The following is a 144179-nucleotide window of genomic DNA, read 5'->3' on the forward strand; positions in this document are numbered from 1 at the left end:
CGAACTAAACGTGATCTGGATACTGAGCGCATGAACCTACATTATACAACGATGTAGCACAAAATAGATGTCAGTAGTTTGAATGTACTGAGCATGCAGGATATAGATACTAAGCTGAACAATATGAACTAAGCAATATAGACTAAACATGGAAATAGGTTGTACTGAAGTATAACTGAAAACTAAACTAGATGCAATGACCAAGTACTAATTATGAAAATAACATATTGAACTGAATACTGAAGTAAATGATGATAACATGGTCAATGCAATAAGAGTATGACTGTGGGAGCTACTATTAACCGACATAAACCACGTGGAGTTCGATGTATACGCCTCATGGAGAGGACCCAATATACCTTGCCAGGGGTATAGAGGCATGATTGTGGTGTAATCACTAAAACTAATTTCCAATAGAGGGAACTTCTAAACCTATGTTGGCCATAGTTCTGGGACTGTGAGGGTACGTTGAACCCTAGTCCAACTCGATGCTAAGCCTATTGGAAACTAAATTTGCATATAACTAAAATGCAACTGAAATACTGAGTAGCTCAAAATACGGATATGCTATCTGAAAAAATACAACATAAATATACTGAAATATATGGCATTCGAGTTCTGAAGCATGATTTTCTGGTTGATCTTCCTAGCAAGTATAATTTATGAGTACTGATAATCTATACAAGCTAGGGTTATGAATTCTATACACATGGAACTATGCAATTTTTCCAAGAAACATGTTATTTAGAATTGTGGAACTATAACAGCTAAAGTCAGAATGAATCTCCAAGATCTTGGAAATCCTAGGTCTGTACAATTTATGAGAGATTGAAAAACTAACTGAATTCTAGGGACCTAATGGGTGAAAAGAACCCACTAGAGAAATCCCACATACCTGGTGACGAAAAATACGGAGAAATCCTTTGGTTTTTAGGGATGAACTTGAAGAAGACCTCTGCTTGTTCTTGGGAAAACTATCGCCTCTTTTCTCTTCTTTTCATTCTAAAGTAGATGACTTTAGGAGAATGAGGGTTCTGGGTAGTGTCTGACTAGATTATTAGACTTAGATTGAGTAAAACGACGTAGTTTAGGCATTAAACAATGTAGTCTAAGTACCAATCGCATAGGGGAGAAAACCAATACGACCCTGACTTAAAAGCTGATAAAGTGACTTCAAGACAAGCTCTACGGACCGTCTAGAGCACATGACCCGTCAAGTGAGCCGTGAAGATGCTCTGCCCGATAGGGCTTCACTATTTTGAGCATAACCTTTTACTCTGAGCTTGAAAATAGTCAAACTTGGTGGAGGTGAAAAGAGGATTCAAAGAACTTTAATTTGATAGGTCATGGGCCACCTAATTCTTTTTGTGCTGAAAGATGTGATCGACTGAAGACCTCACTTGGGTGCAACCTCCTTAACTGGGTGACTTGTACGAACTCCTAGACGGGCAGTCCAAGTCACCATGGGCCGTCTAGGATGTTATCTAGGTGACCTCTTCCAAGGCAGTCCTGGATGGTTACTCACGACATCATTAATAGACTGTGGTCCCCTACACGGACCATCTAGGATGCCGTGAAAGGTCCATGGTCAATTTTAGATTCGTGGACTTACCCCAATTTCCCCTATTAGCCCTTCTGGTAGTCCGAGTTGTTACAACAAAGTTCTTGGCGAAATCAATGAAAACTAAAAGAACGCTCAAAACCCTAGCTTTTTTCTCTTGGATCCTTGCTCTTAGATTTGGAAGCATTAATGAACATATAATGATTGATTAACATTGTTTAAACCTTTAACTAGGTGTAGTAACATCATGGTTTAGGCTTAGAAGAGTGGTAAAAGACTAAACTATCCCTATTAAAGGCTGATGAAAACCTTATATGGGTCCATCTACGGTTTGTGGTTTGATCTACATACCTATATGTGGTATTTATATTGAATTTTAAGGCTCAAAATTTCATTCTACGGGTACAATCTAAAGACATGTAGAAGTTTCTACGGACCGTAGATCCAATTTGTAGAATTTATACAATTTTCAGGCTCAAAAGTCCATTCTACGGGTCCAAACTATAGCCCATAAAAGTTCCTACGACTTGTAGAATGGATCCGTACGAATTGGACCCCAAAAGCTAACTTCTTTGAAGTTTTCTACGAGTTGACTATATAGGTCGTCAAATTTCTACGACCCGTAGAAGCAACTCGTAGGAATTGACTTCAGGGAACTCTGATTTGACAACCTCTAGTAAAACAACCATAAATTTTTACTCCAAACTCAAAATGAGGAAACTTGGTGGTGTTGGAAAGATGATTCATTGGCCTTCAATTTGATGGGTCGCAGGTTACATGATTCATTTTGTGCTGAGAGGTACTGTCGCACCTTATTTTGAACCGGCCGAAACAGTTCACAATATAATGTGGCTGACACTCTGATTTTGGAAAAATTGCTTTTGTTTATTTTAGAGTCGCCACCTAAATTTTAAGGAAAATATTAGAAAAACCATTTTTAAATATGCAAATGTTGTCACGACCCGAGCCTACACCCTGGACGTGGCCGGCACTCGAAGACCATTGTTGGTCCCCAAACGAACCCTCATCCTGGCTGACTACAAGCGGAAAACTGATTCAAGCATACAAAGCTTAAAAACTGAAATAAAAGTTCATAAAACTTAAATATAAACTTTAAGTCCAGAGAAAACTCTGTATGATAAAATATATACAACTCGCCATAAAAAGGCAACTTTAGTCTTTAAAACATTTAATAAAATAAATGATACAGACTTCTCAACTGTACTGACTATCTATGAAGCCTCTAACTGATAAAGATGAAAGTCGGGACAAGACCCACGACATCCTAACAACTGATATAACTGAAAGGTAAATGAAATCCTCCGAAAGCAAGGAGGCTCACCATAGCTAACTCGAACTCTCGGATGTATCAACGAAGCTCCTGTTGATGATCTTGAATACATGTGTCTGCATCATGAAAAGATGCAGGCCAAATGGCTCAGTACGTGGAATGTACGAGCATGTAAGAGGAATTCTAAAACATAAACATAAGCTTGAAACTTGATAGAAATGAAACATACTTACCTCTTCTCAAACTTACTCAACTCAAGGAATACTCAAAGGTACTCAAAACTACTCAAACTTACTCAACTCAGAAGTACTCAAGGATAAGATACTCAACTCCGAGATTAGATACTCAACTCAAGGATATGATATTCGACTCAAAGATATGATATTCAACTCTGGATACTCAACTTTGAATACTCAACTAAATATGACTGAACTCATTTCAATATAAAGCAATTTAAAACAAGTGCAATATAAAGAAACAAACTGTTTAAAAACATGCTGTCAAATCTGTGTGTATGCAAGGATACAACATAACTCTAAAATGTATATAAAAATACAATAAACTAATGTATATAAAAATACAATAACTTCTGTGGGAGTTTCTCTAACCGACAACCATCACATAAGAGCTATAGTGATGATACAGCGATCTACCTCACGCTGCCAGCGCATCCTATACCCGGCCAAAGGTATAGGACCTGAACTACTAATGGATCCACTAGTCTATGTGAAAAGAGTTCATCTAAAAAGTATGACCCTTTTCTACCCATGATGGCTACATGGTTTATGGGGGCTGTGAGTTGTCTGAACTCTCCCCCATATCGGTGCTCAATACTACTCCCAAAATTATACTAGCTCTTATGTTTTAAAAACATACTTATTTCTGCTGATTTGAGATAATTGCTCAAAAACTTAGCTCAAAGGCTATCTTGGAAATCTCAGTTTCCCTACTTGCTTCATTTAGAAAGCTATTACTCTTTTCTGAAAACTAGCCCAAAGGCCCTTTGGAAATCTCAGTTTCCGTTCTTATTTAAATGTGAAAACATTTATAAACTCTTTGGGAATACTTAGTCCCCATATACTTTTGAAGAAAAGGACTTCAAACTTTACTCTTTACTGAACTCAAAACTTAAGTCTTAAAACAAAGGTAAAACATTTGTAAAAGACTTCTTAAAATGTGGTTCGTGTCGAATAATGAACATGAACGACTCAATGCAAGGTTTTCAATAACCACAGATAGAACTCAAATACTTGGAACTCAAGAACTTCAATAATACTACTCATTTCAAGAATGCTCAACTCAGAGGGTTCATGTGGAATTATGACCATGAACGACTCAACTCAAGGACTCAAAGATACTTCTCTTCTCAAGACTGCTCGACTTATAGGATTCATGCGGAATTATGGGAATGAACAATTCAACTCAAAGACCTTGTGGGTAAAATGTAATAGTCTCATGCTTAGAAATATAATCTCAAAGGGTATTAGGAACTCAATACTCAAGACTTAGAACTTGAAGATACTACTCCTCTCAAAGATACTCAACTTCTGGAGTTCATGCGGAATTTATGGGCATGAACGACTTGACTCGTAGGTCTACATAACATTATGAAACTCATGTATGTGACTCTTCTCATTCTCTGACTTACTTCCTCAAAACTTAGTTCAAATCGATAGTTGATCTCAAAGGATTCACAATTGAACTCGAAGGCTTCCTTGAACTCTACTCTTAACTCTCTCTTGAATTTGAATTATGAATTCAAGAGTTATGATTTATGATATGAAGGATCTCAATAACAATATAGCTATTCGATAATTAGGAATAGAACTTTTAAAAGAAACATGAATTCAAGAACTCAAAATCAACTTATCTCAAGAATACTCAAATTTAGGGAAAGTATCCTAGATTACTCTTTTACTGATCTGAAAGTAGATGTAGGGCGTGAGGACGAACTAGTCCAACACTATGATAGCCTTACATACCTAGAAGAAAAATATTCTTGAAGAATCTTGAAGAAGAACTTGATTAGAAGCCTTGAAACCCTAGCTTGAAGGTAAACAATCAAGAAAACCTTTTTGAGATTCTTTTCTTGAAATCTCTATGGCCAAGAATTATGATTTTCATTAGTGGAGATGAAAATATGATTGTTTTGAGCCTTTTATTAGTCAATAATTTCATTTATGGTTTCTTGGAGGTAAAAAGACAAAAATGACTCTTTTTAATATTTTCCCGTCGACTAATTCGTAACAGCACTGTATAGGTTACTAAAATAGTCATAACTTTTTACTCAGATATTGGATTGACGTGAAACTGGTGGGGTTGGAAAGTAGATTCAATTACCTTTAATTGGATAGATTATGGCTCACGTAACTCTTAATATTCTAAGACATATGGTCGTTTAAAGTTGACCTAAGCAGAATCTTATTTCAAAACTTAATGAAACTTCAAAAACACTTATCAAGAACTCTAATCTTTAAATTTCAAGAACGAAATTATGCTGAATAAATCATGATTGGCGTGTGGGTGAAATAACCCAACACTATGGAAGCTTACATACCTCTTAGGGATTAAACCCATGGCGAAAATCCGCAACAAGATGCAAGAATCTCGACGAACGCTTTCATCCTTTCTCTTTTCTCCTCTTTTCTCTTCTTCTTTTCTCTTCTTGAATTCTCAACTAAAACCCTAGGTGTATTTTAGGATTATAAAACTGAACCTAATAGGATTAGACCCTTAAAATATTACTAAAAACGAATTAAATCTGGTTGGGTAAGGAAAAGACCAAAATACCCCTCTTTATTTTCGGCTAACTTTCCTTAACTGGACAGCCTATCTTCAAAAGGTCATATCTCACTCATACGACCTCGAAAATTAGCAAACTCAGCGGCGTTGGAAAGACAATTCAAAGATCTTCGCTACGGTATCTGGTAGCACACCTAATTCATCCTGAGCTAGGAGTTATGGTTGTTTGAAGTCGACCCAAAACTCATACTTAAGCATAACTTGCAAAATTTCAGATTTTGCTATTTCCAATTTAATTCTTTTTGAAACTCAAGGTGCTACATCTAGTGACCTTAACACTTAAGAAATTTTAAACTCCTTGGTAAAATCTCACTCACTACGAAGAACGGTTCGAGTCTTAGTTCAAAAATTTTCTGGGGTGTTACAAATGTAAACTTTGTTTTGATTTGCGAAACCAGTGAGATTCTGAGTAAGGGTTTTGATTACTCGAGGGGAAGGTGTTAAGCACCCCTCAGAGCCTATCCGAAGATAGTCCTTAAACTCGATTTAGGAAAATATGATTAGGAAAACTTGTTTATTTATTTTATTTTAATGATTAAACGATAAGTTATTAATTAGTTTAAGAAAAGGATACAATACAAGGTACGACATATATATGTCTTAAAAAATATATTTAATAGTAGTATTTTTATCATATTGTAAAAATAAATAAATAAATGTACTTAAGAGTACGATTTATATGTAAAAACATATATAGTTGTATCATAAAATTATCCTAAAAAATAAATAGATGTTGCATTTGAGAGAATCGGTCGTCTTATATAAGACATGAAATAAAAATAAGATAGTAGTTGGGTGTGAATACGTAGTAATATGTGATGTGTAATTTGAATGAAAATATACAAATTGGAATTTTCTAAAATAAAATAGAATAAATGATACTAAATGTCAAAATATCATATAAAGGCTTGTGATCTTAAATATATTTATTATGAAGTGTAATATGTAAGTTGTTCAAGACATATGAATGTTTATCTTCTTTTTTTTACATGTAGGGATAAGTTGACGATAAATTGTATTTAGTAAAATAACATGTATGTTTAAGTGTAGAGATTTATAAATTATAAATAATATTAGCAAAAGAGATAGTAGATAATAATAAGTTATGTAGAAAAAATATAGAGTATATACCTTTATATATACGACATATATATGTGTACCTTGTATTTGAACCTGTTTGCATATCTAAAATTTGAAATAGCATGTTAAAAAGATTAAAATGTTATTAGCAATGTTTGATTCAAAAAAGTAAGAATAGTCAATATATTTTATAAAGGGGTGATGTAAAGAGTATAAAAATAGCCTAAACTATTGAGCCTTATTCTATAGTTATATTTTTTTAATATATAAGCCTAATTCCCTACTTATTTTCTTTAAAAAAATGTATATCTAAAGATTAATATATTTGCCTTAAGTTAATTTCTAAATGTAATTATTCTTAGCCTTTAAACTAGTTGCAAAATATTTGAAGGTCCTAAGCGATGAGCAGGCCTAAATGAATATTATTTTAACCTTTAAGTATCTCTAAATTCATTTGGAAGTCCCAACTCATGAATTTTTATTTTTTCCTACTTAGATACCTAAATGAAAATTATTTCACCCTTTTAAAATTTCAAAGAGGGTTTTAGACAATAAGTTTTCCTATTCCTTAAGTGACAAAGTCGATGTACACTTCTTTTCCCCAATTTTGAAACACTAGTATTATTTTAACCTTTGAAACTTTGTTTGGAAAATTCTTAAACTATAGGCCTCTTTCTTCAACTAAAAAAATGTAAAAAGGAGTATTATAGGTAAAAATGCTAACCTATTTCTTTCAAAAAAAAAGTTTTGGCGTCATTTGTTCTAAAAATGTTTCAACTAAATTCACAAGCAAACAACTATTGTCTCACATGAATAATCTTTTTAAAAAAAAAGACAAGCAAGACATCAAAAACTTATGAGTGAAGGTTAGCCAACATATCAAAACAATATAAGTAGGACGACGAAACTTAAGAGTAAAAGTTAGCAAACATATAAAAACAATAAGGGCAACAAAAGGAAGGCCGAGGAACATTAGACTCCTATTTACGAGACTCCAAGCATTGCGATGATCCTAATTGTTGTTGGCCTAACATCTTAGGCCAATAACGAGTTCCAAAGTAGAAACTCCAACTCTCCGGTTGTACATGAAACATAAGAAGAGGAAAAGAATTAGAAAGACTCAATATTGAGACAAAGGATCAATCAAACAAAGTATGTGAACTTGAAGTGATGCTTATGAGTATAAGTTATATTCCAAAAAAAAAAAAACTAAACAATGTGTCGTAAAAAAGCAGCAAGCAAAGATGTAATATTATTCTTTAATGAAGATGTATTTCTATCTTAAGTCATTTAAGAGAGCAGTCAACATGTATTGGTATAAAAGGTCTGTTTTCTTTTCCTACTTAAGAAATATTTGTTTGTCATGTGGGGAATGGAAGGTAAAAAAAATATTTGATCCTCTCAAATAGTGAATAAATAGAACTTAATTAAAATAAACTCAATCCGATTATAAGATGAGATATAAGTTATGACTAAAGCTGAAACATAAAGGCCTACATAATATTTCTAAGGTTTCTTGGCATAATTATCTCACGACGGCATAGGCAGATTTACCACGGAGAGGTGCTACATAATTCAAGCAAAGTGCAGGCATATATACCCTTAATCATGACTCTGTTTGAAGTACTTGTAAAGTTTGAAAAATTAAAAAAATAATTAAAATGACTAGAAATTTAATAATATAATGTTTATCATTTCCATCAACGGTTTCTTGAAATTTGAGCTTGACCAAAGGATTACTCTCAAGATACGACCTTCAAGCTATAACGCATTCAAAAGAGACCAAGACGGACAACATCCGACTAAAGGTGCGAACATTATATCAAGGAAAGGTATTCGGATCAGATTTTCCCTTTACCTGTAGCCCCTTTCCTAAGTAGAATAAAATAAAAGGAAACCAACCTTGCTTAAAGGATTTAAGGAGAAAATCCATCTTCTTAAACTATGTCGACAACTTCTAGGAACGAAACCAATCTTTATGTTTTAGCACAGAAAATATTCAACCTATTGTAATCAAATAACTTCGAAGACAATCAAGCCGTTTAATTCCCACCAATACTCAGTTTATGGAGAGTAGATTCCTAAAGAAAAATAATGAATCAAGATCTAAGGAAATTTCATACTTGCAACCCGGTGAGTAAACATAGGAACTAACGTGACAGATACAAAGAGGAAGACTTAAATGATCATGATCTTAAAGAAACAACCAATTAAAGAGTCACCCTCAAAGATGCAATTTCCAGGGGGTTGGGTACAAACAAACGACCGGAAAACTAAGCCTAACAAATTTGAATAATTCAAGGTAGGAAAAGGTATTTAAATGAAGCGACAACTACAATATTGAATAAATCTTCTAGATTTTTATTAATGAGTAGCATTTAAAACAAACTAAGCTACACTTGGAAAGAAAAAGGGAACTATCCGATTTGCACCTCCCATTTCGGAATCCAAAATAGTTTCAACAAATAAGGAAATTAGAGCCTATTTAGAGGTGATGTAGCAGTAAGCCTATGAGCTGAGTTGAAACGAGATTATAGTGAGTTACAAACACGACATTAATAGCTTAAATACAAGAGAAACGCGGCCAACATTCGAGTTACGCGAGGACATAAATAAATTGTAAGAGATTAGGCTAACAATAAGGTTCAAAATAACAGACAAACAAGATTCAAACCAGCAATGGTGAAACAGGACTACTTAGTTAGCGCACTCAAAGTGGAGACCAAGTGAACGTCAAACCATTGCAAGCAAAGCGAGGCAGATATTTGGCTAGTTATATGGATACAAAATCAAGTTAAATGAATATAATGACCAACATATAACACTCAAACAACTCCACTGATGCTTAACTTATGCCTACTGCCCAGAGACTTATAAGAAAATGAAATTAAAGCAAGGACTAAAACAGGGAAACCAAATACTTCGTAATAACAGATCCTATACCAAATGTTGAACACATAACAACCGCATCAACAAAATGTAAGAGGAGACGAAATTACCTTCCTTGGAGCAGCAAACTAAAGCTTTGACGTCAAAGATTCCAACTTCAAATTCCTTTCCTGAACTCAAACTCGAGAAGCAAAGAGAAAAAAAAAAGACAAACAAACAGTTGATTCTCGGATTGTTTTTCACCCTGTTTTGGATTGTTTTTGAGATTTTTCCCGGATCCCAGGATGTTGACCCCTCGTTTTTGGATGATTTCCGGATGGATGTTCAAGAGCTTTTTTTTCCGATCCTCCCGAATGATGACCAAAGTCCTCCTTTTATAGTTGGGGGGAGGCTTCAATGATTCGAATTTTAATGTTTTTTTAAGATCAAATCTCAGAAGAAAAATAATGATGGAGGGGAAGAAAATATTATCAACCTCTTTTCAGATTGATGAGAAAGAATGAGTGATGGCTTGGGGTTTCCAATCTCACAACCATCGGATTAAAGGGATAACGATCCCAAATCCGATGGTCCTTCACATTCTCCACCTTTTCAGTGGTAGCAGCGGCGGTGGTGTGGCTTTTGAGGTCTGTTTCGATTCAGAAAAAGATGATTGGAGGGATGTAAAGTTGACATGAGGAGGCTATGATTGATAGAGGATAGGGAGATATATTGAAAACCACCGAAAATTGCCATTTTCCGGTGGTCTGTAGGTAGAAACGTTTGGCAGAGGAGGAGAAAGGTTGATGGGAGATAAAGCGGTGTGTATCTGGGAAAAGAAAGAAGAACAGAGGCGTTGGGATTGTACTATTTTGGGAAAAGAAGAAAGGTCTTATTAATTTGGGCCGTCCGATTGTTTGATCGAACGGTTAAAATAAATCAGAAATTAAAAGGAAAAGTTATATATATATATATATATATATATATTGAATAATGGTAAAAGCTTAATTAACTAGGACCATTAGATTTAATCGTAGGGTCAAGATTTAAGCTAAAGAAGCACAATCCATGTGCTCGCCTACGTGGCATACACGGATTGGCCGGTTTAAGTAGACTTGGATTGCCAAATTTGTTAAAATTAAATTCATTTAAATTATAACTACTTTCTTTATTAAATAGCCATAAGAGATAATTATTTTGCAAGATTAGCTTATTTGATAAAATTAGTCACTCTTAAAATTAAATTAATATAAACTAATAAATCATCAATTAACTAAGCTTTCTAATTTTAATAAATGTACGAAAAATATCTATTGCGACAAAAGGAATTATATTTGAATCAAAATAGATTCAATTCTTAATAAGAACAACATTTATTAAAAAAAAATGAGAAAGTAAGTAGTAATATAATATATTTAATTTTTATAAGAAATAACATTTAAGAAATAAATTTATCAAGTCAAATAAGTAATTAAAATTTTTGTATTCCTGTGAAAAAAATTCCATAACATATATATTTTATTATTATTATTATAATTATAACTATAGTTAAATGTGGAGAGCCAAAATTGGGTGTCAACAGGTACGATCATTTAAAGTTGACCTAAGTAGAATCTTATGTCAAAACTTGATCGGTAATGAAGCTTTCAACTCAACGTTGTGCTAGGGGGTTCTTTTGACCACAATTCATATCCAAATCCATTCCCACACTAAAGAATTGACCTATACAAATATGAGCAATTTAAGAATCACCCGATATGACCTTACATATAAATAAAGAATGATTCGGGGCTTAGCTTAAAAATTTTCGAGGTGTTACAATATCTCCCCCTTGGAATCATTCATCCTCGATAGATGAACTGAGCATGGAAAGGGTAGGGAAATGCTTAACTGTCCAATTTAATGCAAAATACTTTTAAAACTCATGAACTCAAAACACTGAAGGAGGGATTGAACAAATGAGTACTTTAGGAAGAGTTAATACCTTGGATTGGAAATGAATCAGAGGAAAGGAAATGGGGGTATCTAGTCTTCAAATCCTCCTCAACTTCCCAAGTTTCCTCCTCAACAAACTGATTTCTCCATAAGAGATTGATTGATGGAACCTCTTTGGTTCTCAACTAGCAAACATGACGATTAAGAATTTGAATGGGAATCTCTTTATAAGATAGGTTATCCTTGATATCAATATTCTCGGTAGGCACAATAAGTGAAGGATCACTCAAACACTTCTTTAGCATAGAGATATGAAATACTGGATGGACTGCTGGTAACTCTGGTGATAACTCCAACTCATAAGCTACATTACCAATCCTATTTGATATCCTATAAGGACCAATATATCGGGGACTGCGTTTCCATTTCTTACCAAACCTCATAACACCCTTCATGGGTGGAACCTTCAAATAGATCTAATCATTAACCTCAAACTCTAAATCTCTTCTCCTAACATCTTTATAGGATTCTTGATGGCTCTGCGCTGTTTTCAACTTCTCTTGGATTATTTTCACATTCTTCATGGATTGATGAACTAAGTCTGGTCTTATCAATTCAGCTTCACCAACTTCAAACCATCCAATATGAGATCTACACCTCTGCCCATAAAGACCCTCATAAGGAGCCATTTGAATACTGGAGTGATAACTGTTATTTTATGCAAACTCTATAAGAGGCAAGTGGTAATCTCAATTCCCTTTGAAATCCAACACGCATGCTCTAAACATATCTTCTAAGGTCTAAATAGTATGCTACGCTTCACCATGTGTCTGAGGATGAAAAGTAGTACTAAGGTTTACCTTTGAACCCAAACCTTTCTAAAACGACTTCCAAAGCTGAGCGGTGAATTGTGTACCCTTATCTTAAATGATGGACAATGGGACTCCATGAAGTCGGACTATCTCACAAATGTATAAACTCACATAATCTTCTCTTGAATTGGTAGTATTCATCTGTAAGAAATGGGTTGATTTAGTCATTTGGTCTACAATCACCCAAATCGACACATGTTACCTCTGAGATCGTGGTAAGCTAGTAATGAAATCCATATTAATTATCTCTTACTTCCACTATCGAAGGGCTGTATTATGAGCCACCCACATGGTATTTGGTGTTCAACCTTGACTTTCTTGAAATTTGGTCACTTAGCAACAAAATCTGTAATATGTTTCTTCATACTATTCCACCAATACATTTCTCTCAAGTCATGGTACATCTTTGTGGAACCGGGATAGATCGAATATCTATAACTATGGGCTCCTTCCATGATCCTCTCTTGGAGCTCATCCACCTTTGGAACACATGATTTACTGCTTATGAACATTTGCCTTTAATGCAAGTAAGATGGGGTCTTTGTCTTGCTCAGCCTCTTTCATCACAATAACTCTACCTTCACTGGAATCTAACAAACAAACTCCAAAATGTGCAAGTGTATGAACTTCCTTAGCCAATTCTTTCTTGCCTTAATCAACAATAGTACTCTCATGAATCTACTCAAAGCATCAACAACAACATTAGCAAACTTATTTACAAGGAATCCCTATGGCCTCAACGCTAGGCAGGAACAACAAAGGAATTCAAAGCGCTAAATAGGAAATCGAAAAAGGCAAAGGAACAAATAGTACCCTTTTCAAAAGTAAATAAACTCATTAGCTAGGAGTTCGATGTCTAGGTTAAGGCTCACTCATTGAAGTGTGACCGTAGATCTGGTCTTTCCTAGGAATGAAAGCATCCAAGTCTTTTTTCGACAGGGAGTTCAGTACAGGAGTCTAGTTTGGACTCGTTCTGTCATTCTAAAATATGCAAAATAGCTTTTTAACAGCTATAACACGAGTATAAAAACGTACCCACTAGAACATTGGTACAATAGGAGGCTCGAGAGACCTCTAGCGTAATATAAGCTACCCCCGGAGAGACTTTAGCCACATCATAACTTGAATGAGGCGATCAAGAAAGTTGTGGACCTCGTAGTACCATATACGACAACTCTATAGAGCTTTTTGGGTCGAAAACCTGTTCGAGGTCAGAACTGATATGAAAACCCTAATATCACCGTCTTCCCTTACATGGGTTATAGAGGATAATCATATCGTAATCCTTGAGCAACTCTAACCACCATCTTTGTCTAAGATTAAGTTTCTTCTGACAGAAAACATACCGGAGACTCTTATGGTCGGTGAACCCATCCACATGAACACCATAACGATAGTGACGCCATATCTTGAGATCAAAAACTACCACTGCCAACTCGAGATCATTAGTTAGATAGTTCCTACTGTGAATCATAAGTTACCTTGAGGCATAGGCTATAAGCTTACTATTCTGCATCAACACATAACTAAGCCCCACTCTGGATGCATCACAATAAAGGAAAAAATCTTTGTACCCTCTGGTAGGGTAAACACTAGAGCAGTAGTTAACCGAGTTTTAAATTACTGAAAACTTTTCTCAGAAGCTTCAGACTATTGAAACTTAGTTTTTTTCTAAGTCAACTTAGTCAATGGGCAAGAAATAGATGAAAACCCCTCGACGAACCTTCTATAGTAACCAGTCAACCCCAAGAAACTCTTTATATCAGTTGGGAATGTGGGTCAGGGCCAATTTTGCCCTGCCTTAATCTTTTGAGTGTCGTCCAAAATTCCTTCACCAGACACGATGTAGCCTAAGAACGCCACAGCTTCAAGCCAAAACTCACACTTAGAAACTTGGCATATAACTCTCAATCTTTGAGAGTTTGGAAGACTATTTTGAGATGATTGTCATGATCCTCCTCATTCCTTGAGTAGATCAAGATGTCGTCGATGAATACAATAAGAAACATATCAAGATACGTCTTAAATAATCTATTTGTGAAATCCATGCATGCTACAACAACGTTAGTCAAACCAAAGTACATAACAAGGAACTCATAATGACCATAGCGGCACATAAATGTTGTCTTTAGGATGTCACTTTCTCTCACTTTCAATTGATGATAGCCAAATCTAAGGTATGTCTTTAAGAACCAAGTGGCACCCTGAAGTTGGTCGAGAAGGTCATCAATTCTTGGAAGGGGATGGTTATTCTTTATGGTTACATTGTTCAACTAGCGGTAATAGATACACATCCTAAGGTAATCTTCTTTCTTTCTCACGAATAAGATCGGAGCACCCCAAGGTGAGACACTTGGTCAGATGAAACCCTTATCAATGAGATCTTTCAACTGCTTTTTAAACTCTTTTATCTCAGTTGGAGCCATTCTATATGGAGGAATAGAAATATGTTGAGTATCGCGAAGAATATCTATTCTGAAGTTTATTTCTCTCAGGAGGGACTTTAGGAAGATCGTCTAGAAAGACCTCTGGAAACTCACTCACAACTAGAACTGACTAAATAGACAATTTCTCAATACTAGAGTCATTAACTCGAACTAAGTGATAAATGCACCCCTTAGAAACTAATTTTCTGGCCTTGAGGTATGAAATAAAATGACCCTTAGGCACTGCTGAACTACTCCTCCACTCTAAAACTAGCTCATTAGGAAACTGAAACTTGACTACTCGAGTTCTACAATCGACTGAGACATAACAAGCATCCAGCCATTTCATACTTAGAATAAAATCAAAATCCATTATGTCTAGCTCAACTAAGTTACCCATGGTGTCTTTATGATAGATAAAGATGGTACAATTACGATAGACTTTTTTTGCTAGAATAGACTCACCAACATGTGTGGAAACATTAAAGGGCTCAAGAAGTTATTTGGGAGAAACGCCGAGCCTCATGGCTATATAAGTAGTCACAAAAGACAAACTCGCACCTAGATCAAGTTAGGCATAAACATCAATAGAAAAGACTCAAAACTCTGAATTGATACCAAAACCCACTTTTAAACACTTTAGACCTTTCAAAACTCAAAACTTCCAAAAATTATTTTTTTCAATCAAATTTCAAAATCAACTTCACAAAGTGATCAGAAATGACTTGGGGCAACTATCGGAGGGGTAAAATAGTAATTTTACAAATAATTCTAAAATTACCCTTCTGGGTCACTATTTGAGAACCGTACTTCAGAGATCGAGGGAGAAGTTGTATGCTAAGTTCTCCAAGTGTGAGTTTTGGCTTGAGTACATGTCCTTTTGGGGTCATGTGGTGATCAAGGATGGTATTATTGTTAATCTGGTCAAAGTTGTAGTAGTTTATAATTGATCTAGGCCTACTTCCCCTACCTAGATTTAGAGTTTCATTGGGTTAGCGAGTTATTATTGTGAATCATCAAGGATTTCTCTTCCATTGCGACTTATTGGCTAAGTTGACTCAGATACCGTTGTATTTCAATGGACGGATTAGTGTAAGGTGAACTTTCAAAAGCTCAAAGGAGTTGTTGACCTTGACACCTATTTTGGCTTTACCCAAGGCATTACAAGTATATTTCTATCCTAAATAAGTTAAAATACATTCCGACAATATTCTTTAAAAAGTGTTTTGTTACGTTTTTAAATACACTTTAGTATTTATTTGATTTGAGACTCATTTATTACTCGATTTTAATTGGTTTATCACCTACAAACTCCTTTTTACTTGAGGATTATGATTTTCAATTAAATTTATGTTTATTCCTTTTTCGATTTTGATGAGATTTTAGGTGATTTTGTCCCTGATTTTAAACCTTAATAATATGGGTATTGTTGGAACCCTTTTGATGTGCAACTTCCATTCTTGATAGTTGGGAATTGTTTCGAGGACGTAGATGTAGGATTAACACTGGTAAAGAAATTCAACTAAATTTTTGGCCTTCAAGGTAGGTTTGACTTATATTTCTTTCAGACTAGGTGGGTAGTTAACCATACTTATAAAGTAGACTATGGGGTGAAATAGTTGCATGAGATTGAAATATTGGAACCGGGGAGCTTATAAGTTTGCCTATGTAGGGGCTTGTTTATGGTGTTTTGTCCATGTGGGGGATTATTTGTTTTGGTTGCCCATGAGGAGGTTTTATCACGACCCAAGGTACCCTTTAGGCATAACATGGCGTATAGGACCCTGAGAGGCCCTATACAGACCACATAGCATTCATAACATAAGAAATAGAATAAAAAAAGATAAAGAAGTACATTTCAAGTCCAAAAGTTATATAAAAGTAAAACGGAAGTCTAAAAAACTTGTCTCATTAGCCATCTAGTACAATAGAATGAAATTGGGCCTAGCCCATACATCATGTCCAAAACTGAGTGTAATAAAGAAACTGAAAACAATGAAAATCCATCCTCGAAGCATGAGGACTTACCAAGGCTCGAAATCTCTCAAATCAACCTCTAGCCACGAAACTGAGAACCCTGACAATCGGACCTACATTTGAGGAAATGTAGACAAGAGTATGCGTTCGTACAAAATATGTACCAAGTATGATAGCCATGTGTAACACTCCGGAAAAAAAATGAGCTAAAAGTTGAACCATCCTTCGTAGTGAGTAAGTTTTTACCAAGGAATTTAAATTTTTCTTAAGTGTTAAGGTCACTAGATATAGCACCTTGAGTTCCAAAAAGAATTAAAGAGAATTCATTCAAGTCATTCCTTAGTTCTTTTAAGTTTTGGGTCAACTTCAAATGACCATAACTTTTAGCACAAGATGCATTAGGAGATCCATAAGATATCATATCAAATGAAAGATCTTGGAATCCTCTTTCCAACGCCACCGAGTTTTGCTAATTTTTGAGCTTGTATGAGGGAGATATGCCTATTTGAAGTCAGGCTATCCAAATAAAGAAAGTTAACCAAATATATGAGGGTTATTTTGGTCTTTTCCTTACCAAATCGGATTTAAACATTTTTAGTAAGGTTTTAGGAGTCTAAACTGATTATTCATCCTCAAAGTAGGGTTTTAGAGAGAGAATTCAAGAGGAGAAAAAGGTCAAAGTTTCAAGCATTCGTTTAAGAAATTCAAGATTTCGACAAGAACCTAGTATGTAAGCTTCCATAGTGTTGGATTTGCTCACCCACATGCCAATCATGAGTTTTTTTTGTGAATCTATCCATAAATATCGAGCAATTTAATATCTTGATGAGTTCTTGATAAGTGTTCTTGAAGTTTCCTTATCGATTAAGTTTTGATGTAAAATTCTATGTACTTGGGTCAACTTCAAACGACCATATCTCTTAGAATATAAAGAGTTACATGGCCCATAACCTATCAAATAAAAGGTATTTGAATCTTCTTTCCAACGCCACCAATTTCGTGCCGATCCCATTTATAAATAAAAATTTATGACTATTTTAGTAACCTAATACAGTACTGTTACGAATAAGCCGACGGAAAAACATTAAAAAGCATCATTTTTGTCTTTTTACCTCCAAGAAAACCCTAAACAAAGTTCTTGACTAATAAAAGTCTCAATACAATCAGATTTTCATCTTTTAATCCATTATTCTCTTCTCTCTCAAACCCTAGGGCAAAACCCTAATGAAAAATCAAAGTAGTATACTCCATTCAAGATTCTTTCAAATTTTTTCAAGATTCTTCTTCAAAGTAAGTCTTTATCCAAGAATTTCATTCTTTTCAACTCAAATTCCTCAATACAATTATGAATCACTAATGAAAATCATAATTCTTGGCCATAGAGATTTCAAGAAACTAATTCAAGAATCTCAAGAAAGGTTTTCTTGATCGTTTACCTTCAAGTTAGGGTTTCAAGGCTTCTAATCAAGTACTTCTATTCTTCAAGAACCTTGTTCTTCCATGTATGTAAGGTTATCATAGTGTTGGACTATTTCTTCCTCACGCCCTACATCTTCTTTCAAATCAGTAAAAGAGAAATCTAGGATTCTACCCCTAGATTTGAGTATTCTTGAGATAAGTTGATTTGAGTTATTGAGTTCATGGTTCTTTTAAAAATTATATTCCTAATTATTGAGTTTTTATATTTTTATTTAGATCCTTGATTTGAGTTTTTCATACTCCCAAGCTAGATACTAGTAGCTCAGTTTAAACTATGGTCCTGAATTCATGAGACAGAACTAAACTCTCTGAAAACAATTGCTGAGAAACGTTGTGGACACAAAACTGACTAAATTCTATTTAAAACTAAATGCTAATACCCTGAGCTAAAATCATGGAGAAGGGCTAATTCATGTGAAAATACTACAATTACTGTCTAAGTTCTTTTCCTTTCAAAACTCCATGAGCATTCATGCAACCTCATTTAAATAAGTATTGAATTGAGTAGTAATCACAAGAATCAATTTTGTAGAGAATCTGCATAGTTTGGCAAGAGCCCTAGTTTCATAAAACCATAATAATCAAAAAAGGAGTCTGATGTTTTGGGCAAAAGGGAGAACGAAACTCATACTAAATACTCACATACCTGGTGGAGATAACTACGAAGAAATCCTTTAGATTTTGGGACTAAACTTGAAGGAGAACTTTGCTTGTTCTGGAGAGAAGACTATCGTCTATTTCTCTTCTTTTCTTTCTAAGTCTGATGATTTTAGGAGAATGAATGTGTTAGGTAGTTTTTGCCTAATTAATTAGGCTTAGATAAAGTAAAACAGCATAGTTTAAGTACCAAATGCATAGGGGGAAAGACCAATACGACCCTAACATAAAACTGACGATGTTACTTAAATGAGGGGCTTCACGAGCCGTTTAAAGCATCACAGCCCATCTAGTGGGTCGTGATGTTGCCCTGCCCGACAGGGCTTCACTAAAACAGGTATAACTTTTTGCTCCGGGATCGGAATTAGGCAAACTTGGTGGCGTTGGAAAGAGGACTCAAAGACCTCTAATATGATAGGTCATGGGCCACCTAATTAATTTTATGCTAAGATATATGATCATTTGAAGTTGGAACAAAATTTAAAAACTTGTGGGTGACTTGTACGGACCCCTAGACGGGACGTCCAAGTCACCACAGGCCGTCTAAGGCATCGTCTTGGTGACTACTGCCCAGGTAGTTCTGGATGGTGGTTCACGATTCCCTTAACAGGTTGTGGAGCCCTAAACAGCCCATCTAGGGTGTTGTGAAAGGTCCATGGTCCATTTTGGGTTCGTGGACTTGCCTGTTTGTCTTTTTTAGCCCTTTTCTCAAAGTCTGAGGTGTTACATAAACTAGATATATATGTTAATGGGAAAGTTCAAAAGTCACAAAGATTATAAAAAGTAACTCATTTCTCTTTTAGTCCAACTTGACTATGAGGACGAATGATTTCAAGGGGAGATATTGTAATATCCTGAAAATCTCTAAGCTAAGACCTGAATCATTCTTCATATGTGTATAGGGTTGTACCGGGTGATTCTTAATTATCCATAGGTGTTAAGGTCAATTCGTTAGCGTGGGAATAGATTTGGAGATGAATTAAGGTCACAAGGATCCTCTAGCACTAAGTTGAGTTTAAGGCTTCCTTACCAATTGAGTTTCGATATAAGATTTTACTTGGATCAACTTCAAATGATCAAATATCCTAGAATATGAGGAGTTAGGTGGTTCATAACCTATCAAATTAAAGGTCTATGAATCATTTTTTCAACGCCACCAAGTTTGCATCAATCTAAGTTCAAATTAAAATGTTATGCATGATTTTCATGAAGTCATGTTATGCGGTCGTGAACACTTTCACGACTGGTATTACGCACCGTGGAGAAATGCCCGCGCTACCTAAGCAGCTTGTGTGGGTCTCATGGATGACCCCAAACTCCTATTATGTAATTGTTTATTATATAAGAAAAAATTACAACAATTTTATTGGATTATGTTATAAAATAATATATTGTGGACGTCCACTACATCAAGAAGTTACTCCATTACTTTCCTCCATTATGAAGATAACCATAACCTCCATAACCTCCACCTTTATAGCCATTATTCTTGTAACCTTTCACTTCCATAACCTCCCCCATTATATTCATGTTTATGATTAACCTTTTGTATGCCTCTATGTTACACTATAAATAGATGCATAAGAGTTCATATTGTATACACTTGAAGATTTGGTGAACACTTGAAAGAAAGAAAGTTAGCTTATATTGTTCCTCTTGTCTTATATTCTTCTTCTCTTCCTCTTTATATTGTTCTTTTGTTCTTAAGTTTTACAACACGTTATCAACACGAATGTTCTACCATTGCAGGATTGAAGCAAAGTAAACAAAAAAAGGTAAAATAATTGTGTTTATTTTTTTCTCGGAAACAAGGTAAATTATTGTGGAATCTATTTTATATTTTACTTGTGAACAAGGTGAATGATTAATATTATTGTTACTGTGCATTTTTTTTAATTATGACTATATATACTTTCTTTTGTATGTGAAACTTATTTTATATTTTATTTATGATTATGCTCACTGTTTTTGTTATTACATAAGCTTTTAGTTTATTTTGTTTTTTGTGTGAAATATTTTGGGTTCACATGGAAATTGAAAAATGGGTGGTGATAGTGAGCAATTTTATTTTAGTGTAATTGTAATTATTAATTTCTTCGTGTGCAATTGATTCCTTGATTTATAACGGTAATTCACTAGCTTAATTATTATGCAACAAATATAATATAATATGATGCTATATGTAACTTTTGTTTTGACAAGTTTAAGATATTAATACATACTTTGTTGAGAATATTTTTATTGTGTTTTTTTGTTCTATATTTTATTATGCATGTTAATCACAAAGTGACAATTTTGTTCTATGTTTATTTGTACATGTTAATCACAAAGTGGTAATATTTTGTTTAAGGCTCAATGGTGAGTCCTACTATATTTGGCATTTATGTCATTGATTGAGGGTAAGACGAAGGATTCAAGTCCTATCGCACCAAGAGGGTAATCGGGTGAGAGTCCTCATGCATCATGATAATAAATGTTGGGTTGGGTCCCAACAAATAATGACCTAAAATGTCTTTTAATGGGTAAGACGTTGGGTTCAAGTCCCAACATAATATAATGATGATGTAATGATGACTAAGCAAATTGATATGCTCTTGATAAAAGTCATGAAATCTGCCCAATTGATTTGCTCCATTCTCTTATGTGAATGCGGTGGCAGTGCATAATATGTCTTAAAAATGACAAGTGGTTGAATGTATGAATATGGGTGTGGTAAAATGTTAATGGTCATCATTGTGGTAATTAAAAGGAAGAACGTTATGGGTTCTTAAGATCTTCCTTCAAATGTAAAGATAATTTTGTCCATTAAAGTGGTATAAAAGGTTATTGGACACATTGTTTCTTAAGATGGTCCTTCAAATGTGAAGGTAATTGTTAAAGGTAATTTTTATCCATCAAAGTGGTATGAGAAGTTATTGGGCACATTGTTGTTGGTGCAACCCAATTTGAAAAGTTTTGTAAATCCTCCATCAAAATAAAGGAATACAAAGTGGCAATACAATTGGTACATTTGACCTCTTAAAGTGATGTTGAGGTGAGTCGCATAAATTTGATAATGCCAAAGCATGACAATGAGTTTCTAAAAATATGAGCATGATGAAGGAATCACATGCAAAAGTAAACTAAAAGTTTACTAGAATAAATATCAGTTGGCATAACCGGTTGGCCATTCCGGTTCAGAGTGATGCAAAAGAAGTTGAGAATTCAAGTGGCTATATGTTTGAAGAAATAAAAGATTCTTCAAGATTCTCTTTTATTGCTTGTTCTCATGACAAAATGATAATTGTATCAACTAAGGTTGGGATTGTATCCCCTGAAATTATTTGGAACATATAGAAAGGTGAATATGGGCCCGTTCACCTGCCATATGGACCGCTTACTATTATGATTTAATAGATGCATCTATGGTATGGTCATATGTGCATTTGTATCAACTTACAAATTGGTTTGTAAGGTTGTTAGCTCAAATTGTTAAATTAAGAGCACAGTTCCAAACTATAAAATTATGTTGATAATACTAGTTGGTTTAGCAGAAATTGTTTGCCTCCAATTATAGCTAGACCATTGATTATGAGAACAAATCTCTCAAATAAAATTTGGTATAAGATGAGTTTATTTAACATGTATGCATCAAGCCAACAAGGTTCTCCCATCACAATTGGTCCAGGATCAGGAACGAAATAGTTTCCATCTAAAAATTTGATGTGTGCACATATGATTTTATTGCTCCACCATGCACAAAGATGGATCCCCAAATTAGGTTGGGAGTAAATGTTAGATTTCCTAACATTAGGGGGAGATATGTTTAGCAGCTGAAAATTATGTGTGAGGTGAATTATCTAGATCCTCATTAAAAAAAAGTGAACTTGAAGTTCAAGAGATAATTCATTTGCAAAATGTTGCAAATAATTTGTCAAATGTATTTGTTGAACCAATATTTTAATTAAGCTGCAAATGCTCCAATAAATAGTCCTTCAAGGACAGAGTCTATGGTACGCCAGAAGCGTCATAGACCAATCGATTCCAAACGTAAAACTCATTGAGGAAGGAGAGGAGCAAATTATCAAAATGGTCATGATAATGAGGTAAGTGTTTTGAAAGAGCACAATGATATAACACTTCATAAAACCTTGGCAAAGGTTCAGGTACCTGAAAATGATGAAAAATGAAGAGATCTCGATAAGTTATGTCGTATTGGAATCGTATCAAAATGACCGTCGATGGTATCTTTGATGTGAAGTAGCACTCAATGCTATAAGTGGTTACGAGGATCTTAAATTCGAATCTGTCATATAATATGGACAGATAAATGATTGGCCAAATAAAATGCACTATTCAAGTATATTTTGTTTCACTTAGAAAAGTGATGTTTTTGAACTTATAGTTCATAAATCAAAATATATGTCAGTGGGCTACAAATGAATCATTGTGCGAAAGTATAACCGTAAGATATAAAGTATTGTTTGTGCCTCGGGTCATAAAGGATTTTTGCAGAAGTCCTGACATTATTAAATGGAGATATGTTCTCTAGTGGTGGATGCAATGAGACTTATTTTAGTCTGGCAATAGATGAAATACTTGAATAAGTATAATGACTGATTATCATGTCTAACTAGACGATGAAGGTTATATGAAAATTCTTGAAGGATTTAAAAGGTCTTAAAACAATTCCATTGAGTACCCAATGGTTCTGAGATTGCTTAACACAGAGAAAGAATCTTTCGATCTCATGAAAATGATTTAAAATGTCATGTATTAGTGCAATTGGTGCACTTACATATTGTTGGTTATGCAAATGCTAGAAGATCATTTGATATACATAACGAAAGTTATGTGAAAGGATTGTTGTATTATCATTCAAGTTATGACAACAAACTAACAAAGCAAGTTACTCAACACATAGAAGATGTGTGATTTTCTTTGAGAAGAAAAGACGAGTTTCAATAAAATTGAAATGATCAATCTCTGAGTCAGAAATGATTTGATTATGTAGATGCATAATATTTATTTGATCTGTATAAAGCTCGGTCGCAAATGAGCTATTTGTTTACACATGGAGGCACAGCAATATTTTGACATTCAAAGAATCAAACATTAGTAACCACTTCTTCAAATCATGTAGAAATAATATTGATTTATAAAGTAAGTCGGGAGTGTGTTTGGTTGGAATCATTATTTATCATATTCAGAAAATATGTGATTTTCTTTTGAAAGGGACATTCCAGCCACCATATACGAAAATGATATATAGCTCAATTGAAGGGAGGATTCTATCAAAGGAGATCGGACAAAGTATATTTCACCAAAGTCTTTTTCACACATGATCTTCAACAAAATGGTGAGATAGACATTCAAAGATCCATTCAAGTGATAATCTTGTAAACTTATTCACTAAAGATTGCCAACATCAATATTTGTGAAGTTGTGATATGAGATTGGAATGCATTGTTTCCGAATATCAAGTAAAGTTTTTATCAGGGGGAGAAAAATACGCATTGTACTCTTTTCCTTAACCATGGTTTTATCCCAATTGGGTCTCCTGGTAAGGTTTTTAATGAGGCAACATTCAAAGCGTATTAAAAGATATGTGTACTCTTTTTCCTTCACTAGGATTTTTTCCCACGGGATTTTTTCCTAGTAAGGTTTTAACGAGGCATATTATCTATGGACATCCAAGGGGGAGTGTTATAAAATAATATATTGTGGATGTCCACTATATCAAGAAGTTACTCCATTACTTTCCTCCATTATGAAGATAACCATAACCTCCATAACATCCACCTTTATAACCATTATTCTTGTAACCTTTCACTTCCATAACCTCCCCCATTATATTCATGTTAATGTCATGTTTATGACTAACCTTTTGTATGCATCTATGTTACACTATAAATAGAGGCATAAGGGTTCATATTGTATACACTTGAATATTTGGTGAACACTTGAAAGAAAGAAAGTTAGCTTATATTGTTCATCTTGTCTTATATTCTTCTTCTCTTCCTCTTTATATTGTTCTTTTGTTCTTAAGTTTTACAACAGACGAGTAAATATTGATTTGATTTCACAATTTTATAACAGGATAAAATGGTCAATTAATCTATTTCCTTGCTTTTAATTGTTTGTGTCTACTCTTATGCTTATGTCATGTCCCTGTTTTTTTTTTTTTCAAAGGCAATTATATCATGGGGTAGTGAAGACATTTAAATAAATTAGCAGTTATTTCATTAGGAGTTATTTTCTAATAATTCCCACTAAATTAAGAGTTACTTTAGAGTTTTTGGCCTCACACCAAATCATCAAAAACAAAATGATTTACTATCACACAAATATATACTTCAATGTCCCAAATTATATGATATACTTTCCTTTTTAGTTAGTTTTAAAATGTATGATACGTTTCTATATTTAGTAATAATTTAACTTTAAAATATTCATATTATCCCTAATGAAATGATTTCTACCCACATAAATATCTATGACTTATTTCATATCAAAGGTTCAAAAGTCTTTCTTTTTTTTCTTTCTTAAATTTTGTATCAAATCAAACTAACTCATATAAATTGAGACGAAGGGAGTATAACGTATTACAATTATTTTAATCAATATTATTTAAAATTTACAATGTTGATAATATTTGTAAGTATTGATTTTACACTTAATGATATGATTTACTATCATATAGATACATCTATACAACTTACTTATTTTAGATAAATAATTTACTAACACATATACATATAACTTATTTTAGATTAAAAATTTATAGATATATATCTTATTTTAGATTAAAAAAATTAATATTAATCAATCAAAACTACTTAAAAGAATAACTTCGTAAATAACTATTGGATATGTGCAAAGCACTATATATATATATATATTATACCTTAAAAGCATGAACTCCTAACTTGAATGTTAAATTACTATAATATCCCTAACGTAGGTTGTGACTTTTCCGATGAGTTGTGACTTTTCCGATAAGTTGTGACTTTTTTCAAAGGGTTGTGATTTTTCGATGAGTTGTGACATTTCCAAAGAGTTGTGACTTTTTTGATAAGTTGTGACTTTTCCAAAGGATTGTGACTTCTTGAAAAGGTCACTTTTTCAAGGAGTTGTGACTTTTTTCAAAGGGTTGAAATTTTTCGGTGAGTTGTGACTTTTCCAAAGAGTTGTGATTTTTTCAATATGTTGTGACTTTTTCAAAGGGTTGTGACTTCTTGGAAAGGTCATGATTTTTCAGAGAAGACACAAAACACTTGTCCATCTACCCTTTGTTGACTATAAATAGAGGAGCTTCCTCTCATTTTTCAACCACAATTTTTTTTAATCTCCTACTCTACTTCTTGCATTTTAAAAAATTTTGTGTTATTTATTGTCGTTGACTGATTTCGAAGTTAAGCGGAATATGAGGTACCACTATTTTGATGAAGTGAATCGTTCTATCCTAAGAGGGTACATTCCATAACCTCGAGTACTTGAGGAAAATAATTTTGATGATATAATAATTATTTTTTTGCTTAATATATACATTAGTATGTAATGTTCCAATATATGAATTAACATGATGTAGTCCAAATTCATTTGTTTTTGTTAACAATTTCTCTTGTGATGTAAATATATGTTTCTGAACATCTTTTTTCAAAATTATTAAACTTCTCAAGAGTGAAAATATGTGAATATATATGAATCATTTAAAAATTTATCAATTACAAAATAAATTTTATATTCAGTAATATGGAATAAACATTTTCATTTTGTCCCTTCACTAAATTAAAATCTAATAACTATATGAAAAAATAGTAACATTAATTAAAAGTCCTATTTATTTATGTAAGTATAAAATTTATTAGAAATACATCTATTGCACATTAATCCTTTAGTTATAACATTATAAATTCTCTTAGTTATTACTAATTATTGCAAACGTTATTCACACTCTTTAACATTCTTTAGTTATAATATTATGAATTCTCATAGTTATTACATTAATTATTTCTATCTTTCATCTTTTCTTGTATTAACTTTTGACCAATCGTCTATAAGGTAATATTACTGAGATACGACTAATTACATGATTGACCTCATCAAATTGAAATAAATATATGCATTATTGCATTTAACAAATAAAAATTTTCATTGACCATCTTCATAGATTCGCGTGAATAAGAGATATATATACAATCCTCATTGAACATTTACAAAATAATCTGCAATATTATTTTGTGCAAAGCTTATTATTCAAATCATCACTTAAATAAGCAATACTATTTACTATAACATATATTTTCTAAATTGATAATCACATGCAGCGCACGTGTCGAAAAACTAGTATATATATATGAGCATGTATTTTTTTATATAAAAAAAAAACTAATAGAGTACATCAATAAACTAATATTAAATTTATAAGTTTCTGATTTAGTGGGTGTTTGGATTGGCTTATTTTTAGTAGCTTTGGATTTTTAAGCTATTTTTGGGTTTCGGAAGTATTTGTATAACACAAAAAGTTTAAGCACTTTTTTAATGCTGAAAAGGTAAAAAAAAAAAAAAAAAGAGGCAAAAGTCAAAATTTGGGTATTCCCGACTTATAACTTTTGACTTTTAACCTATAAGTAACCTTAAAAAAGGTCAATCCAAGCACCCCGTAAAATCGTCCTCCATACTTTTTATATGTTTTGAAAATATGTGTGAACCATATAATGCAATATAATTTTTTTTATTAAAAGTATTTTGGAGTAAACGTGAAACTAATATTGTAATTGAATGTGTCTTGGAGAAAGTAAGGACAAGGTGGGGATAGGCTTAGCCAGTCAGTCTGTGTTTGTGGAAGCTAAGCTCTCAAACTCTCACTTTGTTATTTCTTCTTTTCTTCTTCTTGTTTGTGTTGTTGTTTTTGGTGGTTAAGATTGAATGGCTGCTGCTGCTGTTTTATCTCTTTCTCTACCTAAGCTTAATGTAATTAAAGCTTCTTCAGGCAGTAGTACTACTTTTGCTCCAGAGAGTCTTGAAGAGAAATTTGGTCGTAAAGGCATCAAGTTTTCAGATGGAGGAACAGTTGAGCTTACTGTTAGAAATGGAAGTTCAGTGAAGCTACAAATACCAAATGCACATATCACTTCTTACAAGCCTAAAGTTTATTGGAAAGATGATGGCTTTGAGGAAGTTCTTTACACTCTTCCTAATTCCAGAGGTGGCATTGCTTTGGTAATCAATGAAATCTTGGAGCCTAATCCTAAACTGCCCGTCCCGAAGACAACAACACCTTCTGATCAATGGACTCTCACAGATGTTGATTCTGACTCTATTGATGCTCTACAGGTAAGCATCTATGTTGCTCGGACTCTTCAAAAATGTGTATACATGACTAAATAGACAATTTCTTGATCCTTCAAATAGATTTCAATTGCAACAGTATAGGTCATTCTTGATTTTCTTGCCCTTTGCCTCAAAAGGGAATAATTACTCCTACCACTGTTATGGGCAGGTTGAATTGAGCTGCAGCCGAGGGAGTCTAGATATTAACTATGTGGTGTCACTCTATCCATTGAGTATGGCAACAGCAGTTATAGTGAAGAACAATGGCCGAAAGCCTGTCAAGTTAACGACAGCTATACTAAGCCATTTGATGTCTAAGACAAGAAAGGGAACAGGAATACAAGGACTCCGGAGCTGTACTTATTGCACACATCCTCCGTTGTCTTCTTCCTTTGAAATTTTATCTCCAGGGGAAGCTATGAAAACTGAGGAACCCGGTATGTTCTCTTTTGGTTGGGAACCAGAGAAGAAGCCCGGCATATGGTCTACTCAAGATGTGCCCATTACTGTCCTCAAGCACAAACTCAGTAGACTTTACAGTGTCCCACCACAAGAAAAAGCAAAGGATTTTTATAATTCAATACCTTCAAAATACGAAACAATCGATCAGGTATCACATTCAAAACAAACACTCTCCCCTAACTACATACAAGTAATACTTGTTTTATAACTCACAGTTTAGTGTTCCTTTAGCATCTTAAGAACAAATTTGTCACAACTTTAATTGTCTGTCTTAAGAGAGCATAAAGTTCAGAAAAGCTATCTTTAGAAACAGCAGAAAACTTAATGTTTTGTTTCGTTTCATTTCCAGGGTCGTGAGCTCTTCTTCAGGATAATACGTATGGGCTTTGAAGATATTTACGTATCGAGTCCAGGTTCATTTTCAGAAAAGTATGGGAAGGATTACTTTATCTGCACAGGCCCTGCTTCAATGTTGGTTCCTCTTGTTGTGAATCCTGGTGAAGAGTGGAGAGGAGCACAAGTTATTGAGCATGATAATTTATGATTGTCCTCTAGAACTTCAGAACTGGAGTAACAATTTTTTTAAATGTATATCTTTATTTTACAAGCTTTCTGTACCTCCTGAATTTATTCATCAAGAAACAGCAATGCCAAATGTACTTGGTTATTCCTTTTTTTTTTACTGTTTATACTCCACCGGAAGAGTAATTGTAGTCATCAATCTGAGAATTCCAAAATACAAATGGATTTAGTGAATACTTGTTTCTCCGTTTTTCTCTTCGCATCCAAGCAAATTCAGTGAGTTGAGCTAGAGATATGTTCTTTCAACTACATGGGCTAAATAATAAGGTTAGACATGTTAATAGAATCCACATGTTACACCCTGAAAAAGAGAGTATTGAGTAGGTACCACCACCCAAAATATCATAACAAGATATGTCAAAATACACACAAACAAAAAAGGGAGCATAATCCACAAGCCCTTTCAACCATTAGGTCATAGCCAACCAAAAGTTATCCAAATACAAGTTAAGAAATATCATATCATGCAACAAATATAACAGAACTTAGTCATCTTGGCATACCATCTGGTGCACTCTATTCTTTCTTCTTCTGTTTGGCATGGCTGCCATTAACACTTGTCTCCTCTCTCCAAATGTAATTTCCGGTTCTCCAATTTCTAGATCCCCTAGCAAAAGCATATCCACATTTTCTACTCCTCCTCTCTGCAGTCCCCTCCACTACAGTTGCTTAACAAGAAATATTCAATTGCCAGGGGTAGCTTCAATATCATACCCACCCATTGACACGGAATACTTGGAAAGTGAGTTCAGTGGACATGGAGTCACCTTCACAGAGGTTAATGAGAGTTGTGTTGTCCGCATGGCGTTGGAGAATGGAAGTATAGCTAACTTGATGCTTCCAAGTGGTTTGATCACATCATACAAAGCTCAAATGTGGCATGGAGGCACAATGGAGTTGCTGCATACCACTGTCTCAGAAGGACAGAATGGTTCACCAGTCATTGAAGGAGGAGTTTCACTAGCCTGCAATTGCGAGAACGATGAAGGTTTTTCATGGTCACCAAGTTCTTGGGCTCTTCATCAAGTTAAAGGAGATCCTCAAGGATCTATTCAGGTGCTTTTTGTACTTACTATTTATTTATGAATTATGGTTTACAAGTGCCTAGTATATTGTTGAATTAGATATTTAGACTTGTTGGAGGTGCAGGTGGAATTGATTTGCACAAGTTCAGATGGAAAGATTGAAGCTAAGTATATGGTTACTCTGCAAGAAGATCTTTTAACTTCAGAGATTAAAATCTTTAATTTAGGTATGGCAAGCTTCCGGATGACGGGTTCAGTTCTTAGCCATCTGACAGTAAGCACACCAGAAGCCAGTTATGCTGTGGGACTGCAAGGCTCAGATTTCTTCAGCAACCCTCCATTCTTCGCTAACTTCAGCATTATTCCACCCGCCTTTGGGAAGACGAAAAATCAGCCTTCTAAGAAATCTTTTGGGGAAATATTCTCAAGCTGGGGTACAAAAATTCAAAACCCAGAGAAAATTGCAGAAAAAGAGTTGGAGGGTGAAGAAACAGACAACTACAAGCATTTGACTGATGAAATGAGCAAAATTTATAAAAGTGCACCTAGGAACTTCACACTCATCGATCGGGTAAGCTATCGTCATGAAATGAATAAGTATTAAGCAATTTCTGAATTCTAGCTGCTAATTGATCTTGACATGTTGATAACTATTCATGATCAGGGAAGACGAAACTCAGTGGTAGTAGGACGGGACGGGTTCAAAGAAGTGTACTTGCTGAGTCCTGGCTCAAGACATGAAAGTTATGGCAGATACTCATACATATGTGTTGGGCAAGCTGCTTTACTTCAACCAATAATCATAGAATCTCAGAGTGAATGGAGAGGTAAACAAAGTTTGCATAACCCAAATATGTGAAGTTTTGAACCAGCAATTAGCAAAGCAAGCCGATCAACTTGTTTTCACACAGAATAGAGTTTCTCATAGCAAATCAAGAGATGGCAACATCATTACAACACAGAAACCATTAATCAAGCAGATACACTTGATTTAACTTTGAAAGTGAGGTCTGATGTAGATATTAAGCTATAAATACTGTTTGGTTGCTTTAAAACATAGGTCTGTTTGTCCTGTTGCCCATGTTTTCCCCAATTAACTCAAGTAAAGCTTACAAATATTTATTTTATTCATCTGCTCGTGGAATCGATTTACTCAACAAGCTATAGACAGCAAATTATTTTAAATGGACAATTAAACAGATGTGTAGAACAAAGGCTATTGACGGTGCATGAAAAAGCAATATCTTTTTCAAAAAAGAAAAACTTCAATTGACATCCAAATAATCAATTCTGATGATAGGATACTAGTTCTGTAGCAAAGTAGATTAATCCTCAATGAGCAATGAGAAAATTAAGATACTGAAGGTCCTATTTAGTACCCACTATCTAAGAGTGGGATCTATTATAGAAGACCAACTACATATTTTAGGTGGGAACAAGGTTGAAGCTTTGGTCTTGATTGCCTATCCACAACGAAAGTACGAATGCTGCCAAAAGTACAGCTAAGATACCAAAAATCAATATGCGAGCAGAAGCATCGCCTTTTTGGGGAATGACTCCCTGAAATTCTGTTCCATTATGGGCAACATCATTTGAAGATACTTGCACATCTCCATTAGCTTGAGCATCTTCTGTTGAAGATACTGATTCGGAGTTCAGATGGTAGTGTTTCTCATCATTAGATGTTGCCCCTTCTCTATACTCACGCCTTTCACGATGGAAGAGGCCATTAACTTCAGACTTTTCTGGACTTCCTTCACACCTGCACAGGGATGGACTCCTAAACCTTCTGGTTTTCCTCTCAGAAATGTCTGAGCTCCCATCATTGGCATCCTGAAGGAGATGAATAAGTTTTCTTGGTGTTGCAAAGATCTTCACACTTTCGACATTAACATGAGAGCGTGACCTCTGAAGCACAAAAAGAGAAATGTCAACCATGCTAGGGCACCCATTAAATAGATATTAAATAGTACACCATACTAGAAGCACATAAATTCAATGTGTCAAGGATTTTACTTATCTGTTCCATTTATATTTTGAAATACCGAAAGTTATGTTATTTAACTTAAAACAATTACAGAATTTCTCTGTGCACATCCCAGAGAAATCATATGCACAGAGTTTTTACTTCAAAGAATGGCATTGCTATTTAGTTAGTTTTGTGGCAGATGAACTAGAGGGAACCATCAATTTTGTTTATTTCTTTAATCCTCTTTGCAACTCAAATAACCAAGTTGTATCTTCTGTTCATCAATAATAACACAAGGAACTTTTTTAGCTCCAAAAGACTCCATGCTGTCTGTTGTTCCAACAAAAATCTACTAAGATTTGATTTTGACTTTAGAAATAGTAAAGCAATTTAAACTTCCAACACTATAAACTGAGCAAAGAACAAACTACACTCAATAACATGTTTTACCTGTGGACTTGGAGTAGCACTTCTGACAAAACCATTTCGGGCAGATCTTGGCAAAAATCCAGCAAATTCAGCAGTGTTATCTCCGGTACCATTATGAACCTCATTGTGCTCAGAGTTTATGACATCATTTCCATGTGTGAATTCGGAGAAGATGCCATCCTTTAGAGAGACATCAACACCGCCATTTGCACTCTTCTTCCAAAGTTTTCGGTTCACACTCCTATCATTACCCAAAACATAAGGGCCCTGATTGATTGAAACAGGGGAGTCCATAAATGGTTCATAGTCAACAAACGAATTAATTGTGCGTGATTCTGGTGATGCAGATAAAGATGATTGGTCACCAGATCCCCACAGATTTCTCCTCATGTTCCCTCTACTGTCAAAGTTGGATCCAGTCATTGAATCTACATCTCTCTCAAATTTAGAACCCTTCTCAGAGCATATTCTCTTTGCAGTCTGTAATGCTTCAAATGCAGCCCCTCTAACATAAAGCATCTTGTCAGATTGACATTTTTCCATCTCCTCCATAACCATTCTGAGCTCAGAATGTATGCTTCTTTGATCCAAATACTTCATCAAAGAGTTGACCATATGAATGGCGGACAATCTTTTTTGAGAATTCCCTTCTCCACTGCTACTACTTAAAATTTGTAATCCAGACTGTATCAACAATCTTGCATAAGCTTCCATGATTAAGCTATTGTGTTTGGCTAATGAAGTGACTAGAGCCATATGAGAATTAGTTTGTGTATGCTTCTCCAAAGCCCCGGCAACTCTTTGACAAACCTCATGAACCATCTCATTTGAGGCAACCCGCCAGTTATCAGAATCCACCAGAGCCTTTAGGCAGAGAGCAGCTCCAGAAGATAAACTCTCCTGTCTCCCAGAAGACAATCTGAAAGGGGCTTTGAGAGGGAGTGTATAATGTATCTTTTCTTTTCCTCTGGTGTCGTTGGGTCCATACTGTACCTCGCAATGGCTGGAACAACTTTTGAACAAGCTTGGTGAAGGGCAAAAGATCCAGCACTGGATGTCAGGGTCTTGATAATAGTGCTCATGATGTTATCAATCTGAGGAACAATTTTAGGTCCATGTACACGAGCAAGTACCTCATAGAGTGAAATTGTGTATTCTCCTGATGATGCATTGGATTCTTTGGTTTCAGAAACCTGAGCAAGAAAGAGAGGGATTGCCTTGGAATCCAGCTCTTTCACATATGACTTCAATGCTTTCATTGCGCATTTTCTACTCTCAGCATCCTTATCCAAATTCTCCAGCTCTCTTCTAAGTATTGGGCTCAAACTCCTCCCCATTACTACCACTTACCTACAACCAATTAACATGTTAGACAGCAAAACCAAACAAATAAAGATCTACATTAAAAAAAAATTCCTTCATTTTGGGTATTACACCATGTATTATCTTCAATTAGTACTGAGAAATATGAATCAGAACTTATTCCACCAAATCTTAAGACACTTTTAACAAACTGAAACTTCAATATATAGCCAAAACAACAAGATACTCAATGTGATCCCACAAGAAGGGTTAGGGAGGGTGTAAAATGCACTCAGACCTTAACCCCACCTGTGCCGCAATTTAATACAACAAACTTTACAAGAAATCCAAATATTAACAGATGGGTGTATCCAATTCTTATCAAGATTCGCTTTTCAGAAGAAAAAAAAAAGAAATTGGACAACAAGGTAAAGTTGAATTGCAGTGTTTAATCAAATATTTAATCAATATACTCAAATAAAAACTTGCCATTTCAAAGCAATTAAGGAACAACTGCAGTGTTCTTAAAAGTAAGAGATAAGCAGTGAGAGGATATGGTGCAAATTGAAGTAGGCCCATTTTGGGCAAAGTTTCTAAGAAGAAGAAACAATAACGAGTGCCTCAACATTTCCAAGAAACCCAGATATTATATACATTCCCAACCAAATTAGCACCTTCTTACCCCCAAAAAACACAAAATGACAAGTAAGATAAGAAACACAAACTTGCAAGTTACAGTGAAAAAGGAGATTACAGATGATTCAATGTTAGCCCAAATTGGAAGATAACCAACAAAAATGATACCTTCTCTTTAGTCAAAGATGAGTCCCTTTCAGATTGTTAGAACAGCAACAACAATTGCACATCAAAATCACAAGATTTCTTCTAAAGCAAAAAGAGTTGCCAAGTATGAACAGATAAATTTAGAGAGAGAGAGAGAGAGAGAGAGAGGGGATCGCTAAAGAAAGTAAGTAGGTGTTCGAATTTGCTCTGCGATTATGGTGGTCTGCTGTCTGATTTGTTTACCTATTTTGAGTGAAGGGTACCCATACATTTTGAATCTTTCTTCTTAATTCCCCCGCCTCTTCTAATTCAAATTTCAATATCCTAATCCTCCCTTTACGAATCATTTCGCAGCTGATTTATTATTTATACATATATTAGTTATTACATTTCCTATTATGTATATTTTTATTCCTTTCTAACTTATAGTTATGTGGATTTCTAAATTGTCGATCAAACGCCATATTAATTTTAGGGAAAATGGTTAAAAATGTCCTTAACGTATCACAAATGGTTCAAAAATGTCCTCCATCCACCTTTTGATTTAAAAATGCCCTCAACGTTTTTTAAGGTTTAAAATTGCCCTTTTTTAACATCCAGCTGACATGGCAAATGTGATATGAATTTTCTTTACCCATTTCAAAATATATGACCCACTTATTCTAAAAAACCCATTTCGAAAAATCTGACCCAATAGGCTAATCGTTTTTGGGTCTTTAATTCCAATTAGCTCTAGTTCTCTTCTTTCTTCTCCTTCAATTCATTGGTTCTCCATTCTCTAGTTAATTGTAGAGCATGAGCTTAGGATGCAGAGAAAATTTTCGAACTTCACAGTATGTCTATCCAAACTAAAGATGATTTTTGTCTTCTTTCATTGGAATATGTGTACTAGAATCTGGATTTTCACTTTCTTGCCATATTCTTTGTTATTTGATTTTAGCATATAATTTATTTCTTGTCACTTTTCAGGACAATTCGGAACAGTGCTATAATGAATTTTTTTCAATGTCGACATGTTAATTCTGAGGATGCTCGCAATTCTATGCATTTTTCGTCATTAAATTTTTGGGTTGTTCTTGCTTATGATCCATTTCTTTCACCATTTATTGCATTAGAACTCCATTTATTTCAATGACACAGTTATTTAAACAATTTTTCGACAATCAACTAAAATTACAATATATATATATATGTGTGTGTGTGTAATACACTTGTTGATGACATGGCATGATAACTAATTAGACGAGAACATGTGGCATTTGGCTGTAAAATAATAATTTTAAAATAAATTATGCAAAACCACCTAATTTTCAACAAAAATAAATAAATAAAAATTACCTATTTTCTACCACCCCACCTTACATCACCTCACCCCCCTCCCCCTCAACCTTACTTTCCGTCCCTTTTGTCATCGAGTTCGTTACTTATTTGAGTCATAGAGATATAAAATTGACTCAAATAAGCCACTGTTTTAGAATGTAACTAAAATAGGCTTAGTGTAGTTTTTCTTCCGCTTATCAAAAAATATCAACCGAATTTACAAAACGGAACTTTTTCTTAATGTCTAAATTTTAACATAAAACATAATTTTTTTCCTACACTTTACAAAACGGAACTTTTTCTTCCACTTTATAAAGTTCAAGTTTTTCTTACACTTTATAAAGTGAAATTTTAATTCGATTTTATAAAAAGGAATTTTTTTTTCTATTTTACATTAAATTGTGTCTCTATACCCGTTTGGCCATAGATTTCCCAAGTAATATTTGGGGGGAAATTGGCAAATAATGTTTGTCCATACAATTTGCCATTATTTGGCAAATATTTTTGGCAAATATCCCAAATTCCCAAATACTAGTTTTTTCCTGTATTTGAGCCAAATCTCATTATTTGGGATCTTCTAAAAATTAAAATTTTACACCAAACTTTTATTTTTTACAAAAACACCTTCTATAGTAGTTGTTTGCGTTGTATTACATAATTTTTTACGTGAACACCAAAGTAGTGATGAAATATTCAGTGAATATGAAAGTGATGATATGGTTGTTAATGAAAATGATGAGCAATCGGCTCAGGGTAACAAAGTCATGTGTTTTGTCTACTTCACGATGTATGGAATGATGCTTGTTGCACTCACTCCAAACTACCACATTGCTCCAGTGTCATGGACACCACTTGTTATTTGTTGCAACGAAGATCTAATTGACTTGTAATACAAACTAATGGTTAGTTTTGATAGTTTTTAAAACTTATGAGTATAAATTATATTTTTCTAAAAAAAGTGAAATATGTTTCCCAAATACTATGGCCAAACACTGTCACGACCCAGGGGTATCCCCTAGATGTAACAAGGCGTACTCAACCTTGAAGGGTCTCATACAAGCCCCTTAGCATATCATAAGATAAGATAATAGAAATGAGCAGAAATTTTAAAACATTTTCCATACAATCGAAGTCTTTTATAAAAGCAAAGCGGAAGTCTATTACATTTGTCTCAAACCATCTAATACATGAAAATCTTTGGGACGCAGCCCATACAAAAGTCTAAAATATAAAAAAAAAGACATAAAGGAAAGGTGATCAAATCCTCGATGCTATGAGGACTCACCCAATCTTCAACTCCTCGCTCTACTAGGAACCTAACCACGGGAATGAAACTCAATATCGCCAGACCCTACATTTGATAAGAATGTAGGCAAAAGTATGCATTAGTACAAAATGTACTAAATATGATAGCTATCATGACATCATAAGATCATAACAAAAGTGTTAGCCAACATAAGACATAAGCCATAAGCATAAGAGACAATAACATAATCATAGGCATAATCTCCAACATAAACATAATATAAGCATTAGTCATCATAAGGCATAGTCCATATACATAGTCAATACTTAGACCTTCATATCACAAAAGAACCGCTTCATAAGTAACCTCCAAGTATACTTGTGCAATGCATGGATAAGACCCCATAATCCCATCCATGCTAAGTATCCCCTTTGGCCATCATAATCATACTTACCATCTTATGGTCTCATCCTTAGCTTAATTCTCATAGACAAGGGAATCTTCACCTTTAGTCAAACATAGCATGGAAGGTAACTATAGCAACAATCCAAACTAAGCATACATCATATAAGAGAAACACTTCATAAGTAACTTCAAGTCATACTTGTGCAATGCATAGATAAGACCTCATAATCTCACCCACACTAAGTACCACTTTAGGTCATCATAATCATACTTCTTGGATGGGGACTAGTCCCTCTTTAGCTATATCTCACTATACATGGAAAAGTATTTCTTGACTAATCCCTTACATACATTACTCATGAATAGTTACAAGTTACCAATTCAAGGCTATCAAGGAATATCACTATACTACACTAGACCAAGCTACGATGGAAAACATATTATCATGCAAGTCCAAGCTACACAAGGAAAACACTACATTATGCTAGACCTAGCTATCATGGAAAACATACTAACATGCAAGTCCAAGCTACACAAGTAAGGGTACGATTTCTTAATCCAAGCTATCAATGAAATGGTTTGGCCTAACCAAGTCATGCTACCATGCAAGCACTCTATGATGCTAGTTCAAGCTACATTGGAATGGTACTATTGCTCAATCCAAGGCTACCATGAGAACTCCTAACTCAAGCTACCAAGCATGGTCTTGTCTTACCAAGTCAAGCTATTCATGAAGGGATCTTATGTCACAACTTCAAGTTATCCTAGTCTAACATATTTGATTCATTTGAGGTGAGCAAACCTTTCAACCTAGAATAATTCAATGTGAGAAAGTCTTTCACATTCATACATTCATATATTCATAAGGTAGATTATGTGGGTAAAGTCCTTCCACAACAATTCTAGCTAGTAGTCTACCATTGTCATATAAGCTTCACTCTTAAAGCCTTAACAGACATAATTCATCATATTGGCTTTACTTTCAAAACCCTAGTAATCAACATTCATGACTACAAGCCTTACTCTCAAAGCTTTACTTCTTACAATCATCATACATACCTAGATTACAAGGCATCCTAATCACATGCTTCATTCTTAAGTGATTCTAATCATATATCATCATAAAGGTTCAATCTCAAGCCTTACTAGTCATCATCCATTACATATACATTATTCTAATTCAATTCATGTCTACATGCTTTTATTCTTGAACAATTACTATACATGTCATCAATTCTACAAGATCATCTCTAAGTCTTCAATTTCCCTCTTCAAGGTACAAACCAACATTACTTCAATTTCATCAATTCGACTAGGGTTAGGCATAGAAAACATGTAATTTTATCATAATAACTTGATTTACTACTAATTCAATCATAAACAATCATTATTCACTCAATTGGATCAACATCCATCATAACCCACAACATTGAAGAAACCCTAACTTGAATTGGGGAAGTTCTTCATCAAATTGAGGAATTCTAGGGGACTCCATGGATGGAAGAATCCAGGATGAATAAGCTATCATACCTTGATTATAAAGCCTCACAAAGCTTGCAACAATGGAGTTTGGTTCTTGACCTAGCTTCAAGCTCTATATATCTTCTTCTTCAAGTTTTAGAGAGAGAAATATTTGAGAGAAGAGATTTTGGGGATTTGATTTGGGTCTTGGGAAATAATGACTTAATTGGGGTGGTTAAAGGGTTAAAATAGCTTATATAGGTGTACTAAGACTATACAAATTGACCTCACTTAATAACCACCTAATTGGAATTTACTAATATGACCCTCACTAGGTTGCCTGGTGCCAGGCACCACGGCAAGCCCCACGAGTCGTGGTCCCTACCACGAGTCGTGGTCCTTGGGCAGTGGCTAGGCCTTGGTGATTTGGTCTCCAAAATGTCTAAGGCATCTTCACGAGCCTTTTCACGAGTCGTGGTCTTCACTGGCCGTGAAGTGGCTTGTGAAGGTGAGCCATTCTTGGGCAGCCCAAGGTAGCTACTGCCTTAGCCACCACGAGCCATACCATGAGCCGTGGTGGTGGTCGTGAAGTGCGGCAGTGCTTTGAGGCCTTGGGGCATCCTTGGGCCTTGCCCCTTGGTCTTAGCTCTTGTCCTTTGGCTTTGGCTCTTGTTGCCCTCACACTAAACCGTAGTTGACCTACTAAACTACGGGGTGTTACAAATACATGGTGAAATTTCACTCAAATTTTCATCCAAATAATATTTGCCAAAAATATTTGAAAATCTATGGCCAAACGCTAGTGTAGTTTTTGCAGTGTTTGTCATATAATTATATTGATTTGACATATCATAAAAATGAAAAAAAATAATACATTATGTATTTTTATTTTTGTTTAATCTAAAAAAATCTCTTACAAGCTCTATTTAAGGATGCTTAAACATAGCACCTTCAACATCTTTAATCCTCTATTTTCTTCATTTCAATCGTAAATAATGTTTTCTGAACCAAAAATCATAGTTAAAATTTATTGGGATGGTGAAATTATACATGACAGAAATACCATTCATTACAACTGTCCTCCCAAACACAATGTCAAGTATTCACTTAATGTCTGATATCAAAAGTTTCTTTCATTAACTAATAAAAGAATGGGTATAAAAAGGTATTGATTATAATCGAAAAATATCCTACTTCATTTGTATCACAAGGACAAGTAAATTTTGAAGAGTAGATTATCTATAATGATAAATCGTTGATCGATTTGTTGAGGGTTCCAAACGAATACATCGATCAAATCAAGTTACAATGCTTGAAATCTATGTTAGGAAGGAGCCTAAGACTAGTCAACGACGTTCTCCCCTCAATTAGAAAATTGAATAACCCTGAAGGAATCCCCATAATCCAATCCAATGATTGTACTAATATGATTCATTATCAAAATATTCTTTACGGGCGATATGATTTTGATTTGAAAGAAACTATCAATGAAGTGACTAGTAAAGCTTAATAATTATACTTTGACTATTATTTGTTGATTTTACTTATAATTTGTTAATTTATATGATTTTTATTTTATTTTATTATTATTATTATTATTATTATTATTATTCTCACTATAAAAAAAGGCTCAATTTAAGGGGGTTATTTTGTCAATTTGTGGCGGTTTAGGGACCCCACAAATTAAATTGTGGTGGCTTTAAAAATGCTATAATTATTATTTTCACGAGCATATTTGCAGCGATTTTAGTAAACTTCCACGATACCCCCATAAAATGACTTTTAAATTTGTGGAGGTTTTCTAGTATCAATATGTGACGATTTTGAACCTTCACAATATGATCTCAATATTTTTAAATTTTATTTGTGTGAATTTAAAATTTGTGTAATATAAAATTAATATTTATATAATTTGATTTGTGGAGTCTTACGAAATTATTATTAATTTAATAATTAATTTGAAATTTGATTTACATTAAGCCTTAAAAATAATATAAATAAATAATTTTACTAAATATCACACTTAATGCAAATCAAATTTCATTAAACAAATTTATATTTATAAGCGTCACAAGTTCAAATTCATGTCAAATAAAAATAATACAAACTTGTGTATAGTAACTTCAACATTACATTTTAAATCACTAAAAATCCACATAAAGTAAACATTAAAAAAAATGTCTATAGCTTTTATTTGGTGATTTAAGTTGTTGTCACTCAATCTCTTATCCAAGGTGAAGTAAGATCGATCTCCGCATTAGGCTGAAACAATAAAAAAGTTATACATAATTAGACAAACGTATATTGATACACATATATTTTTGTACATCTTGAAAAATATTAATCAAAGTTCAATTCATTCCAAAAGAAAATTCATATTAACCTTTAATTTGACAAAAGAATATAAAATTATGGTTGAGAGAAATTTATTTTGATATCCTCTCATACACACTAATATGAATAATAACGATTTCATGTTTATTTTTACATAAACAAAAGTTAGGTATATATTTTTCAAAACCATATATTACTCATCTTATTTAATACATTAGTTCAAGTATTTCTCACTTCCCTTTTTTTCCTATTTACTAAAAAAGTAATTATAAATTCAATAATTTACCGTATTGAACAGGAAAATACATACCTTTTGAGCTATACTTATATTGATTACAATCTAATATGCAAAATTGACCTTTAATTTGTAGTAGTCAAATTCAATCAAGAATGAAATTATTACATAATCTTTAATCAAACAAAAATAAAATTGAGGTTTACCATAAATCAATTAAAGGTCGGCAATAAATAACTTTATGTGGTGTGGTGAAAATTTAAACAAATCCTGAAATATGTAAAGATAATAGATGGATTAGATTAAACAACTTGTAAAATACAAAATACCTATAAATTAAATAATACTAAAAATAATAGCACAAATTTGAAATTCTAATGTGGATCATCAAACTCACATAACAAAGACTAATCTTTATATTTAAAAAATTATCTACCATCTATTTTATTGTGCAAAATCTACAAGAGAAAAAACTAATTAGCAAAAATAAAAATTCACACTCATAAAAAATTATCTGAAAATGAGGTAAAAAAAATTTAGAGGCAAAGGGAAAAGGGAGAGGGTGACGAAAAGGTTATGGTTTAAAGGAAAAAAAGATAATGAAATTTGTGTGTGTGAGTGTTACGTGGGAAGGCCCCTTACTTTAGTCTTGTTGGACTAAAATCAAATAGTCCAACAAGACTAAAAACTAAAACTAAAATCAAATAGTAATAATTGTCAATCCTTACTTTAGTCTTTAGGTTTTGAATAAACAGTAAAGACTAAAACGGCCTAGTGTGAAGTGGGTAGAGTACTGATAATTTGATATAGTTATAGTGTCTAGTTATATATTAAATTATTAATATTTAGGAATGATAAATTAGTAAATTATTACCGTCTTATTGGGTTATCGGTTTACCCAATAACCTAATAGTAAAAACCAAAATCGAACCAATAACTCAATATCTTTTTTTTATAAACCCATTAAAAACCCAATAACCCAATAACAATTTTTCAGTTCAATTTATTGATCGGTTCGATTTTTGCACACCCCTACGAAGGGGTGGGAAGGGGGTGATTATTTGGTTAGTTTTGAGAGATTTTAGGAAATTAGGAAGAATTTTTGTTTTTAAGGATATTTTTAATGTCTTGGAGGGAAAATATTAGAATTGTCTTTTCGACGCATAGTACAATTTTTTTCTTTTTAATTTTTATTAATTATTAAATAAAATATTTTACCTTAAAAAGTCTATTATTATTACAAAAGGTTAAATTAAGTTAAAATACAAGAAAAAATAAATATTTATGAATATGACTATATAAGATATCTAATCACTAAATAATACGAATATCTAATCAAATTAATGTATTACTATATAAGATAAAACGTTGAAGTGAAATTGGTTATACAAAGTAGAAAAAATATTCAAGCCTATCTTAATAAATTAAAAGAAAATAGAAGATCAAAAATTACAATCCGCTTGAAATGAAAAAGAAGAAGATGTATATATATATATATAAAAAATTTATACAAAGTAGAAAAAATATTCAAGCCTATCTTAATAAATTAAAAGAAAATAGAAGATCAAAAATTACAATCCGCTCGAAATGAAAAAGAAGAAGATGTATATATATATATATAAAATTTAAAACTAACAAATTTAATAAATTTTTGGGGGTCGATAATCGCCACAAACTATACTAACTTGTGGCGATTTTCTAATCTCCTTAATAAAACAATCACAAAAAGATTTATATTGTGGGAGTTAGAATAAAACATTACAAAATGAATTAATAGTGAAATTTTTTAAAATTCCCACAACTTAACCACCATAAATTGAATATTTTTTGTAGTGTTTGTAGTGATTTTTACCTCAGCATGAGACGAATATTGCTCCAACTTATAGATTAGATAATTATTTTGGTCTGATCTCACACTTTGGAATGACGGAAAATGTTGGGACATCCTCAAGTTTTCATGTTTTGCCTACTTTTGATACAAATGACTATAATCGGTGCGTCCAACACTTAATTTTTAATTTAAGTAAGTTGATTATATGAGGTAAATATTTATTCTTTCTACGTATATAGGAAAAATATCACGCAAAATGAGCCAGTTGATCCTTTGAATATCGATAATCATGACCTTTCGAATTATGACTCACCTGCAACCAGTGATGATTTGCCTAATGTAAAGGTATCAGGAGATAAATGTTTCATTTGAGGTATCATCTAGTGATGATGAGTTTTTTATGCCCAATAGGTCGCTAAAACCAATGTGCATAAGTCCGTTTCATGGCGAAGAATCTTTTCCACCATCGACTCAACAATTAGTAGTCACACCATCCACAGTGCGTATGCCTAAGTTTCGTTCTTATGAAATTTCTTATCTTGATCATCTCCTAGATGGTCCAAATATCATTGTATACACATGATGAATATACATCACAACTTACGTGGTGTGATTTTATGAATGATGCTATTTATATTGAAAAAGACATATTGTTTAATTAAAAAAAAACAGTTGCAAAGGATAGTTAAACTTCTACATTTAAAGATAGCAAGGTAGTACTTAGTTATTAAATCGACAAAAAAATCATGGCGACTTATTTGTAGGTGTGTAGAACAAAGATGTCTATTTAGGTTGACTTCTTTTAAGGATAAATATACTAACATGTGGGAAGTTGGAAGGTACATTGAAGAACTTACATGTGATATGAGTATGTCTCGCGAAGGACGTTTCAACTTGGATGTTGATATGATTAGTTATGTTTACCGTACTAATATAAAATGGGCATAACTTCTTACTCACATATCAGATTGTCAAACGATTTGTTGCATTGGAAACTAGATTCGCATATCATTAATTTGATAGGTTATGAGACATATACTTCTTCATATTCTAATATATATGTTTGTTTGAAATTGACCCAGGTAAAAAATTAATTATATCGAAACTCAATCGGTCAAGAAGCTTTCACCTAAACTTTGTGCTAAAGTATTCTTATGACTTTAATACATTTCCTAATTAAATTTTTTCCTCACTTAGGGTCCTTTGATAGGAAATATTAAAAGAAATCATTCATGTATTATGTATGCTATTATTTAGTACTATGTTTGGTAGGATGTTGGACCTATGTATAACTAATCCATGGATTAGTTATACACCCTACATGGATTATATGATATATAGCTAATATCCTTTCATTTGGTGGTATATATTAGTAATATACATATGATTTAATACCATGTAATTAATATATGTAAAGATAAAATACCCCTCAAATCCTTTTAATCATTATTTTTATTTTCTTGATTTTATGTTTTATACTTGCAGTTGTGTACTAGTAAATTTATTTAAATAAATTAGCTTGCAATTAATATATTGTAAATTAGATAAATAATTAATTAGTGTTATTTTGCTGAGTAACACATTCGAATTGATCAACATAAGAAGCATATTACATCATTAAGAAAAATCTCTTCTTTTGATTTGTCATAATATTTAATCAAATTTGGCAACAACGTTATCTCCTTTTATGTAATGCCTACCTAGTTTTAAAAAAATTGGTAGAAAAAACCTATCATTTTTTTCCTAGCAAAAGCACTGATGAGATATATATATATATATTAGAAAAACACTTATAAAAGTTGAGTAAATTTTTAAGATATTAGCTCCATATTAAAATTATAATTTGTATTTTTTATGTGTAAATGTAAATTGATTAATTCGATCTTATTATAATTTACCGTCTTTTCGATTTTAAAAGTTGATGGTCTATCTTTATTAAATTGAACATTAACGTTTTGTGAGTAATCAATTTATTAAGATAACAATTACTTACCCTCAAATAATTCAAGTGAGAAAATAACAAACATGACGACAAAATTGTTCTTCTCCTAGAGTTAGAAGATCATAAAAAAATATTGTCTCGCAATATTTATCTACCTTGACTCAATTACATGAAATAGAAAATCTCATAATAATTCAATGGTATAATTGAAAAAAAAACATTCCGAAGAGTTTTAATCCAAACATAAGATGAAGTGGAAGCAATGAACCAAACACTTGATAAAAATAAAATAAAACCTGCATTACTGATTCCTGCACTACTAAATCTTGCATTGCTAATTTCCGTGTTACTAATCCCTGTGTACCGAACAACCCCTTAAGAGTTGACCTTTAACACCTCTACAGAATTAAAAATCACCCCCCATCCAAGACTATACCCCTACAAAAAAAATGTTCTAATCTTAGTTTAGAATCATACATATATATATATATATATATATATATATATAACAGAATCCTAGGCTCGGCTATGTGGCGCCACCACAAATCAGAATTCCCTTTTAATTTATTTATTTTCAACACTAGCCTTCCCCTTTCATGAAAAATTGTGACTTTTATGAACAATTGCGACTTTATGAAAGTTGTGAGTTTTATGAAAAATTGTGAGTTTTATGAAAGGTTGTGACCTTTTCGAAGGGTTACAACTTTTTCAAATAGTTGTGATATTTCCGATAAGGCACAATAAACATATGTTCACACTACCCATTGTTGTCTATAAATAGAAGGATTTTCTCTCATTTTAAAACAACGAAAATTTTGAATTCTTCTTCTTCTTCTCCTTCTTCTTATTCTTATTCTTCGTGCTTCTGCGTCCATCGTCCTTCTTCTTCTCCGTCCTTCGTCCTTCTTTTTCTTCTCCTTCTTCTTCTTCTTCCCATCCTTCTCCTCCTCCTGCCTCTGCTTCTCCTCCTCATCCTCCTCCTCCTTCTTCTTCTTCACAATTAAATATTCGTGCACTTTGGTCCCGTTAAGTGGCTCACTGACACCATTATTTTTGTATCAATACACTGGTGATTCGTTTAATCTTGAGAGAATCTATTCCTTTAAACATCGGGCACTAGAGGAGAATAATTTCCATAAGGGGACATTGTACAGTTAGTGAGATCGATTTTTTCCTTCCTGTTTCATTCTATTGTTACAGATCCTGATATGTTTTTTTACAGTCATTAATTTATGCTTATGTTATTAAGGATAAATGATAAAATGTTATAATTTTCATTTTCCTTTACATTGTTAATGTTTGTTACTACGTAATCTTGTATGTAAGATAATACAGTGTTTTAGTTTCAATGACTGATAGGTTTTAAGTATTATTTTATGAATTTCGTAATATTAAATTTCCGCGCGAGACGCTAGTTTACCAATATTACAATAACTTATTATAAATGATACCAATTAAATAATTAAAAAAAAAAGAGGATAGATGTCCAATAGTGGCACAATTTATTTTCAGGAGTGTGTTAGATCCATTACCCAAACCACATGTATTGTTTTGACCCATACCCGACCCATCCAACCTATCAAATATAATGTAAAACAAATTCTCTCTTCCGAAATGGGAAGAGTAGATGAATTAGGGTTTAATCTTGGGTGCTTTAACCTCCCTTTTCTTCGAGTATATATGGATTCTCCTCAACCAGGTATTCAATTTTCTCTAAATTTATGTATTTTCTGTTTTAAGAAGGAATAACGTTGCTTTATTTATCATTTCTTGGCTGATTCCTGTGATTTTTGTGCTATACGAAATTGGGTTTTCATCTTTCTACTAAATATGGGTATTATTGGGATCTACAGGCATGGAATCTGAAAAGCAGATTAATGATGAAGAAGTTAAGAGTGTAATTGAAGTAATGGCAGCTAGTGGGAAGTACTGGTATACTATTAATTTGCCCTACAACTTTATTTATTTCCAAGTGGCTAGTTTAAATTTGCAATTTGAGTTAGTCCCATTTTTTCACATTGCTTAACTGATGTGGAAATGGTAAACACAATAAATTTTTGTCACATACAATAATCTTGCTACTGTTGTTGTTTTATGTAAACTCTTTTACCTGCATCTGAATGGAAGAAGATATTAGTGTTTGCTGCATCCTAAAGTGGGTGTTTAATGGGGATGAGCAAAGTACATTTAGTTGATCTGACAGACAAACCTTGTTTCATTGGCCTGCTAAAATTATGGCTACCTCTAGTTAGTTTATGCTAAGCCAAGCTCCATATGTTTGAGTTTTTATGGATCTGTGAGCCCAAGCAAGCTCTGTGCAAGTGCACACAAGCTCACCAGGATATTACTTTTATAAAAAGGAAAGCAAGCTCAGTGCAAGTTTAGCTAGAATATAGAAAGGATAGTCCAATGCACAAAACATCATGCATTCACGTAGGGTCTAAGGAAGGGCCGTACTCCAGGGGGTGTGATGTAGATCTAAGTTGCACAGACCTTCATTTTTTGATGCTGCTCTCGTGTCGAGTGTGATTGTGGGATTCGGTCAACTCACATCAAATACTTTGATCACAGTCCATAGACACATTTGGGGGAAATTGAGATTTTTATTCCTCAAAATAAAAGATAAAATAAATTTAAGACATGGGAAATGACATACCTTCTAGTATTGTAGTCCTTTTGTCTCCTTTTTAGTTTTTCGTCTTCGTCAATATTCCTTGCTTCATGTTTCAGGCCAAACAGAGAGAAACTAAGAATTCTAGCAGTCATGTTCTGACTTCTGGTAGACAGTAGCAATGATTTTCTCTTTCTTATTTGAGGGGAAGAACCATAGAGCATGAATGAAGAAGTTGGGGTCTTGGGGAAGACAATCTCAGAAGATCTTTCAAAATTTAGAATATCTCCATAGCTATATTTTATAATTTTGAATTTTAGCCGAATCCTAGCACCTAGATCCATACTCCTGAACCTTAAATTTAGATTTTGCTAAATCTGATTCTCGGATTCGCACCCATGTCGGATACTTGCACCGGAGTCTGAGCAACTTAGATATAGATAGCGTACCCTAATGAAAGCGTTAGTGGCTGCTTCCCTAGCTCGAACCTGTGACCATATTGCTCCCACTTTTTCATTGCCCAAGTTTAGCTAGAATATCTTGGAGATGAAAGAATATAGTAATACTATTGCTATAAGATTGATAGTCGTATTTCATGTATGTATTGTTATATTCCTTTCTAAGTACTTTTTCATTGAAGTTTTTCGTGACTGACATTATCTTGTACTACTTTACAACTTTGCCTTGCTTGTTTACTAGCTCAACAAAGTTGGACAGAACTTACTGAGAAATTTGACCATATAGGTCACAAGAACGTCAAAGGTTTTTATTGTCAAGGAAGAACGTTAGATTCTTTAACCTGGGACTAAAAACATTATACTAGAGTAAATAGTTGGTTGGATAGGATAGGATAGTTCTTTTAGCTATCTAAAGTTTATTATAATATTGTACAAGTTGGCTGCAAGTTGTTAAGCTGGTTGTTGTACTTGAGTACTTCAAAGAGCAAAGACTAGTTAAGTTCTTGAGTTTGGTCTCTAATCAAACTAGTCTTATAACTTGGATGTGCTCAAGCTGAATCTAAGCCATTAGATCATTTCCAACCCTTCTTTATTTTACTTTGTATTTTCTATATTTGGAGAGTAAAATGGAGAATGGGTTCTCCAACCACTCTCTATAATTATTCTCTAATTATAGAGAGGTGAATTTGAAGAACTACTATTCATACTCTCTATTTTACTTTTTGATTATCATATTATTATTTCTATTATATAATATTTCTAATTAACATATTATAAATCATATACGACCATTAACTAAATCTGTAATATTCGTAATTCTTTGTTAATGTAATAAAACATTTTAAAAAATATATTATTTAATATATACTACTTTCATCCCGAATTAATAATATTTCAAACATTTTTTTCAATTTTCTTCACTTTAAGTGATATAATTTAAATTTATTATTCTTTGTCACTATGAATAATGCACAAAATTTAAAAGATAAGATGAAAATTTTAATTTAACAATAAAATACATAACATAATAATGTAAATACAAGATAATAATACAATACATAACATAATAATTTTAAAAATCACAACAATAATTTAGTAATCCAGTAGGTCATTTCCAGATTCACCAATATTCAGAAAAAACCAGTGTATGATCCAGAAAATTGTTGTCGTTGTGATTGCGGCTTTGGTTGTTGATTTTTTTTTCCAACTATTCGTAGTTGTTCTTGTCGCATGTATTCTTGAACAGTTGGATCACTAATAGCTTCTAAACTTGTCCTTAAAATTTTATTTTCTTCTCTATATTCCTTGAGTTTGATATATCTATCTTGCCCTTGGTCGTCTTGTTGTTTGGATGTAGTTGACTCTGACAACATCTCACCAAGTCGTTTATTTTCTGCTTCGAAAACTTTCAGAACTGATGAAAGACCTTCATCTTTTGTTAACTTCATTTTTGATTTCTTCACCCCAATAGGTCGTTCTAATGAAGTGTAATCACCTGCAAAATCCTCATTTAAATTAAGTGAAAATGATGATAAGTTAGGAGATGATACTATAGGATTTTGTAGGTGATTACACTTCATTAGGTGATTCAAGATAGGAGCCTCAGACTTTGATGATTGCAAATAAGTGCCTTGTCCTTGAACTTTTATCTTTTCGGTATCGATATCCTTAAACTTTTCAAAATCTTTCATCAGATTCCATACATGATCAAACTTAAAACCCTTTTTATAAGTTGGTACTTGCATAAGTAGCGGTTTTGCTTTGATGAATCTGCAAAAAAAGAACCAAAGTTGTATAATAAGTAAATATATGTATATAAATATATTATTAGTAGTTACAAAATAATCACTCATAATATCTATATCCGAAGCACCATTGGTATGCAAATTTTCAGTTTGTCTAATACATCCACTTAATTTTCTTACTGCCCTCTCAATTAGGCTATTCGACACTGCACAGATTTTTTGTTGCGATACATCCATGATTCTTTCTTTGAATTATTACAGTTTTCTTCAACTCAACCCCAAAGTTGATCATAGGATTGGAATATGCCAGTGATTGGGTCTTGAATGAGTCTACATAAATTTGACATAATAGTCTATCCTCATTGACAGAGTATCCACAAGACCGAGACATTTTTTCAATTAATTTGATGAAACATGAATACATTATTTTGCTTATGTGACAAGAATTGAATTCAAAATATATTATATATAGATATTAATAGGATAGAATGTAATTTTGATTTTTACCATTGGATGGATTTCTCCATATTTTTAACCGTAGGATGAGATTCTCATCTTTATCTCAAAATTACTTTTAGATAAATAAAATTATATGTAGATATTAATAGGATAAAATGTAATCTTGATTTGTACCATTAGATGGATTTCACCTTATTATTAACCGTACGATGAGATTCTCATCTTTATCTCAAATTTGATATTCTATCCTATTAATATCTACATATAATTTTATTTATCTAAAAATAAATCCAGATTATATTCTATCCTATTAATATCTACATATAATTTTATTTATCTAAAAATAAATTTGATATAAAGATGAGAATCTCATCCTACGGTTAATAATAAGGTGAAATCTATTTAATGGTAAAAATCAAGATTACATTCTATCCTATTAATATCTACATATAATTTTATTTATCTAAAAAACAAATTCTAACGAAGATGATGATGAAGAAAAAAATTCATCATTATTGTTAGATGAATCTCTAGGACATAAATTCATTTTCAAAGACAAATAAAAATATTTGAATTTGTTTTAAAATTAAGTGAAAGTGCGGACTTCAATTCCAACGGTGTGGCTGGGCAAGATGCAGGTTGTAGTGGATCACCAACAATTATTCTTGAAGTTGTTGATGATTATGACCTTTTGATATGGCATGCATATTTTGGTTTGCCGGGCACAAATAATGATATTAATGTTTTAGAGTCATCACATCTATTTTTCAAAATCTTCTAGCGGTATTGCGCCTCTCACCCTTCATGTTATTCAAGGAAAAGAATACAACATGGGTTATGATTTAGCTGATGGTATATATCCTAAATGGTCTACAATTGTCCAAACTATTCGTGATCCACGTTCCCAAAAGAAGAAATATTTTGCAATGAAACAAGAATCGTGCCGAAAAGATGTTGAACGTGCATTTGGAGTTATGCAATCACGTTTTGCAATTATTGCAGGACTGCCACATTTTTGGAGAAACGAAGTGCTACATGATATAATGACTAACATGTATTATACTGCACAACATGATAATCGAGGATGAATGTGATCTTAATGCACTAATTCAAGATAGTGTAGAGGCTCCAATTGCAAAATAGAGAACTCTATATTTGGAGTGTAAAATAGAGAATAGCATTGGAGATACCCTAAATATGAGCAGAACTGCATCAAACATTAATTACTAACATAACGAGTCAACTGGGTTAGCAACATCCAAAAATTTGTCTTGGCTCAGCTTGGCCTGGTAAGGTTTCATGTTTATCAGCTGCTGTATGCTCCATTAGAGAGTTCAATTGGAAGGTTTAATGACATTATTGTTGTAGCCCTGTAGGTGCTCAGATAATAGTACACAAGATACCATGTCTCTTTTTGTTCTCGTATCTTGTCACTACTTGTATATATATATATTTATCTTGGAAATATTTTGCAACCTTCTTTGGTAGTATATTCCACTTGATCTATTGGTGTTGTCCGAATAATAAGTTTCTTAAGCTTGACAAATCCAACTTTGTAACCAAATGGAACATGTACCAGGAAACGGCCATGGAGCATGATGAGTGATCTTGACCAAACCCCACTTATCATGTTCAGTTCACCATCCAAGGAGTGTTATTAATTTGTTTGTTCAGTCTTCACTACTATCGACTTATTTGCCCCTGCGTAATGATAATTTGTTTGTTCAGTCTTCACTACTATCGACTTATTTGCCCCTGCTTAATGATAATTTGTTTGTTCTTCCCCACTCCCCCGCTTTCAAGGAGCACCTTTGAGGGTTTCTTTTCTCAGCCCAGTTTAAGAGAAACTATACCTAGGTCAGAAGAGAGAATTTAATTTGTAGATTCAATTTTAAATTCTATTTCTTTGTATACAAAATTTGAACTTTTTGATGTTATTGTCTCATTTGTTGATTATACACTATTTTCTGTATTGGTTGTTATGTTTTATATATTTCTCTCCTTTCACTTAGATTTGATGTACTTGAGCTGAGGGTCTCCCGGAAACAGCCTCTCTACCTCCACGAGGTAGTGGTAAGGTCTGCGTACACTCTACCCTCCCCAGACCCCACCTAGTGGGATTTCACTGGGTATGTTGTTGTTGTTGTTGTAGTGTGAGAAAAGTTGTTCCATGTGAGACTGTCTTTTCTTGTTTTTAACTAGGGAAGTAAATATAGAGAATCTTAAATTCTACACAATAATCTTGTTCAAGAAGAAGAAAAGAGTTGTATTCTGATCCAAAAGAAAAAGAAAAGAACGAAAAAGAGTTCTCTGTTGTATTCTTGTTTATTGCATTATGGTTTTGGAAGTTTCGTGTCATGAACAATTTATCTTGTGTATGTTTGGCTCAGGCATGACTGGGACAAACTCAAGGGCATGCTGTCATTCCATCTTAAGCAGGTATGGGGAGGTATGCCAAGTTGTCAGTGTATGACAACTTTTAGAGTCGTCTTCCAATTTATGCTGTTTTAATATTTCTGTATTGTGTATATGATCTTTTAACCACTCTTAAATGCTTTATTGAAGGTCCTGTCAGATTATCCCGAGGCAAAAATGACTATTGAACAGCAACAATCTTGTTTAGGAGAGAGCTTACCTGAGTTGGCTAAAAGGTTGGATGATGGTATTCCCGCAGTCATTTGCCTTACCTATTCCTGTCGTTCTCCTTTGACATGGGGGACAATTAGCTTTATTTGTCTGTAACAATTCTATAAGAAAATCTGCTGATACAATATATTTTTTTCTTTCTAGAACACATTCCTGTATTTTCCGGTTTTGTGTGCTTACTGGAGGCAAAAAAAAAGTCACATGCCATAGAAGTATATGGCTCTCCTAAAATTGATTGGTAGGTAAAGTTACCAATCCATGTGTTGGTGGGAGATGGCAGGTACCCGGTGGAAAAGTCAACGTTCGCGCTAGCTGATTGGAACAACAGTGTTATTATTATCCAAAAATAATAGAAGATGATACATAATGTTTCATATTTCTAGAACATATTTCTGTATTGTCCTGTTTTTGTGTGCTTACTGGAGGCAAAAAAAATAAATTCACATGCCATAGAAGTATACATGTGTTAGGATGTTAGATTCTTTTTGGTGTTTAGTTTGGGCTGCCATGGAAGTACAAGGTTCTCCTAAAATTGATTGTTCTGTTTGTGTGGGGCAACTGTATAACATATGTTCGGATGTCAGTTTTTTTTTTTGGGTGTTTAGCTTGGGGTCTCACTACTTGTTAGCATGTTCAATGTTGATGTTTTAAGATGCATTCTCTTAGGCAGTAGGGAGGAAATGTGATGTAAAAAAAAGGTTGAATGGAGGAAAAAGGAAGAAGTGAAGTAGGAGTAAATAATGCTCTTCTTGGTTAGGTTGCTGTGAAATGGTCAAATAAATGCATTTGCATATTGGTACTTCATATGTGTACTGATGGTCAACATATTGTCCAAAATGTCTTTTTATGTCCATTTTCAATATTTGCTTAATGACGGTCTTATTATTATTTTTTATTGGATAAAGGTAACCACTTGTATTAACAGTAAACTCAGCTACAAAAAGAGCTGTTTGTGATCTTTACATACAAAAGTATAAAGGGGATCCTGGACATAGCAAAAAACTTACACATTCCTTCTAAACCTACTAGTTTACCTAATCCCCCCATGTTCTGTTTATATTCTCACACAAAAAATAAGGGACTAAGACAATCTATTCTAATTTTCTGAATGGAATTGCTTTTATCTTCAGAGTATCTTGAATTCCTTCCCTTCCATATTATTCACCATACACAAGCTGGGATGATCTGCCACCAATCTTCTTCACCTCTTCTCCTCCCAACACTCTTCTAGCAGTTAAAATTTCCTATAGTTGAACTAGGCATGGTCCAGTTAATGCCAGACAAAAGAACATGTGCCACAAATTTGTAGTTGTCTTGCAGTGCAGGAAAAGATGTTCATTGCTTTCACCATCTTGATCACATAATGGACATTTTGAATAAATTTGAAGTCCTCTTCTTTGTAATTTCTCCTGGATCAAGTAAGCTTTCCTTGCCACTTATCAGACAAAGCAAGAAACCTTGAAAGGAATTTTGACTCTCCACAAGTGACAAGGACCGTCCCACAAACCTCTGGCTGCTGCAATCTCCTCCCAACGCTCAGTTTTGTCCATTTAGTGTGAGGGACATATACCATTGTGAGACACCAATTGAAGTTGCTGGAATTTCCACCTGTTCTCCTTTGTCTTAGCCCATGGCAGAAGTTGCCGGATTTTCCTCCCAGATCTGGATGGTGAAGAGGACACCTCCCTGTTCCAAGGTTATTTCTTTTAGAACCTCACTTTCCTCCCCTCTTATCCTGGCCCATTTCAAGTGATTCCAAAGTTGCGTCTCTTCCTCCGTATCCAACCAACCTCCACAGTTCTCTGATAGCTTACCTTTTGAGGCCAGGATTGCTAAGGTAATCCAACTAGTCTGGTCCATACTGAACTGGGTAATTCACTGTGGTTGATAGCTCCTATCAATGGTGACCACCATTGCAGCCGGACGAGGAGATTCTTCCAACACTATTCACCCTTCATAATCTGTTCTGCAGTGGATCTAAAAGAAAATTCAAAGAGAAATTTGTCGTCTTTCATTTTGTAGATATTCATACCATGTGCTTGCTTCCAAATAGAATTAGTCCAAATAGGTGGGTGTCTTTGAGGTGTTCAAAGGAAAAGCTCCCACTAGGCATATTCCACTTTCTGCATTCCAGGAGCGGGTTATGGTTTGTCACGTAGTTTCAAATCAACAAGAAAAAGTTCCCATTTAGTGTTGTTACTCTCTTCTGTGGTAGCAGTTAAGCTAATTCATCTGCTTCACTTTCACAATTTCAAGAGTTTTCATCTGCCTCAACCTATTACTGGAAAACTACTCACCCGAAAATAATGTAGCACATTGTATCATGTGAAAAGTAATTCCTGATATGTTACATTTACCTGTCAAATAAAATGTTATTATTCCAAATCAGCTTTATAACTCGGAAGTTGAACTAAAGTCTGAAGGTATACTTTGTGGGTGCTTCAATGGTGTTTTCTCTGGGTTCACTTTGTAACCGAACTTCTAACATATATTACCATTTCACATCTTGTTTGATTTTCTCCTGATGCAGTTGAGATAAGCTCTTGTCTTCTGGTTCATTACTCTGATTTTGATCTTCCCCACATTACCTTGATTTTGCAGCTCTCAACAGCTTTGCTGAAGGCCCTCCATTTACGTTGCAAAGACTTTGTGAGGTGACAATCTTTTTTAATCTCAATTTCACATTGTTGGATATGTTAGTGCTTAATTCTACATGATTTTCCTTTAAATTGAAGCTGTGTTTCTCTATTTCATGGAAAAAATTGTGTTTTTCTAGTATAGGAGTCGTCTTATAGCAGCTTAGTGGGAGTATGCTCAATATGAGGTGTTATTTTTAGCGTATTAAGTATGTTCTATTCACTGTTACAATGATTCTCTTCATGCTGATGTCTGATTTCTGGTTTTCAATTAAACATTTGATATATTGTTTTTTCGTTGTCTCTAATCTTTTTGAGTAATATTGAGCAGATTTTGTTGGATGCGCGGAACATTTATTCCAAGCTGTCAAAGCTTGCGTTGGCTCTAGAAAAGGTTTGATTCCGATGTGGAGCCTTATTGTGCTTATAAAGTTTCACGTTGTTTAATCTCATTGATGTAGCATCTCAACACTTTTTAACGTCCAAATCTTGAATGACAACTTTCTGAAGGAAACTCCGTAGTAGCAAGTAGCGTAAGAGTACATTACTGCTTAGTTGTCAATTGTTGGGAACTTAATTGTTAAAAACAGGGCTTCCAATAGTTTCTGAAGATCGATTGGGTACAGACTGAATATGGTCTTATTTTGTAATTACTAGTTGTGGAGTATTAAGTGATGCTTTTGTCTGTCTGCAGAATTTGTTAGTTACATCAACATTGACTATCTCCAGCGATCCATATACCATACAAAATGCTGTAACAGAAGCAGGGACAGAGACAGAAACAGAAACAGAAACGAAGGGTTCACCAGTTGAATCTAATGGAGTTGAACCTATAACAAGTGCAGGTGATGCAGATGAAGTAATGGCTGAGGTAGAAGAGGCTGAAGTTGAGGATGTTATGACAGTTGACATGGACACTATTGAAGCAATAGTCAGATCATCTGAAGCAGCAGATACTACACCTACCAGTGATTCATAATGCACTCTCTTATTATTTTCATGTCAAATACAGGATATGCAACAAGGTAGGTCATGGTTCAGTTTAATTCTGAAAATGTAGCAGTATAATTAAATGTGTGGGAGGTTAAAACATAACTATAATTAATGTCTTTATGGAATATATTGTTGCCTGTTTTTTCCCCTATAATCATAATTTTATACTCTATCCACCACATTTAGTCACTTGTAACCATACCTCCTGTTGGAGATACCTTATTTATTCTATTAGACATTGTAATAATGACTAATGACCTACAAGGCGGGGAGTTGAACGTAAGATTATGTTTAGAGATAATCACACAAGATACTTATTAATGAGGTGTTACACAAAAAAAATTGTAGTTTAAAATTTACATTTACAACATTTTGCCTCAAGCACAATTCCACATACAATAATATAAATTCGGTATACAATAATATACAAAACTTTCATACATTTTTTTTAAAACAAAAATACTTATAAACTTGATCTTATACACTAATATTATAATAATATATGGAAGTTGGGTTAGCTAGTTAGCTTATTAATTTAGCTTACATACACTTTTTGAAGAACCCTTTCTCTTATTTAACTTGATTTAACAAACGTGAAATTCTTGGTCCATCAAATTGGCTTGAAACATTAACCGTTACCGTGCTTTCTTCATGACTTTATTTTGACGTTGTATAATATATACTAATGGATGGAGAGATATTAGGAATTAATTAATTACAATAATTATATTAATGGATAGACATCGAATAAACAAGTGATTTGTGATATAATTATATAATTTTGATGAGAATAAAGTTGTTAAATCACTTGTTCCAGTAAAATAGAGAAACACCATATTCCAATTATTACTCAAACCAGCCAAACATTGGATTTAGATCGGTCAAAACAAGTTATCATGCTGCAATAAGTGTGATATAGGAGGGAAAATATGTGTTTTTGGTTGAATTTGAATTCGGTCAAAATGAGGCAATTTAATAAACGGAAAAGGGTTAAAAATATCTATGTTTGGATTGATTGAAAAGATTTAAATATATCATGCATTCACCTATCTTCAGTCCACCTTTTGGGCTATACCATTGCTAGCAAACCTTGTAATCACAATTTCTTTTGAGACACAACTAATAAACAACGTTAGACAATTGGTGTGAGTTTTATGAATTCCTAGCTACTATCCATTCTAAGAGTAAAGGTTCTCTTCCAACACATCAATCTCTACCAGAAATAAGAACATCAATCATGTTTTATGAATTCCTACTAATCTTTCACGTTATGTTCTTTATAAAAACACTTTACTATAGAAGCCAAAGTATTGGGACAAACAAGGCTGCTATAGAGACATTTTACTGACTGTATTATTAAAAAGTTATTCTATCGCCTATCGATGCACAAACTATAAACTATTATTACTAGATAGGAACACATAACTATAAACTAAGACCTTGTTGCTCTCATTATCCTCCTAATGTTGGTTTTAAACTAAACACGTACGGATGATTCTTCCACAGGTAAAATTGGCATACGAACAGAAATATATATGAAAACAGGTTAGCACAATTCTTGAAATATTAATAATCAAAACATCGACATATATGGGCAAAATTACAATTTCTTTTCAGCTGAATAGTCCATTTAATGAACTATATAAATGTGTATTATATATCTTGTAAAACTGATGAATGCAGCAACCAATCATCAGGAATATCAACAGGGATGTCCTCGAATGTTCTATACATATCTTCCTCACTTCTAATATCTTGGCCTTCTTCTACTTCCAACGTTGTCTCTCTCTTCTCCATTGTAGTAACATCATATTCGGAAGTTGTAGCCTCACAAACCCTAACGGAGTAGTCGTTATTATGATTAGGTTCAAGCAGCAACATAGGATCAATAATCCCCGCAACATCGTCTCCATCTTGTGCCTCCATAGCATGATCCACGTTCTTCTCTTTATCCATCTTCTTCTTCTTCTTGATTCGACACACTACAAAATCTTCTTTAACAATATGATTGTTTTCCTTAAAGAAACTATCCGCAACCTGATATTCTATCATCAACCAAGTTTTATTTTGGCCACACTCACTTGTTTCAAACTTGAAATTTCTCTTAAACCCTATCACAGGACCCATACGATTCCTCCTTATAAGATCTTCTCCGGTTTGCCCTTTCCACGTCCCTTTAGCACAAGTTCGACAAAACCTTTTATCTTTAATCTTCCGCTTCTTCAAAGGAGTAATAAAGTAACAAAATTTCTCTTCACAATTAGCTCCAAATATCTCCCATGGTGGTTGATCTCCATATATATCCGCAAATTGGATAGGACATTGTTGATTCAATGATAATTCGCCTTTGAAAAACCTCTTAAGATAGTTGATTAGCTCCGTATCAGTAGGATGAAAACGTATTCCCATTTGCTTTGACATTGATTCTTGATCCAGAATTAACCTAGCTATACTAATTATGTGAATTATGATGTCTAAACAAAGATAGTTATCTATTTATACACATCTTATTACCCTAATGGAAAAAACTCAAATTACTTAACAAACTCAAGTTACTTTATTTCCTAAATTACTACTATAACCGTAATTGAACTAACTAAAGTTACTTAATTACTACTTTTCAAGTTACTTTATTTCCTTATTTTCAAACGCAAGTGGTTACGAAAATTTCCTAAAGTGAAAGTTTAGTTTTCTTTTGGGGGGTATTTCTAGTAGAACAACCGACAAATCCATTCAAGTCTTTTAAAGACACGTGGCAATTTGACCTTTTTTCTATTTTTTTTTAAAATATTGTGTTTTATTTTTGATTATTTTCACATTAAAATGCAGGCAACATGTCTTTATTATAGTAGTTGACTGTGACTAAAAGTAGAAATTTATTATTTTACAAAATAAAAAAAAAATTAATATTAATTGTTTTGGGAAGTGAATAATACTCTCACGTCTCATATTAGATGGACATTTTTTATTTTATACCGTAACTAAGAATTCATTAATAGATTTATTAATTTTACCTTTTTTCCTTTGTTCATATTAGTTAGCCTCCTGGAAAAAAATTTGGATCTTCTTCAAAAATTTGTTTAAACTCATATTAATTGTAGGGTTAAAATAGAAAAAAACAATTAATTATATCTTGATATAGTAAGTGATCAAGTAATATACGACAAATATATTTAGTAAAATGTTCATCTAATATGAGACGGAGGGAGTATTGGTTATATAGTATAGAAACTATAAGTCTGAAAAGTACAAACAAGTGATTATTGGTTGGTATTATAATTGTTCAAATTTATCGACTATTTGTTAGAAGAAAAATAATAAAGAAATTAAAGCTTTGAAGCATGAAAGATCACTATAGTTATTGGATGTATATTCTTTAAGGGATGACAAACATTTCTTTGTATGGATACAACAAAGCATATAACATATAAGCAATTGAATACTACTTTTGGAAATGCTTCGTATTTATAAATTAAATCTAATAAGGATATTTTTCATGAAGAGTCACTCATTTTCTGAACAAACGTAACCTTTACTTGTTTCCTTTCAGAAAAGGTAAATATTTTTTAAAATATAAAATTCAAATATTAGATAAACAATTTGTTCAAAATAAATTACGAAAATTACGAAAAAGGAATCTTTAAATTTAATTAAAGATCTGATCCGGCTCAGCCCAAGCCCTAAGTCCAAGTCCTTGTGAAATATATATATATATATATATATATATATATATATATATATATATATATATATATATATATATATATAGACTTACTCAATTAAATAGACTAAATGAGCTAGACTTTAAAAGAACCTAAAAGATGGCTTCTCCCACCAGTGTTAAAACTTTCTCTTTATATTACAACTACCCTAAGACTATTAAAGTTTAAAAGGAGAGGGAAAAACCTCCCCATTAAACCAATTGGTGGCATAATAAAAAAGAATTGGACAAATTTTAATTTGACTTTCCCTCCAAATCACTAAAATCAATTTTTTAGAGTGCATGTTTTTTGTTATATTGCTTGAAGAATATAGTTTTCTTTCTTCATGATATGTGACTCAGATTAGAGGATTGTGTTATATTTGTGGATTTGTATTACTATATCGTGGTAAATTGCTTACATTTATATTGTGGTTTGTGTATTGATATTGCACCTATTCTTTCCTTGTTGAGTACATGGCGTCTCTCAATAGCTAATTCAAGACTTCAATTAGGAACGTCTAACTTCAAATTCAAGCGTGAGCTATTCTTCCAGGATGTACAATTCCTCTATTGTTCTTGTCCATATTTTCGGACTAAGACATTCTTAGACTATGGGTTATTTGTTTTAAGCTTCGGCGTTGCATCTCATTTATGTCAGACATTAAAGTTTCAGTATTGCGACTTTCACTTCTTATTGATTTATTTTCTCAACTAAGGAATTCAAGCAGGCTTCGCGCGGTTATTTCATAAAAAGAGTTAAATGAGTTTATGCTACAATATTTTAGTTAAAATTAATCTGAAAGATAAAAGATGCATGTCACCCCCCGAGCCTACACCCTGGGCGAGACTGACACTCGAGAACTATTGTTGGCCCCAAGAGAACCCTTGGCTTGACTTACTACTCAACGGAAGACTTAACTTAACAAAGACAAACTTTTATAAAAACTAGTATGTTATAAAGAAAACATTCAACTAGCCAATAAGGGAAACTCATGTCTTAAAACAAACAAATGAATGAATATGAATAAAGAACTCATATCTAACTGTCTATGAAGCCTTTAGATACTAAGAGGAATGTCGGGACAAGACCCTCGATCATCCTAACAACTAAAGTAGCCAAAAGCAATAAAACAAAACATAAACAAAGGGATCCTTCGGAAAGCAAAGAGGTTCACCAACAAACTCTGAGATTCTCGACTGGATCAACGAGGCTCTGGATGCTGATCCTGATTACCTTCATCTGCATCATAAAATGATGCAGGCCAAATGACATCAGTACATTGAATGTACGAGCATGTGAGGGAAAAACTAAACATGACATAAATTTGAAATGAATTCTGAAAGAACCACTTACCTCAACTCTACTCAACTCATGGATACCCAACTTAATGCATAAATAAACAACAGTAAAGATGCAGTTTAAGTAAAGCCTTTAAAACATCAAGTAACAACTTAATATACATATATAGTATATAATTCTGTAGGAGTTTCTAGCTCTAACTGACAACCATCACTATGAGCTAAAGTGATGATACAACGTCTCACCCACGCTGCCAGAATTGTCCTATAACTTGCTGTGATATAGAATTTCTCAACTAAGTGGATCCACTAGTCTATACTAAAAAGCACTAAAGAATCAGCTAAAAAATACGACCCTTTCTACCCACGATGGCTACATGGTTTATGGAGACATTGAGTTGTTATGAACTCGTCCCCACATCTGTCATGACCCAACCCACTAGGCCGTGCGGGCACCTACATACTACCACCTAAGTAGAAGAATCCTTATATCCCAATAGTCAAACATGCGGAAAATTAAAGAAAATGAAGATAAATGCAATAACAAGATATTATAAATAATAACGTTTTAAACAATGTCAAGTTAAGACTTGTAAAGTAATTAACACCCCTAAGAATCGAGTCTAAACAGGTACAAGAGTTACTAAGAGTACAAACTTGATATATTTATGAAAAGACACAGCTCCCACCACGCGGAAGGAAAATAGAAGCTGCTGGAGAATTTCTTCGTCTTCACCTAATGAAACATCATCGACCCTGCATCCAGACTATGCCAAAAAGGCATAGCAAGAGTAGTATCAGTACAAAACCACACGTACTAGTAGGCATCATCGGTTAACCCAACGCCCACCGCATAATATAAGAATTCAACTAGCAAGAACATGCAATAAACCACTCGCTTCTCCACCTTTACCCTCTCTCGAAATACCTCAAAATTACACTAGTACTCTTACTACTAACCACCTTCTCATTCAACCTACTTACTAGGTTCTTGATCATAGCCTAACCATTCTAACGCATAAAAGAGTCGACAAATACAACTACAAGCATTCTGACTAACCACTCACGGCATACCCTTATTTTCTCTTCATATTACCCAGCCTTGACCACATGGTACATTATATCAAGCTTTCTAACTACCAACCACGAATCCTCTTCTCCAAGGTGAAATCTACCTAAGTATTTACATCACTTACACTACCTTCACTTCTCGCCCTCACAACACATAGACAACCCTTTACTCAAACATTAGCAACTCTTGAACCCTTGACTCCCCACATACCGTATCACATCCTGGTTGGGCTTGTCCTTTCCGGTTCATTCAACAACCAGATACTTAATCAGTTTACTCAATATAGTAGAGCAATCATATATAGCTCATCATAATCATTTAACAACTCCATGGAAAACAACATCAATTATCACTTACGAAAAATGTACAATTTCACAATTCTCCAATTACACAAATATGTCAAGTCAATGGTCCTCTCATGGAACCCACACTCAAACTGTTAGCGTACTGGTACATGATACCTGATCCAAGTTACTGTGTCGGGCGTGAAACCCGATCCCATGTTTATGCCGGTACGTGGCAACCGATTCAAGTTAGTGTATCAGAACGCAACACCCGATCCAATCAACAAGCGACAACCACAATCACAAGTATATTCTCATAATCATACAATCAAGTCACGATTCATGACATTCATCTTTCAGCTATCTCATTTACGATTAGTGTGATCAATAATGCAACATTCACATACATACACATATTATATTGAAGCAAGAACAAACATCCATCACACAACATGAAATCACAACCATCACAATGAAGTATTCATCAATATATATCACTAAGACAATAAATCAACCATATTTAGCCCTAGTTCATCATCTAAGGCCTCTTCCTATGATTTAATCATCTTTTATTTGGTTCTCAAAGGCCTACACATAAATCCTACCATTGATTATCATTATACTACACAGTGGGCTCAAATTTATAACTACTCAATTAATAAACCTAGCCTACCTGGGCGCCAAGCAACTGCATGGAGTTTTTGCCTTCGATTCTCATTTTCGAACTTCGTGACGGTGAATTTGGCCACGAATCCGCAATCCATCGATCTCCTTACGCTAGAAATCTCCTTTTCCTTCCTTCCAAAGCTTAGAGCAGATTTTGGGGGGTTTCTAGGGTGGTTTACGTTTAAATTAGGTGTTTTAGGAAGAAGGAGAAAATAAGGTTTCACGTTATTTACATTCTTTCTCGCCTATCCTGCTGTGGGGCCAGCTTACCCCGCCGTGGCGCCGCCGCCCTAGCAGCTTATGGCCCGACCTGGTGGGACAGTGGCCCAGTAGTTTCTCAAAGTTTTGCTTTTCCTAAATAACGACGGTTCGGGTCGTTACAATATCGGTGCTCAATACTACTCCAAAATACTCAACTCATATGTTTTAAAAACAAAAGATCTTTCTGTGGTTTGAGATAATTACTCAAAAACTCTCTTGAAATCACTGTTTCCTCTCTTGTTTAAATGTGAAAACATTTACTCTTTGGAAATACTTAGTTCCCCTATACTCTTTTTGAAGAAATGAACTTCATATTTTACTCTTAACTCAAAACTCAAGTCGTAAAACAAGTTTAAAATATTTGTAAAAGACTTCTTGAAAAGACTCTATGAACTTTCTAGACTTGGCTCTTAACTTTCCTTGAATTTGAATTTATGGATTCAACGTTATGATTCACGTTTATGGATGTTTTCTAGATGTTTAGAAGCCATTTAAAGTAGTTAGAATCAATAGGAATTGTTAGTACACCTTATACGAACTTAAACGGGCTAAACGATGAAAATAGGTTGGGGCGGACGGACCTGGCACACTGCTGGCGCGCTGCGCCAACCCAAAAAGTTCAGAGACCAGTTTCTGGCCCACTGGTGGAGCGTCTCCCCAGCCCTCCTGGCACAACAGGGGCTCGCCGCACCAGCATCCTCCAAAAAAGTTCAATTTTGACCCTTATTAATTCATTAAAAATGAATTAAATCAATTGGGTATGGAAAAGACCAAAATACCCCTTAAAAGTCCGGTTTTAACTTTCCTTATCTAGAAAATCCAACTTCAAATGGGAATATCTCCATCATATGAACTTGAAATCGCGCAAACTCAGTGGCGTTGGAAAGATAATTCTAAAATATTTCCTATGGTATCTTGTAGCACACCTAACTCATCCCGAGCTAAGAGTTATAGTCGTTTGAAGTTGACCCAAAACTCAAACTTAACATAACTTAAACAAATTTCCAGATTTTTCATTCTTTCCAAAAATGACTGTTTCTAATTCTTGCTCTTTTACTCAGCGAGGTGTTACAATGCAAAACCATGATACTTATTAATATCAACAATAAAAATATGTCTATTAATATCATAAAAATAATAATAAATTAGGATAGTTGGATGAAAAATATGAACTTGTTAGCTAGATCAAATTTGTTTTCGTAAAAAAATTATTTTCTTTTATAAATAATTTCTAATAATGTAGGTTTAAACTAAATAATACCTTTATTATATATGTGCTCAATGTAGATTTCCATAAAATTTTATTATAAAATTGTGATTACGAATAGAATATAAAATTTTGAAAAATACATGACAATAAGATATTCAATATTCTTTGTAGTTCACTCGCTCCACAGTTCTAATAACAAATAAATAAATAAAAAATCTCCACAACAGAACAAAGTCGACTTAAATTCATAGCAAGGAATCATTCAAAAGTTTTGTCCCTTCATATTGTTTAGGTATAAAGAAAATAAATTTTAAAAATTTATCAAATATAAAAATAATTGTCCTTCATTCCTTTAATAGCCGTTTTCCTTATATATGGTTTACACAAAAAAGTAAAATAAATAAAAGCAAATAGTACAATATAAAATTAACTGACCTCTATTTCATTTTCACATGAAATAATTTTGAAGTGATTTTTTTTTTTTGCAATCAAACTTCATTCAAAACGTAATGACGTATCAAATACAATTCTTTATGATAGGTTTCAAATGTTCTATAGATTATAATTACTACAACAAATGTCAATTCAACTTAACAATAATCTCACAAATAAAATAATTCAAGTACAACAAATACACATATTAATCAACATGCACGACAAAATAAAAACACAATAAAAAATAATGAAACTAAAAAAGAAGAAAGAAAACATCATAAATTTTTTACTCGCTAAGCATAATTCAAGCAAAAAAAAAGCTTCAAATATAGTTAAAAAGCATAACCATTCAATATGAAATCAATGAAAATGAAAAGTAGAAAAGAAATTAAGTATAAATAATAAGAATTAGAACTATAATTTTCAGTAATTTCAGCTGAAAAGAATTTAAATATATACTAAAAAATCAAAATTCATTATTCATAAGTAGGCAAATAAATACATAAATTAACAGAGAAATAATTGAAAAATGCTAGAACATTTAAAGTATAAATACATATGAAGTTAAGAAGGTAGAAAGAAGGATTGTAAAAGGAAAAATAAGGAGAGAAATAATAAATAGTAGTTGGGGGATGTTAGCTACGTATGTATGCAAATATAAGAGTTGGGAAAAAGAATGTGAAAATATGATGACTTTAGATTTTAAAAAATAATATCACATAAATATTAAGAAAGAAAATGGTATACAAATTTAAGAGAAAAAATATTTTTCTAAGCCATAAAGAGGTAGTATTTCACTATTGTTTTTGTCTTACCAACAACAAATAGAACAATACAAATAAATATATAAAAAAGGAATTAGCAAAATATATTCACACCATAGAAATTGATCAAATGAAAAAGAAAAATATCTTTTTGTATTGAACGCCACATACATCAAGAAGAAAGATTCATATATGTTCTATCCTGATTATATATTCTTATATTATTTTTATTTTATCCCTATGTTATAAATAAAATTCTTAAGTAATAAGTTGGCTTAATTTTTAATTGTAATTTTAATTCTAGAAATGTTAATCAAATCTCATTTGTTTTCTCATTCTAATTCACTATAAAAATGACCGAATGAAAGACACAAAAAATTTCTTCAATCTCTATAAGTTTGTGATAAAATAAAAAACTTTTGGTGATAAAATAAAAAACTCACCTCAAATGCTTCAGTAATTTGGTGAAATTGGATACCACAATTACTTCCTTCCTTCATATCCATATGTTACTGAAAATCAATCAAACAAAATTTAGTTGATTAACATATCTAATAAATAGAAAAGAAAACCAACAAAAATTAAAATAAAGAATCAAAAGACAATGACTTCATTGAATGCCAACACATTTTTAAACTAAGATAAAAAAGAAATGGGAGAAAATAGAAACGAGCATCTATCATTTCTATATTTAAGTGTTATTTATAGATGAGTTAAGCATTAAAAAATTAGGGAGAGAAGTTGATGAGACATGTTACTTAAGTAGAGAATGCAAACAGGTATAGATTTTTGTGTAACTCATGGGATATAATTAGATGCAATAATAAAATTTTAATTATTCAATTTAATTATTAAATAAATTGATTAATAAAAATAATAAAGCTAAAAACCCAAGAAAGAGGAAATAGATAAATGGTATCCTAAGTTAGAGAAGGTAGCACAATACTTTGTCTATGTCACGACCCGAGTCTACATCTTGGATGTGGCCGACTCTCAAGAACTATTGCTGGTTCCCAAGCGAACCCTCATCCTGGCTGACTACAAGCGGAAGACTAACTTAAGCATGCAAAAGCTTAAAAAGTGAATAAATTCAAATACTCAACTCCAAGATAATCTGAACAATACTGAATAGATAACTTTATAATATATTCAACTCGCCATAAATAGGCAACTTAAGTCCTTAAAACATTTAACAAAATAAATGAACAGACTTCTGAAACTCTATTGTCTATCTATGAAGCCTCTAATTGACAAAGATGGAAGTCGGGACAAGACCCACGACATCTTAACAATATAACTGAAAGTACAAGTGGAACCCTCCAGAAGCAAGGAGGATCACCATAGCTAACTTGAACTGCATGCGGTATCAACAAAGCTACTGTTGATGATCCTAAGTACTTGTATCTGCATCATGAAGCGATGCAGGCCAAATGGCTCAGTATATGAAATGTACGAGCATGTAAGGGGAATTCTAAAGCATAACATAAGCTTGAAATGGTGGAATAGAAACATATTTACCTCTTCTCAACTCACTCAACTCAACTCAAAGAAACACAATTCAACTCAGGTTAGAGAAAATAGGGTTCAACTCAATGATAAGATATTCAACTCAGTGAAATAAGGCTCAATTTATTATAAGATATTCAACTCAGTGAAATAAGGCTCAATTTATTATAAGATATTCAACTCAGTGAAATAAGGCTCAATCTGAACAATAAGATACTCGACTCTGGGTACTCAACTCTGAATACTCAACTATGGATACTCAACTCTGAATACTCAACTCTGTATACTCAACTTTGGATACTCAACTATGGATACTCAACTATGGATACTCAACTCTGTATACTCAACTCAATGTAAAGCAACAGTACATATGCAATATATGAAACACTTTTAAAATAGTAGAAAACAACTCAATGTATTGAAAAATACAAAATAACTCTATTTGTATGCAAGGATACAAGATAAACTCTGCTTGTATATGAAAATACAAGGTAAACTCTATGTATATAAGAATACAATATATAACAGTGGCAGGTTCCCTAATCGACAACCATCACTGTGAGCTATGTGATGGTACAACGTTCTCCCTCACGCTGCCAGGGCCGTCCTATACCTTGTTGGGGGTATAGAACCTAACTACTAAGTGGATCCACTAGTCTATGCTAAAAAGCACTAAGGAATCATCTAAAAAGTATGACCCTTTTCTATCCATGTTGGTTACACGTAGGGGCGGAGCTACGTGGAACAGAGGGGTTCACCTGAACCCCCTTGCGGAAAAATTACACTGTATATGTAAGGTCAAATTCTGATTTTATGGGTATATTAATTAAAATGAAACCCTCAACACTAAAGATAAGGATAGCAGAATGGTCAGGGGGTTCAAGTTCCACCTAGAAAGGCTGAGTTTGAATCTCATCAGGCGCAATAATGTTTTTCATCTTTTTTTTATGCTTTAAAAGGCCTGAGAAGTTTTGGGCCAAGATTCCCAAACAAATGAAAAGGCCTCATTGGTTCAATGTGAAGCTTTATCCTTTTTATTTTTCATTATTTTCTTTTTATGCTATTCCTTTTTTTTTTTTCAATTTGTCTTTGTTTAAATTTATTAGCCACATTCTTTGTAAATTTTTCTTTTAGATTCTTCTTATTTATATTTTTCATTTTGTTTCTACATAGTTCTCTTTATGTGTACTAAGTTGAAGAAACGATAAATTTTTATTAAATTTTAAATTGAGTTAGAAAAAATATTTATATATAATAAAGTAAATTAAATTTAACCGAACGAAGAAATATTAAAATTGTGATTTTTTTAAACAATATCTATTTAATTGAATTTTCTTTCTTTAATTTCATTGTATTTTTTTTCAATTTTATTCTAAGGAGATGAAAATTAAACTAATCTTATTTGATTTATTGATCATTTATTTTTTTACAAATGACTAACCTAGTAAATTGAATTAATTGAACTAAAAAAAAAGATGATGTAATTTATTTATTTTCTAAATATGTTAACTTTTACCCCTTTAAAAAATCTTGGTGATTTTTATAGTATCATATGATTGAAAGGGCACCAATTCAGATTTATTTTAATAAAAAAATCAAAATAAAATAAAACATGACAAAACTAAAAGAAAAAAAGAGCACAAGAATTTGAAAAATAAAACTCGATGGAGCAGGGTAAAAAGTAAGAAGAACCTAAATGCGGCATAACAAGACAAGTTAAATTTAGCAAGTTAAGATTAATATTTTTCTTTCCCATCTCACGTATTTATTACTTTATTCTTTGAACCTCCTTAGCGAACATCTTGGCTCCGCCACTGTTACACGGTTTATGGAGGTTGGGATTTGTTTGAACTCTCCCCCATATCGGTGATCAATACTACTCCCAAAATATACTAGCTCATATGTTTAAAAACATAACTCTGTGGTTTAAGATAATTACTCAAAAACAAGCCTGAAGGCTCTCTTGGAAATCAGTGTTTCCTCTCTTGCTTAATTTTGAAAGCATTTACTCTTTACTGAAAACTAGCTCAAATGCTCTTTTGGAAATCTCAGTTTCCTTTATTGTTTAAATGTGTAAACGTTTTACTCTTTGAGAATACATAGTCCCCATATATATTTTTGAAGAAATGAACTTCACTCTTTACTCTTTACTCAACTCAAAACTCAAGTCTTAAAACAAGTTTAAAGATTTTGTACAAGACTTCGTAAAATAAGGTTTATGCCGAATTATTGGCGTGAACGACTCAATTCAAGGTTTTCAATAACCATGGATAGAACTCAATACTTGGAACTCAAGAACTTCAATGATACTACTCATTTCAAGAATGCTCAACTCAGAGGGTTCATGCGGAATTATGAGCATGAACTACTCAACTCAAGGACTCAAAGATACTTCTCATCTCAAGACTGCTCGACTTAAAGGGTTCATGCAGAGTTATGGGCATGAACAACTCAACTCAAGGGATTCATGGGTAACATGTAGTAGTCCCATGATTAGAATTATAATCTCAAAAGGATTATGAACTCCATCCTCAAGACTTAGAACTTGAAGATACTACTCCTCTAAAATATACTCAACTTATGGAGTTCATGCGGAATTATGAGCATGAACGACTCGACTCAAGGGTCTACATAACGATATGAAACTCGTGTATACGACTCTTCTCGTTCTCATACTTACTTCCTCAAAACATAGCTCGAATCAATAGTTGATCTCAAAGGATTCACAATTGAACTCAAAGACTTTCTTGAATTCTACTCTCAACCCTCTCTTGAATGTGAATTATGAATTCAAGAGTTATGGTTCATGATATGAAGGGTCTCGTGATGACAAAGTAGACTCATGAATACATTCTCCTCACTCTCATACTCACTTGCTCGAGTCTTGAAATAAGTTATTAGAATTTATATAAGACTCTTCAAAACGACTCAAAGGGACTTTCTCAAAAATGTTCGAAAGAACTCTCAAGACTTGACTCTCATCACTATCTTGAATTTGATTTTTGAATTCAAGGATGTGATTTGTGATATGAAAGATCTCATGATGTTTAGAAGTATTTTTAGATAGTTAAACATGAGAAGCGATCAAGAAATCACTGTCTGGAAGCAAGTCAGCGACGCGGAGATGCATTTTAGTATTTGGTGGCGAAATAAATTTTGAGGCAGAAGGGTCCGTGACCTCTCCGTGACGCGGAGAATTTTTTTCCAATCTTTACGAACAAGTCAGCGACGTGGACCTGGTACCCAGATTTTGCCCGACTTGTTCCTTCTTCGTTTTCTATCCCCTATTGCCTAAATTCGATTCTTTTGCTCAACTTCTCTTTAGATTCATATGCCCAACACATGTACACTAGAATCTAACTCAAAAAAACTCTATAAATCGACACAATAATCTCAAGAACTCCATAATCTCAGCCCAATTCAAGTACGAAATCAAATTTCAAGAACACATATCAAGAACACCAAACTTTTCAACTTTCTAGAACTAATTTAACGCTGAAATTAATATGATTGGTGAGTGGGTGAACAAATCCAACACTATGGAAGCTTAAATACCTCTTAGGGATTAAACCCATGGCAAAAATCTGCTAGAAAACTCAAGAACTTCGATGAACGTCTTGATCCTTTCCTCCTTTCTCCTCTTTTCTCTTCTTGAACTCTCAACTAACACCTTAGGCGTATATTAGGATTATAAATTGAACCTAATCAGATTAGATCCCTAAAACCTTACTAAAAATGAATTAAATCTGATTTTAGGAAAAGACCAAAATACCCCTCACTATTTTCGAGTAACTTTCCTTAACTAGACAACCTGACTTCAAAAGGGCATATCTCACTCATCCGACCTCGAAACTTAGCAAACTCGGTGGATTTGGAAAGATAATTCAAAGATATTTCATTATCTATCTTGTAGCCTACCTGACTCATCATGTACTGAGAGTTATGGTCGTTTAAAGTTGACCCAAAACTTAGAAGAGCTTAGGAATGACTTCAACGAATTCTCTTTAGCTCTTTTTGGAACACAAAGTTCTACATCTAGTGACCTTAACACTTAGAAAAATTTAAATTCCTTGGTAAAAATTCACTCACTACGAAGAACGGTTCGAGGATTAGTTTAAAATTTTTTCTGGGGTGTTATAGTCTATATCTAGCTTTGAAATCTATATAAATATATATTGATGTATAATTTAATAATAAAGAGAAATATACTGAAAATATCAAAAACTATTATCATTTAATAATTTATCATTAGAAGAAGGAAGAAAAGAAAAAGATTTTTTTTATTAAGAGTAAAATTAAATAGGTGTGACTCATGAATAATTACTCATTATAAATTTGAATGTGAAGAGTCTTTGGTGTAAATGTTCCTCCTTAATTAAAATAGTTATTTGTAATAAACAAATAAATTTACTTTTACAATAAAACAATTCATTTAAATTCTAAAATAAAGCCAAAAAAGGAGAAAAAAGATAATTGGTAATGGAGGCCATAGAGAGGTGTCACATCACCTTCTTTATATTTCTCCTTTATATATATATATATATATATATATATATATATATATATACTAGTATACGTACCCGCACGTTGCGCGAATATTTTATAATATAATAATTTTAAATTTTAAAAATAACTGTTACGAATTATTATTTAGTAACAAAAGTGCATGCATAATCATATATAATGTTTTAATTTTATATATACATCTAATGCTAACAAATTTTTACCCTAATTTACGTACAATGAGTGTATGTTCTTCAAAGACACTAAACATTATTCTAACAACTTCTCCTTCTTCTAGTATAATGAAGACTAATAGCATATGTAGCATGTGTTCAATTGATGTTTGTGCTAATTAATTAAATTATAAATTCATAGATCAATCTCAATTGTAGTATTAAAAATATTGTCTCTACTTTTAGCTAAAATCTAAATATAATTTACAAAGAATGATGCAACCACTTTAGCACGCTCATCTCTCGTTTAATCCTGCAAAATAAGGCGATTTTTATTTAATCTAATACAATTTCAGAAAATAGGAATGTACAAAATATTGAATTTGAGTGACCAATTAAATAAAATATACTATAATAAAATTAATATATACCACATAAAATAAATTATCAAATTAATATTATACCACATAAAAATAAATTATTTTCAATGCAAAAAAAAACCGAAAGATGAAAACAATGGATCATCTTGCACTCCTTTAATTTACTATAAGTTTCTTCTTTTATTTTATGGATTTTTAGATATCTTTAGTCTTTCTAAATATGTGTAAATTTTATTCTTTAGTAAATATGTATAACTTAACAATGACAAATAATTTTAGAATTTAGTATTAAAAACTTTTAAATTAATTTTATATAAATAATTAATATATTATTTTAAATATTAATTATATTAAGTTAATACGTTATAAGCACAACCAACATGCTGTTATGAGTATAACGTGAAAATATATATATGACAATTCATTTTAAATCAATTCTAATTCAAAATTTAAAAAAACAATAATATCAATTATCATTGTAGATTTAAATACATGTGGAGAGATTTTATAAATGATAAGAATAAAGATGATAAAAATAAAAAATAAGAAATAACTCAACTCTCCTCATCCTCATTCTCAAGTACTCAAGTCTTAAAAAACAAGTTTTAAAAGTTTGTAAAAGACTTCTCAAAATAACTCAAACGACTCTCTCAAACTCTACTCTTAATCTTTTCTTGAATTTGAATTATGAATTCAAGAGTTACGATTCATGATATGAAGGATCTTGTGATGATTAAATATAGTTTAGATAGCTAGGATTAAGAAAAGAATGAAAGCTCAACTCAAAGGTATTGATCGAAGGACAGATAGAAAAGTGGGCTGACGCTCCTGGCGTATCCCTGGGGCGCCGCGCCAGCCCTCCACTTACTGGGGCTGGTTTGTGGCGCAATGCAGGCGCGCTGCCCCAGCCCTCTTGGTGTATCTAGGGCGCGCCGCCCCAACCCCTCTCTAGAACGTTCTGACGAATTTTTCTTCTCGATTTCTGGCCCTAATTCACCTAAAATCGAATGATTTCTTTCAAACCCACTTAGATTCGAGTACCCAACATAAGTACACAAAAATCTACTAAAAAACAACCTTCAAACTTATAACATTTATCTCAATAACTCATCAAACTCATCATAAACGATTAGCGAATGAAACTTCAAGAAAACTCATCAATAACTCAAATCATTCAACCTCAAGAACGAAATTACGGATAAAATGACATGATTGGCGTGTGAGTGAACGAACCTAACACTATGAGAACTTACATACCTCTTAGGGATCAAATCCTTGGCGAAATTCCTTGACAAATATCAAGAATCTTGATGAACGCCTTGAGCCTCTCCTCTTTTCTCCTCTTGAACTCCTCTCAAAGCCCTAAGCGTATTTTTGGATTGTGAAAACTGACCCAAATCAGTTTAGAACCCTAAAATATTACTAAAAACGTTTAAAGATGATGAGGTAAGGAAAAGACCAAAATACCATCATCAATTCGGGTATATTTCCTTAACTGGACAGGCTGACTTCAAACAAGCATATCTCCGTCATCCGAACTTGAAATTTAGCAAACTCGGTGACTTTTGAAAGAGGATTCAAGGACCTTTCATTTGATATCCTATGGGTCACCTAAATCATCCTGTACTAAAGATATGGTCGTTTGAAGTTGATCCAAAACTCACAACTTAAGCTTAACTTGAACAAATCTCAAATTAGCTCTTTCCAAATTAGTTCTTTCTAAATTTAGCTCTTTCTAAGGCGGGATGTTACAGTGCATGGATCCTTACATTCCAATCTTGAACTCTCTTTATGATTTTTGTGATGCAATGTGGACAATGCATGATTTCGTATGAGGGTCGAGTAGTTGTAATGATTTAAAATGTGGTCGTTGTTGGTTGTGTTGATGTTGTTGGTCCGGAACGATGAGCATGTTTTAATGTTTCCTTAGCATATCACTGCAAATTACATCTTGTGCAAAAATAACAGGAACATCACTAATGTGAGAAGGGAAACAATTCATACTGCCAAAGACCATAAACAATAGTCATATCACAACTTATTATATATTTTTAAAAACTTTGGTTCCTTCTTTTTTGTGCACAATATAATTAAATGAAATATTAGATAAGTGCTGGCACACTATGCCCTCCTATGTGAATTTTGTTAACATCATCTTTTCCTAGCACAATTTTGTTGCAATTGTCTGAATATAAAATCTGTAAACACAACATCTTTTTACAATTCACACCTCCTCATAATTTCAGGTGGTTAGGTTGCACTCTATTATATATATACTTGTATAACAAGTCGAAATAAGCAAGAGTCAGTATAGGTAATCATATGAAATTCAAAATACCTTTTTATGCATAATTATTTAACATTAATTATGGGTCTCGAATATATGACACTACTAACAAACTTAATTGACCAGGTCATACTATGAATCAGTCTTCAATAATTCCAAAAAATTACATAATTCATCTAAAAGTAATTCGATATTGATTTAGAACACAAAAAAAGACATGAATTCAATGTATCGTATACCTTTTGTATCATGAACGAAGAAACATTTGATTTTTTTTAATTACACTCATCGATATCATGAAGCCAGAAAGAATTGTGTATTTGATACGGAGGAAGTCATATTTGGTATGTAACACTAATGAGATATTATTTCGTGATTTAGGGGATTGTTTACCATCTTTCCAATCGAATTGCTACTCGTTTTAACCAAAAAAATAATTGAATCCCGAAGTGTATAAATTGATAAAAGCATGCGAAATGTACAAATAAGAATATCTACGTCAACTAAAACTATAACAACAACGCGTAATTAGGCAAATTTTAGCTATATAGCCAAGATGAAGTCGATGTTTGGTATTTTATTGTAGCTAAAACTTGGGAATCCATAGATCACCTTCCGTTCATAATATTAATTATCTCTCAATCAAAGTCACGCTCATATCTACACGTACATGTATTTTTCTATTTCAAGTTTTTTTTTTTAATTTTTGGGAATGCAAATACTATTATTATTACTACTACACAAATTTTATATTGTTGATACTACATGTTACCCGTTTGACTAGAAAATTACATATACTATCAGAGGAACTAAATACTATTGTTATTAATTATTTGATAGTAATTAGTACATTGTCCTCCTAATGTTGGTTTTAAATTAAACACGAATTGCTCTTCTACATGTAATTCTGGTAAAATTGGCATAGCAAGAGAAATAAGAGATAAATATTGAAACAGGCTTGCTCAATTCTTACTGCATGAAGAACATATCAATAATCAGAACATCGACATGTATAGAGGCAAATTAAAATGGAACTATATATATACAATTTTTATTCAACTGAATAATCCATTTAATGAACTGTGTATTATATATCTTGTTGAGCGAATGAATGTTACAACCAATCATCAGGAATGTCCTCAAATGTTCTATACATCTCTTCCTGAAATTCATCGTTTCTAATATCATCACTCTGGTGGCCTTATTGTACTTCCAACGTTGTCCCTCTTTTCTCCATTGTAGTAGTCGTTATAATGATTAGGTTCAAGCAACATAGGATCAATAATACCCGCAATATCTCCATCTTGTGCTTCCATAACATGATCCACGTTCTTCTCTTTATAGTTCATCTTCTTCTTGATTCGACACACTACAAAATTTTCTTTAACAATGTGAATATTTTCCTTAAAAAAACTATCCGCAACATTATATTCTATCATCAACCAGGTTTTATTTTGGCCACACTCACTTGTTTCAAGCTTGAAATTTCTCTTAAACCCTACCACAGGACTCATACAATTCCTCCTTATATAAGTTCTTCTCCGGTTTGCCCTTTCCACGTCCCTTTAGCACAAGCTCGAGAAAACCTTTTATCTTTAATCTTCTGCTTCTTCAAAAGGAGTAATAAAGTAACGAAACTTCTCTTCAGAATTAGCTCCAAATATCTCCCATGGTGGTTGAACTCCATAAATATCCGCAAACTGGATAGGACATTGTTGATTCAATGATAATTCGCCTTTGGAAAACCTCTTAAGATAGTTGATTAACTCATTATCAGTAGGATGAAAACGTATTCCCATTTGCTTCGACATTGATTCTAATTAATTACTTAATTTTATACGACTATTTCAGAAGTACAATTTATAAAAATATAGTTTAAAATGTACATTACAACAATGATTTAGCTTATTAATTTAGCTTACATACACTTTTTGAAGAACCCTTTCTCTTATTTAACTTGATTTACCAAACTTGAAATTCTTGGTCCATCAAATTGGCTTGAAACATTAACCGTTACCTTGCTTTCTTCATGACTTTATTTTGACGTTGCATAATATATACTAATTGATGGAAATTAATGAATTACAATAATTATACTAATGGATAGACATCGAATAAACAAGTCATCATTTGTGATGAGAATAAAGTTGTTAAATCACTTGTTCCAATTTAATTATAAACGGAAAAGGGTTAAAAATATCTATGTTTGGATTGATTGAAAAGATTTAAATATATCATGCATTCACCTATTGGGCTATAGGAAAATATTAACAACCTTGTTGCTCAATATTTATAATCACAATTTCTTTTGAGACACAACTAATATCAGTTTTATGAATTCCTACTCTAAGAGTAAAGGTTCTCTTCCAACACAGAAATAACAACATTCAAATAAATCTCCAGATCGATCAAAGTAATATATTACTTCTTTAATTCGTTGTACCCACTAATTATATGGAGCTAGGATTAAACTAAAAAAAAGAGACAGCATAGACATACGAAGAGAAATATGAAAACAGGTTAGCACAATTCTTGCTGCATGAAGAAATATTAATAATGAACTATATATACAATTTCTTTTCAAACTAATGAATGTTGCAACCAATCATCAGGAATATCAACAAGGATGTCCTCCAATGTTGTATACATATCTTCCTCACTTCTAATAATATCATCAACTATGTGGCCTTCTTGTACTTCCAACGTTGTCCCTCTCTTCTCCATTGTACTACTGTTTTGAACATCATATTCGGAAGTTGTAGCCTCACAAACTCTAACTTGATCTTCCGTTGTGGAGTAGTCGTTATTATCATTAGGTTCAAGCAGCAACATAGGATCAATAACCCCCGCAACATCTCCATCTTCTGCATCCATAACATGATCCACATTCTTCTCTTTATCCATCGATAGCTTCTTCTTGATTCGACACACTACAAAATCTTCTTTAACAATATGATTGTTTTCCTTAAAGAAACTATCCGCAACACGATATTCTATCATCAACCAAGTTTTATTTTGGCCACACTCACTTGTTTCAAACTTGAAATTTCTCTTAAACCCTACCACAGGACCCATACGATTTCTCCTTATAAGATCTTCTCCGGTTTGCCCTTTCCACGTCCCTTTAGCACAAGTTCGACAAAACCTTTTATCTTTAATCTTCCGCTTCTTCAAAGGAGTAATAAAGTAACGAAACTTCTCTTCACAATTAGCTCCAAATATCTCCCATGGTGGTTGATCTCCATATATATCCGCAAACTGGATAGGACATTGTTGATTCAATGATAATTCGCCTTTGAAAAACCTCTTAAGATAGTTGATTAGCTCCGTATCAGTAGGATGAAAACGTATTCCCATTTGCTTCGACATTGATTCTTGGTCCAGAATTAACCTAGCTATACTAATTATGTGAATTATGATGTCTAAACAAAGATAGTTATCTATTTATACACATCTTATTACCCTAATGGAAAAAACTCAAATTACTTAACAAACTCAAGTTACTTTATTTCCTAAATTACTACTATAACCGTAATTGAACTAACTAAAGTTACTTAATTACTAATTTTCAAGTTACTTTATTTCCTTATTTTCAAACGCAAGTGGTTACGAAAATTTCCTAAAGTGAAAGTTTAGTTTTCTTTTGGGGGTATTTCTGGTAGAACAACCGACAAATCCATTCAAGTCTTTTAAAGACACGTGGCAATTTGACCTTTTTTCTATTTTTTTTTAAATATCGTGTTTTATTTTTGATTATTTTCACATTAAAAATGCAGGCAACATGTCTTTATTATAGTAGTTGATTGTGAGTAAAAGCAGAAATTTATTATTTTACAAAATTAAAAAAAAATTAATATTAATTGTTTTGGGAAGTGAATAATGCTCTCACGTCTCATATTAGATGGACATTTTTTTATTTTATACCGTAACTAAGAAATCATTAATAGATTGATTAATTTTACCTTTTTTCCTTTGTTCATATTAGTTAGCCTCCTGGAAAAAAAATTGGATCTTCAAAATTTGTTTAAACTCATATTAATTGTAGGGTTAAAATAGAAAAAAAATAATTAATTATATTTTGATATAGTAAGTGATCAAGTAGTATACGACAAATATATTTAGTAAAATGTTCATCTAATATGAGACGGAGGGAGTATTGGTTATATAGTATAGAAACTATAAGTCTGAAAAGTACAAACAAGTGATTATTGGTTGGTATTATAATTGTTCAAATTTATCGACTATTTGTTAGAAGAAAAATAATAAAGAAATTAAAGCTTTGAAGCGTGAAAGATCACTATAGTTATTGGATGTATATTCTTTAAGGGATCACATGTGCACTTCAACCAATGGAAAATCCATAAGTTGACGGTGGCTATGAAAGAGGAAACAGAAAGAAAAATGGGTATGAAAAGAGTTTGATGTTGAAAAAAGGGAAAAAGAAAAGAAAGGAAAGGATGTGACTTGTTGAAAGCTAAAGAAAAGAATAAAACGCATGAAAAAGATGAAAGAGAAAAATAAAGAGCTACAAAGTCTAAAGTCACATCCATGGTTGAAGAGAATCAAGGGAAAAAAGGTAAAATGGTAGGATGTCAAAAATAGGGCAAAAAGAGGTAGAAAGCCTAATGTAATGTCAAGGAGGGCAGAAAATCACTAAAACGTACCCAAATGTACCACACCTGACCCTGAGCCTATGTTACAAGCCAAGAAAGTCCTATAGTGATCCTAGAACCTAGTTTGGAGAGTCTAAGTAGTGAAAATAAGGGCAAACCTATGGTTTGAGTACTAATTGTACTTGAAGTTACTTCTGAGTGTGAGTGTTGAATAAATCCTTGTACTCAAAATCAAATTTATTGTGTGAAAAAGGGATTTCATTTGAAGTAAGGGCACTAGTTACATTGTCGGAAAGTTGGTACCTTGGTGATAGTAAAACAATGTATGTTGTGTGTTGGTTGGCCGGTCTTTGTCATGTTTGGATCCGCACAAGTTAGCTTGTTGAGTTTGAGAGAAAAGATTTGCACTCGAGAAGTGAGTCGGGGTAGAGAGCTATGTGATTGCTTGTGCTTGAAATGCTTGCTTCTATACAAAGTGTCGTGTAGAGTCTTAGTACGTCGCTTGAGGACAAACAACGAATTTAAGTTGAGGGTGTTGATATACCGTGAGTTTATGGTATTTTTAATACATTTCACTTAAGAGTTGTGTGTGTCTATGGCCTTTTTGTATTGGTTTTTATGTGTTTGTATCATGTTTTGTAGGAAAGATGTTTAGGTGCGGAAGTAAAGAGTTAACTGAAAGAAATGTAGAAAAGGGCATCTACGGATATGGTCTACCGACCGTAGGTCCATTGACGCTCCGTATATGGTGATCGTAGATCAGCAGGGCAAGGCATAGAAGGAGAATCAGGGAATTTGACCAAGTGTGGAACCACAGAGACCATTGACGGTCCATAGATTGATCTACAGACTGTACTGCTGAACCGTATAATGTGATTGTGAGGGTTCCAATACCTGATTTTTGGAGATATACAGTCCGTACTGGTGTTCCGTCGTTTGCTTCAGAGAAGCTGATTTTTGGAAGCTGAAATATTTTCTAAGTCCTGGCTGACGGAAGGGACTCACGGACCGTAGATCCATTGAGGATTCGTGAGTCATTCCCGTGGAATGAAGACGCGTGCCTGAACAAACTTTCCTTACTTTGTTTCCCTTTTAATTTAGGACTTGTTTTCTATAAATAGGGTATGTAAACCTCGTCTTTGGGAGTTAGACTTTATTATTTTGTTTTTGGCTTGGGAGATTAACTTGCAACTTTAGCAATTCTTAATTTCCTAAGCACGTTTCGGTGATTTTTACTTTGAAATTCAAGTTGAAATTCTGGGATTATTCTACTCTACCACATAAGTTCATGATTTATTCTTCAAACATTATGAATTGTTTTCTTGCTAATATGGGTAACTAAATCCACAACTAGGGTTGTGGGAACCATGAGCGATTAATGAAGTATGAATAGTAACTAAGTAATTCCCAAATAGTGTTTTGGATGCATTGATAATCCTTTCGTCTAGAAGTCTTTTTAACGGTGCGCAACGTTAGAACTCGCCTTGTTGCTACTTGCCGGACCAAGGAGGTAGTTAATAAGAAAAGAATTATCAATATAGATTTAGTGTGATACTATCTAATAGAATTAATGTCAATTGGTGCGAGGGTGAAAACTAAGCCATACATCGATGTGACATCTACTATGAGGTAATAGTAAGGATTAGTAAATTATACACACGTAGCCGGACCAAGGTGTGGGGTGAAATTCTCTAGATGCCGGACCAAAGATTTAGAGATACATAACTTATCGCTTTGCATGTAATACACTAGGAAGGGATTGCTATTACTAGGATTACGGAGTTATGAGCTTATGGGGAACACATACGCCATAGTTTCTTTCTCAATTTGATAACAACGAAAGTTTAAATCTTGCTTACTAATTACTTTCATAATTTCAAAAATTTGTTACACAAACCCCCCTTTTTACTTATTTGTCTCGGAAATACATTGGCTAAACGAATATAATCGTTATTGAACTTAAGTCTAAACCATATTCCTCGTGGGATCGACCCCAACCTACAAGTTGGGTTCTTTACGTGATACGATTACTTAAGCTTCTGAAAAGATGTGTAATTTAAGCGTATCAATGAGTTAGGTGTACTTCCAGATATGGTTGGAAATATCTTGGAATAATCTTTCCAATGCTGCCGAGTTCGTATGAGTGAATTACGCCCTTGGAAAGTTGGGCTGTTGGAATAAGGAAAGTCCAATTCGGATTTTAGAAGTGTAGTTTGGTCTTTTCCTTCCCCAACTTAATTAATTCATTTTTGTAATATTTTTACGGTCTAAACTGATAGGATTCAGTTTACGCCTTTGAAAAATAGAGTTAGGGTTTTTGGAGAAGAACGCAAGAGGAGAAGAAAGGAGAAAAGAGCCAAAGATCGTCGTCTGTAAGGATTTAGCTTGTGGATTTCGTCTGGGGTGATCCCTACAAGGTATGTGAGATCACATAGCGTTGGGTTAGTTCACCCACGCACCAATCATGATTCAATTTCAGCGAAGTTATTAGATTTGAAAGTACATCCTTGAGTTCTTGATGAATTTTGTTTGAATTCTTGTGGGTTGTGTTGTTGGAGTTTTCTTGAGATTGATTCATGTTGTTAGTTGTGTTTTTCGAGTAGAATCTGATGTATATTGAGGGTACAGATGATTCTAAGTGTTTGGAGAAAGAACCATAGAAGTTTAGAGGGTTTAGAGATGAAAAACGAGCAAGAAAAGTTGTCAAAAACCTGGGGATAGGGGTGGGCCGTCGCGCCAGCCAACGCTCCCCAAAAGGGGCTCTAAACTTTCACCCTTGGGGCACCGCGCCAGCGAGACCGCCCCAACTTCTTCTCTGAACTTTTAGGGCTGGTGCCCCGCGCCTCTCAGAGCGCTAGGGATGCCAGTTCTCCCTATTCGTTCCCCATCTTTTCGTACTTGTTCCTTAGCAATGTACCTATGTTTTCTAGTTGATTCCAACACTCTAAGGTACATTTAAACATCATGAAATCATCCATAAACATGAGATCATGAACCTTTAATCCATAATCCAATTCAAGGAAAGTTAAGATCAAAGTCAAGAGAAGTTAAGAGTCAAGTCTAAAAGTTAAGAAGCAAATCAAAACAGTGTTTTTAAAGTTTCAAACGTCTTCCACAAACATTTTAACTTTGTTTTAAGACCTAAGTTTCAAGTTAAGCAAAGAGTAAAGAGTTGAGTTCATTGCTCAAAAAGCTATAAGGGAGCTAAGTATTCCCAAATAGCAAGAAAAGGGAACATCGATTCCAAGAGAGCTTTTAAGCTATGTTTTGAGTAATTATCTCAAATCAAAGAAAGAGGTTTGTTTCTAAAACATATGAGCTAAGAATATATTGGGAGTAGTATTGAGCACCGATATGGGGATGCGAGTTCATATTAACTCAAGTCTCCATAAACCATGTAGCCATCATAGGTAGTAAATGACCATACTTTTTAGATGACTCTTTAAGATGCTTTTAGCATAGACTAGTGGATCCACTTAGTTAAGGTGTTCTATATGACGACAAAGTATAGGACAGTTATGGCAGCGTAGGCAAGACGCTGTATCACCACTTAGGTTCATAGTGGTGGTTGTCGGTTAGATAATCTCCCACAGAAACTATATTACTTTATCATATAAGTAAAGTTGAGTTTGTTATTGCATTTCTTTAACGAACTAAGTTGTTTTCCACTGTTTTACAAGTTTTACATATATTGCATGTGTTTTATTGCTTTATATTGAGTTGAGTTATTCATGAGTTGAGAAGAGCCAAGGTAAATGTTCCTTTCAGATTATTTACAAGACTATGTATGTTTAGCATTCCAACTTGCATACTCGTACATTCAATGCACTGATGCCAGTTGTCCTGCATCATTTTATGATGCAGACGCATGTAACCAAGATCAACATCTAGCGCATCGTTGATCAGGTTGAGCACTTAGATTTAGTTGGTGAGCCTCCTTGCATTTCTGAGGACTCTTTTAATCACTTGCTTTCTAGTTTTCAGTTGTTAGGATGATTGGGGGTCCTGTCCCGACATCCCTCTTAGTTTTAGAGGCTTCATAGGCAGATAATATTATTTCTTTAGTCTTATTCATTTAAGTTGTATACGTTTAAGACTTGAGTTGCTATTTTGGCTATGTTATTATCTATTAAGTTATTGCATGAGTTATATCTTTTATTTTCAAGACTTCCGCTGAGTAAGTAAGCCAGACCAAGTGTTCACTTTGGGCCACCAATGGTTTTCGAGTGCCAGCCACGCCCAAGGTATAGGCTCGGGGCGTGATAAAAAGACTCAAAGGGACTTTCTCTAAAATGTTCGAAAGAACTCTCAAGACTTGACTCTCAACTCTACCTTGAATTTGATTTTTGAATTCAAGGATGTGATTTGTGATAGGAAAGATCTCGTGATATTTAGAAGTAGTTTTAGATAGTTAAACATGAGAAACGATAAAGAAATCACTGTCTGGAAGCAAGTCCACGATGCGGAGATGCATTTAATATTTGGTCGCAGAATAAATTTTGAGGTAGAAGGGTCCGTGACCTCTCTGCGACACGGAGAAATTTTTTCCAATCCTGAGGAACAGGCCCGCGACGTGGACTTGGTACCCCGATTTGTCCGACATGTTCCTTTTTCATTTTCTAACCCCAATTGCCTAAATTCGATTCTTTTGCTCAACTTCTCTTTAGATTCATATACCCAAAATATGTACACTAGAATCTAACTCAAAACAACTCTATAAATCGACACAATAATCTCAAGAACCTCTTAATCTCAGCCCAATTCAAGAACGAAATCAAATTTCAAGAACACAGATCAAGAACACCAAACTTTCAACTTTCTAGAACGAATTTAACATTGAAATTAACATGATTGGCGTGTGGGTGAATAAACCCAACACTATGGAAGCTAACATACCTCTTAGGGATTAAACCCATGACGAAAATCGGATAGAAAATTCAAGAACTTCGACGAACGCCTTGATCCTTTCCTCCTTTCTCCTCATTTCTCTTCTTTTCTCTTATTGAACTCTCAACTAAAACCTTAGGCGTATATGATATACCATGAGTTTACGGTATTTCTAATACATTTCACTTACAAGTTGTGTGTGTCTAGGGCCTTTTTGTATTGGTTTTTATGTGTTTTTATCATATTTTGCAGGAAGGATGTTCAGGCGCGAAAGTATAGAGACAGCTGAGAGAAATGCAGAAAAGGGCATTCACGGAGGTGATCTACGGACCGTAGGTCCATTGACGGTTCGTAGGTTATGATCGTAGATCAACGGGCAAGGTATGGAAGACAAATCAGGGAAATCTGACCAAGTGTGGAACCACGGTGGCCATTGACGGTCCGTAGATCTACGGACCGTACTGTTGATCCGTAGATTGATACTGCAAGGGTTCCAATACCTGATTTTTTGAAGATTCTAAGTGTGGAGCTACAGAGGGGATTGACGTACCGTAGATCGATCTACGGTCCGTACTGCAAGTCCGTCGTTTGCTTCAGAGAAGCTGATTTTTTGGAAGCTGAAATATTTTCCAAGTCCTGGATGATGGAATGGACTTACGGACCGTAGATCCATTGATGGTCCGTAAGTCAGTCTCTTGGAATGAAGACGCGTGCCTGAACAAACTTTCCTTAATTTGTTTCCCTTTTAATTTAGGATTTGTTTTCTATAAATAGGGCATGTAAATCTCGTTTTTGAGGGTTAGACATTATTATTCTAGTTTTACTTGGTGACTTTGGAGATTAATTTGCAACCCTAGCAATTATTGATTTCCTAAGTTCGTTGTGAAGATTGTGAATTTGCAATTCAAGTTGAATTTCTGGGTTTATCATTCTCTTTACGTAAGTTCATGATTTCTTCATCTAAAACTATGAATTGTGTTCTTGCTAATATGGGTAACTAAATCCACAACTAGGGTTGTGGGATCCATGAGCGATTAACAAAGTATGAATAGTAATTAAGCAATTCTTGAATAGTGTTTTGAATGCATTGATAGTTCTTTCGCTCAAAAGTCTTTTTAACGAGTGCACGCGTTAGAACTCGCCTTGTTGCTACTTGCCGGACCAAGGAGGTAATCAACAAGAAAATAATTATCAACATAGATTTAGTGTTATACTATCGAATAGGCTAGTGTCGATTGGTGCGAAGTAATAACTAAGCCAAACATCGATTATGATGTCTAATATGAGGTAAATGTAAGGGTTAGTAAATTAGACACACGTAGCCGGACCAAGGTGCGGGGTGAAATTCTCTAGATGTCGGACCAAGGATTTTGAGATACCTAACTTATCACTTTGCATGTAATACACTAGGAAATGATTGCTATTACTAGGATTACTGAGTTATGAGCTTGTGGTGAACACGTGTACCCTAGTTAATTTTCTCATCTTGATAACAACCAAAATTTACTTTTGTTTACTGATCACTTACTGAATACTTACAATGTGTTTCACAAATCCCCCCTTTTATTACTTGTTGCTAGAAGTAATTTGATTAATTGAATATAATTATTGGTTAAAGTAAAGTCTAAACCATTTTCCTCGTGGGATCGACCCCAACCGACAAGTTGGGTTCTTTACTTGATAACGATCGCTTATACTTCTTTAGGGAGGTGTAATTTGAGCGTATCAAATTTTGGCGTCGCTGCCGGGGAAGAGTTTGGCTTTTAGATTTATTTTAACTACATTAGTGAACGTTAGTCAAATATTTCCTAATTTTACGTTTTGTCTTTGTTTTTGTCTCCCTCAGGTTCTGACTCTAGTGTATTCCAAATACACGGAGCCAGGGTGAACCACTTACGCCTTACGATCCAGAGTTGAACTGCACTTCGCGAAGAATGAACAATCCTAATGATCAAATTAATCCTATCAGAGGAAATCTAAGGGATGCAGTTGAGTTACAACAGCAGAGGGTAGTTGGTGGGGACAACCAGGTTCCAGCTGAAAATCGATTGGGAGATGCGTTGAGGGTGGAAGATCCACTAGGCCCACGACAACACGACAACTATCGGGGAAACATCAATATAGAAGACTCTGATGGACCTATTGTCTTACCCCCTCTACCTCTAGGGCACACATTTGTGGTGACTAGTAGCTTGATGCAAATGCTTACAACAAGGGGCTTATTCTCATGATTGCCATCGGAGGACCCACATGCTCACTTAGCCAAGTTAATGGTGGTTTGCAAAAGTTGTGTAGGTAGACCAGACTTGGATATGGATGTCATCGGATTACGAGTGTTCCCTCTATCACTGACAGATGCTGCAGTATGGTTCACTGAGCTTCCTTATAACTCAATCGTTACATGGGACCAACTGACAGATGTGTTTCGAGCAAGGTACTATCCAGTGTCCAAGAAGCTAAATCACAAAGATAGGGTCAACAATTTTGTAGCATTACCTGGAGAGTCTGTGAGTAGCTCTTAGGACAGATTCATTGCCTTTGTAAGAGGTGTCCCAAATCACCGTATTGATGATGAGTCGCTGAAGGAATATTTCTATCGAAGTCAGGATGACAACAATAAAGCAATGCTTGATACCATTGTAGGAGGTTCACATGGAGACTGCACATATGCATAGATTTTTGAAAAACTGGAGAAGATATCTCGCAACAATAAAACATGGAGCACTAGGAGGTCAGATACAGGGAGAAACACATTTGCCACTCAGAATACAAACACCCAGTCCGCGGATGAGATTCGTGAGGAGATGGCTCAGATGAGGACCGAGTTGGGGTTGGTATTGAAGCATATGAGCGGAGGTGCAGAGAAGGTAAATGCTGTGGATTACTTGACTAGAACGCCACCCCCAGTTGAAGAATGTTACTATGAAGAGGATGCTTATGCTGTGAATGATCAGACGGTGGGTTTCCGACCAAATGCCCAAGGATCCAACACGGAAAATTGGCGCAAGGTCAAGGGAACCAAGGTCGGAACTATGGAAATTACAACCGAGAGGGTCATTATGTCCGGGATGGGAACTTCAATCGCGACAATGACTACAATAGGAACAACTATGGCAACAGAAACGATCGGGTTAGACCTTATGTTCCTGCTCAAAATTGGGAATCTGGTGCTAGGGAAGCTGGAGGCAATATGACGCGTATTGAAGATATGATGCAGAAGATGATGAGAAGGTTTGATGCAACTGATGAGAATGTGAAGGAGATGAGAAACGACTTGTTTGGTATTGGTCAAAAGGTTGATGCCCATGCAGTGTCAATAAAGCATCTCGAGCAGCAGATGACTCAGTGGTCTACTACAGTGAACCCACGTCAACCTGGCACTCTTCCTAACAACACCATCCAGAATCCAAAGAATGATGGTCATTGTATGGCAATTACTACTCGTAGGGGTAAGCAAACCATAGATCCACCTATGCCGTCTGTGGTGGATGTTGAGATTAGAAAAGAAGATTATGTGGTGGCGGTTAGAGAAGAGTCTGAGATTGCGACAGAGTAAGAAGATGAGATATCTCAGAAAGTGGTCCCTATACCTAGACGTCCACCACCTTTCCACAGAGGTTAGTGAAGAAGACTGAAGATGGTAAATATCGCAGGTTTATTACTATGTTGAAGCAACTTTCTATCAATGTTCCTTTGATAGAAGCCTTGGAGCAAATGCCTGGGTATGCGAAGTTTATGAAAGATATGGTGACAAAGAAAAGGTCTGAGAGTTTTGAAGATGATGATAGATTGCAACATTGTAGCGTTATTGCTACAAGATCTCTTGTGCAGAAAAAAAAGACCCTGGTGCTTTCACGATCCCATGTACTATAGGGTTGTTACATTTTGCTAAGGCATTGTGTGATCTTGGTGCTAGCATCAACCTCATGCCCTTATCTATTTATAAGAAGTTGGGTCTAGGAGACCCAAAGCCCACTGCATTGCGGTTACTAATGGCCGATCGAACTGTGAAGAGGCCCATTGGTGTACTCCATGATGTGCTAGTGAAAGTGGAGTCTTTCATTTTTCTGGCAAATTTTGTGATTCTTGACTGTGAGGTTGATTTTGAGGTTCCCATCATCCTTGAGAGACCATTTCTTGCCACAGGGCGTGCGTTGGTTGATATGGAAAAGGGACAGATGAAGTTCAGACTGAACAATGACGAAGCAACTTTGAATATTTGTAGGTCCATGAGGTAGAGTGGTGAGCTCCAAACAGTATCTGCTATAACTTATAGAGTGAAGAATGGGACGGAATTGCAAATTGAAGAGCGACTAGGTGTTGAGGCACTAGCAACAGTAATGATGAATTTCGATAGTGATGGTATTGAAGAGTATGATGAGTTGGTAGCCGCACTCGATATGTGTGAATATCGGTCCAAACCAAAGAAGTATGAGTTAGACATGAAGAATCGCGAGTCCCCACCCACAAGACCATCTATTGTGGAGGCACCAAAATTGGAGCTTAAGGCTCTACCACCGCATTTGAGGTATGTATACTTGGGCAAAAAGAATACTTTGCCTGTCATCATTGCGGTAGATTGAATGCGAGACAAGTAGAGTGCTTGGTGACTGTGTTAAAGAGGTTCAAGCGAGCTATTGGGTGGACTATTACAGATATTATTGGGATTTGTCACGGTATTTTCTCTCATAAAATCCAACTCATGCCAAATCATAAGCCCAGTATCAAGCACCAGAGAAGATTAAATCCACCCATGCAAAGAGGTAGTTAAAAAGGATATCATCAAGTGGCTGGATGCGGGAGTTATTTATCCTATTGCAGATAGTAGTTGGGTATGTCCTGTGCAGTGTGTGTCTAAAAAGGGTGGTATGACTGTGGTTCCAAATGAAAGAAATGAGCTTGTTTCAATGAGGCCCGTTACTGGATGGAGAGTTTGTATGGATTACCGGAAGTTGAATGCATGGACAGAAAAAGACCACTTTCCTATGCCATTCATGGACCAGATGTTGGATAGACTTGCATGAAAGGGTTGGTATTGTTTTCTTGATGGGTATTCGGGCTACAATCAAATTTCTATCGCTCCAGAAGACCAAGAGAAGACCAGCTTCACTTGCCCATATGGGACTTTTGCTTTTAAACGGATGCCATTTGGGTTGTGCAATGCTCCAACAACCTTCCAGCGCTGCATGATGTCGATATTTTCTGATATGGTGGAAGACACTATTGAAGTGTTCATGGATGATTTTTCAGTTGTAGGTGATTCTTTTGATCGTTGTCTAGATCATTTGGCCGAGGTGCTTAAAAGGTGTGAAGACTGTAACTTGGTGCTGAATTGGGAGAAGTGTCATTTCATGGTTAAAAAAGGTATAATGTTGGGTCATCGAATTTCAGAGAAAGGTGTTGAGGTTGGTAGAGCTAAAGTTGAGGTAATAGAAAAGCTTCCACTACCCATTTCTGTAAAAGGTGTTAGAAGTTTTCTTGGGCATGCAGGTTTTTATAGGAGATTCATCAAAGATTTCTCCAAAATTGCACATCCATTGTGCAAACTGCTCGAGAAAGAGTGTAAGTTCTATTTTGATGATGCTTGTCTTAGAGCATTTGGAGTGTTGAAGGAGAAGTTGGTTACTACACCGATTATTATTTCACTGGATTGGGGACAACCGTTTGAGGTAATGTGCGATGCGAGTGGAATGGCGCTTGATGTAGTATTAGGTCAAAGGCGAGAGAAAATTCTTCACCCTATTTACTATGCTAGCAAAGCTCTAAATGTGGCCTAGAAGAATTATACTGTGACCGAACAAGAACTTTTTACGATGGTTTTTGCATTCGAGAAATTTCGATCCTACTTGCTTGGTACTAAGGTCATAGTGCATACTGATCATTCTGCATTGAGGTATTTGATGGCGAAAAAGGATGCAAAACCAAGATTGATTAGATGGGTATTGTTGTTTCAATTGTTTGATTTTGTAGTAAAAGATAGAAAGGGGACCGAAAATCAAGTTGCCGATCACTTGTCCAGATTAGAGGAAGAGGCTATGCTAAAGCTTGGAGATAGGGCTGAAATTAATGATGATTTTCCAGATGAACAGGTATTGGCTGCTTCTCATGATTTTGGCTGCTTCTCATGATTTGATTCCTTGGTTCGCAGACTTTGCTAATTATTTGGCAAGCGATATTGTGCCCCCCGATTTGTCTTATCACCAAAGGAAAAAGTTTGTGCATGATGTGAAGAAATTCTTTTGGGATGAACCTTACTTGTATCGTAGTTGTGCTGATGGGATTATTCGTCGCTGTGTGCCCGAGGTTGAGATGTTGAGTGTACTTGAAGCATGCCATTTATCACCCGTTGGTGGGCATCATAGTGGTATTCGGATTGCACATAAGATTTTCCAATATGGGTACTACTGGCCTACCATCCACCAAGATGCTCATGATTTCGCCAAGTCTTGTGATCGTTGCCAAAAAGAAGGAGGGATTTCAAAGAGGCAAGAGTTCCCTATGAATCCTATATTGGTGATAAAGGTGTTTGATGTATGGGGCATTGATTTTATGGGTCCATTTGTGAGTTCATATGGATGAAGTATATTCTTGTTGCGGTTGATTATGTATCGAAGTGGGTGGAAGCAGTTGTGCTCTCCAACAATGAAAGTAAAAGTGTCACCACATTTTAAAAAAAAAAATATCTTCTCCAGATTTGGTACACCGAGGGCTATTATTAGCGATGGAGGTTCTTACTTTTGTAATAAGTTGTTCAAAGCACTACTTGAGAAATATGGTGTCCGTCACAATGTAGCCACTCCTTACCATCGACAGACTAGCGGTCAAGTTGAAGTATCCAACAGAGAGATCAAACATATATTGGCGAAGACTGTGAATGCTAATAGAACAGATTGGTCAAAGAAGCTTGATGATGCTCTATGGGCATATCGCACTGCATACAAGACCCCATAGGTATGTCTCGTTACCAACTTGTATATGGGAAGTCTTGTCATTTACCAGTAGAGCTAGAGCATAAGGTGATGTGGTCTATGAAGAAGTTGAATTTGGATTGGGGCAGGGCATATCATGATCAAAGAATTGAAAAGCGAGAATTTGTGGTTGGTGATCTTGTGCTTCTATTCAACTCTAGGTTGCGCTTGTTTCCAGGCAAACTCAAGTCCAAATGGACCGGGACATTTTTGCTCACAAAGGTGCTCCCCCATGGAGCGGTTGAGCTTGAAAATAGGGATGGAACAAGGTTCATGGTAAACGGGCAAAGGATCAAGATCTATCTGGGAAATGCTGAAACTGTGCAAGAAGTGATTGAGGCCTACAATCTTGATGAAGTCTGAGTAATCAAGAAACTTGCGTCGTGCCGCGACGTTAAATCAAGCGCTGCTTAGGAGGCAACCCAAGATGTACAATCTAGCCAACGACAGGGTTCTGTTTTCCATTTAGTAGTTTTCTTTGTTTAATTGCGTCTTTGTATCAAGTTAGGTAGGTTTTTTAGTGTTTTAGTTCTTAGTGTTGGCTAGAATTAGTATAGGGTCTGTGTCTAAAAAGTGTCCAGAAAATGTAAAAAGAATAGTCTACTGGTTGCTACATGTGTAGGTACACCCCGAAATGCAGAAAATGGTCTGGTGCAGAGGTCTACGGACCCCATCGACGGTCCATCGTTTAATCCACGGACCGTGGATGGTGTCTGTAGATCCCAGGTAAGCCTCTAAATTTTTCTAAGAGTAAGAGTGATCTACGGTTTCAAATCATTTCCACTTCCCTCCATTCACTCCTCAACCGTTTCAACCATCCCATAACCTCCCTAAATCACTCCATAACTCCCCCATAGTATCATCCCTTCCATAATTCCCCCAATTCCCTTCCATTTCGAATACAACTCATTTCATATTCCACAGAAAGGGTCCGGTGTTTGGTTAGTTAAGAAGAGGTGATTCCTTGGTATTGCTAAGCTTAGTGTCGTCACGCAATCACCCCACTCCTCGTTGCTTGTAAGGTAATATACTTTCCCCTCACTTTGAATTTCGATTCATAGATTGAATATAGATAGTCGGGAGTTGGGTCTTGACCTTGGGTAATTGTTAGATGAAATTGCATGATAAACTTGAAAATGACAATGCCCTTGGAACGATAGATAGTGATTGTGTAGCCTTATTGTATGTGATTATAAGTCTAAATGTAAGTTTCGACTTAGGGTTCTAAAAGTTTGTCTTCAATACTCGGTTAAAATGAGTAATCGGAATCCTGAGAATGATGAACTAGCATGATTAAATGTTGAAATACATGGTTAGACTAGGATATTGTTGTAAATGGTCTAAGATGTGGGCCTGCAAATAAAGAATTTCTGAAACCTGGCAGAGATCGCATCCAGAACACCCCATCTACGGACCGTAGATCAATCTACGGACCATCGATTGGGTTCGTGGGTTGACGCACTTGAAAATCTCACCAAGTGTGAAACCACGGATGTGGACTACGGTCCGTAGATCAATCTACGGATCGTTCCGCACATCCGTGGTTTCCATCTGCGACCAGTACTGTTGGCTCTCTGACCCACGGAAGGGATCTACGGGCCGTAGATCCCCACCGTGGAAGACCACTATAGCCTATGTCTAAATTTTTTTTTCTTTGGGACTTTGTTACTGTTCATTTATAGTTCTAAACTTTTTATTAGTACGTTTATGGTTAGTTTTGGCACTAATATCGCTTCCACAGGCACGATGGCACCCAAGAAGCTAGTAACCTACTCAAAACAGGGCAAGTCAAAATTTGTTTCCCCTAGCTTCAGGTTAATAGATGAGGACACAGACACAGAAAAAGATCCAGCATACGTGCCTCCCAACACTAGGACTTCTCCCATTGCACCCCGAGTCACCAGAGGCACCCCCAGAAGGTGCTTCCCGATGTAGTCACTGTCTCCCAGTCTGACGAGGAGCACACATTGATCGAATCACCAAATGGGGCTGCTTCCAGTTCAGAGGAGGGGTCTATGTCCGTATCTGAGTCTGCCTATGCTTCGGGCTCTGAGTCTACTCATGCCTCATGATCCAAGTCTGCCCATGCCGCAGGGTCCAGTGCGAAATCAGCCACAGGGTCCGGTGAGAATGACCAAGCAGCCTCGTCTGATAAGGCCACTAGCTCGGAGTCCGTACCTGCACCACAGAATGATGACCCCACTCCAGTAGCCGGCGAGCTAAATAGGTGGTTTGTAGAGGGCCAATGACAAATTTATTGGCATGCCAAGATGATAAATGACAAACAGAAGATGGCCCGACTTATTACAGAGGAGTGTAGAGTCTTCACGGGGAGCTTGCACACTGTCCCGGACATCTACCGGTTGTTTAACTTTCACAAGTGTGACTGGATGGCTCGAGACCCAGGGACGTATAGTGAGGAGATTGTGCGAGAATTCTACGCCTCCTATGCTGCCCCTCTCCGAGGTTCGATTTCCAAGCGGTTAAAGACCCTAGCCCAAGACCCTTTCACTTCCACTTTGGTTCGAGGTTTTCCGGTGGACATATCACCAACCACTATCAACCAATTTCTCTATGGCCCTACCACGGGTCACTCTTGGTCTCTCAACACAGCAGAGTTTGATTACAGATGGGGCATCATGCGAAGTGGCGCTTTCCAGAGGAACGCTGAGCATCGAGAGACTGTTATACTATGGTTGGCTACGTACATTGCTGCAGATGGCGAGTGTGCGGAATGGGTCGCCGTTCCACGGTTGGACATCCAAAAGGCCACATTAAATTTTGTGGCCAAGTTCTTCTGGCTGCTGGTACGTAACAGAGTGTCGCCTACAAAAGCTAACAACTAAGTCACATGGGACAGAGCGGTCATGGTTGAGGCATTGGTACCAGGAGTGGAGATTGACTTTGCCTGCATGCTGTTGGCAAAAAATCATGAGAGGACATTCAAGACCTCCACTACTTACCCCTTCCCATGTCTAATTTTTCAATTGTGCAGGGACTCTGGAGTGCCGATCTGGCATTGTGACAACTTAGTCCACCCTACAGGGGCATTGCACATATGCCTCATTCGATATGAGGCAAATGTGGTGGCACCTCGCAGAGAGCCCCAGGTTGAGGTACCTCCCTTAGGTGCTGATCTTGCAGACACAGTGGGGCAGGCACGGGGGGTGACCCCAGTATACCAGATCACACTGATACTGTCCCGGCCTTCTCTTCTCAAACAACTAGTATGGCTCCTAGCTCTTCCCGGTTCACACCACAGTTAGGAGCTACTGTTGTCCCATTGGCCAGAGTACAGAAATTAGAGGCTCAGATGGCCACACTGCTGCATCACATCCAGCCATGGATGCAAAGGTCGATAGCTGAGTTCGAGGCTTAGAATGGAGCGAAGGATGGAGGGGATGATGGACCGGAAGGTCCAGGCTGTTAATAAGCGTCTTGATGCCTTTGAATTGCGAGTCCTCGAACGATCAGCCCCGACCATAAATCTATCTTCTTTGCAGGTTGAATTAGCCAGTCTTCGGACCGACGTTGATGCCATTCTTGCCACCTCTTCAGTTGAGCCTCAGGTTGCACCTACTGCAATGACTGATGACACAGTGCTGGATGCTTTATTCAGTGGGACCGCCGAGGAGGGGCTTGCGTCTACACATGCCAAAGGCAAGCGGCACCGTTCTCATCGCACTGAGGAGAAGAAAGCTCAAAAGAGACAACGTAGGCAGGAGAATGAGGCTAGGAAGGCTTTGATTTTAGACGAAGAGTTGCGCCAGCAGAGGGTGCGTGAGAGAGTTACAGGGGCATCGAGCTCTGTCCCAGTTGTAGAGGTCCAGCCTATTTTGAGGGACGTTGTTAGCACCACTGATGGTGCGGTGAGATTGATAGAGAGCACTACTGAGGGTGCTATGATTGCTGATGTGGGCACTACTAAGGGTGCCCCCACTATTGTTCCAGCGGGCTCCGGGAAATCGGACCCCCCTGCTTGTTGATGATTCACCGGCGCTTTGCGCCACAGGTTTGCTTCACCTAATCCATTTTCTTTTTCTGTTTTTGTATGCATTGAGGATAATTGTATCGATTTTGTTGGGGGTGGGGTAAATGGATTGTGAGTGATAGGGTGAAGTCTGAAAATCCCAACTCATAAATCCTCTCTTGGGGTTTTCTTGCCTGTGTTCTCTTCCCCCAAGAGACTGTTTAATTTTTGTTGAACCGGCATGTCTTAGGATATCGTATGTGTAGAAGCATGATAAAGAAAGAAGCATGATGGCTTATGAAAAATGATACCCGTCAGTTTTTGGGATGAATGCTAGAATTTGTAGGCTACGATTAGTTGAATGTGTTGACTTTGAGTATGACATAGTAACGAATCAACTCGATGGCATGACTTAAGCTGATACTTGAACTGGGTAAACTGATAATCTGATAATGTAACTATGTGCCAAGAGTGGGTGAGAATCGTTGAGTGTTCAAACAGTTTTTGTGCAAAACTAGAACTTGCCCGATTAGTCCTGCTAAGACAATTCAATCTAGAGGTTAGAAAGTGATCATATGCCATTTTTCTGAAAAGTCCACAAATTGCCCAAAAGAAGGATCCAACCAAATGAAATAAATGCTCCCTTTGATCCAAATACTTTTAGCCTAAATTAGACCATCTTCTTTCTAAACCACTAACTCACCTTTCCACAATCTACTATGTTGGCCCTGGTCCCTCCTTGGACATGTGCACTTCGACTTAGGCCAAAAGCCTAAGTTGAGGGTGGCCAATGTAAAAAGTAACTTCAATCTTGGCCCTGACCCGACACTGGGTATTGTGCACCTCAGCTAATGGAAAATCCATAAGTTGAGGGTGGCTATGAAAGAGGAAACTGAAAAAAAAATTAAAATAAAAAATGGGTATGAAAAGAGTCTGATGTTGAAAGAGAAAGGAAAGGATGTGACTTGCTGAAAGCTAAAAGAAAAAATAAAATAAAAATAAAAAGAGCTACAAAGTCTAAAGTCACATCCGTGGTTGAAGAAAATTAAGGGAAAGAAGGTAAAACGCTAGGTTGACAAAAATAGGACAAAAAGAGGTTGAAAGACTAGTGCAATGTCAAGGAGGGCAGAAAGAACTAAGCAGTACCCAAAAGTACCACACTTGACCCTGAGCCTACGTTACAAGCCAAGAAAGTCCTATAGTGATCCTAGAGTCTAGTTTGGATAGTCTAAGCAGTGAAAATAAGGGCAAGCTTATGGCATTGATCACTAACTGTATTGGAAATTACTTCTGAGCATGAGTGTTGAATAAAACCTTGTACCCTGAATGACATTCATCTTTGTGAAAAGGGGATTTCGTTTGAAGTAAGGGCACTAGTTACATTGTCGAAAAATTGGTACTTTGGTGATAGTGAGAAGGTGTATGTTGTGTGTCAGTTGGTCGATCTGTGTCATGGTGAGACCCGCATGAATTAGCTTGTCGAGTCTAAGTGGACGAATTTGCCCCCGAAAAGTGAGTGGGGGGGGGGGGGGAGAGAACCATGTGATTGCTTGAGCCTGAAATGCTTGCTTCTATACAAGTGTCGTTTAGAGTCGTAGTACGTCGCTTGAGGACAAACAACAAATTTAAGTTGAGGGTGTTGATATATCGTGAGTTTACGATATTTCTAATACATTTCACTTACAAGTTGTGTGTGTCTAGGGCCTTTTTGTATTGGTTTTTATGTGTTTTTATCATATTTTGCAGGAAGGATGTTTAGGCGCGGAAGTATAGAGACAACTGAGAAAAATGCAGAAAAGGGCATTCACGGAGGTGATCTATGGACCGTAGGTCCATTGATGGTCCGTAGGTTATGATCGTAGATCAGCGGGCAAGGTATGGAAGACAAATCAGGGAAATCTGACCAAGTGTGGAACCACGGTGGCCATTGACATTCCGTAGATTGATCTACAGGCCTTACTGTTGATCCGTAGATTGATACTGCGAGGGTTCCAGTACCCGATTTTTTGAAGATTCTAAGTGTGGAGCTACGGAGGGGATTGACGGACCGTAGATTGATCTACGGTCCGTACTGCAAGTCCGTTGTTTGCTTCAGAGAAGCTAATTTTTGGAAGCTGAAATATTTTCCAAGTCCTGGATGATGGAATGGACTTACGGACCGTAGATCCATTGATGGTCCGTAAGTCAGTCTCTTGGAATGAAGACGCGTGCCTGAACAAACTTTCCTTAATTTGTTTCCCTTTTAATTTAGGATTTGTTTTCTATAAATAGGGCATGCAAATCTCGTTTTTGAGGGTTAGACATTATTATTCTAGTTTTACTTGGTGACTTTGGAGATTAATTTGCAACCCTAGCAATTATTGATTTCCTAAGTTCGTTGTGAAGATTGTGAATTTGCAATTCAAGTTGAATTTCTGGGTTTATCATTCTCTTTACGTAAGTTCATGATTTCTTCATCTAAAACTATGAATTGTGTTCTTGCTAATATGGGTAACTAAATCCACAACTAGGGTTGTGGGATCCATGAACGATTAACAAAGTATGAATAGTAATTAAGCAATTCTTGAATAGTGTTTTGAATGTATTGATAATTCTTTCACTCAAAAGTCTTTTTAACGAGTGCACGCATTAGAACTCGCCTTGTTGCTATTTGCCGGACCAAGGAGGTAATCAACAAGAAAAGAATTATCAACATAGATTTAGTGTGATACTATCGAATAGGCTAGTGTCGATTTGTGCGAAGTAATAACTAAGTCAAACATCGATTATGATGTCTAATATGAGGTAAATGTAAGGGTTAGTAAATTAGACACACATAGCCGGACCAAGGTGCGGGGTGAAATTCTCTAGATTCTAGACCAAGGATTTTGAGATACCTAACTTATCACTTTGCATGTAATACACTAGGAAATGATTGCTATTACTAGGATTACTGAGTTATGAGCTTGTGGTGAACACGTGTACCCTAGTTAATTTTCTCATCTTGATAACAACCAAAATTTACTTTTGTTTATTGATCACTTACTGAATACTTACAATGTGTTTCACAAATCCCCCTTTTATTACTTGTTGCTAGAAGTAATTTGACTAATTGAATATAATTGTTGGTTAAAGTAAAGTCTAAACCATTTTCCTCATGGGATCGACCCCAACCTACAACTTGGGTTCTTTACTTGATAACGATCGCTTATACTTCTTTAGGGAGGTGTAATTTGAGTGTATCAGTATATTAGGACTATAAAACTAAACCTAATCAGATTAGACCCCTAAAACCTTACTAAAAATTAATTAAATCTGATTTGGTAAGGAAAAGACCATAATACCCCTCACTATTTTCGAGTAACTTTCCTTAAATAGACAACCTGACTTCAAAAGGGCGTATCTCACTCATCCGACCTCAAAACTTAGCAAACTCGGTGGAGTTGGAAAGATAATTCAAAGATATTTCATTATCTATCTTGTAACCTACCTAACTTATCATGTATTGAGAGTTATGGTTGTTTGAAGTTGACCCAAAACTTGGAAGAGCTTAGGAATGACTTCAAGGAATTCTCTCTAGCTCTTGTTGGAACACAAGGTTCTACATATAGTGACCTTAACACTTAGGAAAATTTAAATTCCTTGGTAAAAATTCACTCACTACGAAGAACAATCGAGTAGTAGTTCGAAATTTTTTCTGGGGTATTACAATCTATATCTAGCTTTGAAATCTATAAAAATATATATTGATGTATAATTTAACAATAAAGAGAAATATACTTAAAATATAAGAAAATATTATCAATGAGTGTATGTTCTTCAAAGACACTAAACATTATTCTAACAACTTCTCCCTCTTCTAGTATAATGAAGACTTATAGCATATGTAGGATGTGTTCAATTGATGTTTGTGCTAATTAATTAAATTATAAATTCATAGATCAATCTAAATTGTAGTGTTAAAAATATTGTCTCTACTTTTAGCTAAAACATAAATATAATTTACAAAGAATGGTGCAACCTCTTTAGCACACTCATCCCTCGTTTAATCATGCAAAATAAGACGATTTTATTTAATCTAATACAATTTCAGAAAATAGGAATGTACAAAATATTGAATTTGAGTGACCAATTAAATAAAAGGTACTATAATAAAATTAATATATACCACATCAAAATAAATTACCAAATTAATATTATACCATATAAAAACAAATTATTTTCAATGCAAAAAAAAATCGAAAGATGAATACAATAGATCAACTTCCACTCCTTTGATTTACTATAAATTTCTTCTTTAATTTTAACGATTTTTAGCTATCTTTAGTCTTTCTAAATATGTGTAAATTGTATTCTTTAGTAAATACGTATAACTTAACAATGACAAATAATTTTAGAATTTAGTATTAAAAACTTTTAAATTAATTTTATATAAATAATTAATATATTATTTTTAATATTAATTATATTAAGTTAATACGTTATAAGCACCACCAACATGATATTATGAGTATAACATGAATATATATATATATATATATATATATATATATATATATATATATATATATATATATATATATATGACAATTCATTTTAAATCAATTCTAATTCAAAATTTTGAAAACAATAATATCAATTATCATCGTAGATTAAAATACACGTGGAGAGATTTTATAAATGAATTTTTTTTTATATATATATTTGACAATTCATTTTAAATCAATTCTAATTCAAAATTTTGAAAACAATAATATCAATTATCATCGTAGATTAAAATACACGTGGAGAGATTTTGTAAATGAAAAATTTAGAACTGATAGGATTAAAGATGATAAAAATAAAAATAAGAAATAACTCAACTCTTCTCATCTGTAACAACCCGAAACCATCGTTATTTAGGATAACAAAATTCGGGAAAAATCAGGGCCCTTGTCCCGCCATAGCGGGTGAGATGTCGCTAGGGTGGCATCGCCGGGGTGGGGTAAGCTGGCGCCAGAGCGGGATTACCGGGACAAAATGTAAATTACGAGAAATCCGATTTTCTTCATCTTTCAAAAATACCTAAATAATTCATAAAACACCCTAAAAACCTTAGAAAAACTACTCTAAGCTTGGGAAGGTAGGTGAAGAAGAATTCTAACGTGAGGATAGCGATATCTTGCGGATTCCTGGCCAAATTCACCATCGCAAAGCTCGAAAAATCAGAAACGAAGTCAAAACTCCGTGCAACTGCTTGGCACCCAGGTAGGCTAGGTTTTTATGAAATGAGTAGTTATAATTCTTTACTTACTACGTGATATATGTAAATCAATGGTAGGGCTTATGTGTAGACCTTCGTTCCCCGAGTAAATTCCATGGGTAATCTATAGAAATCAAAGTTTGTGGATTTATGCCTTGAGAAGAGAAATTGATGACTTGTTAGGGCTTCTAGAATTACTATCATGGATAGAATTGTTTCAAGAATAAGGATATGAAATCATAAATGGAACTAGAATTATGAATGTATGCTAGATCACAAATTGGAGTAATTGAATTGAGGATTTATGATGAATTGTGATTAAACCTTAGAAAAGGAGCCTTAGATGATGAACTAGGGATAAGTATGGTCAATTTATGTATATATGATGGGGATTAAGGAATAATTGGTAGGTGATGGTTGTGATTCTATGATTGTGTGATATATGCTTGTTCTTGCTTCATTATGATACTTGTATGTATATGAATGTTGATCACACTTAATGTAAATGAGATGAATGAATTATGATTTCCATGAATTCATGAACTGAATTTATGATCTTGAGGATATACTCGTGAATGTGGTTATGGTGTGTTGAATGTGATTGGTTGCCATGTTCCGACATAACTAACTTAGATCGGTTGCCACGTTCCAACATAACTATTGGATCGGTTGCCACGTTCTGGCATAACTATGGGATCGGTTACCACGTTCCGGCATAACTAACTTGGATCGGTTGCCACGTTCCGGCATGCTAACTGTTTTGGTTTGGGTCCAATGAGAGGACTAATGATGTGGCATAATTGTGTGACTTGAGGAACGTGAAGTTGTTTGTAAATGTTGTTGATATTGTATATGCTCGATAAATGTTTGTGAGTATATTGTGGTATTGACTTATACATGTTGTACTTAGTGGGTAGATGTTATGACGACTTATATTTGATGGTTCCTTGTGTTAAGCTTGTTGGGTATAGTGGAAGGGCAGAGTTTTCATGGGGTGAGAAATGGATAGCAAGGGGTTACTCGTGTGTGGTAATACATGAAGTGGAGGGAGCTCGATGTAATGTAATATGTGACTATGGTGGGGTAATGTGACGAGAAAGTAAGGGTATGACGTGAAGTGTTAGTATAAATGGCAGTGATTGTACTTGGGATTTTTCTATGTGTTTAGAATGGTTAAGTTATGATCAAGAATCCGGTAAGTGGGTTGATTGAGAAGGGGGTTAGTAATCAGAGTACTAGTGTATACTAAAGGTGTTTCCAAGAGAGAGTAGAGATGGTGAAGAGATTGGTTTATTGCATGACCTTACTAGTTGGTTTCTTATGTTATGTGGTGGGTGTCGGGTTGACCGATGATGCCTACCAGTATGTGTGTTTGTACTGATACTACTCTTGCTATGTCTTTTTGACATAGTCTGGATGTAAGTTGGTGATGTTTCATTAGGTGAAGACGAACAAAATCTCCAACAACTTCTATTCTTCCTTCCGCTTGGTAGGAGCTATGTCTTTTATTTATTTGTCCAGTTGTACTCTTAGTAGCTCTTGTACATGTTTAGACTAGATTCATGGGAGTTGTTTAAATTACTTTACAAGTTTAACTTAAAGTGTGTCTAAAGATATTATTTATAAAATCATAGTATTTTTTATTTATCTCTATTTTCTTTAAGTTTTTTCTGCAATTTTAACTATTAGGGTATAAGGGTTCTCCTACTTAGGCGTTAGAGTGGGTGCTCGCTCGATTAGGTGAGTTGGGTCGTGATAAATTGGTCTCAGAGCCTAGGTTACCGGTTTCCTCGTACAAGAGCGAAATGTGGACTAGACTCTTGCGGATTGGTGTGTTGACTTCCACATCTATTCTTTAGGAAGCTATGAAGCATTCTAGGAAATTGTTCCACTCATTCTCTCCTTTCGTGAGAAGTGTCTCTTGTCGTATGAGTTGAATCCAATTGGTATCTCTTGATCCCAATTGGTATCTCAACAAAGTAAACCGAAAGTCGTGGTCACAACTGATGGAAAACGAGCAAGGTAAATTGGAACTGGAAGGTTTTAATTGGTATCTAGCCTTAGGGATTCAAAAAGGTCATGGATGACCAAATATAGTCATCTATGGAACAAACTAACTAATGAATTGAACTTGCCTTTGCATGGTATTTTTTGAACAGTGAATGTGCCCTCTTGTTGATTGAATTAACTGTGATTGTGAAATTGAACTTGTGAATGCGAAGATGTGATTACGTGTACTATAAGCGTGTGTCTGAACCTTATTATTTGTAATTTGTTGGCTAATTAGTGTAAATTATGTGAGTATGGTGCTAAATAAACGAGAATTAATTGAGCTGCGTATCGTGGGATTGACTGAAGGCTAGACGATGATAAACCTAATTATGAGAATTATTCTAACCATGCTAAGTAAACTTGGGAACCTTGGTGGAATTTAGGAAATATAGAAACCCCAGAAGGATCTTAGCAAGGTCTTGTTTCCGGTTTGATCGCTGGGGCATAATTAATTCCACCAGGGCAGGACCGCCAGTGCAGGACTGCCAGCGCGGGGTTTCCCCTGTCAGAGCGGGATGAGGCGAGGCAGAATCTCAGCCTGCCTCCACGATTTTTCTAAAACTACCTGATAAGACCCTAGATGGGATCCGAACAAATTCCTGCAACTCCAAATAGTGTTCAATAACAGAAGTAGAGAGATTATAAAACCTTCAGACTAAAATATAGGGATGCATCAGATAGCAAAAATGAGCATCCATGTGCTATAAAACTTAAGAGCATCGGAAGATAAAAACAAAGCATTTAAAATTTACAAGCCCAAGAAGGGCGAAGAAAGCAACTCAAGAACCCTGCGAACGAGAGGTGTCTGTGTCGGAATCTAACTCCTCCGAGGGCACCAGGCCGGTCACGGCCTCCTTCAACTCCGAAAATTGAACATAATCAATCTTCTCCGCGATTGGCATCTCCTGCACGAGAGCGATACATGTGAACATGATTTTTTCTGCCTTCCAGAGCCGAATCATCACACGATCCCTCACCAGGTTCTTTTTCCTCTCTTGGAGCAACTGGGGACAGAGTATCCCGACCTCTAGGGTAGTGCTGAGAGGAACTAAAGTAAAGTCAGCATAGGCACTCCCCATCCTCTTCCGGACAAACTCCAGATCCTCTTCGACCAGTGCACCAGAGAGTGGGTCCACGTCGTCCGAATCCACAGCCTCCTTACTGCTGCTAGCCTTGCCCGTCCTCTTCCTCTTCTTGCTCCTAGAAGTAGAGCCCTGTCTGACCAAAAGAGGGTGAAAAGGGGGATCCATAGGAAGTACCTCATCAGCGTCGAATAATGGTACTCCCGCCTGCTTGTACAACGCAATAATGATCCCTGGTAGGAAAAAAACCTTCTTGTTACCCCGGTAGAACATCTTCCACTCTAAGATGATTTGCTCCCCCACATTTAACAGGATGCCCTGTATAGCCCACGCCGCCACCACAGCCCGAGAAAAGGTCACGTCCATACGGTTGCCCGACGGGCGGATCCTTCGGTTCACCAACTGTAGCCACCTCTTAGCATCGGGTGACCAATCCGTGCTAGTAATACTCTCTGCAGTAGCCTAGTAGACCTGATCCCAGCGCGTGGGCTCAACAATAGTGTCTTTCAGCCACTTCAGATCTATCTCTCTTAGTTTGGACTCAAACTCCACATTTGGAACATCAGGCAACTCTAATACTTCATTAATAACGGTGGAATTTAGTGGGGTGTCAACTCCTTAGACACGGATAACAGGATAAGAGTCATCCCAGCGGACGGTAGGAACAATGACATAAAACTCCCTTACCCAAGTGGAACACGCATCTGGGGGAGCCTTAGTCGGTGGAGCCCATTCAAACTCCATCAGGCGAGCATTAAATGCAGGCGCCTTCTCCTCTAGCATATGCAACACAAAACCCCTCTTGTAACAGAACCCCGTGTTGCGGTTGTCGTGATGTCTCCCCAACTCGCGGCATCAGGAAACCGGATGAAAGGTAAGCATTCGTCGTTTGGTCCTGCGATTTAGAGAGCCTGTAATAAGTTAGAAATCAGTTAGAAAACGCGATAGGATAGTCGGTGTAAGGCTGAAAATAAAGGAAGAGAAATTTGGGTGTTAAAGGGTGAGGCCACTGCCTGGCGTATCCCGCCACAACGGCCATAATCCCGCCTTGGCGGGATTATGAAGGCCGCCAGATTTGGATGAAGGTCACTAGAGCGGCCTTCATCTGTGACGAACACTAGGCCCGACAATGGCGCCTTTTCATCCCAAAATTCCTGTTTCGACAGAAATTTAGCAGATCAGAGTTATTTAACTACCCTAGAACGTAAAGAAGCAATTATATCTACAAAATAACTCCTAAATGAGGCCGAAATCCAAGTTTTTCACCAAGAGACCCTTCAACTTCTCCCACTCATTTTTGGACTGATTTACCCGTATTGTTACGAAATCCTTATGCCCAGTACGTGGTGGGAACGTTGGGGATGTAAGGAAAGTATCCATGCTTCGATTATCTATCAAAACTAGCAACCTACTTCAATTTCAAATAAACCACCTAAAAAATAATCCGTTTGTTTTGATCAATTAATCAACATTCAATCTTTGTTAGTTAAGTAATGAAGTACAAGGTGTAAGGAATGTGAAATTACCTAAAATTTCGATGTTCGGAGAAGAGTGATCGAGATCAGTTTGGGGGAGTTCAAGGGATAAATGGGAAAATGTCTTCCCTTTTTCCCCCTTTTCTGGTTCCCAATCTCTTGCTTTAGCGGGAGATCCTCGCCACAACGGCCTCACCTTAGCTGGAGGGCTGCCGTCTTAGCAGCCCAGGTTGTGTAATTTGAAAACCTTCGATGCTTCATGTGTGGCTTGATATATTCCTCTAGTCTATTGGGTATAATATTCTTTTGTGTGTTAATTAAGTGAGAAGTCACCACTCATCATAATTCCGTAGTGGACCAATTCTTTAACGTTAAAGTAAGTCAAAAACAGGCGCATGATATTCGTGTACTAGTCATTCGGGGACGAACAAGGGGTAAATTAGTATCTATTGTAATGACCCAAAACTGTCGTTATTTAGGAGAATAAAATTTGGGAAATATCTTGGCCCTTGTCCCACCATAGCGGGCTAGATATCGCCAGGGATGGGTAGGCTGGCGCCAGAGCGGGATAATCGGGACAGAACATAAATGATGAGAAATCCTATTTTCTACATCTTTCTAAAATACCTAAATAAATTGTAAAACACCCTAGAAACCTTAGAAAAACTGCTCTAAGCTTGGGAAGGTAGGATAAGAAGAATTCTAACGTGAGAATGGCGATATCTTGTGGATTCTTGGCCAAATTCACCATCGCGAGGCCTGAAAAATAGGAAACAAAGTCAAAAATTCCGTGCAACTGCTTGCCACTCAGGTAGGCTAGGTTTTTATGAATTGAGTAGTTATAAATTTGTGCTTACTACGTGATATATTTAAATCAATGGTAAGGTTTATGTATAGAGCTTCGTGCACTAAGTAAATTCCATGGGTAGTCTCTAGAAATCAAAATATGTGGATTTATGCCTTGAGAAGAGAATTGATGACTTGTTAGGGCTTCTAGATTTGCTATCATGGATAGAATTGTTTCAAGAATAAGGGTATGAAATCATAAATGGAACTAGAATTATGAATGTATGCTAGATCACAAATTGGAGTGATTGAATTGAAGATTTATGATGAATTGTGATTAAACCCTAGAAAGGAGCCTTAGATGATGAACTAGGGCTAAGTATGGTCAATTTATGTATATATGATGGGGATTGAGGAGTAATTTGTAGGTGATGGTTGTGATTCTATGATTGAGTGATATATGCTTGTTCTTGCTTCATTGTGATACTTGTATGTATATGAATGTTGCAATGTTGATCACATTTATCTGAAATGAGATGAATGAATTATGATTTCCATGAATTCATGAACTAAATGTATGATCTTGAGGATATACTTGTGATTGTGATTGTGGTGTGTTGAATTGGATCGGTTGCCACGTTCTGGCATAACTAACTTGGATCGGTTGCCACGTTTTGGCATAACTATGAGATTGGTTGCCACATACCGGCATAACTAACTTGGATCGGTTTCCACGTTCCATCATGCTAACTGTTTGGGTTTGGGTTCCATGAGAGGACCAATGATGTGGTGGGCAATTGGTTTATTGCATGATCTTATTAGTTGGTTTCATATGTTATGTGGTGGGCGTCGGGTTGACTAATGATGCCTACCAGTACGTGTGTTTGTACTGATACTACTCTTGCTATGTCTTTTTGACATAGTCTGGATGTAGGTTGGTCATGTTTCATTAGGTGAAGACGAAGAAAATCTCCAGCAGCTTCTATTCTTCCTTCTGCATGGTGGGAGCTGTCTTTTATTTATTTGTCCCGTTGTACTCTTAGTAGCTCTTGTACCTGTTTAGACTAGATTCATGGAATGTGTTTAAATTACTTTACAAGTTTAACTAAAAATGTGTCTAAAGATATTATTTATAAAATTATAGTAATTTTATTGATCTCTATTTTCTTTAATTATTTTCCGCATATTTAACTATTTGGATATGGGGGTTCTCCTACTTAGGCGTTAGAGTGGGTGCCCGCACGATCCGGTGGGTTGGGTCGTGACAAATTGGTAATAGAGCCTAGGTTACTGGCCTCCCCGTACAAGAGAGAAATATGGACTAGAGTCATGCGGATTGGTGTGTTGACATCCACATCAAATCTTCAGGAAGCTAAGAAACATTCTAGGAAATTGTTCCACTCATTCTCTCCTTTCGTGCGAAGTGTCGATTGTGGTATGAGTTGAGTCCAATTGGTATCTCTTGATCCCAATTGGTATCCTAACAAAGTGAACTGGAAGTCGTGGTCACGACTGACGAAAAACGAGTAAGGTAAATTTGAACTGGAAGGTTCCAATTGTTATCTAACCTTGGGGGCTAAAAAAGGGCATGGATGACCAGTAATGGTCATTTATGGAACGAACTAACTAATGAATTGAACTTGCCTTTGCATGGTATTTTGTGAACTGTGAATGCGTGCTTATGTGATTGTGAAGTTGAACTTCTGAATGCGAAGATGCAATTACGTGTACTATAAGCGTGTGTCTGAACCTTATTATGTGCAATGTGGTTGATAATTGGTGTAAATTATGTGAGTGTGGTGCTGAATAAACGAGCGACTTGAGTATCGTGGGATTGACTAGAGGCTAGATTACCGTCAGTTGAACAAGGTTACCATCAAGAACAAGTATCCTCTTCCTAGAATTGATGATATTTTCAATTAGCTTCAGGGTGCTTCTTGTTTTTCTAAGATTGACCTCAGATCTGGCTACTACCAGTTGAAAGTAAGGAGTGTGATATTCCCAAGACAACATTCAGGACCCGTTATGGTCACATTTAGAGTTTCTGGTCATGTTGTTCGGTCTAACTAATGCACCTACAACGTTCATGGACCTTATGAACAGAGTGTTCAAACCTTATTTAGATATGTTTGTTATCATCTTCATTGATGACATACTAGTCTATTCAAGGAATGAAGAAGATCATACTAGTCATCTCAGAATAGTCCTTCAGACTTTGAAAGATAAGGAGGTATATGCTAAATTCTCTAAATGTGAGTTTTGGCTTGAGTCTGTGGCGTTCTTGGGCCACATAGTTTCCGGTGATGGAATTAGAGTTAATACCCAAAAGATAGAGGCAGTTCGGAGTTGGGCTAGACCCACATCTCAAACTGATATTAGGAGTTTCTTGGGTTTGGCTTGCTATTATAGAAGGTTCGTAGAGGGGTTCTCATCTATTTCATCCCCTTTGACCAAGTTGACTCAGAAGACAGTGAAGTTTCAATGGTCTAAAGCTAATGACAAAAGTTTTCAGGAATTGAAAAGGAGGTTGACTACTGCCCTAGTTTTAACCTTACCAGAAGATACTCAAGGTTTTGTGGTGTATTGTGATGCATCTAGAGTTGGTTTGGGTTGTGTATTGATGCAGAATGGCAAAGTTATAGCTTATGCCTCCAGATAGTTGAAAATTCATGAGAAGAACTACCCAACCCATGACTTAGAGTTGGCTGCTGTAGTAATCACTTTGATGATATGGCGTCATTATTTATATGGTGTTCATGTTGAAGTATTCACTAATCACAAGAGTCTTCAGTATGTGTTCACTCAGAAAGAGCTTAATCTCAGACAAATGAAGTGGTTAGAATTACTCAAGGATTATGACATGAGTATTCTTTATCACCTAAGTAAGGCTAATGTTGTTGATGATGCCTTGAGCAGGTTGTCTATGGGTAGTATCGCCCATGTTGAGAAAGAAAAGAGAGAGTTAACCAAAGATGTGCATAGACTTGCACGATTAGGAGTCCGACTACTGGATTCCACAAAAGGAGGAATAGTGGTGATGAATGGGGCTGGATCTTCATTAGTGTCAGAAGTGAAAGAAAAGCAAGACCAAGATCCAATTTTGCTTGAATTGAAGGCAAATGTTCATAAGCAAAAAGTGTTAGCTTTTGAACAAGGGGGAGATGGTGTGTTGAGATATCAAGGAAGATTGTGTGTATCAATGGTGGATGGACTCCAAGAGAGGATCATGGAGGAAGCTTATAGCTCCAGATACTCCATTCATCCGGGTTCCACAAAGATGTATCACGATTTGAGAGAAGTGTATTGGTGGAATAGTATGAAGAAAGGCATTGCAGAATTTGTTGCTAAGTGCTAAATTGCCAACAAGTTCAAGTAGAGCACCAAAGGCCCGGTGGTTTGGATCAGAATATAGGACTTCCGGAATTGAAATGGGAGATGATTAATATGGATTTCATCACAAGTTTACCAAGGTCTCGCAGGCAGCATGGTTCTATTTGGGTGATTGTCGATAGAATGACGAAATCACCCCACTTTTTGCCGGTAAAGACTACCTATTCAGCAGAAGATTATGCTAAGTTGTATCTTCAAGAGGTGGTAAAACTTCTTGGTGTTTCAGTCTCCATTATTTCAGACGAAGGTGCGCAATTTACTGCACAGTTTTGGAAGTCATTTAAAAAAGGCTTGGGTTCAAAGGTGAACTTAAGTACCGCATTTCATCCTCAGACATATGGGCAAGCAGAGCACACTATTTAGAATTTAGAGGATATGTTGAGGGCATGTGTGATTGATTTCAAAAGGAATTGGGATGATCACCTACCTCTCATTGAGTTTGGTTACAACAATAGTTACCACTCGAGCATCCAAATGACTCCTTATGAAGCTCTTTATGGGATAAGATGTAGATCTCTTATTGGATTGTTTGAAGTTAGTGAAGCAAGACTGATAGGACCAAATTTAGTTCATTAAGCTATGGAGAAGGTGAAATTGATCCAAGAGAGGTTGAAAACGGCGCAGAGTCATAACAAATCCTACACTGATGTTAGGAGAAGAGAGTTAGAGTTTGAAGTAGATGATTTGGTGTATTTAAAAGTTTCACCCATGAAGGGTGCTATGAGGTTTGGTAAGAAAGGGAAGCTTAGTCCCCAGTATATTGGACCTTATCGAATATCCAAGAGGATTGGCAATGTAGCTTATGAGTTGGAGCTGCCACAAGAGTTAGCCGCAGTTCATCCGGTGTTTCACATCTCCATGTTGAAGAAGTGCATGGGCGATCCTTCATTGATCATACCAACTGAAGACATTGGGATCAAAGATAGCCTATCTTATGAAGAGATTCTGGTTCAGATTCTAGATCATTAAGTTCGCAAGTTGAGAACAAAGGAGGTAGCATCAGTCAAAGTCCTTTGGAGGAACCAATTTGTTGAGGGAGCTACTTGGGAAGCTGAGGAGGATATGAAGAAGAGATATCCACATCTCTTCGAATCCAGAGAAATTTCCGACCAAGGTACTAATTCTCTTCTTAGTACTCTTTAATTTGTAATTTAGCAAATTGTAATTGCATTGCTTGATTGGGTGTTTGAGTTGTTGCATGTTACATCTATAGCCTGGTAAGAGTAATCTCATTCGATGATGAATGCTCCTAAGGGGGAGATATTATAACATCTCGCAATTTGAAATAATTAGGAAGAAGCTAAGAATTGGAAATAGTCATTTTTGGAAATAATGAAAAATTTGGAAATTTGTTTAAGTTAGGAAAAATTGAGTTTTGGTCAACTTCAAACGGTCATAACTCCTAGATCAAGATTACTTAGGTGTACTTCAAGATATGGTTAGAAATATCTTGGAATAATCTTTCCAACGCCGCCGAGTTTGCGCAATTCCGAGTTCGTATTAGTGAATTTTGCCCTTTGAAAGTTGGGCTGTTTGAATAAGGAAAGTCCAATCCGGATTTTAGAAGGGTAGTTTGGTCTTTTCCTTACCCAACTAAATTAATTCTTTTTGGTAAAATTTTTAGGGTCTAAACTGAGAGGATTCAGTTTACGCCTTTGAAAAATAGAGTTAGGGTTTTTGGAGAAGAACACAAGAGGAGAAGAAAGGAGAAAAGAGCTAAAGATCGTCGTTCGTAAGGATTTAGCTTGTGGATTTTGTCGTGGGTGGTCCCTACAAGGTATGTGAGATCACATAGCGTTGGGTTAGTTCACCCACGCTCCAATCATGATTCAATTTTAATGAAGTTATTAGATTTGGAAGTAAATCCTTGAGTTCTTGATGAATTTCATTTGAATTCTTGTGGGTTGTGTTGTTGGAGTTTTCTTGAGATCGATTCATGTTGTTAGTTGTGTTTCTCAAGTAGAATCTGATGTATATTGAGGGTACAAATGATTCTAAGTGTTTGGGGAAAAAACCATTGAAGTTTAGAGGGTTTAGAGATGAAAAACGAGCAAGAAAAGTCATGAAAAACCTGGGGATAGGGGTGGGCCGTCGCGTTAGCCAGTGCTCCCCAAAAGGGGCTTTGAACTTTCAACCTTGGGGCGCCTCGCCAGCCAGAGCTCCCCAACTTGTTCTCTGAACTTTGAGGGTTGGCGCCCCGCCTCTCTCAGAGCGCCAGGGACACCAGTTCTCCCCATTCGTTCCCCATCTTTTCACTTGTTCCTTAGCAATGTACCTATGTTTTCTAGTTGAGTCCAACACTCTAAAGTACATCTAAACATCATGAAATCATCCATAAACATGAGATCATGAACCTTGAATCCATAATCCAATTCAAGGAAAGTTAAAATCAAAGTCAAGAGAAGTTAAAAGTCAAGTCTAGAAGTTAAGAAACAAGTCAAAGCAAAATTTTTAAAGTTTTCAAAAGTCTTGCACAAACAGTTTAACTTTGTTTTAAGACTTAAGTTTCAAGTTAAGCAAAGAGTAAAGAGTTGAGTTCATTTCTCAAAAAGCTATAAGGGAACTAAGTATTCCCAAAGAGTTTATAAATGTTTTCACATTTGAGCAAGAAAAGGGAACATCGATTCCAAGAGAGTTTTAAGGTAAGTTTTGAGTAATTATCTCTAGCCAAAGAAAGAAGTTTGTTTTTAAAACATATGAGCTAAGTCTATGTTGGACCTAGTATTGAACAACGATATGGGGATGTGAGTTCATATTAACTCAAGTCTCCATAAACCATGTAGCCATCATGGGTAGTAAAAGATCATATTTTTTAGATGACTCTTTAAGATGCTTTTAGCATAGAATAGTGGATCCACTTAGTTAAGACTTTCTATATGGCAGCAAAGTATATGACAGTTCTGGGAGCGTGGGCAAGACGCTGTATCACCACTTAGGCTCATAGTGGTGGTTGTCGGTTAGAGAATATCCCACAGAAACTATATTACTTTATCATATAAGTAAAGTTGAGTTTGCTATTGCATTTCTTTAACGAACTAAGTTGTTTTCCATTGTTTTACAAGTTTTACATATATTGCATGTGTTTTATTGATTTATATTGAGTTAAGTTATTCATGAGTTGAGAAGAGCCAAGGTAAGTGTTCCTTTCAGATTCTTTTCAAGCCAATGTACGTTTAGCATTCCAACTCACATACTCGTACATTCAATGTACTGATGCCAGTTAGCCTGCATCATTTTATGATGCAGATGCAGGTAACCAAGATCAACATCCAGCGCCTCGTTGATCAGGTTGAGCACTCAGAGTCAGTTGGCGAGCCTCCTTGTATTATCGAGTATTCTTTTTATCACTTGCTTTCTAGTTTTCAGTTGTTAGGATGATCGGGGGGTCCTGTCCCGACATCCCTCTTTGTTTTAGAGGATTCATAGACAAATAATATTAGTTCTTCAGTCTTATTCATTTCAGTTGTATACGTTTAAGACTTGAGTTGCCATTTTGGCTAAGTTATTATCTTTTAAGTTATTGCATGAGCTATATCTCTTATGTTTAAGTCTTCCGCTGAGTAAGTAAGCCAGACCAAGGGTTTTCTTGGGGCCAACAAGGTTCTCGAGTGCTGGCCACTCCCAGGGTATAGGCTCGGGGTGTGACAAAGAGACTCAAAGGGACTTTCTTAAAAATGTTCGAAAGAACTCTCAAGACTTGACTCTCAACTCTACCTTGAATTTGGTTTTTGAATTCAAGGATGTGATTTGTGATAGGAAAAATCTCGTGATGTTTAGAAGTATTTTTAGATAATTAAACATGAGAAACGATCAAGAAATCACTATCTGGAAGAAATTCCGCGACGCGGAGATGCAATTTAATATTTGATCGCGAAATAAATTTTGAGGCAGAAAGGTCCATGACCTCACCGCGACACAGAGAAATTTTTTCCAATCCTGAGGAACAGGTCCGCGACGTGGACCTAGACCCCAAATTTGCCCGACATGTTTCTTCTTCGTTTGCTAACCCCAATTGCCTAAATTCGATTCTTTTGTTCAACTTCTCTTTAGATTCATATACCCAACACATGTACACTATAATCTAACTCAAAGCAACTCTATAGATCGACACAATAATCTCAAGAAATCCTCAATCTCAGCCCAATTCAAGAGCAAAATCAAATTTCAAAAACACATATCAAGAACACCAAACTTTCAACTTTCTAGAACGAATTTAACATTGAAATTAACATGATTGGCGTGTGGGTGAACAAGCCCAACACTATGGAAGCTTACATACCTCTTAGGGATTAAACCCATGGCGAAAATCTACTAGAAAACTCAAGAACTTCGACGAACGCCTTGATCCTTTCCTCCTTTCTCCTCTTTTCTCTTCTTTTGTCTTCTTGAACTCTCAACTAAAACCTTATGCATATATTAGGATTATAAACTGAACCTAATTAGATTAGACCCCTAAAACCTTACTAAAAATTAATTAAATCTGATTTGGTAAGGAAAAGACCAAAATACCCCTCACTATTTTCGAGTACCTTTCCTTAACTAGACAACTTTACTTCAAAAGGGCATATCTCACTCATCCAACCTCAAAACTTAGCAAACTCGGTGGAGTTGGAAAGATAATTCAAAGACATTTCATTATCTATCTTGTAGCCTACCTAACTCATCATGTACTGAGAGTTATGGTCATTTGAAGTTGACCCAAAACTTAGAAGAGCTTAGGAATGACTTCAACGAATTCTCTCTAGCTCTTTTTGGAACAGAAGGTTCTACATCTAGTGACCTTAACTCTAGGAAAATTTAAATTCCTTGGTAAAAATTCAATCACTATGAAGAACGGTTCGAGTATTAGTTCGAAATTTTTCTAGGGTGTTTATAGTCTATATCTAGCTTTGAAATCTATATAAATATATATTGATGTATAATTTAATAATAAAGAGAAATATACTTAAAATATCAAAAAATATTATCAATGAGTGTATGTTCTTCAAAGACACTAAACGTTATTCTAACAACTTCTCCTTCTTCTAGTATAATGAAGACTTATAGCCTATGTAACATGTGTTCAATTGATGTTTGTGCTAATTAATTAAATTATAAATCATAGATCAATCTGAATTGTAGTATTAAAAATATTGTCTCTACTTTTAGCTAAAATATAAATATAATTTACAAAGAATGTTGCAACCTCTTTAGCACACTCATCTCTCGTTTAATCATGCAAAATAAGACAATTTTTATTTAATCTAATACAATTTCAGAAAATAGGAATGTACAAAATACTGAATTTGAGTGACCAATTAAATAAAAGATACTATAATAAAATTAATATATACCACATAAAAATAAATTACCAAATTAATATTATACCACATAAAAATAAATTATTTTCAATGCAAAAAAAATATCGAATGATGAAAACAATGGATCATCTTCCACTCCTTTGATTTACTATAAATTTCTTATTTTATTTTAACGATTTTCAGATATCTGTAGTCTATCTAAATATGTGTAAATTTTATTCTTTAGTAAATACGTATAACTTAACAATGACAAATAATTTTAGAACTTAGTATTAAAAACTTTTAAATTAATTTTATATAAATAATTAATATACTATTTTTAATATTAATTATATTAAGTTAATACGTTATAAGCACCACCAACATGGTATTATGAGTATATTATGAATATATATATATATATGACAATTCATTTTAAATCAATTCTAATTCAAATTTTTGAAAACAATAATATCAATTATCATCACAGATTAAAATACATGCGGAGAGATTTTATAAATGAAAATTTAGAAATGATAAGAATAAAGATGATAAAAATAATAAATAAGAAATAACTCAACTCTCTTCATCTGTAACGACCCGAAATCGTCGTTATTTAGGAGAACAAAATGCGGGAAAAATCAGGGCCCTTGTCCTTCCATAGCGGGCCAGATGTCGCCAGGGTGGCAGCGCCAGGGCAGGGTAAGCTGGCGCCAGAGCAGGATAAGCGGGACAGAACATAAATTAAGAGAAATCCTAATTTTTCCTTCCTCCTAAAATACCTAAATAAGTGGTAAAACACCCCAGAAACATTAGAAAAACTGCTCTAAGCTTAGGAAGGTAGGAGAAGAAGAATTATAACGTGAGGATGGCGATATCCTGCGAATTCTTGGCCAAATTCACCGCCGTGAAGCCCGGAAAACTGGAAATGAAGTCAAAAACTCTGTGCAACTGCTTGACACCAATGTAGACTAGGTTTTTATTAATTGAGTAGTTATAAATCTTTGCTTACTACGTGATATATGTAAATTAATGGTAGGGTTTATGTGCAGACCTCCGTGCACCGAGTAGATTCCCTGGGTAATCTCTAGAAATCAAAGTATGTGGATTTATGCCTTGAGAAGAAAAATTGATGACTTTTTAGGGATTCTAGAATTGCTATCATGGATAGAATTATTTCAAGACTAAGGATATGAAATCATAAATGGAACTAGAATTATGAATGTATTCTAGATCACAAATTGGAGTGATTGAATTGAGGATTTATGATGAATTGTGATTAAACCCTAGAAAGGAGCCTTAGATGATGAACTAGGGCTAAGTATGGTCAATTTATGTATATATGATGGGGATTGAGGAGTAATTGGTAGGTGATGGTTGTGATTCTATGATTGTGTGATATATTCTTGTTCTTGTTTCATTATGATACTTGTATGTATATGAATATTGCAATGTTGATCACATTTATTGTAAATGAGATGAATGACGTATGATTTCCATGAATTCATGAACTAAATGTATGATCTTGAGGATATACTTGTGATTGTGATTGTGGTGTGTTGAATGGGATTGGTTGCCACATTCCGTCATAACTAACTTGGATCGGTTGCCACGTTCTGACATAAGTATTGGATCAGTTTCCATGTTCCGACATAACTATGGGATTGGTTGCCACGTTTTGGCATAACTAACTTGGATCGGTTTCCACGTTCCGGTATGCTAACTCATTAACTCGGACTAAGTGATAGACACAACCCTTGGAAACTAACTTTCCTACCCTTAGGGACTGCTGAACCACTACTCCACTCTATAACTGTCTCATTTGGAAATTGGGACTTGACAACTCGAGTTCTATAATCAATGGAGGCATAACAGGCATGAAGCCAGTCCATACCTAGAATGACATCAAAATCCACTATGTCTAGCTCAACTAAATCAGCTAGGGTATTCTTGTGATTGATGGAAATGACACAATCAAGATAGACTCACTCAGCTATAATAGACTCCCCAACAGGTGTAGAAACACAAAAGGGTTCACCAAGTTCCTCAGAAAGGATATCAAATTTCATTGCAACATAAGGAGTCACAAAATATAAACTCACTTCTGGGTCAAGCAAATCATAAACATTAAGAGTAAAGACTTTGATCATACCAGTGATGACATTTGGAGAATTCTCTTGCTCTTGACGACTAGTGATAACATATAGACGGTTTGCTCCTCCACTAGTACCGAAAGTAGCTCCTCTAGATGCAGCCCTGTCTGGTGGAGCAACTGATGAAGATTGGACTCTATTGCCCTGATTCCCATTACCTTGATGATTCTTAGGGCACTCTTTCATGAAGTGACCCTCTTATCCACACTTGAAACAACCTGTGGAGCCATCACGACACTTACCTGGGTGGTTCCTACCACACTTAGCACATGCAGGAGCCCAGTTACCTACTTGTGTCACACTACCCTGAGACTGCGCAGGTCTAGCTCTAAAGTTTTGCGAATTCTGACCATTATACTCACCTTTGTTTATGGGTGCAGGTGTACTAGCAGGTGATGGAGCAGGTCCCTTTTGCTTTTGTTGAAATGAAGAACGGTTCACATTACTCCTTTGTTGTCCGGACTCATTCCCTGTCTTAGATTTCTTGTTTCTAAAATCCTCCCTATCCCTCATCTTCTCTTCCTCAACCTGATGCACATAAACCATCAACCTCGCTAAGTCCATGTCCCCTATCAGCATATCGGCCTTGCCCTCCTTGGTTGACAAATAAGACAGCCCAACAACAAACAAACTCATCTTACTCCTCATATCCGCAACCAACTCCGGAGCATATTAGAAAAATTGGGTGAACTTCAAGCTGTACTCATGAACACTTAGTGAATCCTACTTAAAAGTAAGGAATTCCTGTACCTTGGCTTATCTCAGTTCACAGGGAAAGAAACGCCCCAGAGAAAGCCTCCTCAAACATGGCCCAACTCAAAATTGGTGCATCCTCAGCTCTACCCTTTTTCCACTGGTCAAACCAAGTCCTAGCAACATTCTTGATATGCAGCTAGTTCCACTCGGTCAGCATCGACAATGTGCATAACCTCAAATACCTTTTGTAGTTCCTCAATAAAGATTTTCGGATCCTCAGTAGTGCTTGAACCAGTGAAGTTTGGAGGATTCATCCTCAAGAACTCTCGAATCCTCAAAGTATCAGCCTCTTATTTTCGAGCCCCTCTTGGTTTCCCGACCTGGTTGGTAACAACTTCACTTAGCATTCGGATTGCTTCCCAAAATTCAGCATTGGTGACCTCTCCTTGGGGTTGCACTTCTGGTGCATTAGGTACCCCTTGCTCTTGAACGTTACGCCTAGCAGGATGACCTCTGGCAACTCTTCGTAGAGGCATGATCACAGAAATACATGCGCAAGCACGAATTAGACAAAAACTTTTTAGAGATAAAACTCTGACGCACGAAATGAATGTGAAAGAAGTGAGATAGTTCCTAAATGTTGCAGCCTCCTAATTATAGATGTGGCACACTTCACATCGATAACTAGGACTCTACAAACACGGCTTCATAGACTCCCTAGGACTCTTGAACTCTGTGCTCTAATACCAAGTTTGTCACACCCCGAGCCTACACCCTGGGCAGGACTGGCACTCGAGAACCATTTCTGGCCCCAAGCGAACCGTTGGCCTGGCTAGACTCTCAGTGAAAGACTTTAAGCATTATTACAAGAATCGAATGCATTTATAAAACAACTGTCTCAATTTAAACTCAGGACGTTTAAGGATAGAACATTCAAACTAGCCATAGATGGCAACTCAAGTCCTATAGCAAAACATCTGAAATACAAGACTAAAGAACTATGACTACTCGTCTATGAAGCCTCTAAAACAAAGAGGGATGTCGAGACAAGAGCCCCGATCATCCTAACAACGGAAATACTATAGCAATGTAAAAAGAGTCCTCCGAAAATCAAGGAGGCTCACCAAATGACTATGAGTGCTCAACTGGATCAACGAGGCACTGGCTACTGATCCTGGTTACATGTGTTTGCATCATAAAATGATGCAGGCCAAATGACATCAGTACATTGAATGTACGAGTATGCGAGGGGAACACTAAAAATAACATAAGCTTGAAAGGAATCTTAAAGGAACACTTACCTTGGCTTTACTCAACTCAAATGCAAAGTAAAAACAACAATAAAGGTATAGTTTATACAACACATTTAAAACAGTAGATGAAAACTCAATGTATTAAAGAAATACAATAGCAACTCAGTTTACTCATATAATAAAGCAATATAATGCTGTGGGAGTTTCTCTAACCGACAACCATCACTATCAGCCTAAGTGATGATACAACGTCTTACCCACGCTGCCAGAACTGTCCTATACTTTGCCGTCATATAGAACGCCTCAACTAAGTGGATCCACTAGTCTATTCTAAAAAGAACTAAGGAATCATCTTACAAGTATGATCCTTTCTACCCATGATAGCTACATGGTTTATGGAGACTTGAGTTATTATGAACTCGCGTCCTTATATCGGTGCTCAATACTACTCCCAAAATATACTCAGCTCATATATTTTAAAAACAAAACTCTTTCTGTGATTTGAGATAATTACTCAAAAACTAGCTCAAAAGCTCTCTTGGAAATCAATGTTTCCTCTATTGCTTAAATGTGAAAACATTTACTCTTTGGGAATACTTAGTTCCCATATACTTTTTTTTTTGAAGAAACGAACTTCATTTGTTTCTCTTGCTTAACTCAAAACTCAAGTCTTAAAACAAGTTTAAAATGTTTGCAAAAGAATTCTTGAGAAGACTCTAAGAACTTTCTAGACTTAGCTCTTAACTTTCCTTGAATGTGAATTTATGGGTTCAAGGTTATAATTCAAGTTTATAGATGACTTCTAGGTGTTTAGCAGTCATTTAGAGTAGTTAGAATCGATAGGAAGTGTTAGTACACTTTAGAAGGACTCAAACGGGCTAAACAACGAAGAACGGGTGGGGGCAGATGACCTGGGCGCGTTCCTAGCGCACCGCGCCGGCCCCTAAGTTACTTGGGCTCATTTCTGGCGCACTGCTAGCGCGCTGCCCCAGCCTTCCTAGCGCTACGGGGGGGGGGGGGTGGAGCCCCTCCCCAGTTAAACCTGATGAACTTTTCAACTCGTTTTCTGATCTAAATTCAACTAAACTTGATCTTTTTTCTCAAATTCTCTTTAGAATTAGATACCCAAAACATATACACAAAAAGCTAACTCAAACAACTCAAGGAATGAACACTTTAATCTCAAGAAACTCCTCAATCTCAACCCAAATTCAAGAACGAAAGCAATTCAAGAACATTCAAACTTCCAATCTTTTTAGAATGAACTCACGTTGAATTAAACATGTTTGACACGTGGGTGAACAAACCCAACGTTATGAAAGTCTCACATACCTCGTAGGATCAAAATGCTTGATGAAATCCGCAATCAATTCCTTACGAAGACGACGAATCTTGATTTTTCCTCTTCTCTTCTCTCTTGAGTTCTTCTCTCTGAAGCCCTAGTGTGAATTTTCAAATGTGCAAACTGAACCAATTCAGTTTTGACCCTAATTAATTTACTAAAAACGAATTAAATCAAGTGGATATGGAAAAGACCAAAATACCCCTTAAAAATCCGAATTAGACTTTCCTTATCTAAACAACCCAACTTCAAATGGGCATATCTCACTCATACGAACCCGAAATCGCGCAAACTTGGCGGCGTTGGAAAGATAAATCAAAGATCTTTCCTAAAGTTATCAGGTAGCACACCTAGCGCATCTTGAGCTAGGAGTTATGATTGTTTTAAGTTGACCCAAAACTCAAACTTAACATAACTTAACCAATTTTTCAGAGTTTTCATTCTTTCCAAAATTGACTCTTTCTAATTCTAGCTCTTTCTAGTTCTTTGAATTTGTGAGATGTTACAAGTCACCACAAAGTAAACATGACATGCATGGAAAGTAAACACATTGGTTATCATTTTAGAGCAACAAATAGTCTTTCAACATCAATCACCATTAGATATGAACGTAATCATCACAACTAGATACACAACAATGGTCCTCTCATGGAACCCAATTCAATGGTCCTCTCATGGAACCCATACCCAAACTGTTAGTGTACCAGAATGTGGTACTTGATCCTAATTAGTGTGCCGACGTGACACTCAATCCAATATATGCGATGAAATGTGGCACACGATCCAAGTTAGTGTGCCAGACGTGACACCCAATCCAATATATGCACCGAAACGTGGCACCTGATCCAAGTTAGTGTGTTAGAACGTGACACCTTATCCATTCATCACAACCACAATCACAATCACACTCATATGTACATTTTTGTAATCATACAATCAAGTGTTAAATCATGGCATACATTTATTCATTCATAATCATCTCATTAGGTTTGATCAACAATGCTTCATTCACATACATACATGAATTACAATGAAGCAATTACTAACATACATCACAAAAACATGAAATCAAACCATCACCTACTTCGAAACCAAGCTTGAATCCCCTAAGGCACTTAAATCTTCCCTTTCCGGATTCCTTCTGCTTGTTCGTGGTCTAAAAACAACAAATTAATGCAAGGATCAATAAATGAGGCCTAATTACTTGGATTACAATCAAAATTATCAACCTTAGGCCAAACCCAAGATCTTAATACCCAACTTAGAGTTTTTTCCACCATTCATTTTCAGGTCAAAACCCTCACTCATCGATAATCACCCATAAATCTAAGTTCTACGAATTGAAAAATGGATTACGGGAGTAAAATCCTTACCTTTAGCACCAAAAGTCATGGAAAACTGTCAAGAAATCACTTGGGGCCGTCTTCTAGCTCTCAAGAATGAAACTTGTAGAAAATAACATTTTTGGGGTTTGTTTCCTACTTAAGTCGTGACTTGCCCGCTATGGCGGCCCTCATCCCACCATAGCGTCCCCGCCCTGGCCGGAATAATCCTGCCCTAGAGGCTTGCATGAAAACATAGAGTCGAATTAAGAGTTTCAAACCCCCATTTTACAACACACCTTCAACCCATGACACTCAGAAACTACTCGTTCACGCTAGGATCAGTTTTGGGAGTTCTACTTCCCCGAATTTGATTTCGTAAAGTCATACGTGTTCCTTAACCTCTTATCTATTTACTCATATGATCAAATCCATAATTAGATATCTCATTCATTACCAGATATACCTAGACCTCACTGACTCCGATTTCATCCAAATCTGGACTAGGCTAGGAATTCTCAAGTTACTACCAAAAAGTTTTTCGGCCTAATATTTTTCCCCGTTGGCTTTTCCATAACGAAAAAATCAGGTAGTTACACGGTGGATCGTTGAACGACTCCAAGATGGCAACCTTGATCACCTAAGTCACAAAATCCTGAAGAAAAATGGCTAATGCAAATCGGCAATGGATTGGAGCAAAGGGCAGATCGCCGACCTAGTTGGCGAGGCGCGACTTACTCCGCCAAATGACCTTTCAGGCAAAAAATTGGACAACTATAATTTGAAATTTTAAATGAAATTTTAGAGGCTCTCCCAGTTCTAATTCCCAGAGTTCGAGTTTCTGAGTTTGTCTCTCAGTTTTTGAATTTCCATTGTAGACTTTTGAGGCTTAAACTTGAGGATTTGTAAGTGGGTCTTTGAACTTAATCAATTTGGAGCATTGTAAAGACATGGGAACTTTTACCCAGCTCATGGCTAATATAGTTGGTAATCATTTTTTTCTTTTTATGATGTTTATCTAAAACCCCAATTCTTGGGGTGTGATCATGTGATTAATTGCCTAATTTTCTTATGGGTATTGTTGTTTACTAATTTATTTGTTGTTTTAATGTGGGCTTGATTGATAGCTGAGTAGTAATTCATGAATTGTAGTTGCAAATACAATTTTAGCTTAGTGTTTTGGGCTTGCTCGAGAGAGAGGTTGTAAAACTAAGGTTATTAATTGATGATTTTAGTGTGTGGGTCGTTATGGGTTCAACTCAAAAGAGTGAATCTTGGCTCATTCCTACCTATCTAGCTCGAGAGAGTAGGTAAATTAAGGTTTTGGGCTATTTTGTAGTGTTAAACTTGTCGATGTTCGAGATAAATCGCCTGAATCGTAATAGTTGTTTAAGAGAAAACTATTGCACTTATAGTCTAGCCTGCCCATAATGTTTCAGCAAGTTATTATTAAATTTCAATTACCCATATAGTGTAATTAGCTTATAAACGATCATATCCCGAGAATTCCTTTTAATCTTGTTGAAACCCCTATTTTAGTGATTTGTTTCAGCTGTTAATTGACAAACCAATCCCCCCATCTGACATTTGTTGTCACCCCTTTCAATCTAATTAAATGCTTTCGATAATTTCTATTCCTACCACCAAATATATTACATTCGTAACTTCGTAACTAAATTCGAACACATACCTCTCCCTGTGGGTTTGACCCCAACTCTTCGTTGGGTTTTATACTAGATTACGATCGCCCACACCTAGTATTGGATGAGGTGTGGTTGAGCGTTTATCAGGAACCATGACTAAAACATAACGAGAGATTCAAACTTGACTAACTTTTGATTGTTAACTACATATAGAGTTTCTACATTCATAATGAATGTCCTCTAATGAGTGCACACATTAGAACACGTTTGTATTCATTACTTATTCGAGAGAAAAGTGGTGATTAGGAAAATCAGAAACAAATTCTACTAACTTGTTTTAAAGATTAGAGCTCGAGAGAGGATGATCTTCTTAACAAGTATGCAATGGTAAGATTCAAAACACTCTAAGACTGAGAGAATAAGAGTGAAAATTGTCTAACAGGGCTGAAACGCATTTAGATGTACCTGTCACGATCCAGACCGACATGATTGGCACCCACACTAACTCTTCGGTGGGAGAACTAATGAGTCTACAAATTGGACTCATTTTGGGCTATATTTTAATAGAAATTGTGTCTTCAAATGCTTATTTTATCTCAATATCTGATGAAAACCCTTAAGTTTCAGGTATTTGAAGTTTGAAGGAAAGCATGGACACTACATCGCAAAAAGGAACGAAAAGGCTGAAAAGTATGAAGAAATGAAGGCACGAGGATCGCCGAGTCCATTTGGTGAATCGCCGAAGGGTCTTACTTCACCTTTTGTTCCAGTGTGCTGAGCCCTAAAGGAAAGGATCAAGTTGGCGGAAAAAGGGAGCAGTCGGTGCATTGCCGAGAAGTTCCACGAAGCAGTACCATGTTGTCCAATGACCCAGAGTACAACGATGCTGAATGTTGGTGCAATACGGCGATGAACTACACCAAAGGGCTAATCGCCGAGTTGATCGGTGATTCTGACTAACGACGCTGAATGATCCGCTGCAACACAAATCTGTGAAAACTATAAATACTAGTTAGAGTTGTAGTTTTAAGAGTCGAACAATTATTATAATTTTCATATAGACTGGTACTTTTTGATATTTTTGCTCTAAGCTTGAGAGGGTTTTGAAGACTTGAAAATCCAAAGGGTTTCATCTTCAAGATTTGGATTTGGGTCTCTTGGATTCTTCACTTTTGGCCTATTTTAAGACTTAAATCTTCAACCTAGTTGAATGCAAGCTCAATTTGGTATAAATTTTTATCTTTATGTGTGGCTAAAAATCCTAATTCTTGGGGTGTGATTTAGAGAATATAGGTTAAGATAATTATTGGGTCTTGTTTGCTGATAGTTTAATCGTAGTTTAATTGTGATTTCGTTTAGTAGTTGTGGATGAAATTAATGAATTTGTAGTTGCAAATACAAATTTATTTATGTGTTTTCTGCTTTCTCGAGAGAGGTCGTAAAACTAAGACTACTAAATTGATGGCCAGTGCGAGTGGGTCGACATGAGGTTCAGCTCGAGAGAGTGAACCCTAGTCCCATGTCCACACACTCAGCTTGAGAGAGTGAGTGGGTTAAGACGTAGGCTGGTCTTCATGCGGCAAGTTGGTGTCCGAGAGGAACGCATTTGAAATGGTGTAAGTTGCTCGAAAGAGAGCTTATCCCTCATAAAGTCTAGCGTAGTCACAATTATTCTATAAATCTTCTATCAAAAACATGTACCCAATAATCTAACTTAACCCGTATTCCCATCACATCCCAAGGATCCCCTCTCATTACTTAGATCCCCTCGTTTATTTTGCTGTTTTTACTTACTAGTGACAAAACCCCCTATTGTTAATTGACACTCTTGTGTCCCCCTTTAATTTACAATGTTTTTAATCGTTAATATCTTTAGGTACGACTAGTTAGAACTAAGTTTTATTTTTCTATTAATTCTCAAAACCACTCTCTTGGGAACGATCCCAACCCTTGGTTGGGTTACTAAACTATTGTACAATCGTAGACACTTGCATTGGAAGTTGTGTCTTGATTACGCAAACATCAAAAATGGCGCCGCTGCCGGGGAGTGGTGTTATTTGACAATTCTTAGATTAGTAGAATTTTTGTTCTTCTTAGTTGTAGATCACTTACTTAATTTTTAGTTTAGTATTTTGCTTGTTTGAGCTTTAAAAGTAGATGAGGTGAATATGTCAATCAACACGTGCGAGCTAATGGAGTTTCATCCATTAGAGGTAATGATGATTCGGGATCGTATCCTAAACTTCAAGCAATTGGAGGGTGAAAGGGTCCACAAGGCATGGGAAAGGTTTAAAGAACTGATCGCTCAATGCCAAATTCATGACATTCCCAACATAATCCTTCTTGAACGCTTCTACAGAGGTCTTGGCCCTGAAAACAAGAGGTTGGTCGACCAACTCATTCCGGGTGGTATTGCAAAACAACCATATGTGAGGGCAATCCAACTGCTCTACAACATGGCTAAAATGAATCAAGAAGTAGAAAGGAATTTCATGTTAGCCGCACTGATGTTTTAGATGGATGAGATTGCCAAAAAGATAATGAAGATCGAAGTCCAGTGCAAGTGGAATGATAAATACATCCCTCCTCATGAGCGAAGAAGTCCCAAGGACAATGAAGTTAAATGCCTTGAGGAAATACTCTCAATCATTCTCCCCAAGGTGACTGAGCAATGAAGGAAAACATTGAAGGGATGAAGCAAATGATTTGGTCTCATTCCAAAGCCGTCCGACTGCTCGAGAACCTTGTGGGACATGCATTTCCCGATCTCCAATCACAACAAAACAGGGGGTTGCCTAGTGATACTATAGCTAAACCCAAAAATAGAGTTTGAGTGTTGACGTGTGTCGTGCCACGACCTTAACTAAGGCGCTTCTTGGGAGGCAACCCAATGTTTTAAATACTTTGTATTATTATAGAAATAATAGTGTATTGATTTTGCAGGTTGAAATGTGGATAGTGATCAACAAGTGTAGATTGGCAATCTATAGGTCCATTTCGCGAATTGCCAAAGGGTTCGGCGACCCCGAACTAGACTGCCGTTAGACTCAAGACCAATTTACTTTGGAGTCTATAAAACTCAGCGAGGAAGGTGACTACTCGGCGTGACGCAGAGTAGTTCGGGGGTCATGACTAATGTCGCTGAATGGGCAACAAATGGACAGTTTTAAAGTCCAATGATTGTAAAGTTTGACAAATTTTCATTTTCCACTCGATTTCAACTTTTGCAAATCTGCAGCTAGTAAGTAATTTTCATTATCTTTGCATTCCTGGTATTTTAGTCATCGATTGGTGATCGAACTTGGGATTACATTGCCTCCTAGCATTTCAAAGTACTTCGATTATCATAAAAGGTTAGTTTTCCTGAATCCCGAGACTACGTTGAAAAATTTGTTCTCTTATGCAATTGGGCTTATTGAATTGATGTGTGCTGGGCCTCTCTGATAGATTTAGATTGTTGAAATGCCAAGTTTTATTTATAAATCTTGCCTATTTTATCTTGATTTTTGAACTCTCTTTTTGTTGCGCGTAGTTATGGCCGTTTGAAGTTGATCAAAACTCAACTTTTCCTAACGTAACAAATTTCCAGATTTTTCATTATTTCCGAAAATGACTATTTCCAATTCTTAGCTTCTTCCTAGTTATTTCAAATTGCGAGATGTTACACTTTTTGAGGAGTCTTCTACAAATTCTAATAACTTGTTTCAAGACTCGAGCAAGTGAGTATGAGAGTGATGAGAATGTATTCATGAGTCTACTTTGTCATCACGAGACCCTTTATATAATGAACCATAACTCTTGAATTCATAATTCACATTCAAGAGAGAGTTAAGAGTAGAGTTCAAGAAAGTCTTTGAGTTCAATTGTGAATCCTTTGAGATCAACTATTGATTTGAGCTACGTTTTGAGGAAGTAAGTATGAGAACGAGAAGAGTTGTGTACACGAGTTCCACATCGTTATGTAGACGCTTGAGTCGAGTCGTTCATGCTCATAATTCCGCATGAACTCCAGAAGTTCAGTATCTTTGAGAGGAGTAGTATCTTCATGTTCTAAGTCTTGAGTATAGAGTTTATAATCCTTTTGAGATTATATTTCTAATCATGGGACTACTACATGTTACCCGTGAAGCCTTTGAGTTGAGTTGTTCATGCCCCTAACTCCGCATGAACCCTTTAAGTCAAGCAGTCTTGAGATGAGAAGTATCTTTGAGTCCTTGTGTTGAGTAGTTCATGCTCATAATTCTGCATGAACCCTCTGAGTTGAGCATTCTTGAAATGAGTAGTATCATTGAAGTTCTTGAGTTCCAAGTATTGAGTTCTAACCATGGCTATTGAAAATGTTGAATTGAGTCGTTCACACCCATAATTAAGCATAAACCCTATTTTACGAAGTATTTTACAAAATCTTTAAACTTGTTTTTAGACTTGAGTTTTGAGTTGAGTAAAGAGTGAAGTTCATTTCTTCAAAAAAAATATATGGGGACTATGTATTCCCAAAGAGTAAAATGTTTTCACATTTAAACAAGAAAGGAAACTGAGATTTCCAAAAGAGCATCTGAGCTAGTTTTCAGTAAAGAGTAAATGCTTTCACAATTAAGCAAGAGAGGAAACACTGATTTCGCAGAGAGCCTTCAGGCTAGTTTTTAACTAATTATCTCAAATCACATAGTTGTGTTTTTAAACATATGAGCCAGTATATTTTGAGAGTAGTATTGATCACCGATATAGGGGAGAGTTCAGATAATTCCCAGCCCTCATAAACCGTATAGCTACCATGGGTAGAAAAAGGGTCATACTTTTTAGATGATTCCTTAGTGCTTTTTAGAATATACTAGTGGATCCACCTAGTAATTAGGTTCTATACCCCTGACAAGGTATAGGACGGCCCTGGCAGCATGAGGCAAAACGTTGTACCATCACATAGCTCACAGTGATGGTTGTTGGTTAGAGAACCTCCCACAATTATATATTGTATTCTTATATACACAGAGTTTACCTTGTATTTTCATATACAAGCAAAGTTTATCTTGTATCCTTACATACAAATAGAGTTATTTTGTATTTTTCAATGCATTGAGTTGCTTTCTACTATTTTAAAAGCGTTTCTTATATTGCATATGTATTGTTGCTTTATATTGAGTTGAGTATCCAGAGTTGAGTATACATGGTTGAGTATCCAGAGTTGAGTATCCAGAGTTGAGTACCAGAGTCGAGTATCTTATTGTTGAGATTGAGCCTTATTTCACTTAGTTGAATATCTTATAATTGAGTTGAGCCTTATTTCACTGAGTTGAATATCTTATCATTGAGTTGAACCGTATTTTCTCTGAGCTGAGTTGAACTATGTTTCTTTGAGTTGAGTTGAGTGAGTTGAGAAGAGATAAATATGTTTTTATTCCACCAGTTCAAGCTTATGTTATGCTTTAGAATTCCCCTTACATGCTCGTACATTCCATGTACTGAGCCATTTGGCCTGCATCATTTCATGATGTAGATACAGGTACTCAGGATCATCATCAGGCGCTTCGTTGATACCACATGTAGTTCGAGTTAGCTATGGTGAGCCTCATTGCTTTCGGAGGGTTCCACTTGTACTTTCAGTTATATCTGTTGTTAGGATGTCGTGGGTCTTGTCGCGACATTCATCTTTGTTAGTTAGAGGCTTCACAGATAGACAGTAGAGTTTCAGAAGTCTGTTCATTTATTTTGTTAAATGTTTTAAAGACTTAAGTTGCCTGATTATGGCGAGTTGAATACATTTTTTTATTCAAAGTTATCTATTCAAAATTGTTCAGATTATCTTAAAGTTGAGTATTTGAATTTATTCAGTTTTTAAGCTTTTGCATGCTTAACTTAGTCTTCCTCTTGTAGTAAGCCAGGATGAGGGTTCGCTTGGGGACCAGCAATGGTTCTTGAGTGTCGTCCATGTTCAAGGTGTAGACTCCGGTCGCGACATAGACAAAGTAATGTGCTACCTTCTCTAACTTAGGATACCATTTATCTATTTCCTCTTTTTTGAGTTTTTATCTTTATTATTTTTATTAATCAATTTATTTAATAATTAAAATTTTATTATTGCATCTAATTATATCCCATGAGTTACAAAAAAAACCTATACCTATTTGCATTCTCTACTTAAGTAACATGTCTCATCAACTTCTCTCCCTAATTTTTTAATGCCTAACCCATCTATAAATAACACTTAAATGTAGAAATGATAGATGCTCATTTCTATTTTCTCCCATTTCTTTTTTATCCTAGTTAAAAAATGTGTTGGCTTTCAATGAAATCATTGTCTTTTGATTCTTCATTTTAATTTTTGTTGGTTTTCTTTTCTATGTTAATCAACTAAATTTTGTTTGATTGATTTTCAGTAACACTTGGATGTGAAGGAAGGAAGTAATTGTGGTATCCAATTTCACCAAATTACTGAAGCATTTGAGGTAAGTTTTTTCATTTTATCACCAAAAGTTTTTTATTTTATCACCAACTTATAGAGATCGAAGAAATATTTTGTGTCTTTCATTCTGTCGTTTTAATAGTGAATTAGAATGAGAAAACAAATGAGATTTGATTAATCTTTCTAGAATTAAAATTACAATAAAATATTATACCAACTTATTAGTTAAGAATTTTGTTTATAACATAGGGATAAAAGCAAAATAATATAAGAATATATGATCAGGATAGAACATATATGAATCTTTCTTCTTGATGTGTGTGGTGTTCAATACAAAAAGATAATTTTTCTTTTTCATTTGATCAATTTCTATGGTGTGAATTTATTTTGCTAATTCCTTTTTTATATATTTATTTGTATTGTTCTATTTGTTGGTAAGAAAAAAACAATAGTGAAATACTACCTCTTTATGGCTTAGAAAAATATATTTTCCCTTAAATTTTTATACCATTTTATTTCTTAATATTTATGTGATATTATTTTTTAAAATCTAAAGTCATCATCTTTTCATATTCTTTTTGCCACCTCTTATATTTACATACATACGTAGCTAACATCCCTCAACTACTATTTATTATTTCTCTCCTTATTTTTCCTTTTACAATCCTTCTTTCTACCTTCTTAACTTCATATGTATTTATACTTTAAATGGTCTAGAATTTTTCAATTATTTCTCTGTTAATTTATGTATTTATTTGCCTACTCTATGATTAATAAATTTTGATTTTTTAGTATATATATAAATTCTTTTCAGCTGAAATTATTGAAAATTATAGTTCTAATTATTACTATTTATACTTAAATTTTTTTCTACTTTCATTTTCATTGATTTCATATTGAATGGTTATGCTTTTTAACTATATTTGAGGCCTTTTTTTTTTTGCTTGAATATGCTTAGCGAGTAAAAATATTATGATGTTTTCTTTCTTCTTTTTTAGTTTAATTATTTTTTATTGTGTTTTTTGTCACACCCTGAGCCTACACCCTGTGCGGGACTGGCACTCGGAGACCATTTCTGGCCCCAAGCGAACCCTTGGCCTGACTTACTTAACTCAGCGGAAGACTTAACTCAATGAAACAGTCTCAAATAATAACTTAAAGAATAATAAGTTGGCCAAAATGACACTTAAGTCTTAAACAACATCTGAAAGATAAAGAAAGACATCTGAACTAATAACTATCTGACTGTCTATGAAGCCTCTAAAATACTAAGATGGATGTTGGGACAAACCCCACAACGTCCTAATAAATGAAATACTGAAAGCGAATAAAAGAGTCCTTCGGAATGCTAGGAGGCTCACCACTGACTCTGAGCTGCTCAACTGGATCAATGAGGTGCTGGATCCTGATCCTTGTTACCTGCGTCTGTATCATAATAAGATGCAGGCCAACTGGCATTAGTACATTGAATGTACGAGTATGCGAGTTGGAATGCTAAACCACACATAGGCTAGAAGGAATCTGAAAGAAACTAAATAACTTACCTGGCTCACTCAACTCAACCTGATTGACTCATTTCAATATAAAGCAATTTAAAGCAAGTGCAATATAAAGAAAAGTTGTTTAAAACATGCTATAAATTTTGTGTGTATGCAAAGATACAATAAATCTGAGATGTATGTAGAAATACAAATGAACTGATGTATATAGAAATACAATAACTGTTGTGGGAGTTTCTCTAACCGACAACTAATAACGTTCAAATATACTTCTTGAAAAGAAATATAAACGATCGTATGCAATATATTTACCCAATTATGAGTCGGGGTCGATCCCACAGAGAATATGGAAGAATATTGTCAATAGTAAATATTTAACTCGATAGTCGTTATAAAAATGGGGGATTTAAATTGAAATAAAATAAAATAAAAACAATAAAAAGATAGCTTTGAACTAAGTATTTATTTATATTCAGATTATTAAAAGTAACTAGGAATGTGTTCCCCATAAGCTCATAACGCAGTAATCCTAATAATAGTAATCCTTTTCTAGTGTATTATATGCAAAGTGATAAGTTAGGTATCTCTAAATCCTTGGTCCGGCATCTAGAGAATTTCACCCCGCACCTTGGTCCGGCTACGTGTGTATAATTTACTAACCCTTACCTTTACCTCATATTAGACATCATAATCGATGTTTGGCTTAGTTATTACTTCGCACCAATCGACACTAGACTATTAGATAGTATCACACTAAATCTATGTTGATAATTCTTTTCTTGTTAATTACCTCCTTGGTCCGGCAAGTAGTAACAAGACGAGTTCTAACGTTGGCCACCGTTAAAAAGACTTCTAAACGAAAGAATTATCAATGCATGCAAAATACTATTCAAGAATTGCTTATTTACTATTCATACTTTGTTAATCGTTCATGGTTCCCACAACCCTAGTTATGAAAGTTAGCTACTCATTATCTCAAAAACACAATCAAAATTTATTAAAATAAATATGTTTGTGTTAATCATAAAAAGTTAAGAACAATAGCTAAACTATCTTTTATTAATCACGAATACAAATAAATAATAAAGGAGAAGAAAGAATAAACCACAATTCTCCGGCCTCCACGGCGGCTCTTCCAAAGTTCCTAAGCTAGAAGAAAATTTATATTGTGTCTTGTATCTTGGTTCTTGGCTCCCCTCCTTTTTTACAAATAATTATTATTATGCACTATTTATAGATGTAGGAAACCCTAAATAAAATAATTGAGTCCAAATTAAATTAGGAATCCAAAACCAAAAGGAATTGGATTCCTTTTTCTCCGCGTGTAGCTTCCAATTTTGTGCGTGTAACTTCTTTTGACGTTGCTGCCTGACACTTGGACCAGCAGGTAAGTTGTTCTTTCCTTATTTGCAAATAAATTATATTAATATTATATTAACTTATTTCCATTAAGCTGTCTGCTTGATTTCCTTCTTCAACCTTCCATCTTTAATTCGTTTTAGCTCCAAACTTCTTTATTTTTCCATCAATTTAATCCTACAAATAAAATACGCAATTTAGCACAAATCATAAAATTCATGCTCAAAAAGAACAAATATAAATAATAAATGTGAGGAAATAATGATTAAAAATATGTATTTTTAGCCTCACATCAACAACCATCACATAAGAGCTGTAGTGATGATACAACGATCAACGTCACGGTTCCAGAGCATTCTATACCCGGCCAAAGGTACAAAATCTGAACTGCCTAATGGATCCACTAGTCTATCTTGAAAAGGATTCATCTAAAAAAAGGTATGATCCTTTTCTACCCATGATGGCTATATGGTTCTATGAGGGTTGTGGGTTCTTTGAACGCCCCCTCAATTCGGTGCTCAATACTACTCCCAAAATATACTAGCTCTTATGTTTTTAAAACATACTTCTTCTGTGATTTGAGATTAGTGCTCAAAAACTAGCCCGAAGGCTCTTTGGAAATCACAGTTTCCATTCTTATTTAAATGTGAAAACATTTTAAATCTCTTTGGGAATACTTAGTCCCCATATACTTTTGAAGAAATGAACCAAAAACTTTACTCTTTACTCTTTACTCAACTTGAACTCTAAGTCTTCAAACAAAGTTAAAGCATTTGGAAAAAAGACTTTTGGAAAACTTTAAGGACTCAATCTTGACTTGACTCTTACTTCTCTTGACTTTGGTCTTAACTTTCCTTGAATTGGATTATGGATTCAAGGTTCATGATCTCATGTTTATGGATGATTTCATGATGTTTAGATGTATTTTAGAATATTAGAATCGACTAGGAAACATAGGTACATCACTTAGGAACACGTACGAGAAGGTGGGAAACGAATGGGGAGAACTGGTGTCCCTAGCGCTCTGAGAGGCGTGCAGCGCCAGGCCCCAAACCTCAGAGAGCTGGGTGGGGCGCTCTGGCTGGGGCGACGCACCAGAGGCCAAAACTTAGAGAACATTTTGGGGTGCGCTGAGAGGCGCGACGCCCCAACCCCTGTACCCAAGTGTTCTAGACTTTTCTCCTCCATTTTTCATCTCTAAACCCTCCAAACTTCTATGATACTTTCCCCAAATCCCTAGGATCAATTGTACCCTCAATATACAACCAATCTAACTCGCAAAACAACCCGGAAACATGAATCAATTCAACACTAGGCATTCAACAATCAACCCACAAGAATTCAACAATGTTCTTCAAGAACTTGACTTTCTTAACATTCAAACAACTCCAATTTCGCTGAATTGAACCAAGTTAGTGTGTGGGTGAACTAACCCAACACAAAATAAATCTCACATACCTTAATAGGGATCACCTCCGACGAATTCCACTCGCAAAGCTTGAACGATCTTGATGAATTCTTGCCTTTTTCTCCCTTTCTTTCTTCTTTTCTCTCTTCTCCAAGCCCTAAGCGTATTTCTCAAATTTTTTTAAAATTGAATAAAGTCTTTTTTTACCCCAATTAATTCCTAAAATAAAATTAGGAAATTAATTAGAGAAAAGACTACTTTGCCCTTCCTTAAATCCGGATTGGGACTTTCCTCAATCCAACAACCGAACTTCTGAAACTCATATCTCACTCATACGATGTCAAAATCGTGCAATCTCAGCAGCGTTGGAAAGATCTCTCCAAGGGATTTCCAAACATAACAAGATCTGCTCCTAAATCCTCCTGAGCTAGGAGTTATGGCCGTTTGAAAATGGCCAAAACTCACTTTCTTAACTTAGACAAAATTTCCAGATTTCCTTTTTCTTTCCAAAAATCAATATTTTCATATTTTAAATTTTTTATAGTCGCTTCTAGGTGTGAGATGTTACATTTTTCTTTTGTCGTGCTGCAGGTTGATTAATATGTGTATTTGTTACTTGAATTATTTTATTTGTGAGATTATTGTTAAGTTGAATTGACATTTGTTGTAATAATTATTATCTATAGAACATTTGAAACCTATCATAAAGAATTGTAATTGATACGTCATTTCGTTTTAAATGAAGTTTGATTGCAAAAAGAATGAATCACTACAAAATTATTTCATGTGAAAATGAAATAGAGGTCAGTTAATTTTATATTGTATTATTTGTTTTTATTTATTTTACTTTTTGTGTAAACCATATATATAAGGAAACGGCTATTGAAGGAATGAAGGAAAATTATTTTTATATTTGATAAATTTTTAAAATTTAATTTCTTTCTACCTAAACAATATGAAGGGAAAAAACTTTTGAATGATTCCTTGCTATGAATTTAAGTCAACTTTGTTCTGTTGTGGAGATTTTTTATTATTTATTTGTGATTAGAACTGTGGAGCGAGTGAACTACAAAGAATATTGAATATCTTATTGTCATGTATTTTTTGAAATTTTATATTCTATTCGTAATTACAGTTTTATAATAAAATTTTATGGAAATCTACATTGAGCACATATATAATAAAGATATTATTTAATTTAAACCTACATTATTAGAAATTATTTATAAAAGAAAATATTTTTTTTAAGAATACAAATTTTATCTAGCTAACAAGTTCATATTTTTTTATCCAACTAGCCTAATTTATTATTATTATGATATTAATAGACATATTTTTATTGTTGATATTAATAAGTATCATGGTTCTGCATTGTAACACCCCACTAAGTAAAAGACCTAGAATTAGAAAGTCATTTTTGGAAAGAATGAAAAATCTAGAAATTTGTTTAAGTTATGTTGAGTTTGAGTTTTGGGTCAACTTCAAACAACCATAACTCTTAGCTCAGGATGATTTAGGTGTGCTACAAGATACTGTAGGAAAGATCTTTGAATTATCTTTCCAACGCCACCGAGTTTGTACGATTTCAAGTTTGTATGATGGAGATATGCCTATTTGAAGTTGGGCTTTATAGATAAGGAAAGTTAAAACCGGACTTTTAAGGGGTATTTTGGTCTTTTCCATACCCAATTGATTTGATTCATTTTTTAATGAATTAAATAGGTTCAAAACTGAATTGGTTCCGTTTGCACAATTGAAAATTCAAGCTAGGGCTTTAGAGAGAAGAACTCAATAGAGAAGAGAAGAGGAAAAATCAAGATTTTGTCGTCTTCGTGAGCAATTGAATGCGGATTTCGTCAAAGATTTGATCCTACAAGGTATGTGAGACTTTCAAAATGTTGGGTTCATTCACCGACGTGCCAAACATGTTTAATTCAGCGTGATTTTGTCCTAAAAATATTGGAAGTTTGAATGTTCTTGATGGGTGTTCTTAAATTGCTTTCGTTCTTGAATTTGGGTTGAGATTGAGGAGTTCTTGAGAGTTTAATATCGATTATTAGAGTTTCTTTGAGTTAGATTCTTATGTGTATGTATTGGGTACGTTAATCTAAAGAGATATTGAGAAAACGAATCGAAATTAATCGAATTAAGGTCTTAAAACGAGAGGAAAATTCGTCAGATTCGTGTGGGGGGATGCTGACGCGCCGCACCCTTGTTGTGTCAGGAGGGCTGGGGCAACGCGCCAGCAGTGCGCCCAAAAGTAGTCTTTGAACTTTGTGGGTTGGCGCAACGCGCCAACAATGCGCCAGGTCCGTCCGCCCTAACTCGTTTTTCATCGTTTAGCCCATTTATGTCCTTCTAAGATGTACTAACACTTCCTATTGATTCTAACTACTCTAAATGACTTCTAAACATCTAGAAATCATCCATAAACGTGAATTATAACCTTGAATCCATATATTCAAATTCAAGGAAAGTTAAGAGTCAAGTCTAGAAAGTTCATAGAGTCTTTTCAAGAAGTCTTTGACAAATGTTTTAAACTTTTTTTAAGACTTGAGTTTTGAGTTAAGTAAGAGTAATAGATGAAGTTCATTTCTTCAAAAAGAGTATATGGGAACTAAGTGTTCCCAAAGAGTAAATGTTTTCACATTTAAACAAGAGAGAAAACACTGATTTTAAGGGAGTTTTTGTGCTAGTTTTTGAGTAATTATCTCAAACCACAGAAATAGTTTTTGTTTTTAAAACATATGAGCTGAGTATTTTGGGAGTAGTATTAAGAACCGATGTTGTAACGACCCAAACCGTCGTTAATTAGGAAAAGCAAAACTTTGAGAAATTACTGGGCCACTGTCCCGCCAGGGTGGGCCATATGCCGCTAGGGCGGTGGCGCCACAACGGGGTATGCTGGCTCCAGAGCAGGATAGGTGAGACAAAATGTAAATAACGTGAAACTTTATTTTCTCCTTCTTTCGAAAACACCTAATTTAGACGTGAACCACCCTAGAAACCCCTCAAAAGCAGTTCTAAGCTTGGGAATGAGGAGAAGGAGATTTCTAGCGTAAGGAGATCGATGGACTGCAGATTCGTGGCTAAATTCACCATCACGAAGTTCGGAAACAAGAATCGAAGGCAAAAACTCCGTGCAGTTGCTTGGCGCCCAGGTAGGCTAGGTTTATTAATTGAGTAGTTATAAATATGTGCCTACTGCGTAATATAATGATAATCAATGGTATGATTTATATGTAGGCCTTTGAGAACCGAATAAAAGATTATTAAATCGTAAGAAGAGGCCTTAGACGATGAACTAGAGTTAAAAATGGTCGAGTTATTGTCTTAGTGATATATATTGATGAATACTTCATTGTGATGGTTGTGATTTCATGTTGTGTGATGAATGTTTGTTCTTGCTTCATTATAATATGTGTATGTATGCGAATGTTGCATTATTGATCACACTAATTGTAAATGAGATAGATGAATGATGAATTCCATGAATCGTGAATTGATTGTATGATTAAGAGAATATACTTGTGATTGTGGTTGTGGCTTGTTGATTGGATCGGGTGTTGCGTTCCGGCATACTAACTTGGATCGGTTGCCACATAACGGCATAAACATGGGATCGGGAGTCACGTCCGGCACACTAAATTGGATCGGGTACCACGTATCAGTACTCTAACGGTTTGAGTGTGGGTTCCATGAGAGGACCATTGACTTGACCTAATTGTGTAATTGGAGAATTGTGAAATGGTACATTGTTTGTAAGTGATAATTGATATTGTTTTCCACGGAGTTGTTAAATGATTATGATGGCCTATATCTGATTATTCTACTATGTTGAGTAAACTTATTAAGTATCTCGTTGTTGAATGAACCGTAAAGGACAAACCCAAAATGGGATGTGATATGGCATGTGGGGAGTCAAGGGTTCAAGAGTTGCTAATGTTCAAGTAAAAGGCTGTTCGTGTGTTGCTAGGACGAGAAGTAGAGGTAGTGTACATGATGTTAATACTTAGGTAGATTTCACCTTGGAGAAAGGGATTCGTGGTTGGTAGTTAGAAAGCTTGATATAATGTACCATGTGGCTAAGGCTGGGTAATATGAACAGAAAGTAAGGGTATGTTGTGAGTGGTTAGTCGGAATGCTTGTAGTTGTATTTGTCCACTCTTATATGTGTTAGAATGGTTAGGCTATGATCAAGAACCTAGTAAGTAGGTTGACTGAGAAGGTGGTTAGTAGTAAGAGTACTAGTGTAATTCTGAGGTGTGTCGAGAGAGGGTAGCGGTGGAGAAACGAGTGGTTTATTGCATGTTCTTGCTAGTTGAATTCTTATATTATGCGGTGGGCATCGGGTTGACTAATGATGCCTACCAGTAAGTGTTGTTTTGTACAAATACTACTCTTGTTATGCCTTTTTGGCATAGTCTGGATGCAGGGTCAGTGCTGTTTCATTAGGTTAAGACGAGGAAATTCTCCAGCAACTTCTATTTTCCTTTCACATGGTGGGAGCTGTGTCTTTTCATTAATATATCATGTTTGTACTCTTAGTAGCTCTTGTACCTATTTAGACTAGATCCTTAGGGGTGTTAATTACTTTACAAGTCTTAACCTGAAATTGTTTAAAACGTTATTATTTATAAAATCTTGTTATTGCATTTATCTTCGTTTTCTTTAATTTTTCGCATGTTAGACTAATTGAATATGAGGGTTTTCCTACTTAGGTGGTAGTATGTAGGTGCCCGCACGGCCCGGTGGGTTGGGTCGTGACAGACGTGGGGACGAGTTCATAACAACTCAATATCTCCATAAACCATGTAGCCATCGTGGCTAGAAAGGGTCATACATTTTAAATGATTTTTTAGTGCTTTTTAGCATAAACTAGTGGATCCACTTAGTTGAGGCGTTTTATATCCCGGAAAGTTATAAGACAATTCTGGCACTGTGGGCGAGAGTTGTATCATCACTTTAGCTCATAGTCATGTTTGTCGGTTAGAGAAACTCCTACATAATTATATTTCTTTACTATATGTGTATATTGAGTTGTTACTTACTGTTTTAAATTATTTATATAAACTGCATCTTTACTGTTGTTTATTTATGCATTGAGTTAAGTATCTAGGAGTTGAGTAGAGTAGAGGTAAATGTTTATGCTATGGGTTATGTGTTTTTACTTACTGTTCACTTCTTATTGATTTAAGTATCTAGGAACGTCTAACTTCGAATTCAAGCATGAGCTATTCTTTCATTATCCCCACTTAGGAACATTCGTCCTCGAATGACACTTAAAACACATTAAGGGGTAACGACTCAAGACTAGCAGCCCACAAGACATGTGCAAACTAGGAGGGAAACATCAACTCCACATCAATAAGCTCAAAGCACAACAAGAAGGTAGGAACTACATCTAAATACTCATTATGCATCAAAACATCACATTCTTCATTTCATTGGAGGAACTTCCTTCTCTAAATCACATCATGCTCACCACAACATCGTTAAGCACATTTAAGCAATTTTCTCATGAAAGCACATTATGCAACTTTTTCATAAAAACACATTTAGACATGTTCAACATTTAACCTCATTAAGCATGTAAGTAACTCACACTAAATGCACATTAACATGAGGAACATAATTCATGGAAACTCATTTTCTCATTCAAACAAAAATTCATCAAGAATGCATAATATAAGGAGAACATGGAAACACAATTTCACACATGACTCCAAAAACATGAAACAAGCCAAAAAAAGAACTCTTTGTCTTAGGCTTAAATAGGCATATAAAGGAAGAGGTAAGGATATCAGAACTCTCAACAACCTTACTACTCAACATACTATCCCCCACTTAGGAGTAAACATATACCAACTCTTCTAAGCTTCACTTCTTTCAATTCTAAGGTCGAAGAAAAACCTCACTAAACCTTCATACTCCTCACACCTAGGCATTCCTAAAACACCACACTTTATCAACTCTTTCAACATACCTCAAAACTCAGCATGACTAAGTCAGATTCTACCAACAACACACATAACCATAAAGCAACCCATTCACACTAAAGTCAACACCACAATATATCATCTCAATCTATCAAGTCACATAGCCATAGTTGGCATTACAACCAACCTTTTCTCTCCCTCAACCCAAGTAACATAAACCTTTCAAGGGTCATACTCTAAAGACCATCACATAATGAATAAGGGAAAAACATTATAGAGTTAAACTCTATGGCACAACTTGAAGAATGAATGAGTGAAACTTTCTTAACACCTAGTAGCCTCATATTCATAATGTGGCGCGCTTCACATTATGAACAAGACTCTACTAGATGTGGTTTGAGACATCCTAAGACCATTCCAAAATCTTGTGCTCTGATACCATGTTTGTCATGACCCGAGAGCACTCCCTAGTCGTAACACGGCGTACTCAACCCCGAAGGGGTCTAATACAAGCCTTATAGCATTCTTGAACATAAGAACATAGGAAAATATAGAAGAATTGAAAACTTTCTTTACAATCGAAAACATATTTCATAAAAGCAAGCGGAAGACTTTCTAGACTTTATATACTATGTCTCAAACCATCTAATACTTTGAATACAACATTGGGACTTAGCCCATACAAAAGCTTTATCATAACTAAAAGACATAAAAAGAACATAATGGGTCTTGTCCTAGAAAACTATGAGGACTAAGTCTTCATCTTCAAGCACCTTAGAAACCTATCCTTCAAGCATAGAACACCAATATCTCCAAACCCTACACTTTGGTAAAAATGGAGAAGAATGGGGTTAGCACAAAAACTACTAAGTATGGAAGCCATGCAAAAAACATGCTTAAAATGGACATTTATTTGAGAATCATGCTTGTATGCCATTTTGGTAAAACTTCATGGACATTGATAAAAGAGGCATAATATAAGTCACAATCAACATGCAAGTCATATTTTCACATTAGAACATAATCCACATATGAACCTTTACCTTCACCTTAAGCCTTCACCTCAAGTAACTCTCAAGCTATACCTTGTACAATGTATGGGTAGCGTCCCATACCACCACCCACACTAAGGCACCACCTTAAGGTCACCAAAAGTGAATTACCATTCATCATTTCCACCTTTACACAATAAAGCATATAAGAGACATAAACAATACATGAGTCACACCATCACATTAAGACCAACATCTAAGACAACTCTAAGTCATACTTGTGCAATGTGCAAGTAGCATCCCATACTACTACTCACACTAAGTACTCCTTTGAAGTCACCATAAACAAGGCAAATCCACATTCAATAACCTATGACAAGTAAGTAACTCATAATACAATCCAAATATAGCATGCATCTTTACATTTAAGGATATAATAGCCAACATTACTCAATAACATCATTTAGAGAACTTTCATTCGTTAGACATTAGATACACATTCTTCTTTACTTCTTCCTAGGAGGACATTCAAACAGTAATCATTAAGACTTAGAGAACTCACTATGACCCTCTCAAAGCCTACTCGTGCAATGCATGGATGACATCCCATACTACCACCCACACTTTGTAGAAACTCTCAAGAAACCATAATGCACATCTCACATGATGGGAATAAGCGTTTAACCAACATAGGTCATAAGAGCTAGATCATGGAATCCGATGTACTATCCCACATCGTAAGGGTTGGTCTACTTGCCTAAGGTAAACCGGTAACATTAGCTCGGATGGAATCCGCTAGCTAATATCCTATGTGGGCACATAGTTATGGATAGGAAGATGTTCACTGGAACCCTAGCCTAACGTTAAGAGAATTTCCATCTTACCATATCCTCTCGGTGCTTAGCCTACATTCTCATAGAGTATTTCAATCACATTACAATATTGTACTTGAGAGGGCCACCAACATTAGGCCTACCGACCCAAAGTACAATACACAAGAAAGGGCCACCACCATTAGGTCTACCGGTTCAAGGTACATTAAGGATAACTCATTGACTTTCCATGAAGGGCCACCAATATTAGGTCTACCGATACAAGGTTTATCATTTCACACTTGAAAGGGCCACCAACATTAGGTCTACCGCTTTAAGGTTTAACATCACATTAGTTCCTAGACTCCTTATGAAAGGCTACCAACACTAGGTCTACAAATCCAAGGTTTAGCCTAGAATACTTCATCATTCATTCATTCATTTATGAAAGGCTACCAACATTAAGTCTACCAATTCAAGATATTAAGACATTTAGTCAAGATACATTCATTATACAAAAGGAGGATACCTAAGACTACCAACTCAAGACACTTCATTCAAGGTCACTTTCATCAATACAAGAAAATGATGTCTTAGCCTACAAATTCAAGAGATCACATTCAACAAAGCTTTCATTTATCAAGAAGAGGGCACCTAAGTCTACCAAGTCAAGATACAACATTACACTATAGAAACCCTTCACATTCCATCATCAACATTCATGAGTGTTTAGTGAGAATATACTATCAACAGCAACACAATTACCTTTTATACAAGATCATCATTCTATCATTGAAATCACATTCACATATACAATATCATGATAATACTTCAACTCCTCAAACTCTTCCTTCAATGTCATAATCACAACATACAAAGTAGTTAAACAACTCCACCTTTCAAGTGGATCAACATCTCTAATACAATTCTACTACAACAAGTAATTAAGTCAAACTTTCCCTTTCAAGGCTATGATCACAAATCCTCAATTCACCAACAATTCACCTTAATTAAGCACAAATGATGATACAATTCAATAATCTAAATCAATTTAGGCATAATCCATCAACATTCATTCATTAACATCAAACCCACTTCATGAGGTAAAATTTAAGAATTGAGAGAAATCATGGGTTCATAGAGTATTTTAATGTTAAATCACCAATTAAACATCAATATAATCATAATTTATCATTTGAAAACGTTTGATGGAAGAACCCATGAGATTGAGTAAAATCTAGGATTTTTCATGGACTTGAAAACTTCGAAATCACTTTGGATTTGGCTCCTTGAATGAAAAGTTAGACAAGGATCAAGACCACTATACCTTGCTATTGATTCCCCACAAAAATTGAAGAAGAAACACCTTGAAATCCCCAACCCTAGCTTGAACTTGACCTTGATCTCTCATGGAGTTTCTAGAGAGAACTTTTTGGGAGGGAAGGGTTTTGATTTGGAAGACTTGAAATAATAAGGTCTAATAATGTTTTAATACTCTTAAAATATCTTAAATTATTTAAAATAACCGTCCCCCAACCAAACAAGACTTAACATGAATTTACCAAATGACCCTTGCCCAAGCCGTGTCCAAACTAGATTGCATAAGTGAGGACCACAGACCCAATCCACGGATAGTAGATGGGTCCACAGACCATCTTGGATGTCCTTGGTTCATGGTTGGGGCTTGGTCTTCAAGGCTTCTGCAAGGTTCGACCTACGAAGGCCATCCACGAGCCGTGCATGGACCTACGGGGCGTGAACCCCATCCGTAGGTCACCACATTTTGGTGACTCCTTTGGTTTCAAGGGGTCTTGGGGGGTTAGGCTTAGGGTCCTCCTCAAGGACCCCTAGGGTGGTCCATGGGGAGTCGTACCTTGACATTTGACCCCTAAACCCCTCAACCAAGGCTCGGGACAACATCAAACATCATCAAACCTCACACCAAACTCAAACGCACA

General features: G+C 35.3%; 6 protein-coding genes and 1 pseudogene across 6 annotated transcripts; 3 read left to right on the forward strand and 4 right to left on the reverse strand.

The window, feature by feature from the left end:
• Positions 1-27692: 27692 nt before the first annotated feature.
• LOC125830052 (photosynthetic NDH subunit of subcomplex B 2, chloroplastic) lies at positions 27693-29407 on the forward strand. Its single transcript, XM_049509271.1, has 3 exons — positions 27693-28266; positions 28433-28873; positions 29075-29407. The coding sequence occupies exons 1-3, from the start codon at positions 27859-27861 to the stop codon at positions 29267-29269; spliced, it is 1044 nt and encodes a 347-aa protein (XP_049365228.1). The 5' UTR covers positions 27693-27858; the 3' UTR covers positions 29270-29407.
• A 345-nt stretch (positions 29408-29752) lies between these two features.
• LOC125830049 (protein NDH-DEPENDENT CYCLIC ELECTRON FLOW 5) lies at positions 29753-31422 on the forward strand. The gene is made up of 3 exons (XM_049509267.1): positions 29753-30363; positions 30457-30903; positions 30997-31422. The coding sequence occupies exons 1-3, from the start codon at positions 29848-29850 to the stop codon at positions 31189-31191; spliced, it is 1158 nt and encodes a 385-aa protein (XP_049365224.1). The 5' UTR covers positions 29753-29847; the 3' UTR covers positions 31192-31422.
• Positions 31423-31584: 162 nt separating this feature from the next.
• LOC125830042 (protein SINE1-like) lies at positions 31585-34907 on the reverse strand. Its single transcript, XM_049509258.1, is given in 4 exon segments — positions 31585-32240; positions 32752-33641; positions 33644-34080; positions 34837-34907. Coding segments are annotated over 3 exon segments (1797 nt in total). The 5' UTR covers positions 34068-34080; positions 34837-34907; the 3' UTR covers positions 31585-31757.
• A 12277-nt stretch (positions 34908-47184) lies between these two features.
• Positions 47185-57286, forward strand: LOC125830065 (uncharacterized). Its single transcript, XM_049509287.1, has 7 exons — positions 47185-47288; positions 47443-47521; positions 53253-53301; positions 53428-53524; positions 56110-56162; positions 56476-56538; positions 56839-57286. Exons 1-7 carry the CDS (start codon positions 47204-47206, stop codon positions 57121-57123), a joined length of 711 nt encoding a protein of 236 aa, XP_049365244.1. The 5' UTR covers positions 47185-47203; the 3' UTR covers positions 57124-57286.
• Positions 57287-58790: 1504 nt separating this feature from the next.
• Positions 58791-59558, reverse strand: LOC125830063 (NAC domain containing protein 52-like). Its single transcript, XM_049509285.1, has one exon. The coding sequence runs from the start codon at positions 59556-59558 to the stop codon at positions 58791-58793; it is 768 nt and encodes a 255-aa protein (XP_049365242.1).
• Positions 59559-76767: 17209 nt separating this feature from the next.
• LOC125830064 (NAC domain containing protein 52-like) lies at positions 76768-77491 on the reverse strand (annotated as a pseudogene).
• Positions 77492-78260: 769 nt separating this feature from the next.
• On the reverse strand, positions 78261-79049 carry LOC125830059 (NAC domain containing protein 52-like). Its single transcript, XM_049509281.1, has one exon. It carries the CDS (start codon positions 79047-79049, stop codon positions 78261-78263), a length of 789 nt encoding a protein of 262 aa, XP_049365238.1.
• Between the last annotated feature and the right edge of the window lie 65130 nt (positions 79050-144179).

The sequence above is a fragment of the Solanum verrucosum genome, unplaced genomic scaffold (genome assembly GCF_900185275.1).
Source record: "Solanum verrucosum unplaced genomic scaffold, falcon-dt-bn FXZP01000151.1, whole genome shotgun sequence".
Classification (NCBI taxonomy): Eukaryota; Viridiplantae; Streptophyta; class Magnoliopsida; order Solanales; family Solanaceae; genus Solanum; species Solanum verrucosum.

Excerpts from the sequence above, each read along its gene's own strand:
- LOC125830052 (XM_049509271.1), top strand. The coding sequence starts at position 27,859 with ATGGCTGCTGCTGCTGTTTTATCTCTTTCTCTACCTAAGCTTAATGTA. Across the intron at positions 28,267-28,432 it reads ACTCTATTGATGCTCTACAG|GTTGAATTGAGCTGCAGCCG; the intron begins GTAAGCATCTAT and ends TGTTATGGGCAG. Across the intron at positions 28,874-29,074 it reads AATACGAAACAATCGATCAG|GGTCGTGAGCTCTTCTTCAG; the intron begins GTATCACATTCA and ends TTTCATTTCCAG.
- LOC125830049 (XM_049509267.1), top strand. The coding sequence starts at position 29,848 with ATGGCTGCCATTAACACTTGTCTCCTCTCTCCAAATGTAATTTCCGGT. Across the intron at positions 30,364-30,456 it reads ATCCTCAAGGATCTATTCAG|GTGGAATTGATTTGCACAAG; the intron begins GTGCTTTTTGTA and ends TTGGAGGTGCAG. Across the intron at positions 30,904-30,996 it reads ACTTCACACTCATCGATCGG|GGAAGACGAAACTCAGTGGT; the intron begins GTAAGCTATCGT and ends ATTCATGATCAG.
- LOC125830065 (XM_049509287.1), top strand. The coding sequence starts at position 47,204 with ATGGGAAGAGTAGATGAATTAGGGTTTAATCTTGGGTGCTTTAACCTC. Across the intron at positions 53,302-53,427 it reads TGTCATTCCATCTTAAGCAG|GTCCTGTCAGATTATCCCGA; the intron begins GTATGGGGAGGT and ends GCTTTATTGAAG. Across the intron at positions 56,163-56,475 it reads CGTTGCAAAGACTTTGTGAG|ATTTTGTTGGATGCGCGGAA; the intron begins GTGACAATCTTT and ends AATATTGAGCAG.
- LOC125830063 (XM_049509285.1), bottom strand. The coding sequence starts at position 59,558 with ATGTCAAAGCAAATGGGAATACGTTTTCATCCTACTGATACGGAGCTA.
- LOC125830059 (XM_049509281.1), bottom strand. The coding sequence starts at position 79,049 with ATGTCGAAGCAAATGGGAATACGTTTTCATCCTACTGATACGGAGCTA.